Source organism: Phodopus roborovskii, unplaced genomic scaffold (assembly GCF_943737965.1).
Source record: "Phodopus roborovskii unplaced genomic scaffold, PHOROB, whole genome shotgun sequence".
Classification (NCBI taxonomy): domain Eukaryota; kingdom Metazoa; phylum Chordata; class Mammalia; order Rodentia; family Cricetidae; genus Phodopus; species Phodopus roborovskii.
In genome coordinates this window covers 211,952-343,011 of record NW_026126597.1, presented here as the reverse complement: position 1 = coordinate 343,011, position 131,060 = coordinate 211,952, and the positions used below count along the sequence as shown (strand labels likewise).

Sequence of the window (131,060 nt, the reverse complement as noted above, 5' to 3'; positions counted from 1 at the left end):
GTTCAAGAATCAACCTCCAGTTTCCTTTATAAAAATCACTAATTTTCTTTCCCAAACTAAGAACTGTTAACTCCTAAAGTGATTTTTTTCTTTCTTTTGTGTGTGTGTGTGTGTGTGTGTGTGGAGGGGGTTAAGGACATAAACTTGAAACAAATAATAAACAACATCTTCTTGGTATTCTCTTTCAATATTCTAATTTCCAAATTTGTCTCCAGTTCATATCTCTTGTTTTCCTTAACTCTCATCTCTGAGATATACCACTTCAGAACAACTCAACAGCAATGAGATTTTATTATACAATCATTTATTTTTATTTAAATTCTTAATTTTATTATTAAGTTTGTGTGTGTGTGTGTGCATGTGTGTGTGTGTGCGCGCGCGTGTGTGTGCATGTGTGTGTGTGTATGTGTGGGGGATGTGGAGGTCAGAGCACAACTTTCAGGAGTCAGTTCTTTTCTGCTACCATAGGATGTGGAGATGGAACTTAGGTCACGGGGCTTGCAAAGGAATCATTTTTACCCACAGAAGAGCCATCTTGCTGGTCCTACATCCTTTATGTTCGAGTTTCAAAATAAAATCCAATACTCAGAAAAACTTTGCTTTGCTGTGTTTCTTTGTATTTATTACTAAAAATGTGTGAGAATATATTTGAAGAAAAATCTTTTCCCTTGACAAATTTGCTGTTTTCACAAATGTTAGCTATGAACAAATAGAATAAAGCTGTGATCTCTAAAATTTCTTCTTTTCTGGAGCTGGAGTGATGGCTCAGTTGTTAAGGTGCTTGTCACACAAACATAAAGACTTGAGTTTAGATCCTTAGTGGAGTGTGACTGGGCATCTGTAATCCCATTACTGGAATGACCTGTCGATATGGTCCCTGGGACTTGGTGGCTGGCTAGTTTAGTTGAATTGGTGAGCTCCAAATTCTGACTAAAGTAGTCAGAAAGAACTGACTCCACAAAAGTTGTCTTCTGACCTCCACACAGTACTATGACATGAACATCTCTACATAAATTATGTAATAATGATGATGATGATGATAATGATGTGGTGAGGGATTGAAGATGTTATGGATGTCAGCATCTAACCTACACCTGCATATGCACCCCACACACACAAATGCAAAACCAGACCATGTATAAGCATGCAACATCAATATTTTAACTAATACTTTTGAAGATTTCAAAGCATTTTCATTCGGTAAGCTTTTGAGCTTTTGTATGTAGAAAATGAAGCCATGTATTGCTGTCAGAAGTATATTGGGAATGGAATTACATGATTTTACCTCTGTTTTGGCTTCAACATCTGCTTTGTGCTCAAGTAGTTGGTTAGCTCCTGATGCGTTTCCTGACTACACAGCATAGTGGAGGGCTATGTTCCCATGGGAGTCGACAGCATATGGGTGAGCACCATGCTTCTGTACGATGATCACACATTATTCACTGTCTTATTTGGCAGCCTGAACATCATCAATTCAAGGAAGTTGAGACAAACATTCCAAAAATGTCACTAAATAGTTACCTTTAAATGAAATAAATTTTGTGTTATATGCATATTATACCCCTCCTTTTGAGACGGGTATTATTATTATTATTATTATTATTATTATTATTATTATTATTAATGTAGTTCAAGTATCCTGAATTAAAAATCTCCCTGTTTTAGCCTCCCAACTCTAGCACCACAGGTATGTGCCACTGCATCTAGATATTCTTTTTTTTCCCATTTAACCCTTTAAAGATTTATTACAAATGAAGCAGAATGTATATGAATATCCACTTGAATTTTGTAATTACAAAACAAAAAAAGAAAAAATATGTGTGCATATTTTTCATATACTTTGTTTGCTGACATCACTATCACAAGGTTTTGAGGTACTGTAATGAAGCCTGGACCAGGTATAGTCCTTGTTCTTAATGAAAAAGGTTGATTTTCTTTTTGAAAAATGTCATCCTATAAATATGTTTCTCTTATTGGTTAATTAATAAAGCACTGTTGGCCAATAGGAAGAACTGGGACTAGGAGGAGGGAGGAAGAAGTAGGGAGGAGATTCAAGATGGAAGACAGAGAGAGAAGAATTCCAGGGCCTCTCTCCAGTAAGATAAGACCACGTGGAAATACTTAGATTAATAGAAATGGGTTAATATTTAAGAGAGAGGTAGCCAGTAAGAAACTAGTAGCAGGCCAACAGAATTATATCTAAAAAAGTAAAAGAATTTAAAAAAATACAAGGTATACATGCACAAATACAATTGTATTTTACATACAGAATTTTTAGAAAATAATGTATTATTTTCCCAGAAGAAAAAAGAAAGATATTTTATTTATTTATTTAATTTATTATTTTACATGTCGATCCCAGTTCTCCCTCCCTCTTTCCCTCCCTCCCACTTTTTTACCCTCTCTGCCCTCTCATATGCACCCTAACCAGCTCCCCTCCCATCCCCCCACCTCAATTCCATATGTAGGGCAATGCCATCCAGTTGGGGTCATGTAGGTCTGACAGGTCATGTGAAGTAGGGATTAGGGCTTCTCTCCTGTTTCTAGCTTAAGGCAATTATCCCTCCATGAGGGATGTGTTCGCAAAGTCCTTTTGTGCACCAGGGATACATCCTGGGTCCACTGTCAGTCCTTCTGGCTGAGACCCATATTCAGGGGGGCCTGAGTCAGTCCCATGTTGGCTTTTCAGCTATCAGTCTGGGGGCCTGTTAGCTCCTCCTTGTTCAGGTCTGCTGTCTCTATGTGTTTCTGCAGCCTGGTCTTGTCCTCTCCATCTGCATCTGGGTTCTAGTTCGACTCAGTGTTTATGTATGGGTGTTTGCTCCTGTTTCCAACAGGTATTAGATGAGGGCTCCATGGATAAGTTAGTTGTTGATCTCACTATCTGGGAAGGGCATTTATGATAGCCTTTCCATGGATGCTCTAATTGTTAGTTGGCAACAGTCTTGTAGTTCTCTAGACCTTTGTGTTCAATTTTATCTTCAAACCAATATTGGCTCCCTCTTTTATGTTCTCTCTCTCTTTCTCTCCCCCCCCCTCTCTCCCTTCTCTGTATGCAGTCCTGGCTGGACTCAATCTTCCTAGTCGCATGTGTTTTCCTTTCCTCCCCCTTGCTTTCTGCTACTTCTCTCTCCATTCACTGCCCCCCCCCCACTTCCCCTGTGCTTTGGGGGACTTGTCCCTTCCTGCTTCTGTGAGGGACTTTATATGAATCCCTTAAATATACCTTGTATCCTAGTTCCTCTGTTGGTATGAATTATAGGCTGGTGATCCTTTGCTCCATGTCTAAAATCCATATATGAGGGAGTACATACCATGTTCCTCTTTTTGTGACTGGGTTACCTCATTCAGGATGGTTTCTTCAAGTGCCATCCACTTGCCTGCGAATTTCAAGATACCATTATTTTTTTCTGCAGAGTAGTATTCCATTGTGTAAATGTGCCACATCTTCTTTATCCATTCTTCAATTAAGGGGCATCTAGGTTCCTTCCAGGTTCTTACTATTACAAACAGTGCTTCTATGAACATAGTTGAACAGATGTCTTTGTTTCATGGATGTGAATTCTTTGCGTATATGCCTAAGATGGGGATTGCCGGGTCCTGTGGTAAACTAATTCCCATTTTCCTGAGGAACCGCCATACTGATCTCCAAAATGGCTGTATGAGTTTGCACTCCCACCAGCAGTGGAGGGGTGTTTCCCTTTCTCCACGTCCTCTCCAGCATGAGTCCTCATTGGTGTTTCTAATTTTAGCCATTCTGGCAGGGGTAAGATGGTATCTCAAAGTTGTTTTGATTTGCATTTCCCTGATAGCTAAGGATGTTGAACACTTTCTTAAGTGTCTTTCAGCCTTTTTGATTTCCTCTATTGAGAATTATTTCTTCAGTTCTGCACCCCATTTTTTAATAGGGTTATTTAGTGTTTTGTTGACTAGTTTCTTGAGTTCTTTGTATATTTTGGAGATCAGCCCTTTGTCAGATATAAGATTGGCGAAAACTTTTCCCAGTCTGTGGGCTGCCGTTTGGTCTTGTCCACTGTGTCCTTTGCCTTACAGAAGCTTCTAAGTTTGAAGAGGTCCCATTTATTAATTGTTGTTCTCAGTGTCTGTGCCTCTGGAGTTATGTTCAAGAAGCGGTCTCCTATACCAATTTGTTCAAGGGTACCTCCTACTTTCTCTTCTAAGAGTTTCAATGTGGCTGGATTGATGTTGAGGTCTTTGATCCATTTGAACTTGAGTTTTGTGCATGGTGACAGACATGGGTCTATCTGTAGTCTTCTACACACCCTCATCCAATTGTGCCAGCACCATTTGTTGAAGATGCTGTCCTCGCCCCATTGTATAATTTTAGCTGTTTTGTCGAAAATCAGGTGTTCATAGGTGTGTGGGTTAATATCAGGATTTTCAATTCGATTCCATTGGTCTACCTGTCTATTTTTGTGCCAATACCTATAGTGAGATAGTTCTGTGGCACTGACCACGCCCATTGGGGGTGGAGCCATGGGCGGAGTGACCTGTGGAAGGAGGTGGGAGGGGGCCAGGAAAGGTGCTTTTTTTCTGGCGTGACTCGGACAGGAGAGGATCAGGTTAAATTTCCTGGTGTTCATCTGCCTAGGTTGTAAGTTATTTCTCCCTGAATAAACATCTGTTCGGCCTATTTGTTTATCCTGATCCTTATTTACCGCGATAAATACCAGGCTGTTTTCAGAATTATAGCTCTGTAGTAGAACTTAAAGTCAGGAATGGTAATGCCTCCTTCGGTTTGTGTTGCCTTTATTTTCTGTATTTCAGTTTTCAAGTCTTGAACGGTTTCCTTCACCTGCTTAATTGTTTTTTCTTTGGCTTTCTGTACTTTTTTTACTTTCCTTAAGAAATTTGTTCATTTCTTCCACTCTTTTGTTTTATTTCTTCCATTTCTTTAAGGGATTTTCTCTCTCTCTCTCACACACACACACGAGTCACCCATATCACTTTAGAGCTACCAATAAAATTCTCTCAAAGAGGAAGAGCAGATGGTGGATTTAAAAACCAGGAGTAAGCTTTGTTTCTCATAAAGATGTCTTGAATGCTACATGGCATGCAAGTTCCAGATGCCTGGGAGACTGAAGCAGAAAGAAAGCCCACTATCCTTTCAGACCATGGCAAGAGTATCCAAGAAGAGAGCACCTTTGACCTGAAGTTGGAAAGACTAGGAGAGGCCAGCAGCCTCCTCTTCATCCTCAGCCAGGCAGTGAGTTCTCTCTTGTACAGGGACCTCTGCAGAACATTCCTACAGTGACCACATCATGTCCAAACATACCCACAAACACATATAAAATTAAGTTATAATAAACATTTAATGATGTGTTTCTTAAAATAATTTACATTTCTATATGCCTAATTAAACACATCGAAATTAAAATATATAACATCTCAGATACCTCCCCCCCTTTATCTTCTTCTGGGTAGTATTAACCAGAAATAACCATTATTTTAACTTCTCTCACTTAGATTAGTTTGCCAGATATAGCTTCACACACCTGAAACCACAGTTACAGATTCCTTTGGACTGGATTCTTTTTTCTCAAACACAATTCTTCAGGAATTTCATATCATGCACTCTAATCTCGCTCACCTCCCAGTCCTTCCATATCTGCCCCTCATCCCTGCAGCATGCCCCCCAAGTGAATTAAAAATAAAACCCACCTCTATCCTCTGTCTTTCCAACACCTCTTCATTCATCCTTGATATCAGGAGTTGCATTGTGTCACACAGTATAACCTTTTTGTCCTATCAGCCCCACCTGCAAATACTCACTGCAACGAGTCATTCGTCTGGTTCATTGCTTCTGGCGCACCATCATCACTAAACCCTGAGTCCTATGGTTGTTATTCTGTAGGACCAGGCCCTTCTCACACTCCAGCAGGTCAAAGAAGGGATAGATGTTAGGATGGGCAACCCAATGCCCAGGATAGCTGGTTGGTCAGTGGGACTGGCCCCTCAGGCAAGGGGCAGAGCCAGCTCTCCTAGACACATGCCATCTGTGCCAACTCTCCTCACAGTAGTAAGGGGTGGGGCCATCTCTTTGAGGGCGGGGGAAGGGACAGTTCACCCATGGAGGGCTGGGGCCAGCACTCTGACTGCAATGTCCAGTGAGGACCAGGGCCAGCTGTCCCAGGTCCAGTGAGGGGCTGGCTGGCTTAGCATACCCATGGGGTTTCAACATGCATGGTTCCTAGTATCTCAGTTTTGGGCATCATTGTGGATCCCAACTATAGCAGGGATACAGACCCAGACATGGCCCACAGTAGCAGCCCAGGCCTGGACATCACCATGGCCCCATGTGGCAGCACAAGCCACCCAGATTGGCATGGAACCCGTGGCAGCATTTGGCCAGTATTCTTTAACTCATGTCTTTGAGATTCATCCATGTTTTTCTCTTTTTCATTCTAATGTTCCTTTAAAACTTCTTATAGCCAGGCGGTGGTGGTACATGCCTTTAATCCCAGCACTTGGCAGGCAGACCTCTGTGAGTTCTAGGACAGTCAAGGCCACACAGAGAAACCCTGTCTCAAAAAACCAAAACCAAAAAAAAAAAAAAAAAAAAACCCTCAAAATTTCTTGTATGATATTCAATTGCTTAAATATGGCTTCATTTACCTACCCATTCTGTTCTTTTAAAAGTTTTCTTAGATTTTATTTCATTTTAATGTGTATGGGTTTTGCCTGCATGAATGTCTGTGCACCACATGAGTGTCTGACACCTGAAGAAGCCAGAGAAAGATGTTGAGTCCCCTGGAACTGGAGTTATAGGCAGTTGTTAGGGCTCTAACTGACCAGCCAGCTCTCCAGCCCCTACCATACTGATCCTGGACGAACACTTAGTCATTTCCAGTTTCAAGAATAAAGTTAATGAAAGCATGCGGACATATTTACAGTGGATATATTTATTTATGTCTTACAGTATATATGCACAGCTATTTTTCTTGCATATAGGCCTGGAAATGGAGTTGCTGGATCAGAAGCTGTGCTTCTTTTAACTTCATAAGCAGCTCTCAAGCCATTTGCAAAGTGATTGTTATAGTTTCTACACCCATCATCATGGACTCCCAATGCTGATTCAGCTGCTATTCTGAGGCCTTCCCAACCCTAACAACTTTCTTAGCAATCACCCAGAGGTGCTGCCACCTGTTGGCTGGTGCCGGTCAGCCGTTTAGGTCACTTTGCTTTAATACACAATGTCTGACCAACTGTATTTATTGAATGAAATAATAAATTACTATTGCTTGGCTGGGAAGCTTTAAAAAAGAGTAGTAATTATATGACTAGTAGATTACATTTATGAAGTCTTTCCTATGGCTATTTTTACATTTAAAAACCAACTTTACTGGAACAAAATTTATAAGTAATAAAATGCAAGACGTTAAGGGCATAATTGAACATTTTTATGTACTTATATAATACTATCACTTTGAGAACTCAGGGATCCTTTCCAATCAACCATTCCACTCACGTTGTAGGCAGGCACTGACATACTTTCTGTCATTATATATTAATATTTTCTTGAGTGTTTGAGATACAGGGTCTGAGAACAAACTCTCTGTCCTTGATTTCTTTGCTCAGGAAGGTATTTTTGAGATTCATCCATGTTGAAATGTGTGTAAGTAATGAAACTGAGTGTAGCTGTGTTCATTGTGCAGATATATCATGACTTGGTTATCCATTCACTTATTTGGGGACATTTGAATGATTTCTAGTTTTTAGTTAGTAAGAATAATGCTTCATGCATTTGTTGGCCTGATTTAAACCTCTCAAAATATTTTTAAGGCAGCATGGATATGTATATTTATTAATTACAAGATAAATTTAAAAATAAAGCTGCTATGAACATTTATGACCTTTTTGTGGAAAAGTACTTATAAAAATATGTTTAGCTGCTGGGTGTTGATGGCGCACGCCTTTAGTCCCAGCACTCAGGAGGCAGAGGCAGGTGGATCTCTGTGAGTTTGAGTTCAGCCTGATCTAAAGAGCTAGTTCCTGGACAGGCTCCAAAACCATACAGAGAAACCCTGTTTTGAAAAAAGTATGTTTAGATTTATTTTATGTATGTGAATATTTTTCTTGAATGTAGTTTGGTGTGTAGCTGATGTCCTTGGAGGTCATAAGAGGGCATTGGAACTGGATTTATAGACATTGTGAGCCACTTACTACATGGATCCCGAGAATCCCTCCAGGGTCCCGAGCAGGAACAAGTGCTCTTAACCACTCTCCAACCCTGAAGGTAAAAGTACTTAACCTTAAAAGCACTTCTTGCCTGTTAGGTAGTTTCATGAACATACTTTTTGAGCTTTCTGAAACCTGGATATTTGACAGGTAAGGACCTGGCATGTGTGAGTATAAGCAAATACTTGTCAACTGATGAACAAACATACAAATAACTACCATCTGAGAGATGACTTGTCTAAGTCTCATGGTTCATTTGTGAGGGACAGTCAAGAGTAGGCTTCAGCCCAGAACTCCTCTAGGAGATGATGAAGCCTTTGAGGGTTTGGTGTGGAGAAAATACTACCACAGGGTCTTGGGACTGTAAGAAGGGAGGAAGGAGATGGCAGCTGGCACAAAGAAGGTAGGAGGTCCAGAGACACATGATGTACAGGGATGATAATTCCAGCCTAATTAGCGGCACACTGACCAATTCTAGTAGTAGCGTCCACATCATTGTGACCTTGATAATGAATTTCCTGAACCACCAGCATTAGCGTTACCAGGGAGTCTTTCTTGAGTTTAAGGACAGCTGACACCACTCTAGACTGGATCACAATCAACCTTTTTTTTTTTTTTTTTTTATTTCACCCAAGACAGGGTTTCTCTGTGTATCCCTGGCTGCCCTGGAATATGCTCTGAAGATCAATCTGGTCTGAACTCAGAGATAAACCTGCCTCTACCTCTGGGATTGAAGGCATTCACCACCATGCTTGGCTTACAATGATCTGTGTTCATATTTGCATGGAGAAGAACTAAGCTATGACAGTTACATGCTTCCTGGGGTTGTTCAGGGTTTTAGCTGTGTAGATCATGCTGGTCTAGTTCTCTTACCTGAGCCTCCAGACTGCTGGTTTACCAGCGTGTGTTACCATATGCTGCTGCTCAATGTTTCTTATATGTGGAATCATACAGTATATAATTTTGTCAAGACTTGCTACCCTGACACAGCATGAATTTAGAATTTCATCCAAATTCTAAAATCTGCTATTAGTTCATTTTAATCCCTGCTGAATTCAAACTTTTAAGGGGACAGAAGAAAGCGATCAAACTATCACCCGTTAATCACAGTTTCAAAGTTGCCTAAAGACACAAGTGAAAATACATCATCTGGTTCGTAGACAATTCAAACAATACCACACTTATGTGTACCTTGGGGAGCCATATAAGGTCACGTTTTAGTTTGTAGAACGTGAACATTGTCATATCATCTCAGAAAATCACCTACTAGCCTCACTTCATATCTCTAATTTATCCTTGATTAATCCGGTTGGCGACGGGAAGTGCTACTGATTGTTTCTTTCCGCCTACCCTTTTCACACTCAGTGGATGAAAGGCTCCATAAAGCGCATGCTCCTTTTAAGCCAAACCGGAACCGTCTGCAACAACCTCCCTGGCACTGCCACCTGGCCTCCTAGCAAGCCGAAGGGAAGCCCTCAGCTTCGACCTGGCACCTGCTTCCTCTCGCCCAATCCCACCGGACATTGTTCTGGCCCCGCCCACCTGCGGTCGCCTTGAGCCCCGCCCTCTCTGGAGGGAGCCCCCCCTTAGGGCAGATCGCGCCTGCGCAGTGCCGCCAGTGGGCGGAACTGGGGCGCGAGGCGGGGCGGCCGCGAGGGCTGGGAGCCGAGGCCGCTCGGCTCTGGCAGGCGTCCTGGCCTGTCTGAGGTGGTGGGGGGCTCGGTCTTCCCTTCCTCCGCCCTCGAGAGTAAACTTTGCCGCTGCGCCCGTGGCGTCCCCAGTTCTCGCCACAGCGTCTCCAGGCGGCGTGGGCCGGCGTCAGGGCCTGTCCGCCTCCCCCGGCGCGGGGCCTGGGCGCCATGGACGCCACAGCGCTGGAGCGGGACGCGGTGCAGTTTGCGCGGCTGGCAGTGCAGCGCGACCACGAAGGCCGCTACTCGGAGGCGGTGTTTTACTACAAGGTAGGACCGGGCGAGGCACCGCAGCGAGTCCGAGGCGGAGGGGCGGGGTCCTGCCGCTCAGGCCTCAGCTGCCGCTGGCAGATGCCCGCCCGTGGCTCTGCTGCCTGTGGCGGCGGCGGGAGGTGGCGTGGGGACTGAATGTCCCGTTCGCTGTCCCTTGGTCCTGATGTGTGGCCAGCGTGGGTGATCTGTCATAAATAATATGCCAGGAGTGCATGCTGTATGTAGAAAAGGAAAAGTGAATTAGAAAATTATCCCATACTCTGCATTTGATATGTATGTATGTATGTATGTATGTATGTATGCATGCATGGCTGTTTGTTTCCCCCCCCCCAAAAAAAAGTATGTGTGTTTACGGGTTTTCACTCCAAAACTTGAATCATATCCTTTATACTTCTTGCATTGTGTACCTAGATGATATTTGGTTGCTTGCATGTGCCACATTTGCAGCCTCTCGGTTGTTTGGTTGTGGTCCAGAAAAATAATGGTGCGGTTAATATCCTTAAAGCTAATTTTTTGAACATTTGTGATCTTCTTTTGGATGAATGGTTGGGAGCACAATTGCTAAGTCAAAGGGTTATGCGCCTCTGCAGTTTATTCTGTGCTCTCCAATCCGAGGGTTTGTAAACGCACCCCTCCAGGTGTATCTTTGTGATATAGGCATCCTTGATCATACAGAAGTAGTAAAATTTCCTCCCAAGCATATATGTTATCATGATGCAAAGCATAGTATGCTTTCCACTAATATTTTACTGCTTTTATTTTAAAGTCTACCTTACACTAAGAGACTTTTTGGTGTGTTTTAGGATCGTTCATTTCATTTTAAATTTTCTAATTTTGGATTTTTTGAGAGAGAGAGAGAGAGAGAGAGAGAGAGAGAGAGAGAGAGAGAGAGAGAGAGAGAGAGAGAGAGGTGACCCTCTCTCCGGGATCTTGCTATATATAGTGGAATCTGGTTTCAGATTTGTCCTCCCCTTGCCTTAACCTTTAGACTTGCCAGTGCTGAGATTTCACGAATGTGACAACATGCTTGACTACCAGGTGATAGCTCCTTAAAAGAAAATTCTGTATTAGTTTTGTGAAATGACTTCACAACCACTAAGTCACTAAAACATTGACATAGAGCCTAATGAGGCAACACGTGCTTATTTTCTTGTAATCCCAGCACTCAGTGCAAAGAGGTAAGTGGGACACTAAGCTCAGGCCAGCTTGGGCTACATTGTTAAGATTTTTGCCTCAAAACAAAAGAGACCATTCAGCTTTTTCTTAAAAAAAAAAAAAAAAAGTTGTCATTTAAGAATTAAACTCCATCCTTAAGGAAGTTTAAAAACAAAGGTGTGGTGGGCTATGGCTCTCCGGTGCTGGAGGACCAGCCAGTTTATGACATATGAGACTGGGGTGGGAGGGTGAAATCACCCTCTTACCCACATGTAATCTCACCACTTGGGAGGGAGAGACAGATGGGTGTTTAAGGCTAGCCTGATCTACATTTCAATTTCCAAGCCAACCAAGAGGCAGGGAGAACATAGTTGTTCTTTGCCCCAATTATGTCTTCACTTTTGAATAAAAATGAAATGAGTAAAATAAAATTGATAGTTATTTAACTTCTTTTAAAAAGAGAGGTGATGGGAGGGGTAACCTATACTCAGAATTAATATTTAATTTACATACAAGAAGTTCAGTTTATTGAAATATAATGTATTTTAATAAGTATGTTATATGTAAGATTAGATATTTAATGTTTGTATGGAAAAGTATTTTTTCTCTCTTGAAATATCTGCTTTGTGGACCCTGAAGAAGTCATCTCTCCTACCCTACCCTACCTGGCTTTTATGGTTGGATTTCCCATGGGGTGTAAACTGCATTTACTTGTTTTGGATTTAAACAATTTCTGTTTAAAACCTGGCTTGCAAAATGAAGCTTTGAAAGCAGCATGAGGCGAGGCATATGAGTTGTGGCACCATTCAGTTCATGCAGAGAGGGATTGTCGCTTGCAGGAATCTGTCCCAAGTTGTAGGTAGTATTGTTAACTTTAGAACAGTGGTAGAGAAAATGGAAACTCTTCCTCACTAGTCATAGCACAACTGGCTATGGGAGTTCTGGAAAGCTGGGAGGTGATTTAGGCTTTCTTAGTTAAGTTTGTTTCATAAAACTGAAGTCTATTATGTTCTACCCTAATATTTTTTATCCTACTGTGAGGCTTTAAATCTTTACAATTTCTTGTGATTTCTTTTTTAATTGATGTTTGTTTTAGTGATGTTTTAATGATTTGGTTTTGATGGTCCTGGATGTTGAACCCAGGGTTTTACACATGCTAGGCAACTGCTATACATAGCTAACTAAGCCTAAGCCCTAGCCCATTTTAATGCTTTTAAGACTCAAAGGTACCTTTTTAAAGTATGTAATTTTCAAAGTATATAATTTACACATAAGGAAAACAGAAAACATGCCAGTCACAGCTATTCTGAAGAAATGTTTAATGATTGGGTCCTTACATTTTCAACAGAATATAAAAATTAATATTGAAAATGGAAAGAAAGGTAACAGAGGATTTTATAACTTATTTGCTGTATGAAAAAAACTTGAAGATGTTTTTGTTTTGCTGTGAAATGAAAAGAAAATTAGAAAGCAGTAATTAAAGTTCATATTGTGAAGGTCTTTTGGATTCTTTGAATTATGTTATTATTATCTTTAGGAAGCTGCACAAGCCTTAATTTATGCTGAGATGGCAGGATCCAGCTTAGAACGGATCCAGGAAAAGATCAGTGAATATCTGGAAAGAGTCCAAGCTCTGCACTCTGCAGGTTAGTAAAAACACCACTTGTTCTTCCCTTGTTTCTGACCATACTACTCCTGTTTCTCCTCTTCATCTTAAATCTTTGGGGGATGGGTGGTAGGTTGAAGTTTTGAGACAGGGTTTCCCTGTGTAGCTCCTGGCTGCCCCGAAACTCACTCTGTAGACCAGGTCGGCCTGAAACTCACAGAGAGTCACCCACTCTTGCCTCTCGAGTGCGGGACTAAAGGTGGGTGCCATCACATCCAAGTTTCATTTGGATCTTAATTCACTCTTTCTGCTCACCGAGAAGAATCTCTTAAAGATTTTTAAGAAATCATGGTAGGGAAATAAATTAAGAGATCTATAAGAAGAATGTTAGAGATAATAAAGTACACTTTCCTAGTTTCCTCTAGGATAGTAAATTCTCTACATTGAATTTATCATGACAAAGTTGCAATGAGGCTGTTTTTAAACAGCCAGTTCTGACAGTTAAGGCACTCAGCGTTTTTACTGTTTAAAGACTTCAGCAGTAGGCAGTAGATTCACACTTTTCTGTCAGTGTCCTTTTTTGTTTTTTTTTGAGACAGGGTTTCTCTGTATTGCTTTGGAGCCTGTCTTGGAACTAGCTCTGTAGACCAGGCTGGCCTTGAACACACAGAGATCACCTGAGTGCTGGGATTAAAGGTGTGTACCACCAATGCCAGGCTTCCTTTTTCTTTTTTTAATGCCACACCTTGGAAAGACAACATGTAAGCAGAGACCTGGAACAGCTTGTATTTATTTTTATAAACAGCGTAGCAGGTGCCATGAGAGAAGTGTATATAAGATTAGTGATCAGTTTTGTTAGAGAAAAGGGGTAGAAAAATATTACTAACATTTGTCTTAGAAATATATTCATCTTGCCAGGTGGTGGTGGTGGTGGTAGGGCTGCACACCTTTAATTCCAGCACTTGGAGGCAGAGGCAGGTGAATCTCTGTGAGTTTGAGGACAGCCTGTTTTACAGAGAAAGTTCTAGGAAAGCCAAGGTTACACAGAGAAACCCTCTCTCAAAAACCAATATATATACACACACACACACACGCACGCACGCACGCACGCACGCACACACATTCACCTTTAGGATATTTAAAATTTTTTTTATTGTTGGATAATTCACAGAGGAATTTTTCTCTAGATGGATTCTATTACTGTCTACCACTTATTCTGAGTGGAATGAGCAGTTATAAGCACATAATTAGGATAAAGTCTGTGATCTGCTTTTGCTTCCCTGTTACAACAGTCTTCTTAAAAGTTGGTAAGCTACTTTAAAATGGTGTCCAGAAGTAGCATGAGTTGTAGGAATTGTCTTTGTATTAGACTTTGCTTGATAGAAAGTTACATTAATTGCTGCATTCAGCATATCTTGTTGGAAACTCTGGGAGTAGCTCAGACCTATTTAGCATACTTGATGTTCTGGCTTTCCTTCATAACATGGGGAGGCAGAGGGGCACAGGACCCTGCATGATTAAAACGAATTTCATTTTCCCAGCTAAGTAAATGAAGTTTTTAAATGTTTTATAAATACCCATTATTTCATATACTGTTTTCCAAAAAATTATTTTTAAAATTCATAAAGTAGTCCTTCATAACTGTTTCTATGATTTACTATCCTCTCTATAAATATTTTGGTTTACTTCAACACTCATCTACTGAGTCAATGTTTGGGCTATATGGTAAGTGGGTAGGTGATAGAAGAGGCTCCAGGAAACTTTAAATCAAATGTGGAAACATAAAAATAAAAACATTGCAATGTTGTAGAAATCTCTTTCTGAAACACATTAGGCTAAATGTTAACATGGACTTATCTAGAAGGAAAAGAATATATGATATTAGCTTAGGAGTAGGAACTAGTAACTAAGGGAATTTCCATCTTCTCTTGTCTTATGTACACAGTCACACTTATTCATGGGCTATTATATTCATTCTAGTCAGTGGTCTCTAAATCCTTCAAATTCTTCCAACAATTGTGAAAAAACACAAAATTATTTTTTCCATAGAGAATTAGGAGATACCTCCCTACTTTGTACTAAATACAACAGCGTTTTAAAAATTGCTTTTTAAAAAAAATTGCTTTTAAATAGATATGAGCCTGCAGTTCCAGTACTCAGGAGGCTAAAGCAGAAGGATCACTTGAGTCTATGAATTTGAGACCAGCGTGAGCAATATAGCAACAGTACAGAACAAAAATAAATTGCATTTGATTCTGGAAAGTAAATTCTAAAATTGATATGAATGTGATTATTTCTTACAGAAGAATAACATTAATCTCTTCAAGAATATTTCAAGAATATGCCAGTAAGATGAAATTGGAAAAGGATTTTTAAAAAATTTTTTCCAGACAAGGTTTCTCTGTATAGCTTTGTACACTAGGCTGATCTCTAACTCACATAGATCCAACTGCCTCTGTGTCTCGATTGCTGGGATTAAAGGCGTGCACCACTACCTCCTGACTTGGAAAAGGATTTTTAATGCATTCAATATCTTAATTGTTTGACTGATATTTTCCTTATTTTGTTCGGTAAATGTAGCATATGTAATCTGTGAGACGTCTGTGGTTTCTGTATTTATTACTTTAGGCAAAAAAGGACTTTTTCTATTAAAAAACAAAACAAAACCTTGTTTAGAACCTCAGTCTTAACCAGGTATAATGAGGCACACTTACAATCTAGATACTTAGGATATTGAGGCAGGAGGAGTCTGAATTTGAGGCTGGCTTGGGCTACCTAATGAGACTGTCTCAAAATAGAAGTAAATAGATAAAAATAAGAGAGCAAGAAAAGAGATACCTTAATAGAGGGAGCCATTATAGGTTTGAAGAGAAATCTGGCACTAGGGAAATGTCCAGGGATCCACAAGGATGACCCCCAACTAAGAATCTAAGGAATAGTGGAGAGGCTACCTTAAATGCCCTTCCCCGATAATGAAATTGATGACTACCTTATATGCCATCCTAGAACCTTCATCCAGTAGCAGAAGCAGACACTCATAGCTAAACACTGAGCTGAACTCCTGGAATCCAATTGGAGAGAGGGAGGAGCTCAGTAAACGGCTAACCTGAGCAAGTGGAAGTCCACGGACCTCAGTCTGACAACTGGGGAACCAGCATAGGACCAGACCAGGCCCCCTGAACGTGGTTGTCAGTTGGACGGGCAGGGCAGTCTATGAGGCCTCTGGCAGTGGAACCAGTATTTATCCCTAGTGCACGAATGGACTTCCGGAGCCCATTCCCTATGGAGGGATACTCTCAGCCTAGATGCATGGGGGAGGGCCTTAGGTCTTACCCCAAATGATGTGACAGACTTTGATGATCCCTCATGGGAGGCCTCACCTCTCTGTGGGGAGGTTAGTGGGGGACTGGGATTGGTATGTAAAATAAGATTTTTTAAAATTTAAATTAAAAAAAAAATCAGGATTGCTATGTAGCTTAGTTGGTATAGTGCCTGCCTAAGGGCGTGATGCCCTAGATTTTATTCTTTATAACATGTAAACTACATGTGGTGGCACAGGCCTGTAATCCCAGCTTGTTGGAGGTAGATAATCAGAATTTCAAGGTCATTGTTGACTACATGGTAAATTTGAGGCCAGCCTGGGCTATATGTGACCGTATCTCTGAAAACAAAACAAACAAACAAACAAAAAAAAACCCCAAAAATTAAAAATAGAACCTCAAATTTCAAAACAGCTTGTTTACTAATTGATTTTTATATGCACTGATGTTTTGCCATATATATCAGGTCCCCTGGAACTAGAATTAAAGAAAGCTGTGAGCTGTCATGTGGGTGCTGGGAATTGAACTAAGTCCTCTGGAAGAGCAGCCAGTGCTTTTAACCACTGAGCCATCTCTCCAGCCCCAAAACAGCTTGTTTATAGTCAAGAAACTCTTGACAGGATAGGTTGACTTCTTCATGGAGAAAAATATTAATTTGAAATAAACAATTGTAGAGATTAAGATTGCTAGACTAACTCTGCTTTAAGTTTCTCATTCTGGATATTTCATAGAAATGAATCACCTAATATAGAACTATCCTAGTATTTTGTCATTTGACTTCTTTGACTGACCTTAATGTTTGTAAGGTTTATTTATGCTATCGGTTGTAGTGAGTCTTTCTTTGTCTCTCCAGCCACTCCCAGATCACAACATGGAGACTTATTATTAATTATGAAAGCTCAGCTGACAGCTTAGGCTTGTTTCTAGCTAGCTCTTATAACTTAAACTCACCCATTTCTCCTAGTTTGTGTGCTCCTCAAGGCTCATTTGCTTTATCTAAGTACTCCATCCTGCTTTCCTGCTTCTGTCTCCTCATGGGTCTGTTTTTCTTCCAGTGTTCTCTGTGCCTGGTAATCCTGCCTAGCTATTGGCCATTCCGCTCTTTATTGAAACAATCAGAGTGACACTTCTTCACAGTCTTACAAAAAGATTATTCTACAACAATAGGATGTATCAGCACTTTACCCCTTTTCATTGATAGAAAGTAGAGTCCATTGTATCAACACACCACAATTTATTTACCCATTTATCAAGTGGAAAATACTTGGGTTTTCTCCCTTTTGTGTGTTGTAAATAATGCTGTGCACATTCAGGTGCTATGTGCGTTGTGTATGCTGTGCACTGTACATTATGTACCATAGACATTCATGTGTAAAATGGCGCCATGCTTATAGCTCCACCAGCAGCATGGCTGGTCCCAGTTTCTTAGCTCCTTAATGTTCTCACTCTTATATACACATTCTCTCTCCTCCTTTTCTCTGTGTGTGGTGAGTCCCGAGAATCGCCTTACACACATGCTAAGCAATATCCTCAGCTCTATAGAACTTTAAATTTTTTTCTTTTTATATTTTAAGACTAGGTCTTGCTGTCCCAGCTTCAGACTCTGATATCCCTGTCTCTACTTTCCAAGTGCTGGGATTATAGAGGTCTGCCACCAGAACTGATTTGTTATTGACATTTTTATTTTTAGCCATCCTGTTGGATATAAAGTACCATCTGATTGGGTTTTGATGTGCATTGCTTGAGGGGTGATGATGTTGAGCATCTACACATGTGCTATAGGGTGAAGAGAAGGCTCAGGAATTAAGAATATTGTTCTTGCAGAGGACCCAGATTTGATTTCTAGTACCCACATGGTGGCTAACAACTGTCTGTTATTCCAGTTCCAAGGGATCCAATACCTCTTCTGACCTCCAAGAACACGAGGCATGCATATGATGTACAGATGTACATGCAGGCAAAACACCCATGTATATCAGTAAACTTTCAAAACAAAACAAAAAACCAAATGGAAGTACTTACTTTAAAGAGCAGTAAAAGCACAATAGCTTCTTCTGGATCTAGATGGATAAGAAAATCAGGAACTTTATCATCAGGGCCTAGTATCGTCTATAATAAAAATAATTACCTTAAAATATGATGACTACTGCTTCTTCCTTATCTCACCCCTTCTTCATCTTCCTTTTCCTTCCTCTTCTTCCTCCCCTTTTTCCTCTTATCCTTTTCTGGTATTAGCTATAAAACCCAGGACACATTGTGAGGCAAGCTCACTCTGTCCCCTAGTCACATCCCCAGCCCTATGTGTTTCTTAATATTTATCACTTTCCAAGATTTTACTTTGTTTTCATGGAAGGGGAAGAATATGAGGAAGACTCCTCTGTTTTTTGTTTTATTTTAATGAAGGGAGTACTAGTAGGAAAAAATTCAGGGGAAATTTTTTAATAAAGCATTTCTAATATCTTGTCTTTGTCTAAATAATGGGGTTTGGATAGGGGGTTTTTCCTCTTAAAAATTTTTTTGTTGTATATTTTGCTAAGCATTTTAAATGAGGAATATAGAGTTTGGTAAAGAATGTTTTAAATATATTATAATGTTGGTTCTCTTCATTGCATTTAAGTTATAATCTTTCTACATGTTTTTTATTCTGTATTAGTTCAGTCAAAGAGTGCTGATCCTTTGAAATCAAAACATCAGTTGGATCTAGAGCGTGCCCATTTTCTTGTTACACAAGCTTTTGATGAGGATGAAAAGGGGAATGTGGAAGATGCCATAGAGTTATATACGGAAGCTGTGGATCTCTGTCTAAAAACCGTAGGTATAGCTATAAATCAAACTTGATGAAATTATGTTAAGAAATTGCTTTCCTTACTTACAAATTTTATTTAATTTGAAGGAACCCCCACATTCTAACATTATAAATAAAACTAATCTTCACTGAAAATGTTGAATAGTACACTAATAATAGAGTTTTATATCTTATTAAAGTTTGGAATCACTAAGCAATTGCTTTTAAAAAATTGTATTTGCTTATTTTTAAACTGCTCAAGGTTATCTTAATAACTAAAACAACTATAAAGAATTCACCATCATGAATCTGTGAATTTAGTATAAGCTTTTTTTTTATTTTATACAGTAAAAAGTAAAGTAGTGGTTTAGGAGATCTTCATTAACTTGCAATATAAAATCTATGTGCTGAGTGGCTCTTAGTACTCCCTGATGGACCTTGGTTGAGATGCTTAACTTCAAGGGGCATCTAGTACTCAAAAAAGCACAGTGCATTTGGGAGGAGGATGAGATAAAGTAGTAGAGGGTGTTCCCATTGTCTTTTATTTTATATGCCAACTTTTGGGCAGGCTGTTGTGATCAGAAAAACCATCTGCCTAGATTTCTATAACCCTGGAGAATATAGATGAGTGCTGGACTCCTCAGGTTCCTCCTCCTCAGCCTTCCATGGTACATATTTATACATTTATGGTTTAGTTAGCTCTTGTCTACAGAAATGGCTTCTAAGTTCACCCTAGTGACACTATTCAACATGGTTTTAAGTGATAACTTCTAAAGACAAATAAAATGTCCTTATTTACTCATAATTTAATTTTTCATAAAAATTTATGTTAAATAAATTAAAGAACTATGCTTTAGAATGTCTGTCTCTTTCTCTTAAGTCTTATGAAACTGCTGATAAGACTCTGCAAAATAAATTGAAACAGTTGGCTCGACAGGCACTAGATAGGTGAGTTTTGCTACTCAAATTCTTATCAATGGATAGCATGAGTTGTGCTTTTTTTTTTAACATAACATCTTAATGTGTGGTAAAGGTCTAAATGTTCCTCTATAAGCTAAGACTTAGAAGGCTACCCTTTTTCACTGACTAAATTTACCTTCTCTAACTAACTCCTTGCCTTAGACCAGATAAGTAGCCCATCCATTAGTCAAGAAGCCTTTTAATTTTTGCTATTAGAAAACAGAACTATCTGTGATATTTGATTTGTTTTATTTCCCTGGCAGTTTTTATAGCTTGAACCCAAGATCTTGTGCATGCTGTTCAAACCTTCTACCACTGAGCTGTATTTCCAGCCCCCAACAGTCATAGTTCAAATGGAATACTTACTGTGTTGTGCAAGACAACCTTTTCAGAAAGCCCTCCAGAGTTACTATTAAAAGATAAACATTGAGAATGGCCTTGCATCCATTCCCAACATCACACTGTATGTGTTGCCTTCATCTCAAGCTTGTGTCATTTCTGAGACCTGCTATAAGCATTTAATTTGAAGTTGAGTCTCTCCTACATTTTCATTCTGATTGCTCTGCTTGTTTTAATGTTCTTTTCCATTGTTATTAACCTATTGTGGAATATATGAAAAGAGAGTCTGTTGTATATGTATTACATTTAACCTTCATCCAATAAATGGATGCTTGTGAAGACAGAATTTTGCTTACTTTGTTCAGTGCCTAAGTAAGCACGTTGAAGAATGCCTAACATAGATGTGTTCAGTAAGTATTTGCTGAGTGAATGGGTCTGTGTAAGTGAATTATGACTCTTTCAAGAGTTGATATAGAAAACCACTTTCTTGGAAAGGAGGAATTTCATCTATTTCTAGGATGTGAATTTTTGAAATGACTTTAGTCTGAAGCTCTACCTATGTTCTAGACCTTTCATTGAGGTATAACTCCTCCCTTATCTACTGCTAAGCTTTAGTTTATTTACCCAAATTCATGAAAGCACTTGACACAGCTGCCTTCTCCAGTTTCCATGACATGGGGGTTCACATGTTCACCAGACATAGTTGCTTTCTCCATCATGATTTCTTTTACTAGCTATAATCATAGTTGATTTTTATACTTTTATAGATAAACCATCCAGGATTTCTGAGACCATCCTAAGCAATGATAAATGGGGTGGGGTGTCAGAGAGTCCTTTGGGGATCTGTTGAAGATTAAGAATCTTCTTTCTAGGAAAATGTACAGCTAGTGTTCTTGGCATATAGTTTTGGAGTATTATAAGACTCATGAAGCCAATGTGTGGATCTTAGGTTAAAAACTTTTTTAGCTTGTTAGTTCTTTGACAGAACAGTCAAAATCTCCTTGCATATCATGTGATGCCTTCTGTGATGACAGAAGATGCTTTCCTCTCACCTCATCTCCTGCTGTCTCTCCTTTGTACTTTTTACAGGGCCTGTATCCATCCTTTTGAAGTTGCCATAGCTTGCTCTGCTGTTTAATACTCTTGCACATTGTATGTTTCCTCACTGCAGATGAATTCCTCTAAGACTCAAGCATTAAGTCTAAGCATCCTTCCCTTGATTCACCCTCTTTTCTTGGTCATTATGGCTATTATTTCTTTTGAGTATTCATTTGAATGAAATGCTTCTGTTCTGGCATCTATTGTTTTGATGAAGTTGCCTCTTTATCCACAAAATCTTTTTAAAATATATACATATTTGTTTATGTATTATGTATACAGTATTCTGCCTGTATGTCTGCCTACAAGCCAGAAGAGGGCACCAGATCTCATTACAGGTGGTTTCTGAGAATTGAATTCAGGACCTCTGGAAGAGCAGCCAGTGCTCTTAACTACTGAGCATCTCTCCAGCCCCTTATCCACAAAGTTTTAAGGATAGGATTTCTACACTGTTATATACCCTTTACTTTGTATAGTGTCTGACATATAATAAACATGTTCATTTAAGTAGTACTTACAAAATATGTGCAGTAGCTTACATAGAGAAATTTTGATGAGTATGTAAGGATTTAATGGACTGATTTTACATTAGGATGCTTTACTAACTTGAAGTAAGTTTTGTGTCCTGTAAATTTAAGTGAAACTTAGAGGTAGGAGGATCAGGACTTCAAGGCCAGACTGCTAGATAGCAAGTCAGAGACCAGCCTCTTTATGAGACCCTGTCTCATAAAAAACAAAAGCCTAAGTGTAAGACGAAAACTAGAACAGTTCTTCTGTACTTCTGTTTTAGAGCAGAAGCATTGAGTGAACCTTTGACAAAGCCGTTTTGTAAACTTAAGTCAACAAATATGAAAACGAAGACTCCTCCAGTAAGAACACATTTTCCTCTAGGACCTAATCCTTTCCTTGAAAAACCTCAGCCATTTATAAGTCCACAGTCATGTGACGCCCAAGGACAAAGATATACAGCAGAAGAAATAGAAGTGCTCAGGTAAATCCACTTGTGCCTCAAGGTAATGAAACTTTAACCAGAAGCAGTGCAGACCATTTCATTCTGAATTACCTTCAGATCTTTGTTGTGATGTTATTTAACTGTGCATTATATCATATATCTGCAAGTAGAGTAGAACCAACCAACTTGTTTTAGTGTTAGCATTCTTTTCCTAGCCTTTTTTTTTTTTTTTTTTTTTTTTTTTTAAAGTTAATCCTGGTACTCTGCATAATTGAGTCCTGAAAATTGGGGAACATAGCAGTTATGTTAGGCTGCTAATGCTCTGTGCACTTGTATAACCACAACTCTCATGGGGCCGGAGGGTTACTTTGAAATAGCCAGCAAAAATCTAGAGTTGAAAATTTCCACCCTTTTTTGGGGTGCACCATCACCACCTGGCTGCTTTTTAATTTTTTTACAAGTTTAAAAGAAATGAAAACCAGAATTATGACAAAGAACACTTTGTCAAACCTAAACTGTATATTATGTCAATCTTTACAGAAAATGTTCACAGACTCTTGGTCTAGGCAGACAGCTTACTGTATTTGATAGCAGCCTTGGGGGCTATTAAAAATTCAAAGCCTGAGATTGTCATAGCACTTGCCTGAAATCCCAACACTCTGCGGGCAGGAGACTTATAAATTCAGGTTCAAGGTCAGCCTGGGCTACAGAGGAGACCCTGCCTCAAAAACCAGTAGCAGCAAGCCTCACAATAATGTAGAACTCCTTTACTGTCTTCTGAATCAGTTGATGAGTTGAAAGAGGATAAATCTTTGAGCTAGCTGGTTGTTCTTGAGTTGGGCAGTTTACATAGGTGTTAGTTTTAAATTTACCTAAGATTGAGCTGAAAAAAAAAAAAAAAAAAAAAAAAAAAACAGTGTTTCCTCTTTGGTCACAGCCTTCCAGAGCATCTTCCTTTCTTCCTGAAAATTTTAGTTATACATCTATTACCCTGGTTCCTTTGCCTAGAAAAAATAGTATGTGAATAGACACAGTACAAAACAAAACAACAACAAAAAGTTTCCTTTTAAAGGTGAGGCTATAGTTGAGTATTTAGTTAGGGTTGCTGTTACTATGATAAAATACCATAACCAAAGCATTTTAGGGAGGAAAGGGTTTATTATTCAGCTATGTTTCAACATCACTGTTCATCATCCAAGAAGTCAGGACAGGAACTCAAGTAGGGCAGGAACCTGGAGGCAGGAGCTGTTATAGATGGCATGGAGGGGAGTTGCTTACTGGCTTGCTCTTCTGGGCTTGCTCAGCCTGCTTTCTTATAGAATGCAGGACACCAGCCCAGTGAAGGCACCATCCACAATGGACTTGGCCTTCCCCAATCAATCATTAAGAAAATAACCTACAGGCTCACCTGCAGCCTGATCCTAAGGAGGTATTTCCTCTATTGAAGCTATACAGTACAGTGAGAATTTATCATTTTGGCTACTCAGCATCTATATGCTACTTTTATATATACATTTGAAATCCTACACTGTATTAAAAGAACTCTCTCAAAATACAGCTATCCTTCATACAAGTGAAAGTGAGTATACAGTGTCCCAACAGTTATTGTATCCGTTGCTGACTGCATAAATCTTCATATTCACTGAATATTACTACCCAAAGACAACTACTCTTTCAAAAAAAAAAAAAAAAAAAAAAAAAAGACAGATGTGTAAGAATGAAATAGTTACTAAACATGGTGGCATGTGTAGCAGTTTTGAGTTCAAGGGCAGTCTGATAGCCTGGGTTACATAGTGAAACCCTATCTCAGTTAAACAACAACAAATAACCCCCCAAAAGGAAGTAGTTAATATGCATAAAACATGCAGAGCCTCTGCAAACCTCACTGAATTTGTTGACAGATCATAGCTGTTTCTATGACACTTTCTTCTTCCAGGACTCATCCATATTCCCATAGCATAAAATAGGAAGATCACATTTTTCAGCATTTACTGTATTTTTGTTGTTGTTGTTTGCTTGCTTGGTTAGTTTTTAGTTTTTCGAGTCAGGATTTCTCTGTTTAGCCTTGGCTGTCCTGGAGCTCACTCTGTAGACCAGGCTGACCCCAAACTCATAGAGATCCACCTGCCTCTGCCTCTGTGTCCCAAGTGCTGGGATTAAAGTGTGTGCCACCATTCCCCAGCTTGATTTTAAATCCCCAAATAGCTAATCTATTGTTTTGTTTCTTTGGGCTTAGGATAGAGTTGGCTTTCTATCCTTGGACACAAAGGATTATGTTAAGACAATTGTTTTGTAGAGGATGTCAGGTTGGTTGTTTATGTTTTTTTTTTCATTACTGGTGCTATTAATTAAACTTTTACACACAAGAGGCAAAAAACGATGCCACTGTGCTGCACCACAAGTCCAGGAAGTAAATGTAAAAAGAATGTTTGTATTAAAGTGAATCCAATGATAACAGTTTCTCTCTGGTATTTCTCTTATCAAAATTGTCCAAATAAAGATCTGAACACCAAGAAATTGTCAATTTCACACAGTATCATACTTTGTCACTGAAATGTTACCTTTGGTATTACGTAAAAGACCGAGACGTTATTGTCATTTAAACTTAAGAGTTTAACTGATATTGGTGATTAAGATAGACTTGAAAACTTACATCTTTTTCTTGTGCCTTATAGGACAACATCAAAAATAAATGGTATAGAATATGTTCCTTTCATGAGTGTTGATCTGAGGGAACGTTTTGCTTATCCAATGCCTTTTTGGTAAGTAAGCATGTTTAACTTTAACTTCCAAGATCATTTTAAAAATTTTGATTTAATTCATAGTCTTGAAATTAAATTTTATATACAAAGTTGGTTGGAAAAGAGGAGTATTTGTGGGAAACAGGTGGAAAACTAAGAGGTCCAAATAAAAATCTGAACAACATGAAGTTGTCAGTTTGATTTAGTACCATGATAGAGTACCACAATATCACATTTATTTAATGGTTTGGTTATGGACTCATAGAGATTTTTTTAAAACCTAACATTATAAACACAGTGCTTAATATAATACTTAGTAAGTCAGTATTGAGCAAACATTTGTCCAATTAATGATTGGATCACAATAGAAAAAAGTATAAGTGTTTGAGATGTACTCAAATACCTATAAAAAAGATCCTGGTATTTTAATCAGGAGAGTAAATCACTCTAGTATGTGCTGTATGTATTTATTCACTCTAGTATGTGGTTATATTTAAGGAGATGTAAGTTTGTGGTTTCAGTTTATATGTAGCAAATTAAAATAATTACATCTCTCATGTTATAATATCCAAAAGAAAAATATGATGTGATCAATAAAATTTTGGGGCAATTTAATAATATAATTGGAAAAGTAAAACATGAAATACAGAAATGCCTTTAATTTACAGGAGATCAGTGTATTCAGGGTGGTGTGGCCATAGACAAAAGCACCTTTAATTTAGGAATTGCTGTTCCTAAATTGGAACTCCTAAATTCCATAGTTGGAAATCCTCCCCTTTTCTTTTTTGTGTAATTATTTGCTTAATACATATCCTTTAATGGAAATTGTAAACTTCATAAAGACAGAGACCATGTTTGTTTAATTAAGTCCTAGCACAATATCTGTTATATAGTAACAGGATTTATTCAGTGAATTAAATTTGAAGAATAGATGATTACCAAACAAGCAGCAATATTTTTGTCATCTAAATTATTTTACTTAGAAAATAATCAAAAGAAAAAAATAATTTTAAACATTTTAAAATTCATTTAAAAGAAAAAGGGTTCCATAATTTAGCTTAATTTCGAGTAGTGGTCCTCAACCTTCCTAATGCTGTGACCCTTTAATATAATTTTTCATGTTATAGTGATCCTCAACCATAACATTATTTCATTGCGACTTCATAACTGTAATTTTGCTACTGTTATGAATCATAATGTAAATATTGGATATGCAAGATATTTTATGGGTGATTAGGACCCACAGATTGAGAACCACTGATTTTAAAAAACCTTTTTTTGGTATTCTGGTGATATGTTAACCTTTAAATCATAAGCATTATATTTTTAAAAATACTTTTAATAGCCTTATGAGTCTAAAAAAAGAAATGTGTTTAATACAGACTTTAATTACTCAATGATTTGAGAGAATACTATGGAATCTTAAATATATTCTGTGTATCTGTTATATGGAAAGTTAATAATGGGTGAGTAATAAAATTATAGGTTTGAATTAGCTTTGATTTTCTCCCTTACAAGTTTGTGATTGCTGTCTTTAAACTTCTAAGTTCACTCAGCTCTGTTTCTATTTATAATCGGCCCCTAATATTACACAGGTTCTAGCTAAATTGTTATTTGGAACAGTAGAGGTTCAGTGAGGTGATTATCAAAATGTTTGAGAGACCAGGTGTGATGGCACAACTGAGGTCATAGCACTCAGGAGGCAGAGATAGGGTGATCATGTCTCAAAATTTAAAAATAATGAAAAGGTTTTGAGCAGTATTGTAGGCAGTCTTTTCTATTCAAGAGATTTGCAACAACATGGGCTCATAAAAGTCTAGAGGTGTCCTACCTACAGTGAAGAGATTAGTATGTTAGGAGTTTTTAGGTCATACTTGAGCACAAGATCTTTTTTTAATCTAATACTCATCAGCATTCTTGGATAAAAGAATGTTGCACAAATTTGTTTTACTTTGCATATTACATATTATCAAAATCTTTTGAAATCCGAAGAGGTGTTGCCATTGCTGCAGGAAGGTGTAGGAAGGCTTGGGGTTGGGAAGGTAGATGTTTTTTATTTGGTTTGTATGTCGGCTTTAAAGAGGTACTACAGCCCAGAGTGATTATAGTGTAATGGGTGACGTGGTGGATGTGACACCACACACTTGGATTCAAATGTCACTTCTTAGCTTTATGACCTTGGTAACCAGCTTATGCTTTCTCAAAAAGTGCTTATCTCAATAGTTATTTTGAGCATTTAAGTGGAGAATAATACATAAAGCTTGTTGGCATGATGCTTGGTACAGGTCACTGTTTAGTAAATTAGCTAGTCTTTCTGTCCTTTCAAGAGGCAAGGGAAGCATCTGTAACCTAGGGCCTCTGTTAATGACCCATTTTTTTGCTGAGTTTCCTGAACATCATAACTATGCTAAGTTAAATGTTTATAGCATATTTTTAAGTAAATATAAGCTTCTGTCTTCACTTATTTTTTTTTTTTTTAAATCGGAGAAGTTGTTCAGATTGACTGAATTCAAGGTTAAGTGAAAAAGATCTGACTGGTTATTTTAGGGAGACAAAGGTACAGCTATACGATCTCTACACCAAAAAGAATGTTTCATTCTGGCTTCAAGTCATCTTTAAAAATAATTACTATATTCTTTTTTTTTTTTTTTTTTTTTTTGGTTTTCCAAGACAGGGTTTCTCTGTATTGCTTTGGAGCCTGTCCTGGAACTCTCTCTGTAGACCAGCCTGGCCCTCAAACTCACAGAGATCCTTCTGCCTCTGCCTCCTGAGTGCTGGGAGTAAAGGTATACCACCAACGCCTGGCTAAAATTCAATGTATTCTTTTAACTTTTATTGTTACCTCAGTGATAGATGGGGCAAGCTTCCATTATCACCTAAACAGAAAACTACATTTTCTAAATGGGTACGACCAGAAGATCTCACCAACAATCCTACAATGATATACACTGTATCCAGTTTTAGCATAAAGCAGGTAAGTATTTATTTTGTATAATGTTCAGTAAGGTTAGCATTCTAAGGAAATTTGAATATACATTTGATTTTTCTTAGATTGTATATATTTAGATGCATGAGTGTAACTGCAAAACTTTTTTATTCTTCACATTGTTTCCAGCTTGATTTGGTAGCACATACCTATAATCTCAGCACTTGTGGTTCAATGCCATCATGGGCTACATAGTAAGTTTGAGACCAGTTTGCATAACAAAATAATTCTCAAAATGAGACAAAAAATTTGTTAGTTTTTTTTTCTTCTGAGACAGCATTTTGCTCTTTTACCCAAGTTTGCCTTAAACTCAGTAATCACCAGTATCAGCTTCCCAAGTAGCTGAGATTATAGTGCATTCTGTACATTCTGTCTTTAACATTGAGAAAATAATGTAAGAAACTGTTCTGAGAAATTACAGGTTTTTTTTTTCAATATTGGGAATTGCATTTGGTGTCATGTGCATGCTAGGCAGTCAGCCTGTCACTCAGCTACAACCCCAGCCCCAATTATAGACTTTTGTATTTGTAGATGTGAAACTTGAGAATTGAATTTCACCCTGTAATTACAGCTTCAGGGTATCTAATGCTCTCTTTTGCCCACCATGAGTTTCCATACTCCATGTGCACATGTAGCCCAAAATAGACACAGAGGCACATAAACACACGCGCACACACATACACACACACACACGCACCCACCCTAAGGTATCCATTGAGATACTTTTTCTAGGATTTGTTTGAATAAAATATGTGAGTTGGTAGTATGGCATTTTTATTTCCTATTTGAATGATAATTAAGATACTTAATATAAAAGCTAAAATGGTAGGTGTTGTAATTTCTAAAGAGTGCCATTGGAGTTCAAGTGGAGGGTTTTTTCATTGGGGTGGAAGGATTGTAAAAAGGGGATTTGGGGGGGGGGAGACCAGCCTCTGGGGACAGGAGCAGTGGGAAAGAGGAAACAGGGGTGGGGGGGGCAGATAGAGAGAGGGAGAGAAAGAGAGGTGGGGGGGATAGGAGGTGGGCAGGGCCCTTTTAAAAGGGAATATGGTGAATAGGCACAGAGGGTGCTCTTAGTGGCAGCAGTTGAGGGTGTATCTTGTCAGAACTCCAAAGACAGGCCAGTACAAATGCCCAAATACTAATAGTAGGTGTAAGGTGTAGCAGTAGGTGTAAGGTGTAAATATTGTTCAAATGTTGAAATTACATGAATGGAAGAATATGTGGTTCTTATTAACAGACAATAGTATCAGATTGTTCCTTTGTGGCATCATTGGCTATCAGTGCAGCTTATGAGAGACGATTTAATAAGAAGCTGATTACCAGGTAAATTTTTGTGTTTGTCCTTCATACAATTGTTACTTAATTGGAGATTTAAAACTTAGACTATATGCAGGTGTAGAAGGTGGAGATTGTGACCCTCCTGTGGAGGTTAAACAAGTGATTCCTGAATGTGGGAACTGCTTCTAAAACAGTAAGAACATACTCATATGTAGCAAAGTAATGCACGTGGAATGTGTTTTAAAATTGATGTAATCAAAGGAGAAAGCATCTCCTATTAATACTTTTTAATTTAAACTATATAGTAAGTTAGCTACTAGATACCTATGGTTATTGAGCAATTGAGGTTATGTTGAGTTAAGATGTGCTGCAAATGCAAGATGTACATGAGATCTCGAAAACATAGCATACAAATGTAGTATTGGAAAATATCTCTTAAGTATGGAGTATATGTTGAAATCATAATTGGATTAAGCAAAATGTTATTAGAATTAATTTTATGTTTAACTTTTTTGTTTGTTTTTGTTTTTGGAGACAGGGTGTTTACATTGCCTGGCTGGCCTGGAACTCACTGTGTAGACCAGGCTGGCCTGGAACTTAGAGAAGTTTACCTGATCTTGCTTCCCTAGTGTTGAGTGCTTTTCATCTTTAACTTTTAATATGGCTAACAAGGAAATACAAAATGACATGCATTTCTGTTGATTATAACAGCTTTAAAATGTATTGAAATGTTTCTGAATTTTTTTCAGTTTTTGAAAGTTATTAAATTTAAAACCACTCAGTATAATTAGAACCAGTTTTTTTTATTTAGCTTGTCCTAAGATTTAAAGATAAAGCAGATAGTCCTTAGTTTCAGTTATTTGCTGTATAAAGAAACAGTTTGGAGTGTGCTTGATTGATGCAGTATATTTGAAAAGAAAATTGGTAGGGAAAGTTCTTACAGTATCTCATTTTATAATTAAAAAAATTTAAATACATATGGATAGATATTTTGCATGTATATCTGTGTACCACATGCCGTTTGTGCAACTTTGTTATTTATTAATTACAAGATTATGGGTGTTGTGCCTTTAATCCCCACACAAAAGTTGTCTGGGACAGGGGTGGTGGTATAGTGCCCTTGGAGATTAGATGGGTCTGGAGTTACAAATGGTCATTAGTCACCATGTGGGTGCTAGGAACTGATCCCAGGTACTCTTCAAAAGCAACAAGTACTTTTAAGGCTGAGCCATCTCTCTAGAATTCATTATATACTTTAATTTTATGTACCTTTATTAGAATTGTGCTTAATAGTGCTTAGTAAAATGATCTTTACTTCTTAAAACCAATGATAAAAGGTAATTTAAACTGGCTTAAAATATATTCAGTATGTGTTTTGTTAAAACATATAGTTAAAAATTGAGCTCAGCTAATAAAGGGCTTGCCTAGTGTACATGAGACCCTGGGTTCAATCCCCAGTACTGTATAAACTTGTCATGATGGAGCACACCTATATTCCCACCACTCTGAAGTGGAAGAAAAAAGAACAGAAATTTAAAATCTTCCTCTACTGTATAGTTAAGAGCCAGCCTGAAGTATGAAAATTTATGTTCTAGTGTATTAAAATCATATTTTCCTAAGTTGGGAGTGGTGGTACATCTGGGAGGCTGAAGCAGGAGGCTCATGAATTCCAGACCAGCCTGGCTACATATTGAGACCCTATCTCAAAAGGGAAACTAAAGCCAAGAAATATTTAAAATATTAAAATAGCCTTAGGGTCCTTTTTATAAAGTTGGGAAGAAAATAATATTTATAAATGAATAGCATGTTTAAAATATAAAGTCATATATTAGTTGATGTCAAATATTAACATTGGTATTTTAATGCCTATTTTCCTTTCCAAAAGCATAATTTACCCACAGAATAAGGATGGCGAACCAGAGTACAATCCCTGTGGAAAGTATATGGTAAAACTTCACCTCAATGGTGTCCCAAGAAAGGTGAATGTCTCTTTTCCTTCCCAATCCCTACTTCCACCTCCTCTTTCTTCACCTCCTTTCCCTTGACTCTTGAAGGGGGAAAAAACTATGAAAAGTTGACCGAGTAAAGATTTTTGAAGTCAGTTTGGTTGATTTGAATATGTGATATGTTGTACTTACTGCTACCAATAGATTCCTTTGTTAATAATTAAAAAAAAAACAAGTATAACATTTTTAAAGATTTAATTGTGTGTGTGTGTATGTGTGTGTGTGCAAAAGTTCTAATAAAGAATTGCTAATGATTAAACATTTTTAACCTGATCAAATTTTTGTTTTGTTTCCTTTTGCTGACAGGGTGTGGTTAATTCTGGCCTTGCAATACTTCACTCTCCTTGAAAACAATGGGAAGGCTCTTTAACTTTTGATTAAAAGGAAATGAGGATCAGCCAGATAGTTTCATGGGTTAAAGCACTTCCCTTGCAAGGATATGAGTCCGATCCTTGGAATGTAAAAGTGGAAGGAGACTGAGTTACTTCACTCCTGTCTGGACATGTACTTACACATGTATATATGTATCATGCACATTCACACATAACAATAATAATTTTTTAAAATTATTAGTTAATAAAATTATCAATCAAGTAAAAAATGCTTTACTCCCAGTATTCAGCGAACAAAGGCAGCCAGTTTGAGGCCATTCTAGTCTACATAGTGAGTTCATGCCACTCAAGACTACATAGTGAGACCCTGACTCAAAAAAAAAAAATAATAATAATAATAAGTTGATTAAGGAAACCTGATAACCTGTTAATCAGTTTGTTAGATCAGAAGAGTTCATAAATAGTCATAACACAATATAAGAAGCCTTTATTTCCCTTGTGAAATATATACAGTTTTAAGTCACATTACTCTGGTATCTTTTACCAGTCTGAACTACATAATAGGGCCTTCCTTGTATAGTTAGCATTCTCTAGCACTTGTCTACTCCCAGTTCCATGCATCAAATTCAGCATCACCTAGGAGCTTTTAGAATTATAGAATTTCAGGCCTTCTTTCAGATGTACTGAATCAGAGTTTCAGTTTTTAAAAAGATTTACTCATTGTATTATGTATGTGGGTGCTTTGCTTTCATGCATATCTGTGCACCACTTGTGTGCAGCACCTGAGCAGACCAGAAAAGGCCATCAGATCCTCTAGAGCAGTGGATCTCAACCTGTGGGTTGTGACACCTTTGAGAGTCAAATAATTGCCTTTTCACAGGGGTCACATACCAGATGTCCTGCATATCAGATATTTATGATTCATCATAGCAGAATAATTACAGTTATGAAGTAGCATGGAAATAATTTTATGATTGGCGTATACGTGAGGAACTGTGTCAAAGGGTTGTGGTATTAGGAAGATTGAGAACTACTGCTCTAGAACTAGAGTTAGACTATTGTGAGCTGACATGTGGGTGCTAGGAATAGAACTCAGGCCCTCTAGAAGAGCAGTCAGTGCTGTTAACCACCAAGCCCTCTCTCTTGTCTCTGGAATCATTTTAACAAAAATACCTGGTGACTGAGGCTGAAAATCAAAGTTCAGTAAAATTCAAATCTTAGTGTGCATAGAATTACCTGTGGGCATTGATTACTGTGGCTCATCTCCAAGTATGTATGTTTTGGTAGAGCTGAGGATTGAACTTACTAGGGCCTTGCTCATGGTAAAGCAAAAGTTCTGTCTCTAAGCTGTATTGACTCCCTAGTTTAACACATTTACTTTAATTTTGAGACAAGAGATCACCAATTTACAGTTATCACTGAACTCATGCTTGCATCCATGTAGACCTTGAACTTGTAATCCTGTAGCCTAGATTATAGGCCTGTAATACCACCCTTGGCTCACTTTCTCATTTAGTGGGTCTAGGATGAGACCAGACCTTGCCTTTCTAAGAGGCTCAGTGCTAATCCTGATGCTGACACTGTAGTTTGGGAAAACTTTAGAATCACTTTGATTATGTAAAAACCTAACCTCTTCAGGAGTCTTTCAATGTTGAACATGGTGGTACATGCCTATACCTAGCACTCAGGAGGTGGAGGCAGGAGGATAGCTAGTTATAGGCCAGCCTGGGCTACATAGCCTGTCTGAAAGAAACATTTTGAAGTAATAATCTTTGTACTATTCTTAGATTAAAATTCTTCTTTTATCCCTGTCTTCCAAATAATTTTAATGTTAGATACCATATTTTTTGTGGTATTTCTTGCTCAGTTATTTAAATGCAATTTTTAGCTATAGTATTCTACTTTTATAATCATATATAGTATGAATATTTTATAGGGTTAGATAAATAGCAAGGCTTTTTTATAATTTTAAATATAGTGTACATTCTAAGATCCCTAATAGTTTTGATTTATTTATATACATACACATCTGTCATGTGTAATTAGTGGCTTACTTGTCAGTGAGATTAGCTTGTAAGATTGAATAAAGACATTGTATTAAAATCATCAGCATTTTATAAAGGTGTTGTTGTATTGTGGCTTTATTGATACAAAGTTGGCTTTTTTTTAATCTTGAGATTTAAAAAATTTTTTTGCTTAAGAAAGGTAATGTTATTTTTCTGCAGGTGATAATTGATGATCAGTTACCTGTTGATCATAAAGGAGAATTGCTGTGTTCTTATTCCAACAATAAAAGTGAATTATGGGTGTCACTTATAGAGAAAGCATACATGAAAGTTATGGGAGGATATGATTTTCCAGGATCCAACTCAGTAAGTCATGGGTTTATGTTACACACACACTTATGCTGCCTAATACATTTTAAAGTGGAAAAGTTATAGATGGTTTTGTTTATGGGAAAATAAAGCAGGTTATCAATCCCTGAGAATTATGAACAGTTTTCTTATGATAAGGGTACATATTTTCTTATGCAAAGATAGCACATTGTGTAAATTATGTATACAGTAAAGCCTGAAATATGTGAGTCTGCTGTTACATTGAGATACAGAGCAGTGTGTGTTTCCAGGTCAAAGAGGGATGGGTGTGTATCATATTGATAGTCTTATGTATATCTTTGTTATTTCAGGTACAAGGAATTGTTTTCTAGCCATCACTAATATAACCTGTAAAATTTAATTGTGTGCCACAGAGTCCTTCATTTGCATGAGATAAACTATTAGATTTAAGCTGTAATTTAGTCAAATTGACATAAACTTTAAATTTTGATAATAACCAGCCTTAGAAGTATTAACCTGTCTTCATTGTGTGTCTGTCATGTAACAGTTATAAAGTCACCTCTTAGCTGGGTGGTGGTGACATCTTTAATCCCAGCACTCAGGAGGCAGAGACAAGTGGATCTCTGAGTTCAAGGCCAGCCTGGTCTACAGAGCTAGTTCCAGGACAGGTTTTAAAGCTACAGAGAAACCCTAGAGAGAGAGGGAGAGGTTGTGAGGGAGAGGGAGGGAGGGAGGAAGGGAATGAGTCACCTCTTGGGGTTTGTAAAGAATGAGTCAGTGGGTGATGGCATAGTCTTTGGGAGACTTAGGTGAGATTGCTGTAACACTGGGCTACATAGTAACTTCAGGATGAGATATAAGATCCTGTGGACATAGAAAACATAAATTTTATAAATTGCAGATCACCCATCATTTGTATGTGGTATGGTTCCTTGCCTAAATGGAGACCTTGTTCACTATTTAGGATCGTAGAATGCATGGCAGTGAATGTAAAGGTCACGCTTAAATAAATTAGATATTAGCAGTTTTACTTCCCAACCTGCATGTTCAATTATGCTCTTTCAGATACTTGTAGTTTAGCTTTGTAATTCATGACTGTTGGATTTTGGTTTTGTTTTTTAGATGGTGTCTTTCTGTGTAGCCCTTGCTGTCCTGGAACTGGCCATATAGACCAGGCTGGCCTTGAACTCACAGAGATTTTCTGCATCTGCCTCCATCATGCCCACCTAACTTTACTGCCTTTTTATTCAACTTAGAGAAAGAAAGAGTAAGAGTGTATGTAACATGCTAGAACTGGCTGTTGGTTGTAAAAATTGACTGTGTAGTAGAAATTTGTCATTAAAGCAATCTGTTGTGTTGCATTTTGAATCTTTTCATATTTACCATAAAAATCCTTTATGAGGTTGGATTAGCAGTAAAGAGCACTTGTTGCTTTTGTAGAGGACCTGAGTTCTATTCCCAGCTCCCAACATGCCAGCTCCCAGCTGGAACTCCAGTTCCAGAGGATCTGATACCTTTTCTGGCCTCCATGGGCACCAGGTAACATGTGGTGCACAGACATGCACATACACATAAATATTAAAAAAAACTCTCATGAATTCAGAGAGCAGAAAAGCAACTTTATCTTCAGCTTTATACTTATGAAGATCATTATGCCAAATCAATAGCTCTTCTGGGGATTATTAACATCCTAAAAACACTGACAGTTCTGAACTGTGTTTGTATTTCAGAATATTGATCTGCATGCACTGACTGGGTGGATACCAGAAAGGATTGCGATGCATTCAGATAGCCAGACTTTCAGTAAGGATAATACATTCAGAATGCTTTATCAACGGTAATTGTGTTTCCCTCCCTTTCTCCATTCCTGTTTAAAGGCATCATGCTTTATTTAGAGATTGCAGAAGCTGTCACCTTTTGTTTTTTGAGACATGTGGGTCAACTTGCAACTTGTGATCTTCCTGCCTCAGCTTTCTGAGTGCTGGGATAACCTCTGCACACACTGCCTCCAACAGGAGCAGTCACTTTATGTGTGTGCTACTGTCAGCCTTAGTTATCTTCAGTCATGGGCACAATTAATCCAAATTTTAGATAATCCATAGTAATTGAATGTGGAATGTGGGAAAGCCATTTGCTCTTGCTAGGTACTTACAAATTTGAGGGAAAGTTGGAGAAGAAGTCTTGAGAGTTTAAACTGCAAATAGGTAATTTATATGGAGGTTTTGGGAAATTCTCCAAACCATAACAAACATACAGTATAAAAAACAAGAAACCCTGTGATTTGGTAAAAAAAAAAAAAAAAAAAAAAAAAAAAAAAGCCAGATCTCTTTTGGAGATGTAAATTTGGTATTTCACACCTGCATCCTTATTTGTATTCGTTGTTTGTTCTTCATTGATGGATTTATGCCTGGGAATTAAGCTGTCCTAGAAAATAAAATGAAAGAAAGGAAAAACAGTAATTCATCTTTTAAAATAGCCAGTTAGTTTTCTAGCTAAGTTTTCATGTAAGTCAGTAGTCAGTAAGAGAGATAATAGGATCAGAGATTTGAAATGTATCTTCCTCTAACTTGTTGTCTCTGGGGCCTTTGCAGATTTCACAAAGGTGATGTCCTCATCACTGCATCAACTGGAATGATGACTGAAGCTGAAGGGGAGAAGTGGGGCCTGGTTCCCACACATGCATATGCTGTTTTGGATATTAGAGAGTTCAAGGTTAAGCCTTACAATTTTATTATTTTCATGGATGATAAGATGTTATAATATTGCAATGATGATCAGACTTTTAGAGCCATTCTACTAATGAAAGCAACTTGGCTTCTACCATTGGAAATTAGGAGATGCACAGGGGAAAATGACATGCAGTGACAATACAGATAGTGACAACAGAACAGAATGTCATTACACCTTTTCCTTTCCCATAAAAGTTACCACAGTTGAGACGAATACACAGCTGGCATGCTGCTGTTTTGGATTAGTCACGGTAGCAAGCTCTAGGGTATAGAAGATACATGTCTGTGAAAGGAAATGTAGGAAGATGGCTAAGAATAAGAGTCTTTGAGCACATGCATTTCTCTTCCTTGAAGTCTTTGCATGCTCTCAGGCCTTTTATGACCTTTCTCAATATAATATGTCCTTAGGCTAAGGTCTTTGAATGTGTGGCCTTACTACCTCTCAGGTTATTATTATTTTTAAATGGAAAATTGATGCGTTCTCTGTAATAGAAGATATGAGTGCCTGATAGAGAGATGTGATAATCGGCAAAAACAGTACCCATTATTTGTAAATTAAACTAAATGTGAAGTTGGCACACAGAAATATATATGAATATATAGTCCAAGATATAATCAAAGAAATTTGTCTGTGATTTTGTTGTTTACGCAGACATGAAAGTATTTACAGAAGCCTAGATAATATGGTCTACTATAGAGCTAGACGATATTGTATCTGTTTGTCTTGCTCCTAGGGCCTTCAGGAAGAAATAGGAGATTAAATCAAACACAGGAGAAAATGGCGCAACAGGAGACATAAAATGTGTGAGGCTGTTGTTAGCTTAAGGGAGCAGCATACAGTTTGACAAGCCTGTTTTTGAGACAGGGTTTTGCCATGTATTCCAGGCTAGCCTTGAACTCCTAACTGTTCTGCCCAGCCTCCCAAGTACTGGGATTACAGGTACATGCCACCATGCCTGGCTCTTTTTTTTTTTTTTTTCCAGTAAAAGTATATTATAAAATAATGATTTAAAAAATATAGGGATGTAAGGAGTAAGGGTTTTCTGCCCGCCGCTGGTCTTGTCCCGCCACCACGCCAGCCCCAATTAACACACTGAAACTCTGTATTTGATATAATGCTGTTGGCCAGGTACTAGTTTCTTATTGGCTAGCTCTGTCTTAAGTATTAACCCATTTTTATGTATTTCCACGTGGTCTTATCGGGGAGAGGCGGCTGGCGGTTCTGCTCTCTCCAGACTCTCCATCTTGACTCCTCCTTCCTACTTCCTCTCTCCTCCTTGTCTCCTAGTCCCTCCTATCTTCCCTTTCTATTGGCCAACAGTGCTTTATTCATTAACCAGTATGAGAAACATATTTACAGAATGACCATTTCCCATCATAGGAAGTATATAAACTAGTGCCATAAGTATTTGTCATTAATAGATATTGTGTACTGTACATAATTATATGTACTATTCTTGTTACAGTTGATCTTTCAAACAACAAGTACATAGTACTTAACAGTAGTAACTGTTATTCGTAATATTTTGGCCAATGGTTGTGTGTTCAGTATTTGTGTGTGTGTATTTATCTGTATCTAACATGCTTACATGCTCTGTCATCTTCAATTCCATTTCTCATCCTCCATTTCTTATATTTTTGGTTGTGAGCCTAGCCTTTAACAGCTGAGCCATTTCTCCAACCCTCCTTTTTTTCTATGATTTCTCCTGAAGGAGAAGTTTACTCTAAGACACATTCATGGTTCCAGCCCCTCTCTTTCCAGTCCACACAAGCCTTTCAGCATTTCTTAACCTATCTTTAGGCTTTCTCCTTTGCTGGGAATAACTAGAATTTGTATATTGCAGCATATGCCTAATTTTCTTTCCAATATTCTCTTGCATTTTTTCCTCTTTTCTGGGCCCTTTCTGTTTATCAGTAAAAATCTTCAATCATATGCCTCTGGAAAGTTTAGCAGAAATTTCTACTCCTTTATGCTCCCCTTTTAGAAAGTGTCGGTGTGAATTGAGAATTGGTACTTGATAAGTAATCAAAGTTTATTTTAAGAGGATTATAACTAATAATATGGTAAATCTCTTTCAATTTAATGGTATCCTTTGTTGTTATCTTGTTGTTTTGATTTGTCTTTTAATATAGGGCTTGCGATTTATCCAGTTGAAAAATCCTTGGAGCCATTTACGCTGGAAAGGAAGGTACAGTGAAAATGATGTGAAAAACTGGACCCCAGAATTGCAAAAGTATTTAAACTTTGATCCCCGAACAGCTCAGAAAATAGATAATGGTAAATATCTCTTTGTAACTTTAATACCATTTGGGAGTGGGAGAATGCATGTGTGTGTATGCTTATGAAGGTCACGGTTCACCATCAGGTGTCTTCCTCTGTTGCTCTCCACCTTACTTTTTGAGAACAAGGTGTCTCACTGAACAAGGAGCTTACTGATTGGCTAGCCTTGTAGCCAGCATGACCCTAGGACTCTATGGTCCTTGCCTCCCCAGCACTGGGAGTATAAAGACACACTTGGCATGCCAGGCTTTTATATGGATGCTGGAGATGGAACACAGGTGCTCAGGCTTGTGCAGTAAGCACTTTTCTGAATGAGCCATTTCCCCAGCCTATTCACTTTTTTAATGTATGTCTTGCCTGCATGTATGTGTGTGCACTAGATGTGTGCAGAAATCATAAGAGGGCTTCAGACCCCCTGGAACTAGAGTTACAGATGGTGTGAGCCATTGTGTGGTTCTAAATCTAAGTGCTCAAGAGCAGCAAGTGCTCTTAACACTCAACTATCTCTGTAGCTCCTCCAGTCCTTCAGTATCATTTCTAATAACCCGTCTTTTCAAAATGAGATACCCGTATCAAGAGTGTCCAGTTTTTATTTTATGTATAGGTATTTTGCCTGCATGTATATCTGTGCACTGTATGTGTGCTTGGTGCCCTTGGAGGTGGATCCCTGAAACTGGAGTTAAAGAGGTGTAAGACCATCATGTGGTGCTGGATTGAATCTGGGTCCTCTATAGAGCAGCCAGTGTTCTTAACTACTGAGCCCTTTCTCCAGGCCCTTACTTACTTATTGCTAACATACTTTTTAGATTAACAAAGACATTTAATTTTTAGGAATATTTTGGATTTCCTGGGATGATCTTTGCCAGTATTATGATGTAGTTTATTTGAGTTGGAATCCAGCTCTTTTTAAAGAATCAACTTGCATTCACAGGTAAGTTTTTTTATACATTTCAGAGTATGATTTTCTTTCTATATTTGAAAGATTTAAAAACTTTAAAATTTATGTGGGAAATGGGAATGGGGTTTTGCACATGAGTGCATATGCTTGGAAGGCCAGAAGAGGATGTTGGATTCTCTGGAGCTGGAATTACAGGCAGTTGTGAGCCACCTAATGTGGGTGCTGGAAATTGAACTCAGGTCATCTACAGGAACAGTACATGCTCTTAACCACAAGCTGTCTCTCCAGTGCCTAGTCTCTACATTAAAAAATTTAAATACAATGATCAATTCAGAAGAACCATCCACCCCTCTTTTTGTCATTCCCAGTAGGCATTTTTTCTATATACTTATTACACAAACAACTTTTTTAAAGGATGAAACAAACAAATAAAATCCTGATAGCTATGCTGAATAATGGTGGCTCATCCCTTTAATCTCACTCAGTACTTGGAAGGCAGAGATCTCTGGGTTCAGGGCCCTTCTGGTCTACATAGTGAATTCTAGGACAGCCAAGGGTATACAGAGAAACACTGTCTTGAAAAATAATAATTAATAATTAAAAATCCTAATAGCTTAATTGCATTTGAAACACATCACTTTTTAAAATAGTGTTTAAAAGTTTAGCAGTGGGCTGGAGAGATGGCTCAGCAGTTCAGTTAAGAGTTCTTGTTTCTCCTGCAGAGAACCCAGGTTCAATTCCCAGCACCCACATAGTAGCTCACAGTCATCTATTAGCTCCAGTTCCAGAGGATCAGATGCCCTCTTCTAAACTCCGCAGGCACCAAGCACATATACTGTGCACATATGTAGGCTAAACATTCATACACATAAAATAAAAAATGAGTAAATATCAGAAAAGTTATAACTTTAAAACAGTTTAGCTGTATGAGAAATTTAATCATTGCTGTATTTTTGTTGATTTTATCTTTTAGTACTTGGGATGCTAAACAAGGACCTGTGAAAGATGCTTATAGCCTGGCCAACAACCCCCAGTACAAACTGGAGGTGCAGTGTCCACAAGGGGGTGCTGCAGTTTGGGTTTTGCTTAGTAGACACATAACAGACAAGGTGGGTAGGATACCTTCTAATGACACAATCAACACAGAAATTCTTTCAAGTATAATTAACTGTTAGATCCATAGTTTTATCACTAGCCAGATCCATTTATATAGGTGGTCTGAAATAATGTTTTCTCAAGTAAATGATTATTATCATGTAAATTTTCTTATTTTATAACTAGACACTTAAGTCTTAGACTTCTCTAAAGGAGGAGTTTGCTTTTCAGTGAGAATTTGAGGGTTGATATATACTTTAGAATTTATGAATGTTTAGAATATTCAGGAAGGGATTTGGAAAGGTTGGATCATCAGTTTTGATTGTAGAAAGGCTAACTATAATCTTAATTGTTCACATAGTAGTAATTATTCAGAAAAGCATGGCTTCTATAGGACTAAGTAGCTGAAGTGTTCATGAAAATGAGTTCAGTAAGCATTTAGAATAGAGAACATCTTGACTCCATTTTCCTAAACACGTTGGGTTCTCTGTGATTTTAGGATGACTTTGCAAATAACCGTGAATTTATCACAATGGTTGTGTACAAGACTGATGGCAAGAAAGTTTATTACCCAGGTAAGCTCTGTTGAACAGATATTGAAACATTCTTTAGATAACTGAGTTGAAAGGGAAAGACTTATAGATGGCATGTAGAAATCAATAATAACTATGCTGTTAGACTAATAAAAACCAGCACAAGAGATTGGGTATTTAGTTCTTGTTTTTAATTTTGAAACTTGGAATTTGAGTTTATATGTTCTTGTACATTATCATTGGGACTTAATTTCTAAGATGTACAAAGATCTATAAACCACCAAAAAGAGAACAGAGGAAGAATGACATGGCTTGATATTGTGTTTTAAAAAGGCATTGAGTTTCTTCTAAGCATTTATTAGTTACAGCCCCAAATGAAAGTTTTGAGAAATGATGATGGTTTGAACTTGGGTTGTTGTAGATTTGCTTTTCAGTAGGGTTGATTCCTGGTTTATTTGTTTGGGTTTTTTTTTTTTTTTGGTGTTAGTAAAAGGTGTAGTGGTTACCAAGATTGGTCAGACTGCAAAGAGGGAGCAGATTATGTGATTATGTTAGAGTACAATCAGATGTTAATTTTTACTTGTTAAATTTGAGATGATATTTCCAGGTAAGGATGTTAAGTGGGCAGTTGATTTTTTTGAGTAGGGATATGAGGTTCCAGATAAGGACTTGAGGTGAAGATTGATGAGGTAGAGGCATATAGGTCACATTTTGAAGCCTGTACTGTATAAACCCTTTTTGAAGAGAGCTGCAGATAGAGTTGAATGCCCAGGACCTGATCTTTAGGTTCTTATACATCTTGAAGCTGGGCAAAGGAGTTTGTACTATTACTGGAAAGCTTAGTCAGGATGCTTGATGACAATGATTGATGATACAGTGAGGTTTAATATAACCTAAGAAAAGTATTCCAAGAGGAAAACAAAACAAAAAAAACAAAAACAAAAAAAAACACCACTGTTTCCTGCTGTTTGAGGTCAGAGAAGATGCAGTTGGATTTAGCATCTGGTAGTCATTGTTGACCTTGACAAGAACAGGCTCAGTAGGAAGGTAGCTCTAGAGAGGATCAGAATTAGTTGATGTCTTTGTTCAGTCACAGAGGAAAATGTGAATTCTTCACCATTATACTGGTTATAGAAAGCACTAAACCTTACCAGTCAATATCTCTCAGTTCTGCAGTTGTCATGACACATAAAGTCCAGTGGTCTATATACCAAGTCAAATTAGCATTTTTAAATGTTGATCATTATATAACTAAAAAACAAACAGGCCCAAATATTTTACTAGCATGAAATTTTATATGGGTTTATAATTTCAAACATTTATTACCCCTTTTGCTTTTAAAACTAAAGTGTTTTTTTTTTGTTGTTGTTGTTGTTATTTTTTTAGTTAGTGTTACCTCTTTTATGTGTAGTGACTTTTCAGAATACTTCTAGGGTTACAGTTTTATTTTCATTACACTAGAACAGGCATTTTCACTCTCCATTAACAAAAGAATAAACAGAGACAATGATTTAAAAAATTAGTCTCTGGGCTGGTGAGATGGCTCAGTGGATAAAGGTGTTGGCTGCCAAGTTTGACAAGCTGAATCTAATCCCAAATTATCCTCTGACCTCCACATGTGCGCACACACACAAATCATTAACAAAAAACCCTTTAAAAAGCCCCACCAAATCATTAAGTGAAAGGCAGGTAAGATTAGTGGTTAAGAGGAACTTGGTTTAAGAAACTAATTTAGTCGGGTGGTGCACACCTTTAATCCCAGCACTTGAGAGGCAGAGACAGGTGGATCTCTGTGAGTTCCAGCACAGCCAGGGCTGTTACGAAGAAAAACTCTGCCTTGAACACCCCCACCAAAAGAAGCTAATTTAACATCCTCCAAAAGTTTATTTAGTTCTAATTTGGAGAGGGAGTGTGGTAAATAGATGTCTTTATATACTTACTGTGTCTTTTAGAAAACAGTTAACCTCAAAAAAGCTAATCCTGGCTTTGAAAATCTTTTCTGTAAACTCACTGTGCAGCTGACCCACCTCCATACATTGATGGGATTCGGATCAACAGCCCTCATTATCTGACTAAGATAAAGCTGACCACACCTGGAACTCACACCTTTACTTTAGTGGTTTCTCAGTATGAAAAACAGAACACAATTCATTACACAGTCCGGGTAAGAAATTCACCAACTATGAAACCAACCATGTAGTGACAAAGCACCATAATACAGAGTCTGTGGCATATTCTGCTTTTCATGTGGAACTATTTGAAGATTTTTGAGATAGGGTCTTGCTGTGTATGGCCTTGAATTCACAAATGTGATCTCAGCTTCTAGAGTGCTAGGGGATAAAATTTTTTTTCTGAAAATAATTTTGTTTTTGTATGCTTATTAAATAATTATGCTCCTGTAAAAATGTGAGTTGTACTTTACTATGAATACCATTTTGAATGAATACATATATATTCATAGTAATGATTTATTCCTGAAATAACGTGGTATATTAGATTAATAAATGCAATTAAATGACAACTTTCAAAGGGCATGGTGGTGGCGGCACACACCTGTAATCCCAGAGGCAAGAGGATCTTAAGTTCAAACCAAGCTTGAGACCTTGTCTTAAAGCCTCCCAAAAACAAAAACAATTTTGAACTGTTTGTATTTACCTATACCGCTCATATTGCTGCAAAGTTCATTGTTATTTTGTTGTACATAGATTTGTCACATAAATTCAATCTGAATAGATTTTTAATGATAAGAGACACTGGGAGCTTTGTTCTTCAGTCACAGAAATCAAGGCCTGGCAAAATTGTCCTAAGTCATATACAGTGACTGACAGACAGGATGCTATTTGCTTAAGTCTGACTTGATCCCAACTAGTATTTTAGCTGTAGGATAGCTCACTTTATAAGTTTCTAAGTTTCTCAGAATAATTTTTGGTGGACCTTGCCATTTTTTTAAATCTAGGTATATTCAGCATGCAGCTTTACTTTTTCGAAGATCCCTTCACCATACACCTTATCAAAACGGGTAAGAAAGTCTGTGGGTTGTAATCTCACTCACTGTTCTTTTTAGCCTTTTAGAAACCCATTTCCTTTCCCACTCCCATTAAAACACTTGCTGGGATTTTACAGAAATACAAGGGAAAAATGTGTTTGCCTATTTTGGTTAGAAGATCATCAGTGGCCAATATTGTTTCTGTGGGAATAGAAAACAAGTAATTCTAGAGAAAAGATTAGTATAACCTTGCTTGTTAGAAGCCCACTTACATGAACTCAAAGAGAATTTGAGAATAGCTTACAGTGTGGGTAAAATAAATGTGCAGAAGTTTCTAGGAAGAATCCTTGGTAGGGAGAACAATTTAATAATTGAGTGAGAGATGGAGTATAGTCAAGCAGCCTGGCTAAATAAAGACTTGGACTGTCAGTGACAAAGGCTGGAGAAGCAAATTCAAACCATGATGCAATCAAGAGTGTGAAATTTTGTTAAGACAAACTTTATTTTATAGATTAATGGAAAGTGGAGTGGTCAGAGTGCTGGAGGATGTGGAAATTTTCAGGAGACTCACAAAAATAACCCCATCTACCAATTCCATGTAGATAAGACTGGACCATTACTGATTGAACTGAGAGGACCAAGGTTTGTGATGAGTAGCTGCCTTGTTTTCTTTTTGTGCTAAAGATTGAACCTAGGGCCTTGTTCGTGTATGCTTGGCAACCACTCTAACACTGAGCTATATCCTCATTAACTTAAAATCCTTAGTTTTAAGATAATGAAGATATATTAAAACTGACTTTAAAGGAACAAAGTTTGGAAACAAATCTGTGCAAACATAGGCAAAGGATTTATGGTAACAATGGTAATATAGAGAGGTCAGCCTTTATAGTAAGTGGTATGGAATTCAGTATCCATGTTAATAGTAATTTAACCTATCTCACACCATGCCTAAAAATCACTTCTAGATTACAGACTAAATGTTAAAAGTAAACAGTAACTTCTAGAATACAGAATGTCTGGTATGAAATACAGTTCATTTTTTGGGGGGGGGTGAATAAATGAGTCTTGGAATGCTATATGGGCCATATAATAATTATTCTGTTATTTAGATTTTATTACAGTGCTTTCTTCTGTTCTGTAGGGTTTTCTGTCAATTACATTGACAATATTTCATTTAGAAATTTATGTTATATTATTCCCTGGGGAGCCTGTAGTTAAAAAAAAAAAAAAAAAAAGTGTAGCTTAGAGTGCTGGCACAATGCCTTTAATTCCAGCACTCAGGTGGCAGAGGTAAAGAGATCTCTGAATTTAAGGCCAGTTTGACCTACATAGTTCTGGGACAGTCAGAGCTACTTACTGAGACCCTGTCTCACAAAGCAAAATGTCTGTTTTAAGTTAAGTTTGATGCATTATTAATCTTTATGGATTCAATTTCAAAACTAAACAAATTGTCAATAAAAATAGTATATAGTTTTAGAATACTGTTTCCTCTTGGTAAAAATTGAAGCATATACATACTTTAATAGTTCACCATATTTTATAATATTTGATAGTTAACTAATACAGTGGTGCTGTTTAATACTAGGCAATACAGTGTTGGATTTGAGGTTGTAGCAGTTTCCATAATAGGAGATCCTGGTCCTCATGGCTTTCAGAGGAAATCTAGTGGTGACTATAGGTAAGTTGGCATTTTGTTTGTGTTCATTGTATATACTTTGTGACATGACAGTCTGTAAACCTTATTCTCATTTTCCCCGAATATAGGTGTGGATTTTGCTACTTAGAATTGGAAAACATACCTGCTGGGATCTTCAATATCATCCCCAGTACTTTTTTGCCTAAACAAGAAGGGCCTTTTTTCTTGGACTTTAATAGTACTGTCCCCATCAAGACAACACAACTCCAATGACAGAGAACCCTCAGCTATTACTGGATTCCATACTTGGAAGTCTTCAACTCTTTAGACAGAGGCAAATCATGATGGTGAATGACGGTGAACCGTCAGAATGGAATTCAGTCAGAAACAGATCACAGTGGAATCTGGTACTTGTCATGGTGTTTGGTAAGAATTGTACATAGTCAGAATTACCTTAATCACCTAAAGGACTGTTTACATGGTTTTGCGCATACAGAGTTGGCATGTATTTAGGGGCTGCTTTGTATAAAAAATTATATATGATTACAGATTAGAGTCAGCTATCACTGTGAGATGCTTTTGATAACAGGACAAAGTAACTGAAAAAGATTAGAACAATGAGGGTCACAGATCCACTGAATGCAAGAGCAGGCTATTTTAGTATCTTGAAATATTTACATGTTTCCCGTTTTTAAAAACAGAGCACGTAAGTTTAACCTGTTCATGTTGAACTCCACCATACATCTTAGGCAACTAATTACCAAATGAATGTCATTGTAATTAGTTTGAATTTTTTATTGTGTCTTTAAATGTTTATTGTTGCCTAGATGTTATGAGAGAATAAAGCTTTAAAAAGTACCATTTAGCTTAGCATGAAGATGCTCAGGCTTAAGAATGAAGGTTGTCAGTGTTAGATATATCATCCATTGTGGAGAGAACAGAGGTATAGTTTACTGTTGCCATTTTTTTAATTCTTAGCAGGTTGGTGAATGTAGTGATCTGAGACTGGAAATGTTAAAGTTTAGTGTGTAGAGTTTTTAAATTGCTCTGTAGTTGGTGCTTTCATAACAAGGATTTGGAGAGTCCTTGTGAATCTGGTATGTGGTGATCGAGTTATACAGCATTCATAAAAAGTGAGTTGCCAGGAATTAGTGTTGTGTAAATTCCCATTTGTTTACATAAAAATTATTAGTACAGAATGATGCTCAAGATTTATAGGTTGGGATCTTGTCGCTGTCTCTACTTTATAATTACCAAAACTATTTCTACTGCCTTTAATTGAAATAAAATATTTATACTTATGGAAGGTATGTTTCAAGGATAGCTTTTAATTCAGTAGTTGGAAGATTTTCATCAGTGAGATTCCACTTGGCCATATAAACCCGAAATATAGTAGAAGGCTTAGAGGCAGCTCAGTATTACAACACTTGGCTTAGCATGTCCAAGGCCCTGGGTTCAATCCCCAGCAGCACAAAAACAAATAAACAGTGTTGGACCCTGTAATCAAGCTCTGTGGAGAGTCTACAAGTGTACAGGTAAGGCTGGACCAAACACACACACACACACACACACACTTCAAGAAGTGCCATTTGAACTTGAAGCTCCAAATACAGAATAGAAAAGTAGCCAGGAGTTACTTTTTACTATGAACGTACTCATTGTGCATACTTTTTTTTAATCTTCCCAGTTGCTAAATCAAGTATAATCAGTATTACTTCTTTTTATAGCTGGGTAAAGAAACTGGAAGATCACAAGCCTGTAGCTCAGCTGCTTTGCATGTGGGGACAGCAGGCTGGAATTGGTAGTTGGAATTGACATTTGGATCAGAAGCACAATGGTGGAACAGATTTTTTAAAAAAGGGAAAAATTAGAGATTGCTAGAAGAGAGGAGGGGTTGGCTCAGGTATCTAATTTCAGTATACACATAGATGCTCAGACTCAAAGAATGGACTTTCCCCTTGACACAGTAAAGAAAATTATCCAGAAGAGGTTGAATTCTAGAATTAGTAGTACATGGTTCGTGGTCACCTGAAAAAAGAGGGCCCAAAACTGAAACTGAGGTTATGGGAGAGTAAAGTCAAAAGGACAGTGAATTGCAAGAAGGCCATGGTGACATGAGTGGCCCTGCTGTATTGGAAATATGAGGAAGTGATGTGAGACAGGAACCAAGTCAAAGGTTGTGCATTCCCAGACCGATGGGATAGGGAACCGAGGCAAGAGGCCAGATTATGAAGCCCTATGCTCAAGTAAGGGATATGGTGCTAAGCTCCCCACACAAGAAAACCCCATCTTCTGTTCCTTGCTGTAAATGCTCACGAGATTTTATTGTGAGGAACAACATTCAGGGTGACAGATATGTGGCCCAGAAATCCCCCATGGTGGATCCTGAACATTAGACTACACAACTTAACCTCACTAACGTTGATAGGAAGGAGAATAAGCAAAGTCTCAGCTGCAGGGAAACAGAGAAGTTGAAAGAGACTTCCAGCAACTGAGAATATTAATAGGTAACACTAACTAGGCACTTGTTCCACAACACATTTCAGTATGCAGCATATACATTAAAATCTGTGCCCAAGTGTACCACAGATTAAATCAGGCTGACAGATGAAACCATATTGCAGGATGTTAGGCCCCTACCCCAGGAGACTAACTACACTGACCAGTGAAGCTGTGGCTGCCTGTTTGTCTCTCCTCAGTGTTTACCTGTGCAACACCAAGAGTGGCATTTGAATCCAGACCTTGGGATTGAGTTAACATTACCAGGATTATCACTTTATCTGAAAATGACATTGATTTTTTGAGACAGGGTTTCCACTTGCCTCTGCCTCCTCAGTGCTGGGACTAAACACATGTGCCACCAATGCCGGATGGTCTTTCTTAAAACGACAGCATTTCCCAGAGTAAGACAACAGTGGGTTTTCTCATCTGAAGTCACAAAGTTTTCTTAGTTTTTATTACCCTCAAGGTATTAAAACAAGTACAAAATAACCTTGTAATTAGGATACTGTATTCATCAATAAAAAAAGAAGAAACCACTGTTGTATGAAGCTATACACACATGGCTAAAATATACAAGCTGTGACAGAATTAAGAGACAATTTGAAATGGGGAGGGGTGCTTTTTTCATTAGAAAAGCCAAATTAATGGAATAGGACAAATACAATACAGAGCCCTAATTATGCATAACCATAAACACTAAGTCTAAATACACTACTATTATCATGACATCTGTTGCTTCTATTTACCTGCCCTTCTATTTACTGTCCCTTTAAAGGGACAGTTTCCTCTAAGGAATACTAGGTGCAGCATAAACCTTAAATAATCGCAATTAATGTAGAAGTTACAGCCTACAGAGAAATTAACTTCTTGTCAATCTAGATAGAACAGTGGCAACCATTCTTCACATGCACTTGTCTTAGAATAAACCCCCCTTGGCTGTCAGGCTAAGGTCAGGCTATAGAACCTCCCACAGCCACAAATCCCCTCTATGCTATGTCCTTGCTACCTCATTACCCATCCCCACATTGGCATTCATTCACCTTTCCCACCCCCCAAAAGTGCAGTTAATGGTAGCTTTCCTAGGAAATGGTTTTAATGGGTGTCCCAGAAGACATGCTTTTTAAAAAATCCCCCTCTGAGCACCAGAGGTGATAAAGATGAATTGTGTTCTTGGCATTATTTTTAAGCTTTCTCTTTGTGTTTGTGTGAGTTTTAAAATTATTTTGGTGCTCTGTGATATTATAATGGAAAAAACTTCTCAGTTTCCCCAAATAGAGGGGAAAGAGGTGGATAGAGATGGAGGCTGGTGACCCCAGTCTGGCTAACTGCCCTGTTCTCCTCCAGGCTCGGGTTCTTTCACAGAAACTAGTTATTGCTCCACACTGCTGCCACAGGGAATGTTCTGCAAAGGCTGTGACCCTGGTCACAATTTACCTGCAATGGCTTTGCTCTGAAAAACACACCAGCCCAAGAGCTCTTATCAGAGGGAAATTCTTCAGCCCTCAAGGTCACTGAAACTTGGTTAGTGCAGTTTAGAGTAAATGCATACACTATTTGGCTTATGTTAGATTGATTATTGGCACGATGTTTCTAGAGTTTCATGTATAAATGTGATGTGCCCATGGGCCATAGCCCTGGGTGGATCAGCCAATCTGCACCGTTTTTATGTCAGCAATAATCCCATCTCTTCCTTTTGAGCACTGTAGGGAGAGTTGCTTCATACGGGTCTCCAAGGCCTGTCCCTCAAGGGATGTGCTGCTTTGGCTCCTGTCCCTGCCACCACCACTGTTGATGTTGCTGAGAATGCGGTTGTTGTTGGCTTTGTCACTCGTTTTATTCTCAGCCCCTTCTGCTCTGTCTCCTGTAGAGATACAAAGGTTGCCAAATGGGAGCTGACAGTTCCAAGAGTTCCACAGGCACTGGCGTCAGCAGCCTGAGCCCTCTACAGTTCCAGTTCCCACTGTCACCCACCATGCATCTCAGGGTTCTCCAGCACTGGATGACATACTGCAGTTACTCCTTAGCATGTTATCTTTAGAGATGAGATTTACCATCCTCGTTTTGTAGCTAGGAATCAAACCTGCCAAGAGGACTGTTCTAAGGAGAGGCATGGACCTAAGTTCTATGTGAGTGAAGCTGGCCAGGCAGAGTACCCAGGGGCCCCAGAAACACCGTAGCAAAGATATAGACAGTCCACAAGCTGGGCTACTACTTACCTCGTTCCACTTCACATTCAGGAGAGGAGGCCCCACTGCATTCACTTCGAGGGCCCAGTATTGGAAACATAATTCCAAATTCAGACAGGGACACGGGGCTGGGCAGATCCAAGCTGCCAGGCCTTGCCACTGCAGGGAACTGGTCAGGCATTTCAGATGGACTTGTTGGCCCTGAACTAAAGCTGGATACAGACTGGGTTTCTGAGTCATCTTCAGACACTAAGTTGCTGCAGTTGTCATCTTCAAAGGCTTCAGAAGCCACTATGGTGAGAGAGAATATCAGTCACATGGAGTCTGCTAAGTAGTACCCCAGCATGGATCTGTGGGGCCTACAACCTTCGTGAGCCCTCTGACCAGCCTCCAGGGCATTTTGAAAGGAAGCAGCAGCTAGCTCCTGTGGAAAGTCAGTGTTCTAGAGGAACTTAACTCCTGCTCTATAATTCTATGCCAGCAAGTGCTACCTAGAGAAAGGATGGCTAGGGTAGAGCGCATGGCTAGTATACACAAAGGCCTGGTTTCCATCCCCAGCACTAAAGGAAAGGGAAGGTAGATAAATTTAAACACTAGGCCTTTGTAATGTGTCCTACACAGAGGCAATCTTACAATGAAGACTGAAGGTCTTCCTTCTGGCATAAGCATCCAAGAGCTGCTGGAATGTCTATAGTATCTTCTGATCTAATAAGACACCCTCAAAGTCTGCCTAGACCACTGTTTGCAACAAAGAACAACATTCATTCTCAATGCTCTGATTGTGCTTGAGTCTGTGGGCCAGAAAAAGCACACACATTCTCACTTTTATGATCCTTCTTAGTTCCCTTTACTCCTATGGCATCTTTAAAAATGGCCGCCTAGCATTCCAGAGAGGATTGTTATATGTACTATACTGCTTCAGATAGACTGAATGAATTTTGACTGTGTGGCCTTGTCAAGCAACTCGACTGCCCAAATGCTCTATGGATAGGATTAATAAAGTGGTATATAAAATAACTCACTCATAGCCACTGATTACATTGTAGTTTCATTTCCCTTCAACCTGGCAATTCAGCATTTGTTGATGGCCTTCAAGAATTGCTGAGGATAGGGCTTGAGATGGCTCAGTGGTTAAGAGCACTTGCTGCTCTTCCAGAGGACCCAGGTTTGATTCCCAACACCCGCATAGAAGCTCACAACTGCCTGCAATTCCAGAGGATCCGACATTCTCATCTAACACCAGACAAGCATGTGATACACACAGATACATGTAGGGAAAACACTCATACACATAAATTATTTTTAAAAAGAATTTCTGAGGACGGAGCCTAAAAGAGCCACAGTGGACTGTTCCACAGGAAAAGAAAAGCAGTGAAGTGTTGAGTGTCACAGTCAGTCCTCTATCCTGTCTGCAGAGGATGTTCCTGGACAGAAGAGATCATGTGGTCAGACTCCAGGGGGACCTGCCAGCGGTCACTTCTCACAACCCTCCTTACCAACCTACACAGCATAGGAGACACTGTCCCCATCACACAGCTGAAGCTAACACATGGAGGCCCACTAGCCCACATGCAGTGGTAAAGTGGGGTCTGAATCAAATCTGGGTCCCAAGTCCTTTTAAACCTTTCCTCAGAACTTTTTAAAGTCTTGAATGTTCTGATGTGTGCTTAGATTCTTTAAGAGGGTGGAAGTAGAGCATTTTCCAAACTTACTTGACCACAGAATGCTAACATGTAGTAGCAAGCCAATGAACAGTGTCCCACAAACCACGAGAAACCATGGAACAGCCTGCAGGGCTGTCCAACTCTCCAATTCATTGATGGGCAAAGGATAGGGTCTATGGGGCAAGATGGCCCTGAAAACAGATCACATATGTTGTGTGACCCCTGCTGGAGAGACTCACCAGAAATGGCATCAGGCTCAGGTTTGTTCCCAGGTAGTTTCTCTACTGATGTGATGCTGCCCTCAGCCCCAACGCCACAGCCCCGAGGACCCATGGCATTGGAGCGCCGCCGCTCATGTATCTCATCTGAGATCCTCTCCAGGCTCTTCAGGGCTGCCTTGTACTCGCCTTTTGCCAGGGCCAGCTTGGCCTGAAGGTCATCCACTGTCTTCTTCAGTTGCTGATGGGAAGATGGAGGACCTGATAAGCCATAGTGGCTCTGTATGTCCCCATTGAGAGAGGGGCTTCACATGATTACAACACAGAACTTCCTACAACACCTGGCATGATAATGATGGTTAGGAGAATCCAATTACTTTCATCATGGCTACCCATTCACTGTAAAGAAAATCATTACATCTGTCAACACCAGTCCATGTGACAGACAAGAATATGCAGACGTGGTTATTAAAAGAATGTAGCCCTTCAGGAAGGAACAGTAGTCACGTAAGTCCTGTAGCCTTCTCACTTGGTCCCAGACAGAAGTTCTTGGCCCTGTATCTGAATCACCTGTAGGGCCACTTACAACAGACTGCTGACCCAACCCCTAAAAGTTCTGACAATAAGTTGGAGAGCCTGGGAACTCTACTACCAAAAAGTTTCCAGGTCTTCTTATTTTGGGAGCTCACACTGAGACCTAATAAATTAGTGCAATTCAGCGAGCAAATGGCAACAGCTCCAAACAACATATGACAATGAAGACTCTGAGAACTAAGGCCTAGGAATGTGTTTCTCCATTCTCCTCTCACAGCACATGGGTCATCTGAAGGTGTGCTACCACACTAAAGTTGAGTTTTTAGTGTAGGAAGGGGTAGAGAACAAAACAGTGGCAAATCCAAGGTCACACATACCTCAAGCTGCACGTAGTACTTTGCCTTGAGTTCAAAATAAGGCCTGCAGAAGACAGGAAAAAAAATGTAAGGATAGGATCTCATGGTGAACCTTTAGCTAGTTGGGCCATTCAGGATTTAGGCCATGACAGTAATACAGACACCAGCAGACCTACTGGCTCACCCAAAGCCTCAATAGATACATAAGTGCATAGCCCTCACTCCCATCTCAAGATTTTGGAAACCTTGCATCCTGGTTCATTTTACTCCAGGGAGACTGCTTGGGCCTACTGACCAATAAAGAAAGATAGGCTGAGAAACAGGTGCTAAAAACATTTCTTCTGCCTAGGCCAACTATGGAAGGAAGCAATACCACTTGCTGTCAGCTGGACACAGCAGGACTTTAACCAAGTCTTTAACACAGCCAAGTCTTTAACCTCAAGTATAGGGGTCAAGGCTAGGTGTTAGTGAAGCAATCATGTTACAAGCAAGGAAAAAGTCAAGTCCCCTGGGCTTGGCAGCTTTGGTGTCTGAGCGGTTTCTCCTCCATCAAATTTTCCTTCCTAAGTCCATGCCAGGCAGTGGTGGCACACACTTTTAATCCCAGCACTTAGGAGGCAGAGGCAGGTGGATCTCTGTAAGTCTGTGAGTTTGAGGTCAGCCTGGTCTACAAGAGTTCGTTCCAAGAAAGAGTCCTGTATCTACTTGCTGATGATAACACATTGCAGGACCTCTAGTTCGTAAGGAAAATCTGAGACGTGGGCATAAGGTCCTTTTTGTGGCCAAATGGAGTGGATATCAGCCCAGCCAAGGTGTAGAGGAAATGTGGTAAGTGTCTGAGATGTCCAGGTAAAAGAAATGTGACCACGAATGTCAAACACGGAGAACAAGGAAAGGGAGTGTGACCACAACAGGGGAAGGAAGAGCGGGACCCACCGAGCCCCTAAAGTCGTTCCATGGGAGGTACAGACTGCCATCCAGTCTTACAGGCAGACACCAGTCATCCAGTGGTATCTGCGGAGGTTGGCAGAGTGACCACGGGGAGGTCCTTAGTGATGAGTGTGGGCAGGTCAAGTGTGAGAGAAGTGTACAGAGGGCACCAGGGACTTTAAACTCAACAATGTATTCACACCAAACAAAGCAAGCAGCATGGAAGGCTTCTCCCTCAGCGATGGGGGAGGGGAGGGGTTTCCAGGAACCCTCACCACCTCTCCCAGCTGTGTCCCCCCCCAGAGGAGAACACACACACACACACACACACACACACACACACACACACACACGCACGCGCGCGAACATGAGGGAGCAGGCAGCAATCAGAAGGCAAGCCCAGTAGAAGACATGGGGTAGAGCAGAGCAGAGAGGATCAACCTCTTCCTTTAGTAACTTCTCTTATTTACCCAGCACACTCTCACCTGAACACAGGTTCTCTGTCAAGGTTCTAGCTGCCCAGTCCCAGGAGGAGCAGACAATAGTTTAAACACATACTTTCTGACCCAGTTCTGACTCACTGTTGGGTCCTTTTTCTTTGGAGGCCCAGTGAATGAAGCTGGGACCCTGTCTCCACAGTCATGTTTTCCCACTATGATTGTTACTTTGTGAACATACAGAGGGAAACTAGGGAGGAGGGGTACTAGGGGGGAGGGGTACTAGGGAGAAGAACTGGGGGAAAGCACCACTGACCAATCTTGCAGCATTTCATTGGCTCTTTATCCACAGAGACCAGGAATGATGAGCAGAACTCACCACTACTATGCTGACAGGTAAACTGAGGGCAGGGCCTTGTCCAGTCTACACCATCAGCTACAAGCTGGGAGTACAAGCCGAGTTCCCCAAAGCATAGCCTACGGGCCAGATAATGGTTTGCTTTGAAAATTCCTTTTCCTGTGTCACCCATGAAAGTTGGATCTGGAACAATTCTTGTGCCTCCTGCCAGCATCCTTGCCCATGGCAGCATCGACAGGGTAGTATGGGGGTGGGGCACAGGGCGCTAGGCAAGGAGCTTCAGGGAAGGGTGTGCCAGACTTACTTGGATTTGTTGATAGCTCGTTTGAGTTTCTTCTCCAGCTGACGCATACGGCCCATGGCAGCATTGTACCTGGCTGCTGTCTCCTTGTGTACCAGTTCGCTCCTTGTCTTGGTCTGCTCGGCCTCCATGACCTTTCAAACAACAGCAAAGGCCAGCCTGGTCAAGCCCAGAACAGCTCCTGGCTGGCATACTGCTTATACTCATGTCATTTAAAAAACAAAAAGAGGTTTCTTGGGTAAATCTACAGGAAGATTAAGATTAAATTTACTACTGAAGCATCTCTCCAGCCCACCAGGGGGCTTTGCAATGTTTGGCAGTATTTTATTGTTTTTCTTTTGTCAGCCCACCAGGGGGCTTTGCAATGTTTGGCAGTATTTTATTGTTTTTCTTTTGTTTTTGAGACAGGGTCTTACTATGTAGCTCTCTAGCTGGCCTGCAACTCAATTTGTAGCACCAGCTGACCTTGAATTTTCAAAGATCCATCTGTCTCAGCCCCTTGACTGCTGGGATGAATGGTAGGTACCACATGTCTGGCTCTGGCCTGTATTTTATACTGTGATCCTCTTTTGCAAAAGCCTGTTCAATAACATACCCAAGTTGTCTATAGCAGTGACTAGGAAATAAAATCAAAAGGTAAAAATCTTGAGAAATTTGTGAAATACCCAGATTCAACCAATATCTATTTAGTAAGAGGTCTTAGGAACATGGTTTAATAGTGATGTATCAAGCTAACAAGGAGCCAATGGTGCTGGTTAATTTTTGTCTGCTTGACTTAAGATGGAGTTACTTGGGAAGGAGTGACTCCCTCAGACTAAGCTGTGGGGTCATTTTTCTTTCTTTCTTTCTTTTTTTTTTTTTGACTAATGACTCAGTCCAATTACTTGAATCCAAATATTAGGAGCTAGTATAACATAATAATTTCCTCTTTTATCAGGTCAAATGTATGCCATGATAATATTTTTATGCTTGTGGAATAATTATACTTCCACCTATTATAATGTGTGTGTTTTATAAAGGTATAATAATTTCTAAGGAAAAGAGAAAAGATTGGGCTGCAGTGAGGCAACATGCTGACTAAAGTGATTCCTTAGGAGTTAGAGAATTATTCCCTTTTTTATTTCTAACACAAATATCTCAGAATGAAACAAATACACTATAAAAGTATCTCATGTGTGACACTTGGGGAAACAGCAGTAACTCCAGTCTAGTCTTGAATCTTAAGTGTTAAATGAGTTGACGACGACGATGATGATGATTATATTATTATTTTAGGTTTTTGAGACAGGGTTTTTCTGTGCAACAGCGCTGACTGTCTGGAAACTTACTTGGTATACCAAGCTGACCTTAAACTCAGAGATCCTGCCTCTGCCTCCTGAATATTGAGATAAAAGGTGTGCGCTACCACCGCCACCACTGGGATGGGTTCTTAACGAATTATTGACCTAACTTTTGTGAAAACTGAAAACTCCATGCTTCTCATACAGCACATCAGAGATGACTGGTTCTTTTTACAGGGAGCTCTGTACAGAACTAAATGGATCCACTTGAAGTAGATGCAACTGGAAAGCTGCTGAACAGAAAGTGTCTCTCGGGAGAAGCAAGCTCTCCCCAGCTGTACACAGGCCCTCATTCCACCTCAGTCCCCAGGCTGCAAACAAGCAAAGGCTGTCTAAACTTAAGCACCCAAATGCCCCAAGCACTTGGCTATACTGCCGGCCATGCCTTCAGAGGTGACACACTTTTACCTCACCCTGCACTATTTGCCTCATCGCTATACTTCATCTGCATCTTGCCCCAGGTCCCTACATCCCATTTGCCACGGCCATGGCATGACCACACAGGGCACAAACAAGATGGGCAATGGTGCTCTCATTGCTCTATGCCCTTCTCTGAACTCGAAGGCCAAACTCGGCTCAATGAGACGACTGTCTAAGATGAAAGAGGTCGTCTCCTTCATTCAGGTGATTTAGAATATTCTCCCAACATGGGCCTTGTCCTGGGGCCCATCCACAGCCTCTCTAACCTGAAACATCCACCCAGGCAGAAGGGGGGCTTTTCCACCTCTCACAGCCTCACCAAATAGCTCCAGACTGTTTCCTCTACACTAAGGAGGGGGGCATAAGACGGCCCCTGACCCCTTTAAGCCGTCTTTCAGGCAGTGACTTTTCGTCCATCCCAGCCTTCATGGCCACGCTGGAAGCTTGGAGGAGAGGCTGGCCACGCCCTGTCCTGTCCTCTCCAGGGGCCCCTGCTGCCAGCTCATCAACAAGGACTGCCTTCCTGTGTCCAAGCCACATTTCCCTCTCCCTCCATCTGGTCTTCTGTAGCAGACATCAGAAAAGCCAATTCCTCCCTGCCAGGTTGCCGGCACTCCAGTCTTGGGAGAATTGAAAGCCATTGCTTTCCCCAAAAGACTGTTTCAAGATCAAAGCAGCCAAGGGCTGGAGATGCCTCTGCTGTCAGACCTCCCTCTGGTGCTGAGAAATGGCAGACACAGCCGTGTGCCCCAAGGGAAGTTGCTCAGCTGCAGGCTGAGCAGGAACCACCTAGCCAAGAACTGTCCCTATGATGTCTGTGATGTTACATGTGACCACTAGAGAGTATCGGGGCTCCTCACATCTAGGGTGTTAGCTTCTGCTAAAGCTTCAAGTACAGCCATCAAATGTTATAAGAAGCTCCATTCCCCTAACGAAACAGGCTTTCTGGCATCTTCATAAGTCAGCCAGTCCCTGCAAGGTAGCCCAGCATGCTAGCCCCATGAGGCCTGGGAAATGGTCCACAGGAGTCCCACTGGGAGAAATGCTCACCTCAGACAGAGGGTCACAGTCACGCATGCTATTTCAGAACCAAACATGAGCATCTGGACTTTAGGGAAGACTGGGTCTATATTATCCTGCAGGCTGAGGTTGGGAACAGTGCATAGTGAGGTAGGGGAAAGGTCATGGTCTTGAGAACACTTTTATCTTTTTTCCCTGTTACCAGGGATGGATTTGGATTCTTACAGGCTAAGGGCAAGCACTTACAAACTGAGCCATCTTCTCAGTGGGGAAATCACTACTACCAGTTCAAGGTGATTCATCCTAGGGCTATGCAACCATGATGGGAAAAAAAAAAAAAAAAAAAAAAAAGGAAACAACACTACCCATCATGATGGGAAGGCCTGGCCTGTGACCCAGAACTCCCCACCGATTCACACAGGTTGCTGCCACCATAACCACATGAACCAGATGCCTGGTCCTTTGTTTTGGTGGCCAGAGGGCACACACACATCAGGTGGTCCAAGGGGCCACTATGAGGCCCCAACTGACCTGAGGAGGTCTGAAGCTACCTTGTAAAGTTCCACAGACTGTTTTACTCAAACCCTGGAACACTGTTTCCAAAGGCTAAGCGTGTGGTGCCTTGTGGACAGTGTGGGGGTCTCAGGAGGCCTCTCTGTGGGCAGTAACCCACTACTGATGGGAGATGTCATTCTGTATATGTTTCTCATACTGGGTAATAATAAAGCACTGTTGGCCAATAGGAAAGGAAGATAGGAGAGACAAGGAGGAAATAGGAAGTAGTAAGGAGGAGCCAAGATGGAGAGTCTGGAGAGAGCAGTACGTGGCAGCCGGCTCCCGGTAAGAAGACCACGTGGAAATACATAGATTAACACAAATGGGTTAATACTTAAGACAGAGCTAGCCGATAAGAAATTAGTACCTGGCCAATAGCATAATATCAAATACAGAGTCTCTGTGTGTTATTTGGGGCTGGTGTGGTGGCAGGACAAGACCAGGCGGCGGGCGGAAAAACCGTACTCCTTACACACTACCATTAGCCTCATGACTAAAATGTGGATTTTCTTATTTCATAATAACAGATGCAATGATTTCTCTCTCCTTCCTTAAAAGATAGGGTTCCCTATATAGCCCAGGTTTGCCTGGATCCTCCTGTCTGGCATTATAAGAATACACCACCATAAGCAGGCACATTTGGTGATTTCTGAAATGGTCTCCTCCATGCTGCTACAGGTCGCTGCTACAGGTCTACAGTTTTGGAGAGCAAGAAGTTCAAAAGGAAAGGCAGGCCTGTGGCTGGTTTAGTTGCCTTTTTTCCTCTCCCAGGCTTGGCTTTGCACATTTTCCAACCTCCCCTCTAGGTTTGTCTACAGCTGCCAGGAAGAAATTCCTCAGCCTCACTGATTCTACAAGCATCATGGCCACTAGGGGGCAGGCAGCTCATGGCCTTGAAGCCACAGGCATCTGTCTAAAGCCCAGGAAGAGTTGGTATGAAGTCAAGTCAGATCTGCCTCCTGAAGTCATTTGTGTGTCAGGCTTGTCTATTTAAAGATACTCAAGGCCATCTTTAATCACCAGAACTTCCCAGGACTTGAGCAACTGTGGCAGGTGACACTGACACTAACTCCTGGACAGCCTTCCTGTCACTCACTGAAACCAAAGCTATAGTCTGTGCCCAGAGACTGCAGCTCATCTGCTTGCCCTTCAATAATCCTCTGGCCTCTTGGGATGACAGGCTGGTGCCCAGGAGACCAAGAATCAGAAGAACCAGAGTTCTACCTGGCAGAAGGGAGCAGCATCCATGACCCCAGCAAACCTAAGTCCACAGTGTCAAACTGTGGTCCTACTTGCTAGAGTAGCAATGTTGCCAGTGTGGTGATACTGTAGGCCTTGAGGGAGCAGCACTCGCTGTAGGACCAGTAGGACCAATGCCCCTCCCACAAGGGCTTCCAGGAGTGGGGATATAGATCAGTGCTTCCCAGAATGTGAAAGGTCCTGGGTTCAATGTCAAGCACAGGAAGATTCTGCCTACTTGTCAGAGGAGATAGCCATCTGAGAGGGCCAGAAACAGTCAGATACCACACATGTCAGCGTCAACTCTGGACTTCCTGACTTCCAAAACTGTGAGAAAAAAGATCTCTGCGTAGGAGCCAGCCAGTTTATGGTATTTTGTTTAGTAGCTGACCTAGACCAAGACAAAACATCACTTCTAATTCTGAGCAAGGTAGCCAGAAAGGAAGTCCTGGGGGCAGGTAGAGAGCCAAATAATAGTGACATAAATCCCACATGACAACACTCCCACCTACTACTGCCTACTACATACTACTCCCCAGACCCCAGCTTCACTTGGAAAGCCCTGCTTTAGTGAGTGCCCACTTGATTCTGGGCTATGCACTTGACCCACCAACATACACACCCAAGGGCAGGTTGAGACTGTTAACGGGGCTTCCACGGGGGCAGGGGTGGTTTGGTCCTCCTTCTTGTGTACTGGGAGCTGTCCTTGGAGAGTATTCTGGCTCCTCTGGGAAACCAGATTCCACTGCCAAGACATTCAGGGACTATGTGAACCAGACAAGTTTCAGGCAATATAAAGAAAGATTATCCTCACATGTCACTGGGATACTGTCATGCCTGATTGTGGCTGGCCAAAAGACTACATAGAGCAAACAGCCCATCACCTTTATAGGAGCCACACAAGAACCTTTCTCTACTCCACAGAGAGCCAAAGAATATACAGCATATAGGCCAGGTACCCACGACCAGCATCCACAGTCACTCCTACCCTCTGAGTAGCATGATTCAGCATCTCCTGCCAAGCAGAGTCAAACTGCCGTTTGTCATCCTCCAGCAACCGCTGCTCAGCCAGTGAAATGGTCTCCTTGGCAGCACGGAGCACCTCGGTGGCCCTCTGGAAGTCCTGTGTGGCTTTTTGAGCTTCCAGCTGAGCCTGTTGAGAGAGAAGGTATTGTGAGGCCCGAGGCAAAGGTCAGGAGTCTCTGGGGTCCATCACTACCACTCCCAGAGATGAGTGGCAGGTCCTTTATAATGGGACAAGGTAACAGGTGGCTGACCGCTGAGTGGAACCCAGATAAGTGAGCAGACAGTCTTCACAGTCTGGAGCTCAACAGATAAGTAAATGCATGGGTCTTACATCTGTGATGCCAGTGGCTAAGGCAGCTGTAGCCATTCTCCAATGCCCTGGCTCAGGAATGAAGCCCAGGCAGGGACAGCTGTCCTGGGCACCTTCCCTGCACATAGAACCAAAGTGCTCCAGAAACCACAGTTGTGGGCCTCCATGCTACAGAAGCATGGTAGCTGAAAACAGCCTCTCCGGAGATTCCAAAGCTGACAGAAGCAAGGCTTTAGGCAAACACCCCACATGGCTGTCAGCCCAGCATAGCCACTGTTCAATCCCTACTAACTGCAGGGACAGGCCAAGTGAGGCAGGAACTAGGCCTGGGACCTATTACCAAAACAACCCAGCTTTCAGGAGGGCATTGTTAACATAAACTGAAGCCAGCTGTCCCCAGCTACAGCAGCCCTCAGCATGTGTGATGCCTGTGTGTATATATGTGTGGATATGGGTATGAATGCATGTACATATATGTACATTCAGAGAAGCCTGAGGTTAATCTTGCAGCCTTATTCTCTTGTATCAAGGTTTCTCACTGGCCTGTTAAGCTAGGCTGGCTGGCCACTGAGCCCCAGGAATCCATTCATTCCTCCAGTGCTGGGATTACAAATCCATACCACCATGCCTGGCTTTCTTATACACGTTCTGGGGATTGAGAGCTCAGGTCCTGCTACTTGCACAATGAGCACTTTACTGGCTGAGCAATCTCAGGCCAACAAGAAGTGAATGCAAACCTCTCTTATGGCCTGGAGAGAGCTCAGTGATTAATGTGCTTTCTACACAAGCAAGAGGACTAGAGGTTCAGATTCCCAAAACTCATATAAATGCTGGGGAGGTGTGGTGGCTGCCACAGCTCAGAAATGAAGACAGTGGATCCTCGACACAAGCTGGTGAGAGAGACTAGTTGTATCTCAGAGCTCTGGGTTTGACTGAGAACCTGCCTCCAAAAATAAGGTGGACAATTGATTGAGAGGGATTTCTGATATCCACCCATACACATGCACATTCATGAGTACCTGCTTATGTATGTGCCATACATGTGAACATACAAGCACACATGTATGTACACTACACACATTCATGAAAAAAAAATACCTCATTTCAAAGGCTCAGTACAAAAAATGAGAATAATCCCATTAGCCATTTTTCTGATCAGTGATGAGATATTTGCGATACACTAGATTACCTCGGTGGATACTGGGAACTTTAAATTTGCATAGGTGACTCTCACACTACTACTTTTGGACAGTAATGCTCCTTCAAGAGTGGGCTATGTGATGTGAGTGTGCTTGCATCAGAAACAGGCCTGGGGAGATGGGTTGGTGGGAAAGGCGCTTAAGTTCAGGTCCCCAGATCCCTCATAAAGCCAGACCCAATAGCACACATCTATAATCCCAGCACTCCATAGCAAAATAGGAGATGCTAGAGACAGGACACTCCCCAGTCACACTCTCCCTGGGCTCACCTCCAATTTCTCACCAGAGCAGGGGCAGGCCACTACTACATGCTAATCTGCCACAGCTGCCCCGACCACCCCAAGTCAACAGGGTCCCTAGGCCAGTTACAGAAGCCCTGATGGGACATTAACAGGACAGCCCCTGGGACTTAGGAGGGGAACAACAGGGCCCTACCCTTCTCCATAGCAAGTCTCACATGACTTAGAGGAACCTTCACATAGCCTGAAGGTACTTTGCAAAGGAAATGAAGGGTTTTGAAAAGAAACCGAGAGTACAGAGCACAGCAGCCTGGGGTTGGGGTGGGGGTGGGGGAGAAACAGCTCAGTGACCCATGGTGACCCATGATGGCAACTCCTCCCTGGTCAACCCTGCACATACCCATAGTCCAGTTCTTAGACCAGAGATCCACTCAGGTCATTGAGACACACCTGTGGCTGAAGTGCAAAAATCTACTCTTCTAGGTTGTGCACTGGGGGCAGGGGCAGGAGAAGGGGACTTGCTTCCCATAAGAGGAAGGATTCCTAAAGAGCATTTGCTATCAGAGAGAATTTGAGGCTCTGGGGGGTATGATGGGGGGATATGGGGGATGATGCAGCACTATAGGTGATCTGTAACCCTGAAAGGGAGCACTTGTTTTGTTGGTTTGTTTTTATTGTTTTTGAGACAGGGTTTCCTTGTGTAACAGCTCTAGCTATCCTGAAACTTGCTTTGTAGACCAGGCTGGCTAGCCACACAGGGATGAGATGCCCGCCCTCTAGAACTGGCCAGTCACTGAAAATTAACTGGACGATGGACAACGTGATTCTCCCTCTCCAGCAGAGCCTCTACCCATTCTTCCTTCTCTCCAGACAGGTTCAGTAAAGGGTGACTTGTGTCTCATCCCTCCAACCTCAATCTACCCACAGTTTTACAACAGCAATGAGACACAGGGATCCATCTCCTGGAACCCTAACATTTCCTAAAATGGGATCTCTGACCCCTTCTTTCATTTGTTTATTTACTTATTTTTGAGTTACTTTCCTTTGAGGCTTTGAGGTTGGGCTCAAACTCAAGACAATCCTCCTGCCTCACCCTCCTGAAGTCTGGGATTACAAAGATGAGTCAAATCACTCTCATCTTTAAGGTCTCATTAGATAGCATCAGCTGGCCAGGAACTTGCTATGTAGACTAGGCCAGCCTTGAACTTGCCACAATCCTCTTGACTCTGTCTTCCGACTTCACCCAGTCATTTGCATTGTATAGGCAACACGTGTGAGAGCCTGAGGCTGACAATGGGTGTCTTCAATGGCTCTCTACCTTAAACAGTGAGGCAGAGCCTCTCAGTTGAACCCAGAGCTCATCAACTCAGCCAGTTTAGCTTCCCAGGTTCTTCCAGGATTCTCTGTTCAGGCTGTCTTCCACATCCACTCAACATTTATGTGGGTGACAGGGGTCCTAACTGCAGTCCTCACACTTGAATAACAGATATTTTACTCTTTAGGCCATCTCCCAAACCTGTTTGTTTATTTATTCATTCATTTATTTATTCACCTTAATTTTGAGACAGGGACTCATATGGCCCAGACCTTCCTCAAATTTGAATATGTACCTAAGAATGAACTTGAGGGCTGGAGAGGACTCAGTGGTTAAGTGCACTTACTGCTCTAGCAGATGACAAGGGGGGTTCAGCTACCAGCACTCAGGTCAAGTGCCTTACAGACTTACAGTCACCTGTGACTCCAGCTCCAGGGGCCCAGCACCCTTTACACACATACACACATAAATATAAAGGCAGAAAGAAAATCTCCAGAAGAACCTTCATGAGCTCTGGTGAACACATGGCAGGAGGCCAGGAGAGACTTCCCAGCAGATACTGTCTCTGCAGGTTCTAGGCTCCCGAATAAGTCTGCTGGGTAAGAGCTCCAGTCCATGGCATTGCAGGACAGCAGTGCCATGAAGTGGGCACTGCGTAAGGAACACCTTAGGAGGTAAAAGCAACTGTGAAACGTGGGGACTTCAGAGGTGCACATACTAGACACTACCATTCACAAAACATCCCTCTCTCCTTTGCTCTCTCTGTTTGAGACAGAGGGTCATGTAGTCTAGGAAGACCTCCAACTTACTACAAAACCAGGGTATAACTGCCTGATTCTTCTACCCCCTCTGGGATTACCACACCAAGGGCTACTCACATACACTTCCTAAAACTATATTCACGGGGCAAACAAGGCAGGCATATGAGGGAGGAACACTCTATTGCTCACTGGCCAGCAAGAAACAGAACCATGTGACTCCACATCTGTTAAATGTCTCCTGGAGACTGCTCCAGAACACAGAGGCCAGTCTCTAATTATGGGGCCCCAGGTCAGTTAGGAAAATGGGCCCATTCATAAAGAGCTCTTGTATAAAGTCAGCCTGGAACTGTGAGAGAGGTAAAGTGCCGAGAGTATGAAGAGGCCAGTTATAAAAATCTTAGGATAGATTTGACAGGTGTTGGACCCTGCGCCATGCCATTAGAATCATCCAAGAGCTACTGCCTAAATTTAAGATTCTACTTGAGAGAGCATCCTAGGTATATCAAAGAACCTCAAACAGCAGAAGCCAATTAAGCAATCCCAGAGAAAGCTGATCTAGTTCATTCATTCATCCGTCCATCCATCATCCTATGGATGGAACCCAGAAGCTCACTCCATCCATCCATCCATCTGTCCATCCATCAGATGGAACCCAGGGGCTCACACATGCCAGGCAAATGCTCTTCACCACTGTATGAAAGATGACATCTAGAGATCCTTGCCACAACTGATAAAATCCAGCCTTTGAAGCACAAAGGCCCCAGACCCTGTTATTACCACATGATCTGACTAAGGGCTTTTGGCTCTGGCTCTGAGGTGTTGCTCGAGTCATGCAGTGGTTCATTCAGCAGAGAAAACCAATGAGTAAATTGGAGAGGTGAGGCCACTGGGGCTGATGCACAGGTGAGGCCTGTGTCTAAGAGTACCACTGGGGCTGTAAGATGCACATGGAAAAGATTGAAATACCTCCATGACTCAGGAATGTTAACAGAGTTCATGGAAACAGCCAAGGGAAGAATTGAAGCATGGGAAATACGATTCACTGGACTCAGTATTGAATAAAGCGAGGTTTATTCAGGGAGAATTCACTTACACATGGAACAGATAACCACTGTGAGTTCCCACTCCAGGATGCCACCAGGATGCTCTCCATAACCAGATCAGGAAGCAAGGGAGCGAGCTGGGATCTGGGGCCCCAGACCTAGCCTTTCCCTTCACATCCACACCTGTGCCCATGCCCAAATGGGCATGGTCAGCACAACACGTGCAGGCAGGATGGCTATCTCATTACAGAGAATTTTTAAAGGCTGCTCATGAATGATCTGGGTGGGTGACCCTCATTACACACCAGCCCTAGTCAACCGTGTCTGCGAAGCACTTGAAGATGTGTGGACATTCTATGAAATGTCATGGACGAGGGAGAGGTGAGAAGTGGAAGAGGTTGCCAGAAGGCAACAGGCAGGGTGTCCTTTGACTCAGTATCCACGCAACTCTGAAGGGTTCTCTGAAGGGCATCCAGACATTTCTATTGGCCAGTCAAGACCCCCTCTCACATATTATAGTCAGGAACCTTGAGGTCCTGGTCCCTAGATCATCAGGTATCTTCTGCCGGAGTGTTTCTAACACTGATATTAAGGATGGATAGTTGGGCAATCTATTGTCAGCATATAGGACAAGAATGGTGATACAGCAACTCAGCCTGAATCAGCATGTCAGCCTGTTTCAACTTCCTTCTCATGCCTGTACCTCTATCACAATGACTAACAACTTATTCCAATGCCAGGCACGTGCAGCAGAGCCTCTAGGAACAACACATTCCAGATCACAACAGATGCCAACTTCTCCCCACCCACCCTCTCCAGAAGGGTGTACCCACGGCCTTACTGGGGTTTCCTCCCACACTTGCTGCGCTGCAGTGAGAGGCCCATCTGCTATGGGACTGCTGATGGCAGGAGTCCTGGACCAGGCACGAAGCAGGGGCATGGGATAGGGGACAGACAGCAATGACTGTTCTTCCTGAGCCCTACACACGCTAGGCAAGAATGAACTATACTCTATACCTATAAACTACACAGCAACCTCTGCTGTGACAGCTTCCCCAAGTCAGCGGGACTAATCATCCATCCCATGCATCCACTCATGACTTGACCTGCTACCACACCATCTGCAGGAGACGCATCTGGCTTCAGAGTCTAAAAGACACAGATGAATCTGAGAATACAACCATCCTTCCTTCCACTGGGGAACAAAATGCAGACTCAGGGCATAGAGTAACTGAGTCATCCACTGCCCAGCACCCCAAGGTGGTGGAGTGTTGCCTTACACCAGAGGGGATGGATGCTGGGTGCTCATGAGGGCAGGGCCGCTCACTCCATCATCATACCTCATTGGCAGCTAAGAAGCTGGTGCTGATAGGAGCAGAGGTGTGGATAAGGAACTAGGATGGGCTAGGGCTGCAGCTCAGTGACTAGAATGTACAAGGCCCTAGGGCCCATCACAGAAGGGGGATGAGGAAAAGAAAAACAAATGGGGAGGAGGGAGGGACTGGAGAGGTAGAGAGAGGATGCGGGAAGAGATGTTTAGAGAGAGACAGAGGTATGTAAAGAACCTGCCATGCAAACCTGATAGATGACCTGGGTTCAATCCCTAGAACCCCCTTAAATAGAAGTGACACCACAAAGCTGTTCTCTGACCCACATCAGTGCTGTGGTGTACACATGCACACCATAATTTGTAACAATAATAAAAAATAGTAGTAACAATTAAAACAAAAAGAGGTACTTTAACCTCTAAGAGAAAAGAGAACTAGGAAACTGGAAAGTGTCTCCTCCCACCCTGGCCTTGGTCTCAGTCCTCATGTCAAGGACCTGGAAACATTAGGAGTCCTTGGGCAAGTTCTGACCCCACCTCCTCCTCTCCTTCCTCTCCACCAAGGAGCCTTCTGCTCTTGCCCTGTAGGCATAGCCTTCTTGACCTGGGCACTGTGAGGAAAGATACTCACACTTCTTACCATCCCCAATATGAACAAACAGGCCCCCTGTGGCATCCCAATTCTCAGGGTTCCCAGCTCTTACCACACCACATGTTAACAAAAGGCACATTCCAATGCCTTACACAGAACTGGCATTGATGGTTGGGACAATTGGGTCACTATGAGGCAGGAGGCTGTGTCCAGAGATATGGGAGAACAGGCCACGTCTTGGGCCTGCAACCTTGAACAAGTAGTTCCCCATCTCCAGCTGGATTGCCAAGGCCTCTGATAATACCCAGGAAGCTTTACAGCATGTAAGCACATCATTACCTCAGAAACCCACAGGAAGTGTTCTGCAAGGCAGAGGCCAGCTAAGGTGCATGTGTCAGGAGACAGCCACTAAGCAACTCTGCTTGGGCTGTCTTGTTTTCTAAGAGATTTGTTGTGTGTTTGTGTGTGCGTGTGGTGTGCATGTGCACACTTGCGTGGACATGCATAAGCGTGTCATACAGATGGCAGACAGGACATTGGACACCTCTCAGATAGAGTTACAGTCATCAGCAGAATGCTCAGTTTGTTATGTGGATGTTGTGATCCAAACTTTGGCTCTCATAGCTGAGCAAGTATTGTTAACTACCGAGCCAGGCACTTTCCCCTTAACTTTTCCTTCCCCTCCCTCAATTCCTCCCAGGCCTTTAGCATATCTGTACTCACCCAATTTCATGTCCCTTCTCTCTTAAAAACAAACAAACAAAAAAAACCAAATTAAAACGAAAAACAGCAAGACAACAAAGCAAAACACATGCTCCCACGACATACACAAGCCGTGGAGTGTTTTGTGTTAGCCAACTTCTGTGCATGAGGTGCCTGGGAGTGTGGTTGATATACCCAATACACTCCATTAGAGAAGACTGATTTTTCTTTTGCCAGCAGGATTAGTTACATTTCTTAAAAGATTTGTTTATGTGTGTAAACCTGTGTAAATGTGTATTTTGTACATGCAGTGCCTGCAGAGGCCAGAAGAGGGCGTCAGATCTGGTGTTACAGCAGCTGTGAGTTTTGGGAACAAACCTCTGCAAGAGCAGTAAGCATTTATCACAAATGAGTCATCTTGCCAGGCCAAAGAATTGCATCAAGCTATTACTAAGGAAGAAGGACGCGGTCCCCCCACCATCCCACACACATACATACATACATACATACATACATACACACACACACACACACACACCACCACCACCACCACACACACACCACACACATACTCCACACACACACACACACCACATACTACACACCACATACACACACACACCACACACATACTTACACACACACTACACACACACACACACACCCCACACATACACACACTACACCACATACCACACACCACATACACACACACCACACACACATACTTACACACACACACACCACACATACCACACACACAAACACCACACATACATACCTACCACAGACCACACCACACACACATACTCACACACACATACACACACACACTCACACACACACCAATGCTGAGGATTGAGTACAGGGCTTTGTGCACACTAGGGAAGTGCTCTACGATTGAGCTACACACCCAACACAAGATGTAATCTTTTAAAGTTTCATATGTGAGAGAAATACCAAAGTGTTGGGAGGTAAAGTGATGTACTATGTCTGTGGATTGCTTAGATTCAGACAAGAACAGAACTAGAAGAAGAGAGGAAACGAAACACTATTGGAAAGGCATTCTCAAGTGCTGCTGCTGAGCCCAGTGTGGTGGTGCATGCCTGAAATCCCAGTATTTGGGATGTGAAGCCAGAACAATCCGCAGTTCAAGGTCATTCTTGGCCCTATAGAGTTCAAGGCCAGCCTGAACTACATGAGACCATATTTCAATACCACCACCACCCCACATCCTCAGAAAGAGCTATTAGTGCTGACGACAGAACAGTGTTTACTAATTATTCTTCAATTTTGTGTGTCCTTAAATTCCTGAGTAACCAGGTGAGGTGGTGCACTCCTTTAATCCCAGCACTAGGCAGACAGAGGAGGCATGCAGGTGTCTATGGGTATAGGGTTCAGAGTGCATATCTATAATTCCAGTACTGGGAAATCCAAAGCAGGAGGATTTGTGTGTGTGGTATTGGAAACTGACAACTGCACATGCCTTCTGCACATGCCTTGTAAACAGTCTAAAGACTAAATTGTTCTGGCTGACTTGAACTTGTGATTTTTTTTTCCCCTTAACCTCCCGAGTAACTGGGATTATAGATCTGTTTCACCAGGCCAGGGTTGCCCAGGAGGATCTGGATCTGAAGTCAGTCTGGGCTGCACAATGAGGCACTCTCTACCTACCCTTCTGACCTTATGAGGCCAATTGCAATGCAGTGTTGTATGAATGTGGTCTCCATGCCTGTGCGGAAGGCCTGGTACTCTTTGTAATGTGTATATCTGGTGATTTCTGGCACTGTATCTCTGCCTAATAACTACCCCAATATAACCACAGCACAGATCCTGCCACCCCTCCACTCAGTAAGCCAGAGTTCACCACCTACTTTTATGCCTGCCATTCCCTCAATAGGAAACACAACCCTATCCCCTCACCATCCTAGGGCACTCCTATTTACCCTTTAAAACCCACTTCAAATGTTCCATCTTCTATGCATTCTTGATTGACTACAGAATACTGGACCCCTTAGTTATTCTACCTTCTTTCTTATGACTCTTAAAAAGTTATCATCAGCCATTATCTTCCCAGGAGTAAATAGTCCTACTAAGCATGTTGGTCTCACCATGTAATCCAGGCTGAACGAGACCCTCCTGCCCCACCGCTTCCCCTGCCCCCGCACCAGTACTGACAGGCGATCACCACCACGTGCAGTTCTCCCTTTTTTGTGAGCTCCCATTTAACTTAGATTCTCCAATCCGTGGCCAATAACTTCAAAGGCAGCCTGCACCATGCTGCAGTGCCTGGGCTGTGAGCCTGCAGACTATAAACTCCACAAGAGACAAGAATGGCCAACACCGCAGGTGATCACAGGTCCCTCAAACCTGCCTGCATCTCCTTTGTAGTCATCATTCTCGCCCCACAGCCAGGTGGAGGAGGAATTGTCCCAAGTCCCCAATATGCTCAAAAAGGCCTGGGCTTGAAAGCCTCTTGCCAAGGCCTGAATATGGATACAGAAGCAGAGCGCTCAGCAGTCAGGGTTCCCCAGGGAATAGGACCTGAGCCACACACACTAATCGGAGCACTGACTTTTTTTTCCCTCCCAGAGACAGGGTTTCTCTGTGTAGCTTTGGAGCCTGTCCTGGAACTCACTCTGTAGACCAGGCTGACCTTGAACTCGTAGCAATCCACCTGCCTCTGCCTCCCAAGTGCTGGGACTAAAGGTGTGCACCACCACCTTTTCTTAAATGTATTACACTTTATTTTATGTGCATGGGGGGGGTAGGGGGTGGCATGCATGTGCCATAGCATAGTAGGAAGGTTCAGAGGACAACTTGTGGAAGTTGGTTTTCTTTCCACCACGTGGGTCCTGGGGATCACACCCAGACCATCAGGCTTAGCAACTGGTTGATCTATCTTGCAGGCCTGTGAACAACTCACTTTAAAGTACTTGGCTCCAGTGATCATGGAGCAAAGGCAAGTCTAGAGGCCCAGGCCTGTGTTCGCTGAAGTCTCTTTGGGATCTGGGTATGCAGCCTCTAGCTTGGGAAAGGTGAGTGCATTGAGGGAATGAGCTGGGGCTGTGTGTACTTTGCCATGTGGTAGCTCGTATGAAACTAACTTAGGAAAGTGTGCAGCATCTTCTGAGGCATGGCTGAAGATGCAGGACAGCTCTGCCCCATTCTGTCTCACCACTGTTCAGGAAGCCACACCCCAGCTATGGCTTTTCAAGATGCAGAAAAGACACCTGTGGAACCCAGTGGCCCTCATCAGGTGCAGTGATGTATGCAGAAAAGTAGAAGTCTCCTGTCGCTTCCTGTCTTTATAGTGTTAGCAGAGATTTTCTGGCCTGAAAGGGATTTCAAGAAGTTTGGTGGGTAACTGTTGAGGACGGTGGAGTCCCCAGGAAGAGACAGGGCTACAGCTCAAGTCTGCAGTGTTGGCTTGCTCCAGGGAGTTCTCTTTGTTCTGTTCAATTGCATCAGCACCCTTATGGAAACCCCTGTAAGAATCTGACCACACGCCAGGCACCATGATCCAACCACAGAACATGCAAGATTAACTGTATGCTCTTCTGGGTGAGGCGATCAGCACAAATGACTAGATAGTTGGAATGGTGGTACAGGATATGGGGACTCCAGGAGATGGGCTGAGGCAGGGGAAAGGCTATCCCAACAGTGCATGTGAGCCATGAGGGCTTGCATCTAAGATGTGGCCCTGGGAAGTGAGTCATTCAAAATCCTATTTGTAGAAGAAAGTCTGAGTGCACTCATTCTGTAACTTTACAAAACACAAGTACATCCACTTGCAGATATGTGGGAAGAAGCAAGGACTTCCTCACAGGACTCCCATACAAGATCAAAGAAAGGAAGCTCCCACACAGCAAGGGAGGCATGTGAGTCAGCAGAGGAATTTGGGTAGACACACAGTGCTTCTCTGTGCAGAAGGGTCCCTGCTCTGCGGGTCACACATTCCTACCTGCCCACCATTCCAGCCAGGTGCCCTTTTAGGAGATACTGAACTGTACTGTGCACATGGAGAAACTGTTAGGGGCCACCTAAAATCCGTTCTCCTTCTTGTCCCTGGAAACAAACCTTCCTAGCAAGCTCAAAGCCAAGCCTAACAACTCCTGTGACACTGAAACCAGGCGACAAATGGGAGCAACAGACTGTGTGAGACTCTATGTGGCAGTCTCTAAAGCAGGGGCAAACACCTTCCCTGTTCTTCCTTCTGTCCTGAAATCAGATCAGTGGGGCTGGAGAGAGAGCTCAGTGCTGATGGCCACTTCCACAGGACCCACGTGAGGAGGCGCACAACCAGTGTCTTCTTCTGGCCCACCATTTACTTGTGCATACATGCATAAACACATACCCGGAGATAAAAAGAAATACTTATAAATACAAAGAGCCTAGTACAGGTACTTCCTACCGCCTTGGAGAAAGACCCAGGCCAGTGTGTAAACAGATTTCCCAGGCTTACTATATGCAGACTTTCACTGGGCTAGCCTGGGCCTTAGGTTAAGAATTCAAAGGAGGTGAGAGCCCTAGGAGCTCTCAAAGTCATCCTTTAACAAATAAGGAAACCCAGCCGTTACTCTCTAGAGCGCGGCTTCCAAGAAGGGTTAGGATAACTAATGAGCATACACTAGCTCCACTGAAACCACCCTCAGGTGAGATGTACATAGAGCCTCCCTAGACAGCTTGTCACCGCCTGAACGACAAAAAGTCACTGCTCCTCCCTCAAAGCTCCTCCCCAGAGCCTAGGAAACAGTGAAGAGCCAATAGTCAGTACTTAACTAATTAAGGCAGTCATGAATCATGAAGGGGTCACCATGGAAATCCATGTGGAGGTTCCTCAAAAAAGTAAATATAGAATTATCCTACCCTGCAAACCAGCTACACAACTACCGGGCACATTGCGAAGGACTAAGTCAGCATACCACAGAGATCCCAGGACTGTTTGTGACAGTGGAGTTATAGAATCAGCCTAGATGCCCATTTGCAGATGGCAAAGAAAATGTGGCCTGTCATCTGCCACAACGAACAAAAGCATGCAATTTGTGAGAAACATTGGTGGGATTGGCGATCATCCTTGTTTTTGTCACTTCTCTGTCACTGTGACAAAACATTATGACCAAAAGCAATGTGAGGAAAAATGGGTTTATTTCATCTCATGCTTCCAAGCCTTCTTTGAAGGAAGCTGGAGCAGGAACTCAAGGCAAGAATCTGATGGCAAGATAGTAAACTCACAGTTAAAGGTGTACAGTAGGGACCATAGAGGATGCTGATGCTAGCTGGCCATGAAGGCTCATACTTAGCTAGCTTTTCTCTATAGACCGGGATTAGACCTGCCTAGTCACCCACAGAGGGCTGGGTCCCCACAGAATGCCCACAGGCCAATCTGATTCAGGCAATTCCTCAGCTGAAGCTTTCCTCTCAGGTGAAACTAAGTAGGACAGTCGTGGTAGGCAGAAAAGGCGGGTATCACGTGTTTTATCACACATTCGGAAACCAAGCTATAAAGAGGAAGCCAGGCATGGTTTTGCATCTCTGCAGTCACAGCATCGGGAAGGCCGGGTAAGAGGATTGAGAGTTCAAGGTTATTCTTGGCTACACAGTAAATTCTGTGCCAGTGTAGGCTACATGAGTCCACTCTCAAAACAAAACAAACAAACACACAAAAAAGCAGGCTGAAGCATGAGACTAAGAGTTCAAAGCCATCCTGGGCTACACAGTCAGACTTGTCTCAAAATAAAACTTTAATTCAATTCTTTTTTAGCAGACATGATGGAAAAAGGACTACATAAAAGCAGAGGAAAGGGACCTGTGGGAAGAAGAATCAAAGATATATATATATATATATATATATATATATATGAAAGTACTATCATGAAATCCACTACCTTTACATTAACATATGCAAGAAAAAAGGAAAGAGGAGAAGGTAGAAGGTTGAAGCCAGGTGTGATAGCTCAAGAAGTTACTCTCCAGACTTCCTTAGGAGGCTGAGGCTGCAGGACTGCTATGAGTTCAAGCCTGGGCTATACAGTGAGTTGTAAGTCAGCATAGGCTACAGAGTGAAACAACAAATAAACAAATAAATGGGAGGAAGTGGGGAGGAGAGGGAGAGAGAGAAAACTGTCAAGGGAGAAACCAGGAAAAGGCTGGAGAAGTCAAGGGAAAAACAGCCTCTGAGGGGCCCAAATTCCAGAAGACTTCCGAGAGAGCAGCTGCTGCTGTGGCCTCCCACCAAGACCTTTGGAATTCTGTCTGGGGCTGACCAGCTCCCAGCAGCTTTGTGGGTGGAAATTATGGGGCAGAAAAAACCTCCAGTTCTTTAGCTCAGCAGTCGCCCAGCACAGCAGCGCTGGACGGTGCTCATGGTGCCTGTGCCAGGCTCACCCCTAGCTAAGCAATGGGTCCTTGCAAAACAGGCCTGCACGGCTCCACAAGTCGTGAGTCAGAAGCCCAAAGGAAGGGCGGCTAACATCCCAAACTTTCCTTCACTTGCTAATACCTCAATACCTCCTTCTTCTGTAGGCTTGCCAGATTTAATCCATAAAAATAAATACAAGAGAGCCAGAGAGATGGTTATGGCTAAGAGCACATATTGCTTGTAAGAGAATTCCTGGAAAGACTCTGAGGCTCCAAAGGCCACTGGGTGATTAAAACTGCAGTGATGCTCAGAGATTGGAATGCTGCAGGTCCAAAGGTCAATTACCTTATCTCAGGCTAGCCATCCCTTGCCTAGTCTACATCAGAACATCTTGTGACTAACAGATAAAAAACTTTTGGAATTTATTAACTTAGCAGACCACTAGCTTCCACCAAGCCAAAACTAAGAATGTCATCAGATGGTAACACAGACCCATAGCAGACTTTACCCTATCTTGAGGTATCTGCCTCTCTAATGTACCCTCCTGTCTATTTTTAAAGGCCTTGATTGATAACCTTTGTTCCGTTGCTGTAAAACTGCATGACCCGGTGTGGTGCACGATTTTAATCCCAGCACTCAGGAGGCAGAGGCAGGCGGGTCTCTGGTCTACAGAGTGAGTTCCAAGACAGCCAGGGCTGTTACAAAGAGAAACCCTGTCTCGATGAAAGAGGAAAAAACAAAAACAAAACAAACAAAAACAAAAACTCCATGAAATTGCTTCTGTGTGGAAACAGAGAACCTGGGGTAACCTAGCTCTGAATTTCCTGGGACTTGGTCACTCAAATCCAGAATACACTCTTATTCCCTTGAGGTGAGAGCTGTGTTTTTACATCAACATGCTATTACACAGCCTGACCTTGACCTCCTGTCCTCTGAAGCTGAAGATTACAGCTGTATGTGTGTCATCCTGCCTTTTTGTTGCTGTTGGGGTTTTGTTGTTTTGTTTTTGGCAGTTCTGGTTTTCAAACCCAGGGCTTAAACAACTAGGAAAATGTTTTATTGAGCTACATTCCCAATCCAATTAATTCATCAAGTTCTTAAGGGTCGATTTTCATGGGAGGGAAAGGGGGAAACATAAAGTCACATGTTGGGGTGGGAAAAAGAAGGAAAGCAGGGGCACCCCCAAAGTAAAAGAACAGGAACTGAGAATGTACCAAAGTGCTCTTGAGGAACCCTGCCCTCTGGCCAGAGCTCAAACCACGCAGCTTGGTGGCATAAAAGGCCTGTCTGTATTGACCAACCGGTTACAGAGACACATCCAAATTCTGAGTTTCTGTAGCTGGAGGACTAATCACCTTGTCACTCTTTCAGGGATTGCCACCGAGGGCAGGGAGGGAGGGGGAACTAGCTACTGTAGTGCCACATTCTAGTAAAAACGGGGGGGGGGGTCACAAGTGGGTGTGGTGGCCCCAGCCTGTCATCTCAGCACTTAGGCAGAGACAGGAGGATTGCACGTTCCAGGCCAGCTTGAGCCACACAGCAACATCCTGTTACTGTACATCCTCAACCTGTTACCTCGCTGACAAAAACACATAGCAGCTAACCAGAAACAGCCAAGCGGCTCTGTGGTCTCAGGCTGCACAGAGAACTCAACACCACCATTCCCTCTCATCTCTGTACTGTGGTGCCCATGTGCCGTCCACCCAGGACTTGCTGGGTATTGGCCATGCCCCAGAGAAAAGCCAAAGGCCAAAGGGACAGAGAAAAGCAAGCCATCGGCACTTCCAAGTGCAGCAATGGGCTCCTGACCCACTGCCTGACTGAGACTTTACACATCCAGCCCTCTAGGTCAGTCTTTCTGCAACCTGCACTCAGGGAAGGATCAAATGCAAGTGTGTCCATGCCACTGCCAGAAAAACTCCTCCAAACAGGCCATACCATATCTATTTCTAGCTCTAGCCCTGGGCCAGGATGCCCGAGGCAGAGCGCAATAGGCAAGCAGGAGGTGCAGCCAACCCCAAGGTGTGGCACAGCTCACTGCAGCCAAGACATGTCCCTCTGTGTTAGTGGCTTCGGCCTGGCAGAAGCTGCCACTACTCATCTCCAAAGCCCACTCTCATTCACAAACGCTGGCTTTATTAAGGTATGATGTTGCACATCTTGAATCCCAACACTTGGCAAGCAGAACTTGGTGAATTTCAGAATTTTAGGTCAGCTTGGTCAACATAGCAAGTTCTAGGTCAGCTAGAGCTACATAGTGATACCCTGTCTCAAAAAAAACATAAATATTGGCTTCCTGGGCATGGTAGCACACTTTACAGATCCCAATGCTTTGGTGGTTAAGGCAGGAGGATCAGGAGTTCTGGGCCAACCTGGACTACATAATGAAAACCAAAACAAAACAAAACAAAAGGCCAGCATAGTAGCCCACATCTTTAATTACGGCCTTCTGAAGGTAGAAACAGATCCCCATGAATTCAAGGCCAGTCTGGTCTACGTAAGGAGTCCCAGGCTAGCCAAGGACCACATAGCAAAATATTGTCTCAAAATACTGAGAAACAAGAGGAGGAGGAAAAACCCCTAGGCTTCTAGCATGCAGCTGGTCTGTTCCCCAGACTGTCCAGCCAAGACTGTAAGGCAAGGCACATCCTCTAGGCAGGAGAGAGGTAGCCTGCCACTTCCTACACACGTAAATCATTCTGCTTTGGGACAAGTGTCCCCTCACTCCACCACACCCTTACCCCACACAGCCTGGATGACGCAGTTCCCAGAAACTGGCCTGTGGCCACCCAGAGGAATGTGACCAGGGCCACAGGGATGTACGTCATCAAGCGGGACCTCCTCACCCAAGTCCCAAGTGAGAACTGACGGGGCAGAAATGAAAATGGGAAGGAGGAGACATGACGAAGCCATGCTCAAGTTCCAAAAGATGGACAGTGTGCTGTGAAGGGCCCGGGGTAAAACAAGGGCCTCTAGCTTAATTGGCCAGCAAGATGATCCAATGGACAAAGGCATTGCCACCAAGCCTAACAAATCCGTGTTCAATCCCCAGGATCTACGTGGTGGAAGAGAAAACTGACTGCTGAAAGTTGTCCCCTGACCATTCCACCTACATGTCAGGGCACACATGCTCATGAACAGACAGACATATGCACATCAATAAATGTAGAAAAAAAAACTCAAAAAAATCAAAAGAAGGAACCTCTGGCTGCCCCTTCCCAGAAGAGGCACCAGCCGGTAATTGCCCTGCAGGACTCTTCAGTTTGCCCATAGATTGGTTGGCCAGCCATGATTATAGAGTCCCCAAATCCCCACAATGTGCAAATATCAGGTGGCAGCCAGGGCCAGGGAAATTGAGGTCCAGTCCTCTCAGGGTCTGGACACCACATTGTACTTCCTCAACCTGTTATCCCTCTGAGAATGAGGAAGCTAATCATACTCTGACACCTTGACATAATGCTCTAATGCCACAGGCCCAGCTGCCTGGTACCTCCTCAGTCACTCAGGACTGTGGTGCCTCGTGGCCAACTTAACCTCCACAAGCCTGTTCCAAAAGGAAGGCCCCTTAAGCATGGAAAAGAATACCTTCACCTCTCCCCTCCATCTTTAACCTCTGACTCTTGGCTTTCCACACACATCCTGTCATAATCTCCCCATCACTCTGAATTTCCTGCCTTCTCAAGATGCCTTCCCACTAAGGCATCCGACACCTTCACCTAATTGTTCTGAGAAATGACACACACACACCCAAGCCAGACCCACTCTCTGACAACTTCCTATTGGCCAGTCAGACCACCACACAATCTTGACCACAACTAACTACTAAGTCATTTGGCATTAACCTGCTTCATGTTCTCTCAGATGAGGCCTCCAAACTAGAAAGGTTTGTAGAGCCCCAAGAAGCAATCTTTAGACTCCAATATTAGTTTTGTCATTTGTAAAATGAGGGGAAAGATGGCCGAGCACTTAACTGCTCTTACGGGGGACCCAATTTGATTCCCAGCACCCATATGGTGGCTCATAAACCAACTAAAACTCCAGTTCCAGGAAATCTGACACACTCTTCTGGCCTCGAAGGGTCCCAAGGCACACACACACACGGTACAGACATGTGCAAGCAAAACACTCATACACATAAAGTAAAAATGACACGTAACAAATAGTTAGAGCTTAATCAAGTGGTGTTGCTGACCTGGGCGTGATGGTTCACACCTGCAATCCTAGCACATGGAAGGCCAGTTTAGGCTATCCTGACTCAAAGCAGAACAGCATAAGATGGTGCTCTGTTTGTGCAGGGACACCACATAATGTAAGCGCTGTCCTGCATACTGCCCCTGCCAAGCCCCAGCAGGTCTGTGGCTTGTGCACACTCTTACCAGCCCTTCATGCTCTGTCCCCGAGAGCTACTTCAGTTCTCTTGGCCTTTCCACAGGCCCTGAGCAGACATACTTTGCCTTAGACCTCTGTTCTCCTGCCAACCCCACAGCCTCGTGGCTTACAGACCTCAAGCATGCTGCTCTCCCAGGCTTTCCTGGTCGGTAGCATCCTACTGAGATACTGTTCCCCATGTGGTGGTTGGCATGCTAACAACTGAGCCCCTGGCTCTTTGTGAAGCAAGCTCAGGTGATTTCTGTCACTCACCAATTCCATACCTGCAATGTACCTATTTGCTAAGCTTCCCTTGTAACCCCAAATCAATGCCTGAGATTCGCCCAGGGTCATTGAGAGACAACAGCATGTCATCTGAGACATGTTCTGAACTGAGGTGACTGCTTCCTTTCATTTCTGCTCTCACACAGTAAACAAGTATCCTCTCCCTGCAGTATAGGAACCATGTTTTTCACAGTTTTGTTCTTTTTGTGATTCTGCTATTTAAATTAGCCTCAAAATCTGGTGCGGGCAAACATAGGAGTGTGACAGACTTCATGGAGCAGAGCTGTGTGCTAGCTGAGCATGAGTTACAGAGCTGATGGCCATGAGTTGGTTAATAAGTCAACTGTGCAATACACTTACTTCCAGAGGAAGGAAGATGGAATTGGCCAACACAACGTGCTCAGTCTTATAAGTGTGAGGAGAACGTACACAATGAAGCTCAGTCTTACAAGTGTGAGGAGAACGTACACAATGAAGCTACAGATCGGCTGCATCTGTGGAATCCATTCATGCCTTACATATCCCCTCCCAGCCAGCAAAGGTCTGTTTCTTATTCTAGCCTACATTATTTGGTACTTTGGTTTGGTTTTCATTGTTGTATTTTTTTTTTTTAAGATTTATCTTCATTGTTTTTAACTCTGTGTGTGTGTGTGTGTGTGTGTGTGTGAGAGAGAGAGAGAGAGAGAGAGAGAGAGAGAGAGAGAGAGAGAGAGAGAGAATGTGTGTGTGCTGGCGTTATAAGTGGTTGTAAGCTGTCAGGTGTGTGTACTGAGAACCACCAGTATGTGAGTATGTGTGCTTAACTGCTGAGCCAGCTCTCTAGCTACTGCATTTTTTTAAGGTAGCAAATTCACCATAGATATACAATATTTGACAGAAAGATATCTAGAATAATGCATTCTCTAACAAATGCTTGCAGGACACCAAATCAATCACTAGGGTAAGTCACACAAATGCCTTGGGGTAAAGGTCATTTTTCCCCACCTCCTGGAATGGGGCTGGACATGTGACCCACTCCAACCAGAAGGAGGTCAACAAATATAAAATGAAACAGAGACCTAGGAAGGGCATGTTCTTTCTGCTCCTGAAACCCAACACCACAGAAAGGACCAGTCTGTCCTGCTGAATGAGAGACAGTCACTCCTGCCACCCCAGGGGACAACCAACCAAGTGTAACAAATAAGGCCATCCAAGGTGAGCCATTCACAGCCAACCGTGTACATACAACATTGGCTAACACACTGCCTAGCAAAGCCATAAGCTAAGTAAGCATGTTAAGCCACTAAGTCACAAATGGTTTGATTTGTAGCAAAAGCTAACTGACAGACAACTCCATTTTACGAGAAGGGGGAGGATCAGACATTAAGAGACCTGCTGAAGGTCCCACAGCTAACTGCTGTCCTGGGATTCTAAGCCATGTGGTCTGGCTTCACAGGCCAAGCTTTGGCAGCTCTTCTCCAGCCAAATCATTCCACAAATTTCAAATGTTTCCTCACTCAGCGACTCTTCTGAAGAAGGTTAAATGTAGAACATGGCCTCATGTGGCCCCATAAACACCCAACATGCAGTTCTGAGCTTTTGGCCTTGTCATTTTGTGCTGACACTGCCCTTACAGATTACAAAGGGCTCTGCCCTCTTCTGACGCATTCCAACCATTTAAAAATAACAAGACTGCCAGTGCTGACGGATGAACACGGTGTAGCAATACATGCGGTAGAATAACATTCACGCTAACTAGAGAGGGAGGGCCTGTGGGATGGCTCAGAGGATAAAGGACCTGATCCCCAGAACCCACACCGTAGAGGGCGGGAACAGACACCTACACGTGGTACCCCGATCTCCGTGTGTGGGCCAGGGCACCGTGTCCCACCCCCATACTCACAAAATAAATACATAAATGTAAAGGTAAGTTTTCCTACAGGAAGGGAGCTAGGCTTGGTGGCCCACATCTTTAATCCTAACACTCAGGAGACAAAGGCAGGGAGAGCTCTCTGAAGTCAGTTAGTTCTACATAGAACGACTCGGGAACTCTGACACGTGACACCCCAGGGACGAACAGTAGGGACACATGTCAAATGAAATGAGCCAGTCACAAATATTTAACATCCCTCAATATCTCAATACTCATGAGTCATCTAGAGTAAGCAAGCTGTTAGGAAAGGAAGCAGAAGGAATAGTTGACAGGGTCTGTGGGGAGTGACTGTCTAGCCATAGCTACTGAATCTAAATTGGAGAAGAGAAAAAGTTCTGGTGGTCTGGGGTGATAACAAAGTAAACAAATGTTAATGCCAGTGAACTAGTACTCTTTAAAATGGTTAAATGGAAATTTTCTTGTTATATATGCTTCACCAATTTAAAAAGAGAAAACAAAACAACAACAACCAACCAGCAAATAAAAGGTTGGTCTGCCAGTGACTACTGATGGGGTGATTGGATCCCACAGGGTAGAGCAACAGAGGCACATGGCACACTGTCCTCATCCTCATGCTCATAGCCACCGCAGATACAACAGCAGAATGGCCTTGGAAACAAGCTTGGGCCCAGGCACCAAAGCTCCCCCCAAAAACCACAGCCAGTCAGTTCAGAAAAGGTGGCACGGTCTGGCTCCTCTTGCTTCAACTTGGATTTGGTCTCAGGGGTTGGTCACAGGATGGCCTGATTTATTGTCAGGAAAATAATTTGACATTGAGAACTAGGCAATGCAGAGTTGAGACACACGGTTACAATTTCTGCTGGTCCTATGACTACATACTTTTCTAAACTCTTTACAGAAAATCAAGTTGTAGGAAAGCTTTTTCTCCCTCTGAATGCCCAGTGGGATTCAATGGGATTCTGAAAGGGGAAACAGACATTCCAAAGATATGAAAACCTCCTTTGAAGAGGGGAAAGGCAGAGAGTAAACCGGTTCTAAATTTTCCACAATAGATTCTTAAAAAAAAAAAAAAAAAAAAAAAAAAAATGACGCTGAAACCCAAGCTCATCCAGGACTCCACTGTCAGACACCCTCCCATTTTAGTCCTAAGAACAATGCCACCAGAATTTCAAGAATGGGATGCAAAGGCCCAGGCTGCACACTTGGAGGAAGTGCTTGGCAGGACTCTGAGCTGTAGCTCAGACTTGCTGGGCAAGTCAGAGGGGTTTGCAAACATCAAAAGGAAGGGGGTGGGTGAGTAGAGGAAGAAAACAGGAACCCACTTGGCAGGGGCTGAGGTGGACACTTTCCTACCATCAGAAAGGTCACAGGGCCATTCACAGCATCTGGCTCAAGCCCAGATAACCTGTCACCCACAGAATGAAATGCTGACATCCTGCCTGCCTCAGCCTTCACATCCTTCCAGTTGCTCTGGTAGAGACCAAGGTCCCTTGGAGCTGAGAGAAGGGCACTCCAACCCTTTCCCCACTTCCCACCAGCAAGCAGGAAACAGGTCAGTGAGAGGCTTTGCAGGCTCAGCTCTATCCCCAGGACCCTCAAGACTCATTTTGGCTCTGCCCATCGCAGCCACCCACCTGCCAGGACAAGGGACTCAGGTGATCATGACTGCCGTGCTTAGTGGCAAAAGAGGAGAGAAAGAAGAGATAAGCCACAATCCATTGCTTCCCAGCAGACGAGGAGCCTCCCCACCCAGCTCCTCCTACCCCTGTCCCAGAGGAGATTTGGGGCTAGAAAGCAAGGCTGGAAAAATCCACTCAGGTGTGGCAGTAGCCAGATGGGGCCCCATCCACCAAGTATGATTTGGATAAAGCCAACCAAACTGCCTTGCTCACCCAAACGTAAGCAGGAACGTGTTTAGAGGTATATGCATGATGAGGAGGGAGAAGAGGGGGGTGTTGGGTTGGCTGGTGGCTCCCCAAGCCCGTTTGTTTATTCACCTGTCTGTCTGTTCATTGCTTCCTTCTGTATGCAACACCCAAGACAAAGTTTCCTGGACACAGAGCTTTGCTCACTCAACACATCAGGAGGTGAGAAGTGTCTCTCAGGGGTCACTCTGCCACTGGGACAGGAGGGACACACAAGTTCTGGACACATTCATAATGCCCATGAGTCCAGCTCTCCAACTTAGAGCAATCAGCCAAGTCATGGGGCAAGAGCTATCTAGCTGTCAGCTCCCATACATATCAATGGTGCCATGAGCTGGGATGGAGCCGATGAGGGCAGGGTACAGGAAAGCTGATCAAATTTAGATATCCTCGTACAAAGCCACAGCCATTTCACATGGGACAAGTGCTTCTAACTTTCAGTGGGAATTACAACCAAAAGGGTGACCCACAAATACATTTGGGGAGTGTGGGCAGAGGAGATGGCCACAGGCTGCCTTACCTGCCTTGCCACCCTGCGGGCCTCCCAGTAGGGCTTCGAGTCCTCCACAGCTTTGCCGATTTTCTTAACCAGTTCGTCTAGCTTCACCGTTGCCTCGACCAGGACAGATCGGAATTTCTGGCGTGCATCCTAGCCAGGGGTAAGATGGAGGAAATACCATCAGCTCAGGAAGGAAACTGCAAACATTTGCTGCACCTGACCAGAAACATCTGGAAGGGGTTCACACATCACAGGGACCCAGTGCCAGGCTTGGCACCATCCAAAACCTGCCAGCCATTCTCAGAAGGATCCAGAATCCACTGTCCAGTAAATACCTGCCACTGGATACATGAGAGCTTCAAGATGGTCATGTGACTGAGAAGGAAACGTATTTGCAGCTTACTTTAGCTACACTGACATGGTATGTTTTTCAATCACTCATTCACTTATCCATTCAGAATAATCTTACTATGGCACTAAACTCTCAAATCTTCCTGTCTCCGCCACCTCAGTGCTGAGATTTAATAGGCATTCAACCACCACACCCAGTAATTTTTGTATTTTATTTATGTAATTTAAGAACCTTGTAAAAATGTGTCTAGTTGTTGGGTGGTGGTGGCGCACACCTTTAATCCAGTACTTGAGAGGCAGAGGCAGGTGGATCTCTGAGTTTGAGACTAGCCTGGTCTATAGAGAGAGTTCCAAGACAGCCAGACAAAACATGTCTTCAAAAACCAAAAGTAAAACCAAACCAAACAAAACAAAACAAAACACCAAAGTGTCTAGTGACTTACATTAGACCGCCCTGTGTATGTTAAAACCGTCTCAGTCCTCTGGGGAAGAAGTCTCAGTTGCCTTTAGTGGCTTCAGTTCATATGACCACAGCATTCCCCATGCTCCCACAGAGCCCTAAGCCACGGGACTCTCAAATGTTAGACAGAGTGCAGGCTTAGTGCAGGACCCTGACCTTAGGGCACCTCCAGTCTGATGGGTGTGTCCATTCTAGAACCAGCAGTGTGAGGATGCTGTGGAGCTCAGCAGAGACCCTCACTAGACCAGATACTGCAGAGAACTCCTAGAAAACCTTTAAAGGAGTAGGTAGAATCCACATAGAAGCCTGAGGGGAAGAGGCACGGGAACGGGGAGGGGGTTGCCCAAGAAGAACACGGTGGCCTTACTTGGCTGAGAAGAGGAAGGGAACATAAATGTTTGCAAGCATCTAAGGGAGACAGATGTCTGCAGTATGGAAAGGGCCTTCCTTCCAATCAACCTTACACACTTGTGTTATACATGTGGGACTGTAGGGCCTCCTAGTTCATACCCTTATCATCCCAAGCTATGGGCTGGAAGGAGGGTCTGGTGGTCTTCCAGAACACAAAGGTGTTACCACTGCTGCCCTTGCGAGCCCCTGAGCCCAAGCCCCATTTCTGACACGCTTTTACCTGGGTTATGTCATTGTCATCAGCTTTTGTGGAGTACACAAACCCCCCCCCCCACTGTTCCCTCTCAGAGGAAAATGGGGAATCCCTAAGCCTCAGGAAGTCCACACGCTTGCAGAGTTTAGCACACCCAGCCCAGTGTTATAGTGTCCTAAGCCCTGCCCGCTGACTTACATAAGCTGTAAGCAAGGACTGGCAATCCGCCTGTAGAGCTGTCTGCAAGTTATCCACCAGCGCTAGATGCTGAGTCATCACCCATGCTGGGGTGGGGTAGTAGTGATGGGTATTTTGAGAAAGGATTCTCCTTCTGTAGCCCATGCTGACCTTGAACTCACAACCCTCCTGCCTTAGCCTCCCTGAGAGGATGGGATCATAGCTTGTGATGGATTTCAGGCAAAATGACTTGATCATATTTTGGTTTTCTCAAACTGTCACAGGGTTTTGAATATTTCTAAAGTTGCCTTGGGCAGTTCTTCAGGGCCCGTCAGCCTGGCTAACTGTACTAAAATTGTTACCATTCAAGGGCACGGGTGTGGGGGCAGGACAGGTTTGATAACCAGGTTTCCCCAACAGTGAGCTACACAGCTGGATATCACATGATCGGCTCCATTCAGCCAACCCAGATATATTCATCTAAGTGGTCATGGCTAACAGGGTCATCTTTCCCAAGACAATGTGATCTAGTTCTTAATTTTTCCAGATATCATGGCTACTTGATTGACAATTCCCCCAAAGTACTGAGGCTTCGGAGCCCACAAACCAAAATGTTTCTCATTTGCCCAACCTAACAGCTTTAACCCCATGACTCTCTCTCCAGTGGGGCAACTCTGAGCCCAGGTGTGGTCAAGTGACCCAGGCTGGCCAATCAGCAATGCATAGTTCTAGCCACAGTGATTTTGGGGAAAGAGATCAAGGAATTAGAATTAATGAGACTTCATTGTAAAAATTTTCTGAAGCTTGGCAGAAACTTTCCCACTGAGGTGGCTAAAAGCATGGAGTAGCTGACTGTCCACTTTGGAACCATACAAGAGCCCAACAGAGCACAGCAGTGTAAAATAAGGGACCCAGCAGCCCTACACCCTACTCTTCTCCTCCTTAAGACAGACCACCACCCCTTCACCTCGCTTACCATTCTGTGCAAGCTATCTGGAATTGGACTTCTCTCAACTGCAACGGAAGTGGGCCTTTAACACCCGCAAGACTGAAACATACACCTTTAGTTAGTTACTGTATTAGTACATTAACGAGGGGGGGACAACCTACATTACCATCCTGGGCACAGCACTCTAAGTATGTCTGGTTGTTGGAGGGTTTCCGCCACTGGAGCAGAGCTGATGGGATTTAACTCAACTAAAGATTTCCTTAAATACTATATGAGCAGCTAGGTGCCAGATTTGTACTTCCTGCTCTGTTCCCTAGTTCAAGAAAAGACCGCACTATAGTTCTCTGTCACCTATGTCACACTCAAATGATCTTCTAAGATGGAGTAGAGCTGCTTCAGGATTGCGTGCACAGAAAACTGTTTTCCTGGAAAATGATCCATGAAAATGGGTAACTCCTAAGTACAAACACCTTGGGAAGATGGGCAGGTCTTTAACTATCAAAATACATGAGTCATTGGGCATGCTTGTACATGCCTATAATTTCAGCACTCAGGAGAGGCATGAGGATCTGGAGTTCAAGGCCACCTTGACGAAAACAAACAAATAAAAACAAAGGAAGCCATTTACCATCCCAGAGCTGGTGACCTATTGTTTTGAGATGGCTTGCTATGTAGCCCAGGATGGCCTGGAACTCACAATCCTCCTGCCTCCACCTGTAAGTGCTGGCATTATAGGCATGTGCCACCACACCCAGTTGATTTAAAAATCTGCACTCCAAGGAGTTCCAAACTGGTTCTCCTTGTGTGATGTCTTTAGATCTTCGAAGCATATATGACTCACATGGAGGGTAATTTATTTCAGCAAAGAACGGCAATCTCCTTGTTTGAATGTGTCAGTGTGTCAAAAACACAGCCCCACATCAGACAAGAATGCCACCCAGAACCAGTGTGCCTCAGGAACAGGGTGTCAGTGTCACTACACTGGGGACAAGTCCCTGTTTTCTGGCCAATCGACTTAGCCAAGGCTCAACCCTTGATTGTAAACTGAGAATAATGAATGGTTTCATGAAATGTCCCCGGAGCCAGTGGTATAAAGACAGGAAGTCAGGTTTTTAAAAATAACTGTCCTACATATTGGGGTGACATGTACTTCAAAGGTAAAGAAAGGCTCCTTGGTGATGCTGTTTATAAATACACAGCTTTGGTTTGGGGAGAAAGGCCACAGTGTCACAGGCTGAGTCTGGAAATGACCCTGTAAGACAGGCTCAACAGGAACCACAGCCCCAGCATGCAGATAAGACAGCTAGATCCAGGTGACATAATCTCGCTGAGGCTGCATGGTCAGTATCTCACGATACACAGTGAGCCTTCCAAACCAGCATGCAGTGGTCTAGTGGCTCCCCCCCATAGTCTGCAGAATCCACTGGGAAGGAAGTCCCTGAGACCTCTCCAGGAGCCTGATGCTAGAACCCATTTTCATATAAAGTAGGATTTGACTTTTTCCTCCTTAAAAAATTATTTAATAGAGGTTGGAGAGATGGCTCAATGGTTAAGAGCACTACTGGCTGCTTCTCCAGAGGGCCTAGGTTCAATTCCCAGCACCCACATGAAAGCTCACAATTGTCTGTAACTAAAGTTCCAGGGGACATGACACACTCAAACAGACATACATGCAGGCAAAATACCAATGCACATAAAAATGAAGTCATTAAAAATTATTTAGTGTATATGTTTATAGGTGTATTGGCATGGACGTGTGACCTCACATGGCAGTCAGAGGGTGACTGCAGTTGGGTCTCTCCTTTCACCAATACATTGCTCCAGGGACCAAATTCAAGTCATCAGTGTTGGTGTAACAACTGAACTATCTCACTGGCTGCATTCCTTTGCTTTCTCACCTTCATCCTCTCATGAGTGTTCCCTGGAGTTTTCCAGAAGCCATGAAGCTTCTGGAATCACAAGAAATGGAATATAGACAAGAGACAAACACTTCCACTGTGATGGGATGCAATTTGGATTTCCACTCCCTAAACCTGTGAGAGAAATCAAAGACAGAAAAGCCAGGCATGGTGGCACACACCTGTAACCTCAGCGCTGAGAGGCAGAGGCAGGCAGATCTCAGTGAGTTCAAGCCCAGCCTGGTCTGCAAAGTGAGTTCCAGGAAAGCTAGGGCTACACAGTGAGACCCTGTCTCGAAACAAGAACAACCACCTTTAATTTGCAGTATTTGTGGCAAATATACTTGGGGCTTCATACACTCTTTAGGATTCTCGATGATTACTGGAGATTAAAAGTGGTCCAAGCCCCCAAGGCTTCAGGTGTGCTGTGTGACACCACACCACAGCCTTTACATACGGACTGGTGCTGTAAAGATACATCTGGAACCAGGGAGACATCATGGTCTTGAGTGAGAGAATAGCTGCTCCTCCTTGAAATGCTTTTACACCTCCCCGACCTCTCCAAGGGGCACACTATCAGGTGCCATTACGTCTTTGGGCTCATCTTAAGGGGACTGGTATAGAGTCTGCCAGATAAAGACCTGATGGCCATCATTTAGAGTCACCACACTGTCCTGTGGTAGGGACAGAAGCCAGGGCTCACACACACAGGACAAATGTTCTACAACTGAGCTACATCCCCAGCCCTTATTACTATCTACTGGCTTGGCTTGGGATTTTTATTCTAGTCTGTTTGAGACAGCCCTAGGCTGGCCTCAAACTCAGCAATTCCCCTGCCTTAGTCTCGAAAGTGACAGAACTACAGGTGTGCACCACCACACCCAACCTCAAGTCCAAATTTGCAGTGGTGGCTCATGTCTTTAGTCTCAGCATTTAGGAGGCAGAGGCAGATGAATCTCTGTAAATGTGAGGCCAACCTGGTCTACAGAGCTAGTTTCACAACAGACTAGCCTACACAGAGAAACCCTGTCCTGAAGAGAATTTTTTTTTCCATTTCTTGGATGGTTGCTCATGTATAGTAATGAAGCTTCCTTTTGGGGCAAGGTGAAGTAAAAATAAACACCAGTTTAAAAAACACCAGTAGTATAGGCAGTCCTAGGATATGGTAGAAATGTTACCCAGTGTTAGGATGAACCAGAATGGTGGTTCCAGAGCCATGGTAAAAGCAACATGGAAACATCCTGGCTTACTGGCCAGTGCTGGGGTACGGAGGCTGTTTAAAGTAAGCTCACTGCAAACTGTGCCTTCCCAAGCTGTCCAATCTAGTCCTTGAGAGATTGTTGAGAGTTCCTAACACACACAAGGAAAGCACTTGAGCCATGTTTGGAGGAGTAGGTAAGTGTTCGCTGCTGGGTGAGAGATCTGAAAGGCTGAGAGGCTGGAACCATACCACAGGAGGCTAAAGGAACAGATTTTAATGAACTTAGCTCCAGCTTCACCAACTGCACACAGACAGCACAGTCCTATTCCAGGAACTCTGGCTGCTGCCACTGTCTGTCAGGTTTTCTCTCAGCTCACACCCCACAGCCCTGTGACAAGGGGAGCCAGGACGGTTATTACCTTAAGAATCCCACAGCAGGGTTTGAAGCTGACTTCTACTGTCACGGTAGAGCAGGGCTGGGAAGACAAGCCAGAAAGGCTGAGCCGAGCATGAGGGCGCAAGAGCCAGAGTGAAGAGCGAAGAGCAGGCCCAGCCCTGTGTGGTCTCCAGCACTCCTGACCATAGGATGGGTCCCACTCCACATGCTGAAGACATGGACAAGGCCACCTTGGTTAGAAAGGCCCCAGTCACAGAAGAAACGAATAAGAAGAGGGAGAAAATACAAAACCCTAAGCCAGGGAAACCTTCAGATCACTGTGCTATCTATCACAGCCCATTCCCTCGGTTACATTCTTTCTCCACTTTAAGCCCTGGCTTTAGTAGTGGAGACTTGGAAGGCCTGCCAATCCAGCTGGTTCCCTCCCTGAGGACTGCCCCACACACAACAGGGAGCCCTGATCCATGTTTCTGATACAAGCCCCTTCCAGAGACCAGAACACAGAAAGCCAGACGGAAAGACAAGGCAATCAAGAACCCAAGTGTAGACAAGAGCAAGAGGCGGCAGAGGGACAGCGCCCATGGCCTCTTGTTTGGGACACAGAGGAATGTGGTCATGGAACGTGCCAGTCAGAGGACACCTTTGAAGGGTGAGACACACGATAGCTAACTGTGAGAGGACAGCAGGCATAGACCAAGATCTCTGGGAAATCCAGGTCTCCCTGGAAGATCCAACTCTTCCCTCCCTTGGGTCCCAGGAATGCCCTCCATGGCCTTTAAGAACATGTTTGAGTGGACAGCTTAGCAAAGCACAGAGGTTTCTAAACCTGGGAAGATGCCAGGCCCCAGACAGCTGTGGTGTCCGTGCCAGATTCTGCTCCTAAATCCAACCCTTCCATGGCCTCACATGACACGTTCTGGTTCTTAACCAAGAGGAAGAAAAGATAGAGGCAGCACAGCTTCTTCCTGCAGGTCCCCCAGAACTAAAGGGGGCTCTAGAGAGGCCTTCATAGAATTCATCCCCTCCACGCAGAAGGGCTCTAACCAACTCTAACTTGATTAGCTTCCACACAAGTAGATGAGTACCTAGGCCCACACAGCCTCCCTTTGAACATGCAGTCAAGTCAAAATTGGAATGGGAAGAAAAGCTTTAGGGTTTTTAAATTTTTTTAAAATTTATTCTTATTTTATGTGCATTGTTGTTTTGCCTATATGTGTCTGTATGAGGGTCTCACATCTTGGAGTTACAGACAGTTGTTAGTGGCCACGTGGGTGCTGGGAATTGAACCCAGGTCTTCTGGAAGAGCAGCCAGTGCTCTTAACCATTGAGCCATCTCTCCAGACACCAGGAAGAAAGGATTTTAAAAAGCTTTTCATTCTAAAAATAATTTCAGGTTTGGAAAAAGTGAGGGTAAAGTGGAGATGTGAACATTTGGTATCCATTTTCTAAAGATGCAATCATCTTTACCAAAACGAGAACATTAACACTGACCCATCGCTACTGACCCGATCTGGGACTGTGGGCACTCATCAACCATCTCGCTTAAGTCTGGAGGCACACGCCTACAATGCCAGCACTGGGGAGACTGAGGCAAGAGAAGAGCAGGTTGTAGGCCAGCCCACATCACACTGAGAAAAGAAAAAGGAAAAGGAGAGAGAGAAAGGGGGAGTGAGGGAGAAGAGGCGTGAACAAGGTTTTCCCCAGGGTTCGTAAATTCCCCTTAGTTATCTTACCACATCCTTCTACAGTCCATTGGTCTCAACTCTTTAGTCTCATCTTCACAGCCTTGAATTGTTTTTAACGACGTGGGACAGTGATTCTGCCCTTTTGTTAGGAAATGGCTGCCTTTCAGTTCACCTGTGTCATCAATGCCATGGGACCAAGCCATAAGGACAGGCTAAAGCCATTAGGAAGGAATGTTTCACCATGCAAGGCCCAATGCCCCCCAGACGAAGAAACTCCTCACTCAGCCTTTGCTGCACCTGATGCAGGGGGTCAGTCAGGCATGCCCCCAAGAAGGGACTCACTACGGGCTCAGGTCAGGGCACACAGTTGGAGACATTGACAGACCCTGTGTTTTTTTTTTTTTTTTTTTTTTTTTTTTTTGTACGTCAGCCACACACACATTCTTGAACTCACAGGATTCTTTAAGTACAAGAATCGCTAAAGCTGTGCAGCTTCACTGGAATTCAACTACAAGCAGATGGTTTCCATGCTTAGGCCAAGAGGTTTAACTATTTCTACTTTGAGACCTGTGCTTAGAAACAAATCTGGGTCATCAGATTTCAGACATGCCGTGCTTCAACCACCAATCAAGCCGTTCCAAATACAAGGTCCACTTTAAAGAAGCGAGTTTAGAACCAGGACAGCAGGGCAAGTGCACAGCCCAGCCTCGGGGAGCTGAGATCATTTGGCACCTGCCACCACCGGCAGCCTGCATCCACCCACACCACGGCATTCCAGACAAGCCACGCTGCCTCACTTCTGCTGGCTTTCAGTCTGTCGCCCTCCTCACCAGAGCGATCAGCGTGGAAGGAAAGGGTCAGCGTCAAAAGTCCGCCATCACCACTTTACAGACACGCCCGAGGTAGCTGTGAAGGACGGCACCTGCTTCTGGGAGGAGAATGGGCTTCGAGGACAGAGGCTTCCGGTTTTCAACCTTACTTCTCTAGGCCCTTGAAAAACTTGTCAAAGTACTGTTTCAACAAAACCTAAGTTTTGTCAGCTCTTGTGGTACAAAGCCTAAAATCTCAGCTACTTGGGAAGCTGAGGCCAAAAGATTGGAAGTGTAAAGCCAGCCTGATCAACTTACTGAGACCATATCTCAAAATAAAAATTATAGGAAGGCTGAGGATATCAGTAGTGCAAACTTGCCTTGAATGCATGAGGCCCCACGGCTCTGCAAAAAAATTCAACTGCATTAAAGTTTAATCTGTTGTGGCACAGACTGGTCGCAAAGCTTTTGAATTTCCCAGTGTGTCAAGACTACAGGTGCTTTGTAACGCAGGCAGCATGTGACTCGCTTAAAACTGAAATCCCATGGCCACGGAATGGGAGAGCTGGAAAGGACTGTGCCCACAGTTAATTCGGATGCTTCCATGTTACAGATGAGGAAACCAAGTTTGTTCCCAACAAGGACGAGACTGGAAACTCAGCTTCCAGACCAGTGTTCTTTTCACTTCACTGGTCAACAGGGATCTCAGGGGACTCCTCCACACTCCCAAGCATGTAGCCCCAAACCATTAAAGCGGCCTCAGATCCCGCATGTTGAGTCCTGGCTCTACCTCCAGTGGCAGTGTGACCTGGGAGGAGGGAACTACCTCTCAGTGCCTGTTTCTCATTCACACCCTCAAGGGACCAAGATCACCTACACAAACACTTAACACACTTAACTTATAGTAAGCTCTCACTAAATCTATTTCTATGTAGGTTAGTCAACAACAAGAAGTAAAGGCAGGACTGGGCCTGGCTCAACATTACATGCCACAGACCATGCTGGGCACTGTATGAACACCACTTAATCATTAATAGCCCTTGTCAGGTAGGTATTGACTTTTGCATCTGAAAGAGAAGAAAATTAACCTCAGAATAGCTAAAACAAACAACTCAGGGCTGTAAAGATGCCTACCAGGTTAAGAGGACCTGAGTTTGTTCTCCAGGACCTGTGTCACAATTCAGTCACCTGTAACTCTACAGGCTCTGATATCTCCTGGTTTCTAAGTCACTCATATGCATAACCCCCCAACACACAGACTCACACACGATTGTAAATAAAAGTAAAAAGCAGGGCATGATGACACATACCCCCAACCCCAGTGCTTGGGAGGTAGAGGCAGGTGGATGGATCTCTGTGAGTTCAAGACCAGCCTTGTCTACAAGGGGAGTTCCAGGCTAGCCAGGGCTATATAATGAGACCCTATTTAAAAAAAAAAAGTAAAGTAAATCAATCTTTTGCTTGTTTGTTTTTGTTTTCAAAGACAGGGTTTCTCTGTGTGGCTTTGGAGACTGTTCTGGAACTCGCTCTGTAGACCAGGCTGGACTCGAACTCACAGATCTGCCTGCCTTTGCCTCCCAAGCACTGTGATTACAGGTGTGTGTCACCACTGCCCAGCAAATAAGTCAATCTTTAGAGGCTGCACAATGAAGGCAGCTCTCCTGAGCAGCAAATGGCAGCCTCCACCACGAAGGCCACACAGTTTCTTTCTACTTGTTTCCTACCAGAACTCTTCTACGGGTTTTTTATTCCAAGTTTCACAGTGGTACAGTGCAGCTCCTTGATCAAGTTCCAGCTGAGGAAGCAGATCTGTTTCCTAGCAGACAGACTCAGCACTGGGATTTGATTTCTCTAGGAGACCCAGCAGCCAGCAAGGAAAGATGCACCAAGCCAATTTAGCAACAGTAACTTGTTTCTTCAGCTCTGGGTGGCACTAATTTCTTTTTTTTTTTTTTTTTTTTCCCAGTAGGCACTGAATCTACAACATAATTAAAAGAAAACAAAAAAAAAAAAAAAAAAAACCAAAAAAACAAAAACAAAAAAAAAAAACAAAACTATATTTGTTTGGGGTGTGTGTGTGTGTGTGTGTGTGTGTGTGTGTGTGTGTGTGTGTGTGTGTGCGCGCGCGTGCACAGACACACACAAATGTCATGAGATGCATGTGGAGGTAACAGAATAACTTGTGGAGTTGTTTCTCTCCTGCCATGTGGGACCCAGGATTGGGCTTGGCAAGTGCCTTTAGCTACTGCACTACCTCACAGGCTCACATAGCACAATTTGTAAGAAATGGCAACACAGCAACAAATCCCCTATGTCCATTCAAGACCCACAGCACTGCTAACATTGGCCCCCTCTCCCTTCGTGTGGCTGGCCCACCTCAGGTTACAGTGAGTTCTAACCAAAGTCCTTTTTTGGCTGGCTGGTTAAACATTAAAGGACTTCTCAAAACACATGGTGACATGTGGCTGCTTATGAAGTCTGCTCCCCAAAGGAAAGGAGAGTCCCTGTGTCTCTGTGACAAACATGAGTATGGTAGTTTTTTCAACATGACCAAGAATTTTTCAGCACTGCTCCCATTAGGAGGAATCTGAAGTCAGGTCTGTCTGTGCTCTGATCAAGAAAACTCAGACACACCATGCTGGAAGTTCAAAGGATCAGACAGAATAAATGGTCAAGTTTCCATATGGTCATCTTGAGAACAGCACTCTGGGAGTTGACACACATCCTAAGAAAGTCAGGTAATCTGAGATCACCATATTGAAAAGGTGCTTGCCAAGGCTCTAGTTAAAACCAAAAGCTTTGCTGGGTGATGGTGGATCACACCTTTAATCCCAACACTCAGGAGGCAGAGGCAGGCGGATCTCTGAGAGTTCAAAGCCAGCCTGCTCTACAGAGTTCCAGGACAGCCAGGACTGTTCCAGAGAGAAACCCTGTCTCAAATAACAAACAAACAACAACAACAACAAAACCCACTTGCTTAACTCCCAGCCAAGAGCCAGCAACCTAAACAGGCACCTGAGTAGGCCATTGCGGATGTCATACCCTCAGATGACCACAGCTTCAACCACTACCTGGATGCAACTGCAAGACACTCCTTATGCAAGGACAGGCCAGCCGAGCCTCACTGCCTCCTCTCCAAATCCAGATGCACAAACCACAGCCTAAATACAATGGCTGCTGTCAACTCCAAAGGTGGCAGGTGCAGCCAGAAAGAGCAACACCACCACCCATTTCATCTCTTCTTTCAATCAAACAAGCAAAAGTCAAAACCCAAAGAAGAGACAGACAATCAACCTGTAGCTTCAAATCTATCACAGCAACTACAGCCCTTCCACCTGGGGCAGCAGACAAAGGGTGTACAAAGCCAAGAGAACCTATTCATCACACTTTGGCTGGGTTTAATGCCAAACAATGAGAGCAGTCCCACTACGTGGGTTTGGCCAAGGTTGTAACAAACAGCGGATATTCCTTTCATTGTCTGCCTGCTAGCAGTCAATTTCAGTCAGTGCAAACATGAGTGTCTTTTAGATAATCCAGCAAAACACAGCAAAGGAAAACTCAGACAAGAATAGAACAAAAATTTTCCGTCTTCCTTTAAGGAAATGAAAGGGGCTGATTCACCAAGCTCTCTAAGAGCTGCTTTGCAGATTTCTGTGACACTTAGTAAAAATCCACTGGGGTGGGGGTAGGGGCACCATCCATTCTTACTGCTAGAAACATCCATGGATTGCATGAGGAAGTCCAGAGAAAAGGGCTGAGCAACTGGGATGCCTGCCAAAGACTGAGGTTAGAGAGATGTTTAACACACCCAGCCAAAGCACACATGCATTATGTTAAATGTCCCCACAATAAATGCTGAGAAGGGAGAAAGAACTCACGGCTCAGTATTAAAAGGCTACAGTCCATGAGGACCACAGCGTTCTGCAATTTTGATCATTCTTAAACCTGGAGACAATGCTGGATCTGTCAACTGCCACACCTCAGAGGCAGCTGCAAGCGTGGATGAACCTGGGAACAATCACATGGCTTGTGCTTCAATGGCTGGCACGTGTGACCCAAAGATGGATCCCAGCTGAGGACCTAAGAACATTTTCATGGGTTTTTACAGCTTCAAAAGGAGATGTTCAATTTTTCTCTGTCATGGTGTCAATTTAAGGATTATGTGGGAATTTTTATATTTTAGCCAAAGCTCAGACTATATCATTTGCTACTGTGGCTATAGTGAATGAATTAGTGCAAGCCTTGAACCTTTTACACGAGGCTTAATCCTACCTGTGCCCACAACCCTTTCTTCGTCCATTTAGAAATGACTCAGATAAACTGGGCATGGTGCTATACACCTGTTACCCAACGCTGGGGACACAGAGACAGGAGGATCTTGAGCCCCAGGACAGTCTGTGAGACCTAGCTCGAGAGGCCAAGTGGGGGGCAGCAAACAAAACCCCTATAGTCCTGGAAACAGGTGACGTTTCCAGAATAGAGATAGGGCAGAGGTATTCAAAGACAAGCAGAAACTGAACTATTTAATTCTTACTATTTTCAATGGTTTCTAATGCTACCCATCAACCGCATAAACGAGGGCTTCTTGGTTTCAAACCATCCTAAAATGCCTTTCATTTCCCCATGAATCATTACAATAAGTATAATGATGCGGTGACTCACCAAGCAGTCCTACTGTTCTAGTTTGCTTTGCTTTCTGTTGCTATAACAACAATGCAACCAAAAGCAGTTTAGAGAAGAAATAATTTAATTCATCTTACAGTCTACAGTTCATCATGGAGAGAGAAACCAAAGCAGGAACTGAAGCAGAAGCTTAAAGGAATTCTGCTTACTGGCTTGCTCAGCCCGCTTTCTTACACAGCCCAGGACCACCTGCCCAAGGGTGACACCACAGTCAATGAAGCAAATGTTCCACAGGCCAATCTGATGGGGAAAACTCTCCACAGAGGTTCCCTCTTCCCAAGTGACTCCAATTTGAGTCAAGCTGACAGCACTAACAACCCACCCAACACTGGGGCTTATTTACAATTAAGGCAGAACTATTAACCCCAAGATTTCCCAACAGTGTTTATGGTTCCTAAAATTCCTTCCATGGAAATTAACTTCTGCCTGGCAGTGGTAATGCATGACTTTAATCCCAGCCCTTAAGAGGCTGATGTAGGTGGAGGATCTCTGAGTTTGAGGTCAGCCTGGTTTACAGAGCAAGTTTCAGGACAGGCAGGGCTACCAGAGAAACCCTGTCTCAGGGAAAAAAGGAGTAGTTAATTTCTTTGTCATAGAAGGCATCTTTTTATAATAGATTTCATTTCTTCCCCCAGCCCCCCGAAAGATGATGAAATGTGGTATTGAAAACAATTCAGAAAAGCAGCAAGAAATGGAAAATAAAGGCACCACCCTTCCTAGCAGCAGCACTAACCAGTGACACCACCTCAATGCGGAGTCTTATGTTTTGGAGCCATGCTTCCCAAACTACGAGATGACAGATTTACTAAATTCCATTGTGAACTGATATTTCTACAGAACATGATAAAAACAAACACTGGAAGAAAAATGCCACAGCTGTGTCAGACTACTAAAAAGACACACCACGTCATCTTTGTGACAGGATCTTATGTAGCTGAGCTCCTTATCCTCCTGCCTAAGGCTCACAGTGCAGAGATTGCAGGTATGAGCTACCATGTCTAGTTCGGAAGACTCACTGTCAACTTCTGAACTGGCAGTGATCAGTGCACTGTTGAGCCCACAGTAGGAATACTATAAGTAGACCTTTTTACCTCTCACATGCACATTCTTTTATTGTATATGCCTTACACATAGTTTTGGTTTTTATGTGTCTTGTGAATATATGCTGTTGGGACGATACTTTCAGAGGCAGAAGAGGGCACTGACCACATTAAGCTGGAGTTACAGGTGGTTGTAAGATGACCAAGGTGGCTCACAGAACTGGGAAGGGACAAGTCCCCCAGACCTCAGGTAAAGTGGGGGAGGACAGCTAATGGAGAGAGAAGTAGGAGAAAATGAGAGGGAGGAGAGGAAGGCATGTGCGACCAGGAGGATTGAGCCTGGTTAGGAATGGAAAATAGGAAAGAGAGAGAGACAGAGACAGAGAGAGAGAACATAAAAGAGGGAGCCAATATTGGTTTGAAGATAAAGTTGAACACAAAGAAAGGTCGAGGGAACTACAAGACTGCTCCCAACTAACAATCTCAGCTTCCGTGGAAAGGCTATCATAAATGCCCTTCCCGGAGAGTGAGATCAACAACTAACTTCTCCATGGAGTCCTCAACTAATGCCTGTTGAAAACAGGAGCAAACACCCATACATAAACACTGAGTCGAACTAGAACCCAGAAGCAGATGGAGAGGACAAGACCATGCGGTAGAAGTACATAGAGACAGCTTACCTGAACAAGGAGGAGCTAAGGGCCACTAGACTGATAGCTGGGAAGCCAACAGGGGACTGACTCGGACCCCCCTGAATATGGGTCTCAGCCAGAAGGTCTGAGCAGTCTAAGAGACCTCAGACAGTGGAGCCAGGATGTATCCCTGGTGCACAAAAGGACTTTGCAAACATATCCCCCATGGAGGGATAACTGCCTTATTCTAGAGATAGGAGAGAAGCCCTAGTCCCTACTTCACAGGACCTGTCAGATCTACATGACCCCAACTGGATGGCATTCCCCTACATATGGTATTGTGGTGGGGGGTTGGGAGGGAGGGTGTTTAGAGTGCATGGGAGAGGGTAGAGAGGGCAAAAGGGAGGGAAGGAGGGAGGGAGGGCTGGAGGGGAGGGAGCGAGGGAGGGAGAGGGAACTGGGATCGACATGTAAAATAATAAATTAAAAAAAAAAAAAAACGCTTTGACTCCAAAATTTAAGTTGAAGAACAAGTTACTGGGGAAAAGTATTTCTATTTTTGTTTCCACAGAAAATGAAAAGATGTGGATTCCTTCCAGACTAATGTGGTTTGATCACACCAGACCGCCTGAAACAGAGTACAAGCTGATCCTACATTCCAAACAGCTGGACAAAACAGCCCTACAGACTACAGCTAGGATATCTGAATCTTCTTCGAAACCCCCAAGACAGCGGCCCTTACCAGCAGGAAGTAGTTTGGAAAGAACGACGCCCAAATTCCCAAATATTGTGTATAAATGATTGTTTTCATTTAATTGGACTTTGTTATATAAAATTAAATAAAAAAAATAAATAAAAAACAAAACAAAAAAAAAAAAAAAAAAGATGACCAAGGTGGGTACTGGGAACCAAACTCTGGTCCTTTAAAAGAGTAAGTGCTCTTAACTGCTGAGCCTTCTCTACAGCCCCAACATACACTTTTATTACCTAGTGTTTCCAAAATGTACACATTTGCCCATGACCACCCATCATCATTTTTTAATATTAAAGGCCACTGACAGCTGGGTATAATAGTACACTGCTGTGATCCCAGAGCTTGAGAGATGGAGACAGGAGGATCAGGAGTTTGAGGACAACCTGGGTTATATAAGACCTGTCTCCTCTTCCCTGACGTACCAGAAAAGAACAGGCTGAAAATGTTAACATAGGCCCATGTGGTGGTGTGCACACAGGAGGCAGGGTCATGAGTTCCAGGACAGTCAGGGCTACACAGAGAGACCATGTCTCAAATTTTAAATGTAAAAATATTAAAAGATGGCAGACCATTATACTTTCATAAGATAACACCTTCATAAGTGCACAGATTGTGGGAAAGGGAAGGAGAACTCAGGTTATATTTTATCAAGGACAGTCATAGCTCTCCTCAAAGTTATCCTAAGAAGAGCATGGTTCCCTGAGATAGATAGATAGATAGATAGATAGATAGATAGATAGATAGATATGAAAACACTTGGCTTCTATGGCTGACTGGCTGATCTGGTGGTAGTGGTTGTTTGGGGTTCTTTGAAATAGGACCTTTCTATATAGCCCAGATTGGCCTTGAACTTACAACCCTCCTCGCAGCCACTCAAGGGCTGGAATTACAGGCATAACACTTGCATTGGTTCTGTATTAAGTTTTGTTACCTGTGAAACTGAGGCAAAAATGTGTCATAAAATTGTATTGAGGAGTTGCTGCTTAATAGACTGGTATACAGCAGGTGCTCACATTGTTAGTCATTATTAAAGACACATTCTAAACTAGAAAGAAAGCCCTTCCCGGGATTCCCCACCACGCTGCAGCCCTCTCCTCGATCACACAGTTGGCAACAATACCATTGCCACCACTGGAAAGAGGCCCAGTGTACTGTTATGCATCCACCTGCTGAGTACTATGAGCAAACTCCAGGAGAAGGTGTACCCAGGGCTCACTCAGGGGACTGAGCTCATTTCTGCTAGCTATGTTGTTCCTTTTAAGACAAGTTCTCAGGTAGTCCAGGTAGGCCTAGAACTGGGTATGCTGTGGGGGATGACCTTCACAATCCTGCCTTCTCTTGAGCTCTGAGATTTTGGGCATGCATCACCACACCCACCAAGCTGTTTTTGTGACCCAGCAGATAGCCTCGGCACAAAGCCCCACTGACCTCATGACTGCAAAGGTTGTCTGGCCTCACCCTGGCCAGTACAAGCCCTCTCTCTGGCTCCTCCACCAGCACCATCTCTCTGACCAAAAACAGTCATGGAAGTAGCTAGGGGAGGGCAACAGAGCCATGGCCAGACCCCCTGGTCAGCCTAGCTAGATGGTCAACTCACCAGAGTCTTTTTTTTTTTTTTGTCCAGCATCCAGCAGGTCTCAGGCCTCCCGCCATCCAATACCCAATAAGCCCTCCAACCTGTATGAGCCTCAAAGTAACTGCTCACCCAGCATCTCCTCTCACTCCCCAAACCACCTGAAGACTTGGACAAGAATCACTACCTTCCTACAGTCACATGGATGACACTGGAGCTTCAAGGACACTGGAGCTACCAAGGACTCTCCAAAGTCATCAGATCATCTGACACCAAAGCCATGGTCTTTCCTGCTCCCTTCTCCACAGCTCCAGGCTTATCTCACAGAGAAGTTTCAGCATAGCTATCTTACAAATGGAGAAACTGAGGCTCACTCATGAAATGACCTGCTCTGAGGCCCACAGCTAGTAAGCGGAGAATATGGATTCAAAGCCAATCACTCCACGCAAGTCAAATAATTCCCTCTTCACCTGATCCCAAAGATGGTCATGTTGAGGCAGAGGCACAAGGCCTGAGCACCATTATTCTTAGGAACATGGTGGCACAGACCTGTAATCACAGCTACACCGTAGGCTGAGGCAGGATTGTCAGCTTAAAGCCTGGCTACAGAGTGAACCTGAGGCCTGCCTGGACAACACTGCTTATGAAATCCTGACTTGGAAAAAAGAAAAAAAAAAAAAAAACAGGCTGGCAAATGTAGCTCAGAAGTGACACTCACTCACACTCTCCTTTCTCTGTCTGTCACCCACCCAAAGCAACAGAGACCTGTCCCTATACAACCGGCCAGCTGCTAACATGCCCAGTACCAGGGGCAGACTTCACTCTAAACCTCTAACTTCAAATACAAATGGACCCAGCAGTATGATCTGTTTCTCTAGTTAGTTCTTAACCCTGTTCTCAAAGCCTTGTCAGTGTTCCACTGAGAAAAATTTAAAAAAAAAATAAATAAATAAACACATTTGACTGCAGGCTGACTTATGGCACAAGGCTGTTTCATGTATTTAGAAAAGGGGCCTTTAAAGTAGTGACGTGAGGCTGTGTGGACAGGCCCAGGACACAGATCAGTATTCTCACAAGAACAAAACCAGGCAGATGCTTGTTTCCTTCCAGATGAGAAGATGTGTCCAGAAGCAGCCATGTGCAAGCTGGAAGGGAGCCCAGTCTTAGACTTCTGGCCTCCTGCTCCATGAGAAAACAGGCTTCTGTTGTTTCAGTTAATGATAAAACAAAAGCAGTGACCTTCTGCAACTGTCCTCACACAGGCAACCTGTCATGTCAGCTCACTTCCTCTGCCGCCTCTAGGCTGCTCCACAGGGTTACTTCAAGATGACCAGAGTTCTTTAGGCCTTGACTTTGATGGCCTCCATCCCATCAGAGCCTCCTGTGTGGCTCTCTTTTGGAAACTCACTCTACTCTGAGTACATGATTCCATCCAAGGATGGCAACCTGTGACAGCAGATACAGGTCTCATGTCAATCACCAAAGCCCTGGTATTTAAACAGGACTCCAGTCCACCCCACTGGACATGCTCAGTCTTTAGCTGCACAACTCAGGGATGAGAAGACACTCATTTCAAGCTGACCTCATGTGGAGAGCACAGGAAGGCTTTACTCAGCCCAGCTGACCTGCCATCAGGCCTAGATCTGGTACCCACTTCAAGACAGTTATTGGCTCCTTCTCTCGGTCAGTCATCACTGCAAATGCTCTCTAGCACTTTCTTCAGGATCTTCCTGGTGTAGTGCCTACCATGTCTACATACACAGAGGAAAAAGAAACTGATAGGCTGTGACGGCACTACCCTTTAATGAAGGTATTCTCCTCTTCTGACTTGTGCTGAGAATCCATTAGGGTCAGAAGTCAGGCTGTTGCTAATCAGCCCTCTCCTTCCCCTCCCAACCTTGAATTCCCAATCTTAAAACATAGCTGCTGTTTTCATTTCTGTTTTTTTGTTTTCCTAAGTGAAATGTTTGCTTGTTCCTGGAGGAGGAAAAGATAGGTTCTGGGTACAGGCCTTATGCAAGTTGGAGGGACTCCAGTGATTTAATTTCAAGCTACCTTGCAAGACTGCACATTCTCATCTGAGAGCAAGGAAAGTAGATAAACATTCACAAGGCCGTTGACAATAGCCTAGGAACCGAATGACTTACTAGCAGGTGCCCAGGACCTTCACCTCCTGCTCCCTCCATCCACTTCACAGCCCTAGGACAGCCTCCTTCCAGAACATGAAGGAGAAATGCTGAAAACAGGTTTTATAAAGGTATTTTATACACATGCATGTACATGTAAACATAAAAGCATTATTGTAATTATTTTATCTGGTTTTAACAAATATTTGAAATGAGAGGGGACAGACAGCAAGATGGCTCAGCAGTTAAAGGTGCTTGTTGCCACACCAGATGACCTGAGCTCCTACCCCAGAACTACTCACATGACAGGAGACAACTGACTGCACAAAGTTGTCCTCTGACCTCCACACGCAGTCCATGGCACTTGTACACACACACACACACACACACACACACACACACACACTCTTGCACACACTCACACCACTCATATAAAAACAATAAATAATACTTTTTAAGGGCCCAACACAGTGGTGCACACTTTTAATCCTAGCACTGAGGAGGCAGAAACAGGTATATCTCTGTGAGTTTGAGTTCATCCTGGTCTACAGAGAGCCAGAGCTATATGGTGAGATCTAGCTCAAAAAAAAAAAAAAAGTTTTTAATAGTAATGCTATCCTGGTGGGTATGGTGGCAGAGTCCTGTAATCCTGGCACTTCGAAGACACCAGAAATTAGGGTCAATTGTGGTGTTCTGTTTTGATTTTTACGTTGTTAAGGCAATGCCTAATGAATCTCTACCACACATTCCCACCATAATGTACTTCACAACAGTCTAGGCATGGTGAGGTCAGCCAATGACTGAGACTTCCAAAACTGTGGGCTTGTCACAGGAAAGCTAGTAATGTATTCAGATATGAGCTACAATTAAACGTGCTGAGGGGACTCTCCTGGCAGCCAGAAATAATGGTACTCATAGATTAAAGCTTGTGGATAGGAATTCTGGTTTGAGGCAATGAAGCTGTTTGCTAAGGTGACGAATGATTAAAGGGAAGCTATGTACACACTAGAACACACACACACATGCACACAAACTCGCATACACAGAGACAATGGCCAACATGTGCCATAATGCCATAGTGACACCTAATGTGCTGAAACATAAGACAGGGAACAAATGGGAGACAAATGAGATAGGTTATCGAATGTCAGTGAACTGATAATATATATTGGTATATTTGGGTTGATGTCTTATGGGGGTGATCTACCACTGAGCCACATCCCCAGCCCTTTACATGCTCTGAGTCAGGGTCCCAGCTGGTTGCTCGGCTAGCCTCCAACTCTCCCTGTAATCCAGGTAGATCTTGCTATCTTCTCGCCTCCACGGTGGGAGCTGGGGTAATAGGTCTGTAGCTCCCTGCCTGGCAGAATAGGTGTCTTTGTTTTATGCTGAGATAAAACCTGGGATGACCACAAACACCTGTTGGGATCAACAGGCTGGGGACAAAGTTAAAACCCTGAGTCAGATCCCTCGAGTGCTAGGTCAATAGGCATGAACTACCATGCTGGAGAGCCACAGCTGTGATCACTAACTTAGTGAACACTGAACCTGTTCACAGGAAAATACAGGTAGGCTCTTTTGGGCCTCTTGTCAGATGTCTGTCAGCTTTGAAAATTCACCTATTTTTTAAGACATGGTCTCAAACTATACACTACTGCTCTTGAACTCACAGTAATCCTGCCATTTCAATCTTTCCAGTACATTTAGATTTTGTATACAGAGTCTCATGTAGCCCAGGCTGGCCTCAAACTCCCCATGTAACTGAGGGTTCCTCCCAAGTGCTAGGATTACAGAAGCATGCCTGGCTGGCTATCCATGTCTTTTGACATACGCCCCAGCCTCTTGCAATGCTTGTTCCTTGTGCTGATCTTGTTCGTGGGTGCTTGTCCTGGGGTCTGCAGCATGGCACTCCTCTGTTGTACGTAAAACAGTTACCCAGCTCCTCATTCCTCAGCTCAACAAAATGGAAACTCTTTGAGGGCAAGGCTTTGTCTTGTTCATCCATGCACAGTTCCCGACACAAAGCTGGGCACCAGGGATTCACGCATGCATGGTTCTCAACTCCAGACTCTGAGCAATATGACCAGGAATTTGATAGAAAACACTTCTAGTCCTGTGCAGGCCAGGACCACATTCAGCAGCTACTGAGTTCTCAAACACAGCAGGCTCTAAAGGGGATGTGCTCAAAGTGAAAGCTCTGCACCAATTGTGAAGATGTACCACACAGACATCTGTAGCTGCTGGAGTTACAACATAGCATCGCTTGTTGGGGTCCTAGCTATGGGACTATCTTGTTCATTACCAAGAATGGTGGTTAAGCAAGCAAAAGGGATAGACAGACGAGGCAATAACTCTCTTGGAAATGAAACAGAAAGCCAGACCACCCCCTTGCCATCCCTAGCTTTCTGCCTTTGCCTCAATGGTCCCTGATTGATTGATTGATTCCTTCCTTCCTGAGACAGGGTCTAATGTACCTCAAACTTGCTTGAAGCTATGTGACCTACTGATCCTCCTTGCCACTGCCTCCCAGGTGCTGGAACTGCAGGGATATATGCTATGCCTAGCCAACTCTTCCTGATTTCTGTTCGATCCTGGTCTCACAAGTCCATCAGTAGAATGCTTGCCTAGCAGCTTAAGGACCTGAACTTCATTCTGACGCTGCAAACATAAGCACGCCAAAACTTTTGCTCAAAACAAAAAAGTAAATTATTTCTAACTTGTCTATGTACATTTGGGATGTAGAAATGAAAGGTTCAGGGTGTCTGGGTATAATGGTGCAGGCCTGTAACCCCAGTACCTAGAAATGAAAGGTGAATGAATGATCCAGGGTTCAAAGCCATCCTCCACTATATACTGAACTTTGAAGTCAGCCAAGGCTACTTAAGGATGTTTTTGTTGTTGCTGTTTTGGTTTTGGCTTCTACAGTCAACTGTCCAGCTCTGGGCTGTTGTAATAGGACCAATGAAAGCTTAGGGGAAACCTTTGATTTGTGCAATTGCGCTTTAAAAATAGTAAAGTTATTTTTGTTTGTTTGCTTAATGCTTTAGAAATCTGAGATTCTGAGAGTTCAATTGCCCAACCTCACAAAGTTCACCCACTCCTTACGTAAATCAGACGGGAATTAGTGATGGATGAGCATAGAGCAACTTTAACACACACTGCCACATATGTGTCTGTCATCTCCAAGGCCATGCTCTCAGAAAGCAGGCTGCCAGTAAATTCCAGCAAAGTACTTTCTTAATCCCACACCCTGGCTCTGAGGGGCCTGGTGTTCTCTGTTCTCCTTAGGTACTGATTGCTATTTCTGCTGGGGAAACCAGACCTCACAACAGCTCCTGGCAGGCCCTCCTCACTTTGGCCAGTAATCCCAACCACTACTAGAAATGAGCAGCTACAAAAAACCCTAACTTGTTTACAGGAAAGCTGGAAAATCCTAAAATTCAAGATCTTATCTCCCAAGATTTTCCCGGCAGGAAAGCCCTTCTCAGTCCAAACAGCTTTTTGTAATCATTAAGATAATTATATTCTGCACAAGCAGACAATAAGGAAATGGGCAGGCAAGTGGAAAGAGGAGTGCATTATTAGTATAGGAAGAGAAAATATCTGGCTTAAGTCTGAGGAAACCCTAACAGTTCCAAGCATGAATGGGAGGGGCCACCCTAAATAAAACAGTGAAAAGATGTGATCTCACTCATTCTTCTCCACTAAGAACTTCAGCTAAATTGCAAATTCTTTTAGCTTTCCCAGATACAGGGATGTTTGGGGCAGCAGCATTGCTTAACACTGCTCAGTCCTTGATTGCGGCCCCACTGGAATCTCCATAATGAAAAACAACACATGAAATTGGATCCACATGCATCCACCCACAGCCTGGACTCCGGAGGGAGTATTTTACTGACAGGCACATGCCGGTGCTCAGCATTCAAACAGGGGCCTCCTGCAGTCAAGCTCCAGCTATTAAAACAAAATTCACCAGCCCAGAGTCAAAAGTGACTGACACTATTTCACCCCAGAACACTGGTCCAGCTCTCCGTACCTCAAGTTCAGTCTCCTGTCTGTTGATGTCATCCGTGGACTGATTTAACTTCTCCAGCTCTCCCTGATGAAAAGAGAGAGAGAGTTGAAGGATGCATCTTTTGTTTCTAGGGTAACTTAGTCCACAACTGGAAAATCACCCGAGTGATGAAAGTCAGTTCTTCCTTAAAGAAAACAGTTGAGACTTTGCTTAAAGCATTCAGCACTTCTAAAACTTTGTGACATGTCTGTCCTTTTTGACAACATCTTGAGGTCCAAGGGATTTGCCTTTCCCTGAAAGGTCATTTCCCCCACCCTCCCCACCCCAGGTGAACTCAGCTGCTGCAAACTGTAAGTTACCCAGTCAAAACAGCATCCTCGGCTTTAAAGAACAACTTTACAGAAGGCCAAGCCAAATCACAACCCCGGTGAGCCATTAACTTATCTTTCTTTACCTATAAAGAGATGAATTTTCCCCCTAATTACCCATTATTCACCCTACCTGATGGGGGATGTTGGTTAACTAGCTTTTATCCTGCTCTTTTTAAACATTTACAATCTAATATTTTGTAAGAAATGGCTAACATGAAGTTAACTAACTCATCTCTACTCTGTAAACAAAGGGTATTGCTAACACATGCTAAACCCACAAGATTTCCTGGTCCAAACCCATGGTCTGAATTAACAGAGTAGCTAATGAGAAGGTTTTCTCACTGATCTTTAATGTGTTAATCTGACAAAACAATGAGTTTAGAATGTATCCACTGAATTAAAAACAAGCCTTCTCCCCCCTGTGCACTTAAAACCAATTACCGATCCAGAAATTGCAGGATAGCAATTAAAAAAAGATATGGAAAGGGAATAAAAATGGGTCATGGAAAGGAATTTGCTGAGTTTAGGAGGGTGAAGAGGTTAAACTGTCACTCCTAGATCTCGCTTGGACATTATTTTTAAACATGTCTCCTGGAAATGGAGGCACAGCAGGCCAGGCCATCCCCTTCTCTCCTCTGCTTTATGCATCAGCTGTCCCTAGTTGATGTTCATACCCGACCTCAAGGAAAAGCATGGTTTTAAACAGTTTGAGGCCGCCAAGTGCAACACGTTCACAACGAAGCCCTCCGTGCATTGACAATTAACCCAAGAGGAGGGCGACTGAGGCCAAGCAGGCATCTCCGCCAGGTGAGGGCTCGCGCAGCGCTGAGCTCCGGTGCGGCTCACGCCGCAGGGGCAGGCGACAACGACCCGGTCCCGCTCGCCCACCACGGTGTCCGCGTCCACGCGGCCGGGGTAACGCTCCTCGGAAACCCCAAGCCTGTGCAATGCTCAGGGCACCGAGAGCTGCGCCAAGGTACCCCGACTCCGCTCGGGGCCCCCGCCCCCTTTTCCCTTTGTTGCAATCCGCCCGAACCGCTGGTTGTATTGCAAGGACCCTCGGGCTGGGCCGAAGGTCTGCAGGGATCCCCGAAATAATCAGGCCGCGTCCACACGGGCACTGCAGCCTTCCACTGGGAGATCGTGAAATGGGGTACTCCCAAGCCAAGCCTCGGTACAGCTCCGTGACCTAAGCGGCCTCCACCCCGCGACCGCGGACTCGCGGGGCTGCAAACCGTGTGTCCGCTTAGACGCGGACTTCCGCGGCAGCCCTGGTGAGGTGGGGCTGTGGGCTCCTCTCACGCGTCCTACCTGGATCCGGGGGTCCACCTCTTCCTCCTCCTCCAGGCCCTGCTCCATCCTCTCTTCCTCCTCCTCTTTCTCCTCCACTTCCCGGGCGGGCGGCGGAAGCTCCGCCGGCTCCTCAGAGCGGCTCCGCTTCAGCACCGCGTCCATGCGGGCAGCCGAACGCCCCGCAGCCGGGTCGCAAAGCGCGCGGTGGGATCCGAGCGCGCCGAGGGCCGCCTCGCCAAAGCCGGGTAGGTCCGGGCGCGCAGCGCTGCCACCCGGGTGCGCCGCCGGCGGGTGCGGAGCGGCGGAGGAAGTGGGCGCGGCCGCCCCCTGTCTGCAGCGGCCCGCAGCGCACCGCGCCCGCTTCGCCCGGGCCGCCGGATAGTCAGCCCGTCACCCGGTGCTCTGTCACAAAAAGCCCAGCGCCCTGGCGTCCCTGCCGGGACCGCAAGGAAAGGCGCCGCCCAGTGGCTCGCCAGCCCGCGCGAGGGCCGCCTGCTTGAAACGAGCTTCCTCCTGCCTCCGGTGAAGCCAACCAGGGCACGGAAGGAAAGTTCAGGTGATTCCTATTCTCCGAAGCTACCTTCGGGAGCCTGGATAGGATTGTTTCTGGGGTCAACATGGGGATCTGATTTCCCAAGAAAGGGAACTCTACCGTAATCCCACATGTACAGCGGGTTTAGAGGATAGCCAGCCAGCCACCAAATGGACGTCCAAAGGCTGGAGCCCAGAGGGCAGAGCTTGGCAAGCAAAGGGATGCTCTCCTAGAGCCTACCTGGATATCCAGGAAGCATTGAGAGCCTGTGTGGCAGGGGGAATCTCATGGACTGGGGAGGCTTTTAAAAGAGCTCACACTGCCTGCTCGTGCGTACGCTTGGCCAATGTAGGAGCCATGTGGGTTTCAGGCCCAACATGAAACAAGGAACCAGAGCTTGCCTGGCGAACTGGGCATCACAAAAGGGCTAACAGTACAGGGGGTTGCTCTGTGTAGTTGCAGGTGCCAGGGTCACTGTGGGGTCAGGAAGTACCTGGTCAGATGCCCTAATAAGGAATCTTTGTAGATCATTATAGAACACTTTGTAGAGGGAAACTGTGGCCCACATGGAATTTGGAGGATAGCTTTGCTTGGGAGAGGAGTTTCTGGGACCCTATGATCAGAACCACCTTACAAAAGTCATTGCCTCTGGGTTTTTTCCAAAAGCAAAGCAAGGGGCCACTCGGGCAAGGTCGCACTCTGTCTGATGGAGACTGTGCAGGTGTGTGGTCCAGGTTTATCTCTAAGAGAGCACAACTGTTCATTGCTGGTGCCTTGCAGGGGGGAGATGATTTGAAGTTCTTTGCTAAAGATGTAGTGGCTTTTGGTTTGCAATGATAATGCTGGAATGGTGGTCATTTAGGGTCAGACCCAATGAGTATTATCCACTTGGAGTCTCACGGGTTAAACTGCATTTCAGCCTTTATGTTTTAGATTTATTTATCTACCTGTATACAATGTTCCAACTGCAGGCCGGAAGAGGGCACCAGATTTCATCATAGATGGTTGTGAGTCACCATGTAGTTGCTGGGAATTGAACTCAGGGCCCCTGGAAAGAGCAAGCACCACTCTTAACCCCTGGGCCATCGCTCCAGCACTCCCAACTAAGACGCCTAGCAACAGTGGATAGGTAGCCTGAATCCTGTGGTGGTGGTGAGATGGTGGTGGAGGAGGAGGACGGATTCTATGAGCCAGGGGGATCAAGAACATCACAGGGGAACCCCCACAGAAGCAACTGGCCTGCTCTTGGGAGCTCACAGACTATGAATTGACCACTAGGGAGCCTGCGTGGGACCTGCCTAGGCCCTATGCATGCCTCCTTGTGGGCCTCCTGGCAGGGGGAGTGGGACCTGTCCTTAAAGCTTTACTGGCTTTTAGGAACTTGTTCCTAATGCTGGATTGCCTTGCCCAGCCTTAATACAAAGAGAGGAACCTAGTCCTACCTCAATTTGCTATGCCCTACTTTGCATATCATAGAAGGCCTGCCCCTTTCTGAACAGAGGTGGAGGAGGAGTGATTGGGGAGGAAGCAGAGAGGAAATGGGAGGAAGAGGGGAAGTTGTGGTGGGGGTATAAAAAAATGAAAAAAAAAATTTAAATTAACATGGGCTCACAGGGACTCACAGAGACTGAACCAACAACCAGGGATCCTGCATGGGACTGACCTAGGCCCTCTGTGAAGCCCACCTATTTCAGAAGAAAAAAACAAAACAAAAACAAAAAAAAAAAAAAAAAAAAAACCAGGAGTGGAGTGGGGAAGAGAACCTGTGATTGGGATGTAGAAACAAAACAAAAATAGAAGAAAGAAAATCCCTGGAGCCTCTTTTTCTAAGGATGTTAATTCCATTTCTCAGACCTCCACCCCCCAGGCCCTGTGACCTCCCAAGGCTTCACTTCCTAAAACCATCAATTAGGTGTTGTTTTCACCCAATTCAGTGGCTGCCTGTTAAACAACAGCTGTCCTAATCAGCATCTGCAACTTGGCTGCTGGTTCAGGCCACAAGGTTCACAGGGGTGGAGTGGGGGTTCTTTTATTGGGGGGAAATTCTGTTCCCTCTCTCACAGCTACTAAAGGAAACTATCTAGGTCTCTACCCCTCTATAGAATTCAAGGGTCAAAGGTTGAGGTGAAATTCTTCTGGTTTAGAGAGGCTGAAACACAAGTAGTTAACCTCTACTCCTTGCTGAGCTCCAGAAAAGCCCAGGAGACCTTCTGCCCAGCTCCCACTTAACACTTCCTGCACCTGGTCCCTCCTTACCACTTCCTGTCAGCCAATTGCTGACCCAGTCTCCTGACCACAGGTTAATAATTTTATTTAATCAAACAAACATGTTTTTGCATTGTAAACAAAAGCAGTAGGAAGAAATGTAACACACCTTAAAATAATATTCTACAATTAGGAATTTGCAGGGAACCAAACCAAAACTTCCAGTCCACAACCTAAAAAGAACCACACAGCCAGAACTTCAAAACAAAACAGCAGATGCTTCCCCTACCCAGTGCCTTGTGGGCGATTCATTGCAGGCGTACTTCAGGCTGGGATCTTGTTGGGCACTCTAAACACTTTCAGTTTAATTTACAGTTTAAATACCCCAGGAGCTGGTTAGATAAAGTGTGCTGTGATGATACCTTCCTGGATCTGTCTTTGTTATTCCTGGGAAGCAGCTATTGCCTGACCATAACATGCCATTCTCAGTTTGTCTGTAATGTGTTTCCAAGGGTAGCAATGCTCCTTGCCAGGCTTTCTGTGGCTCAGAGAGGTAGGTGTGCGGATCATCTGTATCTGTTGTGGAATAATCTTTCTGTACACAGTGAAGTGTGTCACTCTGATTACTAAAAAGCTGAACACCCAATAGCTAGGCAGGATTTCCAGGCAGAAAGGATGCTGGGAAGAAGGGAGCAATGCCTAGCAAGCAGGATGGGGACTTTGGAAATGATATAATAAAGTCACGAGGCAGAAAGCAAATTAGTAGAAATGGGTTAATTTAAGTTAAGAGTTAGTTAGGAACAAGCCTAAGCTATTGGCCAAGCTTTCATAATTAGCAAGTCTCCATGTCATTATTGGGGAGCTAGATGGTCCTGCAGTTTCCTTAGAGTTCTGCATCCATAACCGTTTCAAGGCTGCTGGATGAGATGGTCCAGACTTACAGTCTACTCCAGTTAGACTTCGGATAAGCCCTACATTTTCCCATCACATGGAGAGTGGCCAACAGCTACGAGTTGTTACAGGTCATGGTCAGAGAGGAAAGCTAAACAAAGAAGATTAGATTCAAGGATCTCTTTCTAAATGGAAAAAGTAGGGATATAGTATAGAAATGATGAGATAAAAGGGTGGATTGATGAGTCTACTTTTGAACAGCCACTAGTCTCAAATATTTTACATTGGTATGGATTTTTTTTTATATTTATACAAATTTAAGGTTATTTTTGTTATACTGTATATATGTTTCTCTTCTTGTTTAAGATATTGTACCTATGCATCTCATTTTAAAAGGTTATAAAGTTTTAATGTTTAAAAGCTGTTTAGGATATTAAAGAAATACAGGTAAGTAGTTAATCAATAATAACAATCAAACATTTTAAATAGAGAGATGGTCTTCAAACTCTTCATAGACCTACAGAATACAACATTTAAGCATAAGGCTTTTCGTGACAATGAGACACATCTGCTCCTGGCAGCACCAATATACTTCATAAAAAGGATGAGGGGCATTGAAGAACCTCCATGTGGAGTTTGCTTTCTTGGTGGCAAAAGCTGGTAGCCATTTGAGCAAGAAACTGCCCTTCCCTCAACTCCTGACAGTATGCTGTCTAAACTGGACAAGCAGCACACACACACACACACACACACACACACACACACACACACACACCAACTGCCAAACTTTGCCAAGACAAGATAGGACAGCCCTTCAAAAATTTCTTGCTTCACAAAAATGTCTGTCAGATATTCTAGGCCCTGGGGCTAATGATGGAATTCCCAGCATTAAAAAGGAACCTTGGGGTGACTGTCCAGGCAGCAAGATGTCTCTGTCATTGCTATAATTTTAGAAGTTGCTTTCTTTGCACTTTGTGTTTACTCAGGTTAATATTTTATCCTTCTCAGGTCTCTGATAAAGACTAAAAACTAGATAGTTATAGTTTTAAAGTTTTCCATGTTACAAAATTCAGAAAAGAAATTTAGGTAAGAGATATAAAGTTTCTAAGGTTGAGAAATATAAAAGCTTATGTTGTGTATCTAAAAAGCTGTTTTAAAGCCTAAAAAGATTGTTTTAGGATGGTAATACAAGTTATAACAAAAAATAATTCAGGCGTAAAATTTAGGATAGATAATACAGCACTTTTCTCTGAATTTGCCAAATACAAATGAATACATCATGAATGTAATTCTTACCTGATAATTGTTGTTATTGTTTTACTATGTTAGAGTTAAAACCTTTCCTTTTTATTTAGACAAAAGGGAATGTAGAATAATCTTTTTGTACACTGTGAAGATGTATCAATCTGGTTGGTTAATAAAAAGCTGAATGGCCAATAGCTAGGCAGGATTTTCAGTCAGAGAAGATGCTGGCACAAAGGGAAAGATGCCAGGAGATGCAGAGCAAGCAAGAAATGAGGTATAATAAAGTCATGAGGCAGAAACTAAATTAATAGAAATAGGTTAATTTAAGGTATAAGAGCTAGTTAGAAACCAGCCTAAGCTATTGGCTGAGCTTTTATAATAGTAAGTTTTCATGTCATTATTGGAGCTGATGGTCCCAATGAAAAATGCCAACTACTTGTGTTAAAGTGGCACTGCTTGGCAGGGTCACAGTGTGGGCAGAGGTGCTGTTATGTTTTGGATGTGAAGTATCCCCAGACAGCTCAAACATTAGGTCCTAGTACAAGCAGTGTTCTGAGGGGGGGCTTCGGATGAAATGACTCAATCATGCAAGTCTGGCCTCCACCAGAGCAGTGATCCATATTTGAACCCAGAGCCAAACTAGACTGCTGGGAGATAGTGGAGCTGTGGATGCCAGAGGCTGGTTGGAGGAAGCAGTCACTGAGGGGACTGCATGTTGCTCTGACCACTTCCTCTTCCTCCTCCTCCTCTTCCTCCCTGCTTCCTGACCACCATGAGATGAGCAACCAACATCCTGCTCCTGAAGCCATGAGATTCAAGTCCTGCCTGAGGCCCAAAGTAACAGAGGCAGCCAACCATGAATAAAACTAGGATCTTAATTGAATCTTCCCTTGCTTAAGTTATTTCTCTCATTTGTCACAGTGATGATAGGAGGCTGGAGACATGACACTGGATAATCTTCCAGAGGACCCAGGTTCAGTTCTCAGGACCACATGGTAGTTCATAACTGTATAGTTCCGGTTCCAGGAGATTTTGATGCCCTCTTCTAGCCTCTGTGGCTACCAGGCACACACGTTATACAAACATACATGCAGACAAAACACCTATAATTATATATATATAATATTTACATATATATATATATACATACACATACATACATACACACACACACACACACTGTTTGATTAACACTGGTGGGATGCCAAGAAATGCTTTGCTTAAAGATTGCATTGGTGTTATTTGTTTTTATTGCCCCATGGTTTGTTTATGTTCTTCCAAACAGTAGGTGAAACTATGCTACTTGTGGTTGTATACTGCCTTACCACTCCTTCAAGATACAACTCTTTCTAGGTAAAACTCATTGTGCTTCCCAGCTAAAATGGGGAGGGTGGACAACAAAGATGTCTGTTATGCAACACCTGTGCTAGCATATTCCTCTCTAGCCAGGATACCTGTTGGCAGATTTGTCACACACTGCTGTGCCTGTGTCACCCAGGGTGACCGGATAAGCAGATACCAACAGAGGGATCCTTCCTTGTTTGGTCCACCCCTCAGAGAACTGAACTTGAGGGTATTTCTATTTTTATTCCCACTTTGATTTATTTACTCAACACTTGGAAGTCCTGTTGCTGTTCCAGGTATGTCACATTTCCATCTTCAAGAGAACAGATATGTTGGAAATGTTCCTTTGTCTCTTTTCCAATGAAAATGTGGACATACCTTTAATCTCATTAGGGTAAGAAACATTAAATATTAGTCTTGTTTTATTTGGAGACAGGGTCTCACTATATAGAACAGGTTAACCTTGAACTCACAGAGATCCACATGCTACCTCTTGGGTGCTTTGATTAAAGGTATACCCTCCTACTACTAGTCTGTCAAACACTCTAAAAGTTTTGTTTAGGACAAGGAATTCAAATCTTGTTCTCTCACTGTGTAGGATTTTATGCTCATCTTTTTATCTCCTCCATCTTGTGATATCTTTACACAAATGTTTTAATCTCTTCCCATCAGCAAAATGTTTGTTCATGTACACATACCCCATTCTTGGAACTTAAATGACACACTTCTTCCCAATTTCCTTTGCTCCAGGTATTTTAAAACTAGCCAAGGTCGAAACTGTGTGAGGTTGGAACCAGCCAATAGGAGACACACACACAGTTTCTATCTGCCTTCACATAAAAACCCAGGCTGGAGAGATGGCTCAGTAGTTAAGAACACTAGCTGCTCTTCCAGGTGACCCAGGTTCAATTCCCAGCACCCACATGGCGGCTTTGATACCCATCTGCTCAGGAGGATCTTATGTCCTCTTCTGAGCTCTTCAGGCACTGTATGCGTGTGATGTACAGATGATGTGCAGGCAAAATACTCATGAACCTACTTTTTAAAAAAGTGAACTTCCTGTTCTGAAGTGTGTAGGCAGATTATTAAACCAATCTCAGTGATGTATATTCACAGCAAGACATGCTTGCTAGTCCAAATTGGGCCTTGTGGCATACTATTTGCACAGGTAATTCTCCTGCTGAGCTCCTTCACTCTGTGTTTCTTTGATGTAGGAACTGTTTGTAACAGCACTCAGGAAGCAGATGCAGGAGGGTCTCAGTCAGTTTCAGGCCAGCCTGGTCTACAGAGCAAATTCCAAGACAGCCAGGGTTACACACAGAAACCCTGTCTCAAAACAAAAAAAAAAAAAAAAAAAAAAAAAAAAGTTTTATCTTTTCCTCAAAACTCTAGAAACCATAGAATGGGGGGGGGGGGGGAACGACAAGGAGCTCTGACTTCTAAGCACTGTGAGTGAATCCAGTTTAAGGGAATAACTCATGCAGGCAGGGAAGGACCAGCAGTAATAGCACCACCGTGCTCACATCTGGGCAAATCAGAAAGCAGAGAGGGGAACACTAGTGCTTGGCTGACCTTCTCCTTTTCTCCTTTTTGTTCAGCGTGGACCCCAGCTCATGGGACGATGACCACCTACTTTCAGTGTGGGTCTTCACATCCTGTGGTTACACCTCTCTAGAGACCCCCTCACAGACTGGCCAGAGGTGTGTCTCCTAGGTGATCCTAAATCAGGTCAGGGTTACCATGAAGATAGGCCATCACAAATATAAACTGGAAAATGAGGTACCACTCCATTGTCTGTTCATTTAGTAATCTGACAAACACTTATTGGGTACTTAATGTTTGAACACCCCCAGATGCCAAGGGACTAACTACTGTGATCATAAGACATGAACTTACCACAGATATAGAGCTTACATTCTATTTAGTGATCAGACACACGCACACATGTGCGCATGCACGTTAGGTGTGATCAGTACTGAGAAAAGGAGATGCTACTGTGGTTAGAACATGCGCACTTAACATGCCAGGACCTGAATGATACCAAGACAGACCACTGTACCTCCTTTTAGTGACTAAACACATTTAGTAACATTTTAGTGACTAAAGCAGCATGTGCCAAAGTCCCGAGATGGCCAAGCGCTGGAGGAAAAGGGAGTGTGTGTAAGACAGAGAAAGGCAAATGAAATCTGAGGCCTGCCAGTGGGTACCTGTCTGCCATGTAAGGAATTGGGATTTTATCCTGTTTATTTACTTTACATACATGTATTAATTTATTCATGTGTATGTGCACATGTACATGCCTCAGAACACAGAACACCTTGCAGGAGTCAGTGTTCTCCTACTATGTGAGTGGAACAAACACAGGTTGTCTGGCGTGGCAACACATACCTTTGCCCGCTGAGCTATCTCAGTGGCCCCTTTATTTCCTTTTGAATGATCACACAATACCTGACTGTATTATGAAATTCTCTGGGGTGGGGGATATTGCTAAGTCAGGCAGAGGAGGCCCAGGTAACAACCCTCGGCTCTGCAGGTCGCTGGGGCCATGTGAGAGGCCAGCTCCCTCCATGCTGCAGCGCCTGCTGTCCCTTCTCTCCCTTCCCACCTTTAAAGAACATGACACGTGGCAAGGTGCTCTTCCACAATATACATACACATCAGACACACACATCTGTTTATCCCTGGGATTTCGTAACACTGTGTTGCCAAACTGTCCAGCACAGTGGCCCTCTTATGAGACCCTTTATTTGTGTTAGAAATTGAACTAGACTCAAATTCCTTAACTCGAATGAAGGACAGGCCAGAGAACTCAGATGTGTGTGGAGGGTGTGTGTGTCCCAGGTGTTGGGGGCACAGAGGTCCTTGTACCCACAGAGAAGCACTAAGAGAACCAGGAATTTTATACAGTATTCCAAGTTTCTAATGCATACTTAATAGTGAATGAACATTGGCTTGATATTTGAAAATATGTCTCTGTCTAGGACATTCTCTGCTGTTAGATATGTAAAGATTTGTGCTCAATGCCTCTCCCTAACTAGTCATCTATAGAGCACAGCCCCAGGCATGGCATGGGGTCCTGGAAACACCATTGCAAACTAAAAAAAAAGTGATAATAGTCCTATTTATGCTAGCAAATGATTTGATAAATTTTAATATTAGTCATGTTGCTTCACTCTCCACAGGGTCAAACTATTATGGAATGATACCATTAGATAACTGGTAAATAAATAAATAGATAAATGGGAATTTACACCCACCTAACTCCTCACATACAATTATACTATTTAGCTATACTACCTTTAAATTTTAAAAAAGCTTTTCACTTTAAAGGATTATTGTTTTTCTGCTGTCCAAAAGAATGTGCCCTAAAAGAGACTCAACCTAAAGTAAATGCTAAATAAAAAGAAGAACCCAGTGTTCTAACATTCAGGTGTCTAACATACTTGTGTCTTTCAGGAAATGAACAGGTCCCAGATGGCTCCTGATTTGATGCATCCTATCAGGACATCCGGAGACCACCAGACAAGTGAAACCTGACCAGGACATATGGAGACCACAAGATGAATGAAACCTCTGACCAGGACATCCGGAGACCACCAACTCTGCCTCTTATCCCTCTACTGCCTAGCTATTGACCACTCAGTTTTTTTATTAGACCAATCAGGTGCCTTAGGCAGGCAAAGCAACACATCTTTACATCATTAGACAAATGCAACATAAACAAATGTAACACATCTTTGCACAATACTGATATGCACACACAAATATAATACAATATTTTGTAAGGGCTGGAGAGAGAGTTCAGCAGTTAAGAGCACTGGCTGTTCTTCCAGAGGACCTGGGTTCAATTTCAGGCACCCACATGGTAGCTCACAACTGTCTGTGACTCCAGTTCCAGAGGATCTGATACCTTCTCATCAATGCACATAAAATAAAGTTAAATAGATTATTTAAAACAAAACAAAATTTTGTTTTGTCAGGTACAGTGGCACAATTCTGTGGTCACTCTTAGATTCTTGAGATTGTGGCCTGAGTACATGGCTGATTGATGCTGACATTTACAGAATAAGATGGGAAAACTTAGAACCAAATCTTCTGTCAAGAGTTCTGTTTCAGGCACTCAAGCTGGACAGGCTGCTAAATACTAGATACTCAATCAGGATGTCAGGTATACAGCAAAGGACCTGTTCAGGTTCAGGTAGTAGTTTGTAGTTTGGTGTAGTTTGGGTACTTTTTTTACTTTCTTTTTTTTTTTTTTTTTTTTTTTTTTTTTTTTTGGTTTTTCAAGACAGGGTTTCTCTGTGTAGACCTGGCTGTCCTGGAGCTCACCTTGTTGTCCAGGTTGGCTTCAAACTCAAACATCTACCTACCTCTGCCTCCTGTGTGCTAGAATTAAAGGTGTGTACCACCTGGCATAGGTTACATGTTTTTTTTTTTTTTTTTTTTTTTTTTATGTTGTTTTTAATTTGGGAGTCAAGAGAAACAATAGCTATTCATTTTTATTATGTTTCCTTGGCACCAACTAGGGATTGAATCTAGGACCTGGCATATGCTAGGAAAGTACTCTACTACAGAGTTATATTCCCTGCCACCCTTTTACTCAGTTACTCAGGTCCAAGTTACTCAGGCCAGTCTCAAATGTACTCTGTAGACCAGGTTGGCTTTGAACTCTGGATCCTCTTGATCCAACTTCTAGAGTAGCTGTGATTACAGGATTATACCACCATGTTCAGCCACATAAGGCAATATTTAAAGCCAAGAAACTTAATGAGATCGATCACTTGGGAGATGGAAGATGGAGAAGGGAGAAGCCTGGGACAAATGCTGGTGCATCACATTTACAGGACAGCATGGAAAGAGAAGCCAAGCAAGAGGACCTCAAGTATCTGGGCATGCTGGCCATCGCCTGTAATCCCCATCCTTGGGGAGCAGAGGCAAGAGGATCAGGAGTTCAAGTCATACAGTCATACACACGCCCCCAACACACAACAGGAACCCAACAGGTGTGGTGTTGCATACTCATAATCCCAGCACTTGGGCTGAGGCAGGAGGATGATAAGTTCCAGGTCAGCCTGTGCTACAGAGTAGTCAGTCTTTTTGTTTTGTTTCTTTTGTTTGGTTTTCTTGTTGTTTTTTATTTTTTAGACTGATTTAAAACCTGTAATCCTTGGAAGGTGAAGACATGAGTTTAATACTAGCTTCAGATTCACAGCAATTTTGAGGCCATCCTGGGTCACATGAGGCTTTAAATACAGCAACAGTAGCCACAAAAATAAATCAGCTGTTGAACAATTTATTTACATATTTTTTTTCTGATACATCCTATGTGCATACATGGAAGCTGTTGGTTCAGGCTCCATTTTCAAAGCATAGTCATAGTAAAATTTGTGGAACATATTTCAGTCCTCTGTAAGTCTCCCAGGTGCTCCTCTTCCTCTCACCATTCACATTATTGACTCATTCTCGTTGGCAGTGTCCTTTTGGCCTTTGGTCTTTATCTTGTGGACTTTCCTCTCATCTCAAGCTGCCATCTCTTCATGTGGATGACTGCAGACAGAACGGCTTTCCTAACCCTTCTGAAGTCGACTTTTTACATTATTTGCATTGCTTGTGCTGTTATAGCCTGACAGTGACAGAATGAGCAAAGGACCAAGACTTGACCCAATGGGTCAGGGTTCAGGGTTGGCTCTAAAAGGAAGAAATGTGTGGTCAGTTTATCAGTGATTAAGTCTACCTCAGCATGACTTTAGCTGTGGACCCACCCCATCCATTCTTCCTTTCCCACCCCCCAAGGTCTCATTATGCAGTCCAGGCTGTACTTGAACTCACATCCATCTGCCTATCTCAGTCTCCTGACTGCTGGGATTATAGGCATGAACCACAATGCTTGGCCATTCTTCCTTCTTGAAGCAATTAACAAGATGGCATGTATCTACTGTTTTATGTGCTGGGGCCTTGTACTTGGTGGACAGCAATGACATGACATGGCTTCCTATCTCCCCTCCAAATTTACATATATGACCTTTATACATTTTCTTTGTGACTGGATGCAGATGGCAATAAAGCCCTGGAGTAGGATGGAGCTACAATGTGAGAAGAAGAAAGCCCAGGGGCTGGAGATGTAGCTCAGTTGGTCCTGTAGTGCCCTGGGGGTCCATGCAGGGCCCTACAGGTACAATACTTGCTTAACATGCCTACAGCCCTGATTCAGTCTCTAGCACCACATAGAGTTGTGCAAGGTGGCACACACTCAGTCTTAGCAGCTAAACGGAGGTGGGAAGATAAGTTTAGGCCATCCTCAGCTACATAGTTTGAGGCTGGGATACATGAGACAAAATGGGGAGGGGAAACAGGAAGGAAAAGAATGACGAGAGCAACAAATACAAGTACAGAGATTACATAACAAACTGGCTATCTAGAAGAGGGAAAAGTGACAGTAGGCTTGGGTGTACTGGCTCTTGTAACTGAAGAGTCCAAAGAAAATTTGATATAGTGTTATATGTATGTATATATATAATTTTTAAAAACATGTATGGCTGTTTGTATGTTTGTCTGTGTACCAGAGGCCAGAAGAAAGGGCCAGATATCCTGAGAATGGAGTTACAGATGGGTTGGAGCTACCATGTAGATGCTGGGAATCAAACCTGGATCCTCTGGAGAGCAGCCAGTGCTCTTAAGCACTGATTGTTTCTCCAGCCTAGACATGATCAATGCTAGCATTCAGAGGTAGATAGATCTCTGTTTGAGTCCAGAATAGTGTCATATTAAGTTCCAAGTCAGCTACGGCTACCCTGTATCCAGAGTTGTGGAGCAATGGAAAAGGCCATATGGCTCACAAAGCCTCAAAATATATCTGGCCCTTACTAATCTTTGCCTAAATAATGACATGCTGTGTAATTCTTATTGAGGGATCTGGATTGTTTTCTAAATGTAATGAAGAAACCACTGGCGAGTTTTAGAGCAGCAATCCATATTATCTGACCTACATTCTCTTTGCCTTATTTTATTTACTTTGATGAGTTCAGGTGTTTTGCCTGTATGTATGTATGTCTATGCACCATTAGGCATGCCTGGTGTCTGATTTCCTGAGACTGGCATTCCAGACAGTTGTGAGCTGCCGTGAGTTCCAAGAATGGAACCCAGGTCCTCTGGAAGAGCAGCCAGTGCCCTAACTGATGACCCATCTCTCCAGCCCCCGGACCTACTTTCTGAACAGTCCACTCCAGGAAAGGATCAGAGGATACTAAGTATAACGGGGAAGCCAGTTGGTGGGGTACAGCTGCACCCTAGTGAGACCCTGGAGAGCGGGCAACAGAGAAGTAACTGAAACTGGTGTACTTAAGGAAGAGGAGGTGCCCTTAAGACTTGCTGAGTCACTGAATTTGAAGTACAAAAAAGAAGAACTCAAGGATGATATCTAAGCTTTAGGCTTGAGTACCTACATAAAGTTGGTTTCATTAACCGAGAAGAGGGAGGGAAAAGACTAAGAGTTTTGTTTAATGTGAAGGCATTTGTCAGTTGTAATAGAGACAGTCAAGGAAGAAACTGAATACTTGAGTCTAGAGCACACGTCCAAATCTGAGAGTCATCTGTAAGGATATGGCACATTAGTTAGTCTTCTGTTGCTGCAACAAAATAGTTGAGGCTGGGTACTGATAAAGAAAAGAAGGCTTGGGCTGGAAAGACAGCACAATGATTAAGAGGTCTTGTTGCAAACACCTTTAATCCCAGCACTCGGGAGATAGAAACAGGCAGATGTCTGAGTTTGAGAGCAGCCTAGTATACTGAGTGAGTTTCCAGACAGCCAAGTCTACACAGAGAAATCCTGTCTTGAAAAACCAAAATAATAATTTTAAAAAAGCTACCTATTTCTTTTCTAAAGGACCTGGGTTAGATTCCCAGCACCCACATGGTAGCTCACAGCCATTTATAACTCCAGTTCCAGAGGGCCTGACATCTTCTGACCTCCACAGGCACTAGGCATACATGTGATACGTAAACATGCATACCGATGAAAACACATAAACACAAATACTGAAAAAGGTTTGGGGGTTTTGTTGATTTTGTTTGTTTGTTTGTTTGTTTTTTTTTTTTTTTGAAAGAAAAGAGGGTTTTCAGCTTGGTTTTGGAGACTGTAAGTCTAGATAGCACATTACTAGCATTGGTGAGAGAAAGCCCCATGGCCTATCATATCATTGCAAGTGGCATCCAGTCTGTGTTGACAGCAAGAGATCACTTGGTAAGACAGGAAGCCAGAGAGGCTAGGAGAGGCCAGTCGTGTGCTCAATAACAGCCTCCTAAAAGACCTAACCTTTCTCATACAGAACTACTTTAAATCCTTTCATAGGAAGCACCATGACCTTATATTAGCCCTGCCTCTTTTGTTGTTTTTCCAGAGATGGTTTTTCTGTGAAGCTCTGGCTGTCCTGGAACTCTGTAGACGAGGCTGGCCTGAACTTGGATATCCTGTTGATGCTGGGATTAGAGGTGTGTGTCACCAAAGCTCAGCTAGCCCTGATTCTTAAAGGTCTTATAACCTTTTAAACTAGGGTCCAAGCTTTTCAGGCTTGAACAAGAGAAAAAAACAAATCCAAATCATAGCTAGTAGTACTTTAGGCCAGAGGCCTGCTTAGGTCTTGAGAACACTAAAGCCTACCAAGGGAGGATGGTTCAAGAAATCTGGTTGGGTATGGTTTTACATACCTCTAGTCCCAGCACTTGGGAGCAGAGGCACAGGCAGAGGCAGGTAGATCTCCGGAGTTTCAGACCAGCCTGGGTTACAAAGATAAAACCCTGTCTATAAACATAAATCAATGAAAGGTTTGAGCCAAGATGATGGTACACAATTGTAATCTCAGATCTTAGGAAGCTAAGGTAGGAGGATGAAGAGTTCCAGGTCAGCCTGGGCTATACAATAAGATTTTGTCGCCCAAACATTAAAATATTAATATTTTTGGGCTGGGGACATAGCTCAGTTGTAGAATACTTGCCTAGCATGCACAAGGTGTAGAGAGCCACCAGTGCCATTCCCGAAGATGGCACCGGTTTCCTGTCCATAAGCCAGCAAGGCGCAGATGCGATCCACGTCATGGGGTGACCGTTACTAGCGTTGCAGGCTGCATCTGTCAGTAACGGACACGACTCCTCTGAGCATATATAAGCAGAGCCCTTTTTCCTCCTTCGGGGTCTTCCCTCAACTTGCTGTAATGAGCTGCACAATAAACATAGCTGCAGAAGAATCCTTTTGTTGAGCGTCGTTCTTGCAGGTAAGGCGATAGCGCTCGACAAGTGATGCTGAAACCCGGGAACTTGACATCCGGCACAAGGGGGACCCTTCAGTCAGCTGGAGAGGATTCAGAACTGTGGCAGACAGGTAACAAAATAAGGTAAGTTCTGATAGACAGGCTATCAGGAAAGCATGTCAGAAGCAGAATGTGACGAAAAGTTGGGTGCGTGCAAAAAGAAAAAGGCTAGCAAAGAGAAAGTGAAAGAGCCCTGAGAGACTGATCAAAAAAATAAAAATAAAAAAATAAAATAGAAAAGACACAGAATAATAAAAAAGCCACAGATGAAGAGAATCTGGATACTGTACGGTATTATATTGTCTTTGTATTGTTTGACTGCTAAGGAAACAGCTGTTAAAGGAAATGTTGCTGGATTAATTCAATTTATATATTTTAAAAATGGTTTGACTCCAAAATTTAAGTTCAAGGACAAGTTACTGGGGAAAAGGATTTCTATTTTTGTTTCAACAGGGCAGTTAACTCATGTTTCCTGTTTTTGAGGAGGATGGAAATCGTACTCATCAACCTTTGGAACATAAGCAGGTTAAGGAATTGGCTGAATCTGTCCATGCTTATGGCATTAATGCTAACTACACCTCCTCACAAGTAGAGAGACTGTCTGCTATGGCTATGACCCCTGCAGACTGGATGTTTGTCACAAAAGCATGCCTCAGTATGGGGCAATATTTGGAATGGAAAGCCATATGGCATGATCTTAGCCAATCACAGGCCTCCATTGATTCACGATTAAAAGGATTGTTGGTAGTCAGATAATTGATTTGGTGCAGGAACAAATTGACACACTCTGGCAGCTAGCCCAACTGGGCTGTCAATGGAAATATTCCAGTTTATGTGTCACCAGTGTACAATATGAAAATTATACAAGAGCTGCAAACCTTTCTAAACAACTTTTTCAGTATCTTTTAGGTGAATGGACAGGAGAATTTGATAGCCTGATGGACCAACTCCGAATGGCCATCGTCCATGTGAATTCCACGTGTAGACGCCTCTCTATCAGAAGGATCGTTCTCCTGGTCTCCACCGCTTTTTCCCACTTTAAGGAGTGGGCGGGTGTAATGGGGTTTGGCTTGCTGTTATATGGTGGGGTGGTGCTCCTGCTCTGGTTGGTGTGTAAGCTACGTGATCAACAGACACATGACAAAGTGGTTATCGCTCAAGCCCTAGCTGCTATGGAGATAGGCTCCTCTCCCACTGTGTGGCTAAGCATGTTAAAAAATGGACATTAATTGTCCAATAGGACAGCCCTTGCACCCTGAGTCTTCTATGACATTGCACCAGGTTAGGGTGTCTATTTTTTTTTTTTTTTTTTTTTTTTACCAGAAACAGCCCTAATGTTCTGCGGGGGGGTTTTCCCATTGCACGCAGACAGGTGCTTCTTTAGTTTAGCCTACTGTAATAAATTCTTCACGCTCAGGTTGTTTGGCTTAGCACTGCACTCCGTGTTGACTCTGGCCATGAGCAGCTCCGAGAAGGGCAAGTCTGGTTGCATGTGGGTTGGTGTCCAAGGCCCCACCTCCAGGGAAAAAGATGCCGGACGGGTATGGCACTGACTTGGCTGACTACCAGGATTCAGGGTCATTACAATGTCCATCTCGTTACTGGAGATCAGACCACTACCCTTGCCTGTTTATAAACAAAAAAGGGGGAGATGTAGAGTGCCATTCCCGAAGATGGCGCCGGTTTCCTGTCCATAAGCCAGCAAGGCGCGGATTCGATCCATGTCATGGGGTGACCGTTACTAGCATTGCAGGCTGCACCTGTCAGTAACGGACACGGCTCCTCTGAGCATATATAAGCAGAGCCCTTTTTCCTCCTTCGGGAGGAAAGAATCCTGTTGTTGAGCGTCGTTCTTGCAGGCAAGGCGATAGCGCTCGACACATCATTCTACAACTCCCTGAATATTATTACCTATCAGGAACGTCTTATCTGCATCAGCAGAAATCTGACTTGTTCTTTTTCTTGGGGAGAAAGCTGTGTATAGGCAGATACCACAAAAGGCAGAGATCCAAAAACCATCTTCGGGAATGGCACCGGTGGCTCTCTACATCTTAACAACAACAACACATACACACACACACACACACACACACACAGAGAGAGAGAGAGAGAGAGAGAGAGAGAGAGAGAGAGAGAGAGAGAGAGAGATTAAGCACATACTTTTTCTTTTGGGGGTTTTTCCAAGGTGTCAGCATCTTCCAGATCTGAACCCTGAAGCATTGGCTACACTCCTTTTTAGTTGCAGGCTGACTCATTAGGTTTTCTGTCTTCCTGTGTCTATTAAAAAGCACACATGTCCTTGTAACAAGAGTCATATTGTCTTTGCCTGCGAAAGAGTTTAGAATCCTAGCTCTGCAGCTTGTGGAGATGTGCAAGCCTGAGTAACTCACTAAACTTTACTCTGTGAGCCATAGTTGCTTTGTCTGCAAACTGAATAGAATCTCAAGTGTGCACCTGCAATTATCTAGTGCATGTAAAGGTATGATTACATGACAGTTTGAGCTGGGTGTGCTAATCCTGTAATCCCAACATGAAGGTGGTAGAGTCAGGAAATTCAAGGCCATCTTCAGTTATGTTGTACACTTGAGGCTAACCTGGGCTACATAAGACTGGTCTCATAAGAAAAAAAGAGAAAGAAAGGAGGAAGGGAGGAAGAGAGAGAGAGAGAGAGCGAGCAAGTCACTTTAATGAAGAACAGTATCATGGGAGCCAGGGAAATTGACTCATGCCTATAATCCCAGAATTTGGGAGACCAAGGCCAAAACTTCTGTTCGTTTAAGGCCAATCTGGGTTATATAGTGGAGTGAATTTAAAGCCAGTCACAGCAAAATCCTGTCTCAAAAAAAAAAAAACCAAAAAAACAAAAAAAACAAAACAAAACAAAACAAACAAACAAACAAAAAAACCCAAAACCTAATTTCAAGGTATGATCTACGCATATATGAAAAAGTCACAATAAAACCAAATGTGTAATGTTAATTTAAAGATAAGAAGAGGGGGTGAAAGGGGGCTCAGAGGTTAAAAGCACTGCTCTTCCAGAAGATCCAAGTTTGGTTTCTGTTGTGGAATATTAGTTTAAGATGTGTTACACTTGTTTGTGATGTGGAATATTTTTACTTATTTGTTTATAATTTTTTGAGACAGGGTTTCTCTGTGTAGCTTTGTAGAGCAGGCTGGCCTTGAACTCACAGATATCTGCCTGCCTCTGCCTCCCAAATGCTGGAATTAAAGGCGTGTGCCACTACTGCTGGGCTTGGAACTTTGTTTTAACAGTGTGTTGCATTTGTTTAACTCTGTAAAGCTGTGATACCTTACCTGACTGGTCTAATAGCGGATGCCCAATAGCAAGGCAGGAGAAAGGATAGGAGGGGCTGGTGGGCAGAGAGTATAAATAAGAGAAATCTAGGGATGAGAGGCAAGAATGAGAAAAGGAAAGAGGGGGGGCAGTCACAGAGTAGGAAGGAAAGAAAGATAAACAGAATAAAGAAGGTTAAAAGGCCCAGAGGCAAAACATAGTTAAAGAGAAATGGGATAATTTAAGTTAGAAAAGCTGGCTAGAAATAAGCCAAGCTAAGGCTGGGCATTCATAAAGAATAAGTCTCCATGTATTTATTGGGAGCTGGGTGGTGGGTCCCCAAAGAGTGAAAATAAATAAATAACCAACTACAGGTTTCCATTGGACACTTCACATGGCTTATACCCTCCGGTAACTTCAGTTCCAGGGGATCTGACATGGACTTCTTGCCTCCACAAGCAACAGCACACATGTGGCACACACATATACAAAGATAAATTAAATCTTTAGGAAGAAAAAAGTTCATTTTTAAAAGAAGTATTTTAAAAATTATCTTGCACCAGGAGATTTATTGTTTGCTGCATCTCTGGGCAATGAAACACAAGCCACAAAACTCAACAAAACCCATGTGGAATTTATTGAGAAAGGGAGCAAGGGGAGGAGTTAGTGTCAGCGACTGGGAGTGGAAATGGAAAGAGAGGGAACAGATGGGAGGTGCTTGCTTAAAAGGGAAAGCTTGCACATGTGTACAGAGTCCTTAGGCAGCCAGGTAACACATGATGTAGCCACACAACACAGGGCTCTTTGAGCTAAGTATCTGCCAGAATGCCTGTGTGCATACCATGCTAGTTGTCAGGGGGCCGGGTCAGCGTAAAGCCCTGGTATCAACAAGGAGTAGTGGTCCTGTTTACCACCTTCATGCTAAGCTGTATGCACATATGCACGTGCATATTTGTTTACAGATATGCATATATATTATTGTCAGGTTCTGAATATGAGGGAGATGTCTTTTTTTTTTTTTTTTAACTCAAGGTCTTACTCTAAAACCCATAGTTTGAGGCTGCTCTCAAAGGCTGGTCTCAAACTCCCCACCTCCTGAGTGCTGTGTCTACAGCAATCCCATCATGCTTGGCTGAAGAACCTTCTAAACATTACAGCTTAAAGTTGACTGTAAATACAGCCAAGATCTGCTTGTGCCCAGAGAGTGTGAGAATGCTAGTTGGGAAACCAGGGAGGACCTTGTAAATGGGGAAAGGTTCCAGGTTAAGAAAGACATTCAAAGCAGATCCTAGAGACCAGTGAGACCTGCCCTGGAAATTCCGAGGAAAAAAGAGTGGGGTGCACTTGTGAAGCAAGGGGAGGTCTGGGCTAAAGGCTGGCACCCAGGCTGAGGTGGGGGCTTTCCTCTTCAGCAATCCAGTGAAGGGCCTCCTCCCCACAAAGGAGGGTGTTTGTGCAGGACTTGAGACATCTGAGGAAATCAACAATTGGAGTCAGGACACCTGCACCCCAAAGGCATGACTAAGCCAGAGAAGGGAAGAGCAAGACAAAAGATCACCATTTCCAGAGGGGAATTTCCCAGAACAATCAACAGTAACTAAGAAACCAATCACCTGCCTTCCTTCCTGCCCAGTAAATGAGGAATCCCCCCCCCACCAAAAACAAAAAAACAAAAAACAAAACACACACATACACTTCACTTAGCGGGTATATGGAAGAGTTATAGCTTTGTTGTTTCCAGGGAAGAAATATTATTTTCAGAGAAAATTCTTTTTAGAGTGGGGGTAAGGCCTGATTTTACCTGAGGCTGGCCTCAAATTCACAGCAATCCCGCCCTCAGTCTTCCAAGTACCAGGGTTGTGGTGTGAGCCACCCGTGTCCCACTGTGCATGAAACCATGCACAGCAGCAAGCAAGTTTTATAAATCCCTGTCCCTGCCATAGCATGGCCTCCTCTACCTCAACTCAGTCTTGGTGGGTTTTGTTTGTTACTGTTAATTACACAGGATCTCTGTATGTAACCTAGGCTAGCTCAACTTACTATGTACTTCAGGCAAGCCTTGATGTCTCAACAAATTCTTCTGCCTTAGCCTTCCCTATGCTGAGATCTCCGGCATGTACTGCCTTACCAGAAAACACGTCTTTTTTTTTGTGTGCTTGCTTTTTGTTTTTGGTTTCTTTTTTTGGGGGGAGGGAGTATTTGGTGTACAGAGAATCATATCACTCTTGATATTAGACATTCTTTGGGCTTTATACCTATAATCCCAGCACTTTGGATACTGAAGAAGAATTAAGAATGTAAGGCTTGCCTGGACCACATAGCAAAGGACAGGCTTGCCAGGGTTTATCTCAGAAACAAACAAGCTGGGTGTGGTGGCTGTGCTGGCTAGTCTCATGTCAACTTGACACAAGCTGGAGTTATCTGAGAGGAGAGTGTCCCAGTTGAGAAAATGCATCCATAAGATCCAGCTGTGGGGCATTTCCTCAAGTAATGATCAGTGGGGGATGGTCCAGCCCATGCAAGGTGGTGCCATTCCTGGGCTGGTGGTCCTGGGTTCTATAACAAAGCAGGCTGAATAAGCCACAGGGAGCAAGCCAGTAGCAGTACTCCTCCATGGCCTCTAGATCAGCTCCTGCCTCCAGGTTCCTTCCTGTTTAAGATCCTGTCCTGATTTCCTTTGATGATGAACTATAGTGATATGAAAGTGTAGGCCAAATGAGCCCTTTCTTCCCCAACTCACTTTTGGTCATAGTATTTGATTGTAACTATAGAAACAGTGGTGCATGCCTTTAATCTCAACATTCAGGAGGCAGACACAGGTGGCTCTCTATGAGTTCAAGGCCAGTTTGGTCTATATAACAGGTTCCAGGGTAGCCAGTGAGACTCTTTCAAATACCAAAACAAAGACAAACCAGTCTAAGGATTCTGACAAATGTGTAATGACACGGTTTCCTATTTTTATAATTAAAAACCCCAACTAAAGCTACTTAGGTGAGAAAGGTTTGTTTTGGCTCACATCCCAGGCTATAGCTCATCAAGTCAGGGATGTCAAGTTGGCAGCAACTTGAAGCTCCTGGTCATGCCACATGACAGTCTGGAGCAGAGCAAGGTAAATGCACGGATGC

At 43.0% G+C, this 131,060-nt stretch overlaps 2 protein-coding genes across 3 annotated transcripts; one reads left to right on the top strand and one right to left on the bottom strand.

The window, feature by feature from the left end:
* The first annotated feature begins 9,836 nt into the window (after positions 1–9,836).
* On the top strand, positions 9,837–47,524 carry Capn7 (calpain 7). The gene is made up of 21 exons (XM_051204762.1): positions 9,837–10,160; positions 12,856–12,964; positions 18,898–19,055; positions 19,910–19,977; positions 22,217–22,417; positions 25,054–25,140; positions 27,967–28,093; positions 29,346–29,431; positions 31,272–31,365; positions 33,950–34,096; positions 35,791–35,897; positions 36,652–36,772; positions 38,923–39,067; positions 39,902–40,001; positions 40,942–41,077; positions 41,563–41,638; positions 43,615–43,760; positions 44,553–44,615; positions 45,094–45,224; positions 46,168–46,260; positions 46,347–47,524. Exons 1-21 carry the CDS (start codon positions 10,059–10,061, stop codon positions 46,489–46,491), a joined length of 2,442 nt encoding a protein of 813 aa, XP_051060719.1. The 5' UTR covers positions 9,837–10,058; the 3' UTR covers positions 46,492–47,524.
* On the bottom strand, positions 46,916–109,513 carry Sh3bp5 (SH3 domain binding protein 5). Of its 2 annotated transcripts, XM_051204763.1 has the most exons (9): positions 109,140–109,509; positions 107,479–107,541; positions 84,125–84,253; positions 61,267–61,431; positions 55,708–55,838; positions 53,700–53,742; positions 52,810–53,029; positions 50,937–51,197; positions 46,916–50,581 (listed from the first exon to the last, which is right to left on the bottom strand). In XM_051204763.1, exons 1-9 carry the CDS (start codon positions 109,281–109,283, stop codon positions 50,364–50,366), a joined length of 1,374 nt encoding a protein of 457 aa, XP_051060720.1. In that variant the 5' UTR covers positions 109,284–109,509; the 3' UTR covers positions 46,916–50,363. The 2 variants fall into 2 exon arrangements, with proteins under 2 accessions (XP_051060720.1, XP_051060721.1); XM_051204764.1 differs by lacking the exon at positions 84,125–84,253 and having other exon boundaries at positions 109,140–109,513.
* Positions 109,514–131,060: the final 21,547 nt, after the last annotated feature.

Coding starts and splice junctions, on each gene's coding strand:
- Capn7 (XM_051204762.1), top strand. CDS start 10,059: ATGGACGCCACAGCGCTGGAGCGGGACGCGGTGCAGTTTGCGCGGCTG. Junction 10,161..12,855: donor AGGCGGTGTTTTACTACAAG/GTAGGACCGGGC, acceptor TATTATCTTTAG/GAAGCTGCACAAGCCTTAAT. Junction 39,068..39,901: donor AGCTCAGAAAATAGATAATG/GTAAATATCTCT, acceptor TTTAATTTTTAG/GAATATTTTGGATTTCCTGG.
- Sh3bp5 (XM_051204763.1), bottom strand. CDS start 109,283: ATGGACGCGGTGCTGAAGCGGAGCCGCTCTGAGGAGCCGGCGGAGCTT. Junction 84,254..107,478: donor GACAGGAGACTGAACTTGAG/GTACGGAGAGCT, acceptor ACCCCTGGCTAG/GATGCACGCCAGAAATTCCG. Junction 53,743..55,707: donor CGAGCTATCAACAAATCCAA/GTAAGTCTGGCA, acceptor TGTCTTCTGCAG/GCCTTATTTTGAACTCAAGG.